The following is a 144,179-nucleotide window of genomic DNA, read 5'->3' as shown; positions in this document are numbered from 1 at the left end:
TGATGTGTTTTCTTTGCTCTATTTTAAAATTTTCTCTTGGCATTTAGGAATCTTTGTATTTTTCAAGCAATTCTTTGATATCTTTACACTTTTCTTCCCTTTTTACTATAATCTATAGGAGATTATCCTTTATTAGTTTTTATTTGTTAATCAATAAATTTATTTATTTTTGAATAAATGGTATACAATTTGAAAGCTACAAAGGAACACGTACCCTTATACTTCAGATATTTACTTCCCCCCAGAGGTCTTGGTGTATCCTCCCAAAGATATTTAATGAACACATGAATATAAGTGCAAGTATGTGTACATTGATACATTTTTAATTTTTTACACAAATATAGCTATATTTGTGTAATATGTGCTTTGCCTATTCATCCTGTGTGTACAATACAGCATGCTGTACACACAATCCTGCACCTTGCTTTTTCATTGTACATGTTAGGGTATGGTACCAAGTGAGGACATGTATAGCTGCCTCATTCTTTCTGAGGATTGCATAGTCTTCCATTGCCTGGGTATACTACAAGTTACGGAACTAATGCACTAATGCTGGAAAGTAGTTTCCAGTCTTTTTCCAGTCTTTTGCTATTACCAACAATATTACAAAAAGTTTCTTTGTATATATTTATCATTCTACACATGTGGGAGTTTAAATGTACCTTAAATTCCTAGAAGTGGCACACTTTTTTGTTTTTTTTTTTTAATTTTGAGATGGAGTTTCACTCTTGTTGCCCAGGCTGGAGTGCAATGGCACTATCTCAGCTCACTGCAACCTCTGCCTACTGGGTTCAAGCAATTCTCCTGCCTCAGCCTTCCATGTAGCTGGGATTACAGGTGCCTGACACAACGCCCAGCTAATTTTTTGTATTTTTAGTAGAGACAGGATTTCACCATGTTGGCCAAGCTGGTCTCGAACTCCTGACATCAGATGATCCACCTGCCTCAGCCTCCCAGCACGTTGGGAGGGTGCATGAGCCGCCACACCCAGCCGGTACACCTTTTAGAATAACTCATATCCAAAACTCTGACAACACCAAATGTCGGTGAGTATATGGAGCAACAGGAACTCTCATTCATTACTGGTGGAAACCCAAAATGGTACAGACATTTTGGAAGACAGTTTGGTAGTTTCTTATAAAATTAAATACACACTAACCATCCAATCCAGTAACTACACTCCATGTAGTCTACCCAAATGAGCTGAAAATTTATGCCTGCACAAAAACCTGCACAAAGATGTTTATAACAGCTTCATTCATAATTGCCAGAACTTGAAATTCACCAAGATGTCCTTCAGTCGGTGAATAGATAAACAAACTGGTACATACAGACAATGAAATATAATTCAGTGCTAAAAAGAAAATTAGTTATCAAGCCACATAAAGACATGGCAGTAACTTAAGTGCATATTACTAAGTAAAAGAAGCAACTCTCATAAGGCTATATGACTTCGGTTGTATGACATTCTAGAAAAGAAAAAACCATAGTGACAGTAGAAAGAATAAAGGTTGCCAGAGGTTAAGAAGAAGGGAAGGGCTGGGCGTGGTGCCTCGTGCCTGTAATCCCAACACTTCGGAAAGCCGAGGTGAGAGAATCGCTTGAGCCCAGTATTTCAAGACTGGCTTGGGCAACATAGATGGGGATTTACATATAAGACCCCATCTCATATATATATACGAGATGTATACATATATCCACACACACACACATACACACACAAAAAAAAAAGAAGGGAAGGGTGAATAGGCAGAGCAGGGAGAATGTTTAGGGCAGTGCAACTACTCTGTATGACACTCTCAAGGTGAACACATTTGTTTCCCTTAGAAATGAATAAATTTTTGAGCTCTATTGCATAGCAGGATGACTACAGTTAATAATAATGTATTGTATATTTCAAATAGCTAAGAGTAAGTTTCAAATTTCTCACTACAAAAATAAGTGGGGTGATGGAAATGTTAATTAGCTTGCTTTTAATCATTTCACATTGTATACATTTATCAAAACATCACATTGTACCCCATAAATATATACAATTATGACTTGTCAATTAAAAATAACATTAATTAAAAAAACAAGGCCGGGCGCGGTGGCTCAAGCCTGTAATCCCAGCACTTTGGGAGGCCGAGGCGGGCGGATCACGAGGTCAGGAGATCGAGACCATCCTGGCTAACATGGTGAAACCCCGTCTCTACTAAAAATACAAAAAACTAGCCGGGCGTGGTGGCGGGCGCCTGTAGTCCCAGCTACTCGGAGGCTGAGGCAGGAGAATGGCCTGAACCTGGGAGGCGGAGCTTGCAGTGAGCCGAGATCGCGCCACTGCACTCCAGCCTGGGTGACACAGCGCGAGACTCCGTCTCAAAAAAAAAAAAAAAAAAAAAAAACAAACAAGTGATAGGGGATGGACGCTTTTTCTATTTGTCTCAGTCCAACCTCAGACTCTTAACATATGAAAGAATACTGTAACTAATTTTTTTTGCCCACCCGGCTATGTATCTAAATATTGTAAAACCTACAGAAGCCCCCGTCTCTACTAAAAAATACAAAAAAAAAAATAGCCGGGCGAGGTGGCGGGCGCCTGTACTCCCAGCTACTCGGGAGGCTGAGGCAGGAGAATGGCGTGAACCCGGGAGGCGGGGCTTGCAGTGAGCTGAGATCCGGCCACTGCACTCCAGCCTGGGCAACAGACCCAGACTCCGTCTCAAAAAAAAAAAAAAAAAAAAAAAAAAAAAAAACCTACAGAAGCAGGCTCACTGTCTTGTCTGTAGTAGAAGGGTCCTGAGCTACATTTCATTACATCCTGCAAGGTTCTTTGTGTAGTCTGAAATCTGGATGGCTGTTGAACATACTTGCGGTAAAATGAAGGTAAGTATTGTAACAGATACGATCAGCAAACTGACTATCCAAAGCACCCTCAGTAACTCAGTTGCTTTTTTGGCCAAAGGTGAGTAAATAGACAAATACTGAACATCTACTGCAGTATTATTCAAGATACTGATGTCAGGACTTTGTATCCGTTTGCTAGGGATGCCATAAGCCATAACAAAGTACCAGGAACTGGATAGCTTAAAAAAACAAGCGGGTAGCTCAGCCTGTAATCCCAGCACTTTGAGAAGCTGAGGTGGATCCTCTGAGGTCAGGAGTTCGAGACCAGCCTGGCCAACATGGTGAAACTCAGTCTCTACTAAAAATACAAAATTACAAAATACTAAAAATACAAAAATTAGCCAGGCCGTGGTGGTACAGGCCTGTAATCACGGCTACTCAGGAGGCTGAGGCAGGAGAATCGCTTGAACCCAGGAGGCGGAGGTTGCAGTGAGCCAAGAGGCACCAGTGCACTCCAGCCTGGGCAACAAAGTGAGACTCCGTCTCAAAAAAAAAAAAAAAAGTCTCACAGTTCTGGAGGCTAGAAGTTCGAGATTAAGGTATTAGCAGCCAGGCACGGTGGCTCACGCCTATAATCCCAGCACTTTGGGAAGCTGAGGCGGGTGGATCATGAGGTCAGGAGATCGAGACCATCCTGGCTAACACGGTGAAACCCCGTCTCTACTAAAAATACAAAAAATTAGCTGGGCGTGGTGCCAGGCACCTGTAGTCCCGCTACCCAGGAGGCTAAGGCAGGAGAATGGCATGAACCCGGAAGGCAGAACTTTGCAGTGAGCTACTGCACTCCAGCCTGGGCAACAGAGCCAGACTCAGTCTCAAAAAAAAAAAAACAAACAAAAAAAACAGAGTAAGGTATTAGCAGCAGGGCTGCAGGGGAGGCCTTCTGTGTCTCTTCGTAGCCTCTGGGGATTTGCTGGCAATCCCTGGCATTCCCCCTGGCTTGCAGCTGCATAACTCCCACCACCTCTGCCTTCCTCATCACATGGCGTTTTCCCCGTGTGCGTCTGTCTTTGCATAGCTGTCTTATAAGGGCACTCTGCTCCAATATGACCTCACCTTATGTGAACTAATTATATCTGCAATGACCTGATTTCCAAATAAGGTCACATTCTGAGGTCCTGGGGAGTTAGGAACTTCAACATATCTTACTTGGGGGGACACAATTCAAACCACATCAACCTTTCTTTGGGCTCTTTTGGGAAAAGGTGAGAGAAAGAAATGTAAAAGCTAAAGATGCTGAAGCCTTCTCTCTACAGTGCACTCACCTGCCTAAGTCATAGAGCTAAGAGGTTAAGGTTACAGCCTCAGCATTCACTGTAATCACACAGTACAGGTGAGTTACCAAAAGCTTCGATCCTAACCTCTTCAGAGGAATTTACAAAGCACTCCTGCCCCATGTGGATTCCACGCCTTTGCTGTGCATGCTTTACTGAGCTGCTTGCTTCATCTTCCACCACAGTCCTGACACCCTACCTTTGACATGATGAGCTGCAGGCTTGAGTTGAAAGAAAAAGAATGTACCAATAAGGGTCAAATGACACCCCCAATCAGCCTGCAAACTCCGACCAGAGAGCCTTTGTTTTGCTTCTTGTGCTATCGTGTACCGTTCCTGCTGTCCACATGGGCTCCCTCCTTTGCCACTCTTAGAGAGGGACAAGCACCCACAGGTGGAATTGCTCTTGAAATAATCCCAACAGCTCTCAAGTTACATCAAAAGAAGTCCCTTTAGAATTCAATACCTATTAGCCACTAAACCTATTAAGAGTCTATTCAGAGGGCCAGATTTTCCCTCTTGGTTCAGTCACACCTCCACCAAGAGCCTTCTGTGTCTTTCTTGTGGGCAGGACTTAAACTTTTGTTTGTTATTCTCTTGGCACTAATACACAGCCCTTTCTTATTTTGCTCTGGTATTTTATTAATCCAATCACATCTAACTGGCTTGTTTTATTCTTTTCCAAACACCCCTTAGAGCATTTTTTTTTCTTTTTTTTCAGAGGCCTAGGAACTTTATCCTAATTTCTAAAGAGGCAGTGAAGGGTCGGACGCGGTGGCTCATGCCTGTAATCCCAGCACTTTAGGAGGCCGAGGCAGGCGGATTACCCGACGTCAGGAATTTCAGACCAGCCTCGCCAACGTGGTGAAACCTCTTTTCTACTAAAAATACAAAATTAGCCAGGCGTGGTGGTGTGCACCTATAATCCCAACTACTCAGGGGGCTGAGGCAGGAGAATTGCTTGAACACGGGAGGTGGAGGTTGCAGTGAGCCGAGATTGTGCCACTCCACTCCAGTCTGGCCGACAGAGTGAGACTTCGTCTCAAAAAAAAAAAAAAAAAAAAAAAGAGGCAGTGAAGGTATTCTTATTTTCAAGTGAGAAGGTCATAGAAATACAAAGCAATAATTCATATATATGAATTATGTATGTTATATAAACATATATATATATTTTAGAGTAGGTCATCTTTCTTTTCTTTCTTTCTTTTTTTTTTTTGGTATGATGGCTATATAGGTCCAGGTGATCCTTTTGCTAATATTCATCCCCCATTGTAAAAAACAGCCATTGACTTTTTTTTTTCCTTTTTTGAGACGGAGTCTTGCCCTGTCACCCAGGCTGGAGTGCAGTGGTGTGATCTCCGCTCACTGCAACCTCCACCTCCTGGGTTTAAGCCATTCTCCTGCCTCAGCCTCCCCCGTAGCTAGGATTCCAGGCACCTGCCACCACACCCAGCTAATTTTTGTGTTTTTAGTAGAGATGGGGTTTCACCATGTTGGCCAGGCGGCTCTCAAACTCCTGACCTCAGGTGATCTACCTGCTTCGGCCTCCCAAAGTGCTGGGATTACAGGCTTTTTTTTTTTTTTTCTCTTGAGACAGGGTCTCACTCTGTTGCCCGGACTTGAGTGCAGTGGCCCGATCACAGCTCACTGAAGCTTTGACCTCCCGGGCTCAGGGAATCCTTCCACTTTAGCCTCCCAAGTATCTGGGACTACAGGCACACATGACCACATCCAGCTAATTTTTACGTTTTTAGTTTTTGTACAGAATGCGGGGGGGGTCTCCCAGTGTTGCACAGGCTGGTCTCAAACTCCTGGCCTCAAATGATCTTCCCACCTTGGCTTCCCAAAGTGTTGGGATTACAGGGGTGAGCCACCACACCTGGCCAATTTTTGTCTTTTAATCAGCTACACATGAGTTATTTTTCTATTGCCTGGAGGCCCTAGAGAGCAATGGCAGAAAAAGACAGTGGGATGCCACGCCGGGGAAGGCAGGAAGGGAAGGCCAGTCTGACATTTCCCGGCCCTTGCAGCAGCAGGAGTTTTCTGGAAAGTGGGTAAGAGAAAGATGAAGCTTAGGTCTGGGTTAAAATTGTCACTTTCTCTCCAACTGGGAGAGTGTCGTTCATTGATGTTTCTTCAGCTGGGCTCAAAGAAGAGGTAGCAGGATGCATGATGAGGAATGATCCCACTTCTTTTCAGAAGTATAACGTATTTGCTAAAAGGAACATGCTTACTCATAAATATCAGTGGAGCAGATTTCACACTACACCTGCAATTCTAGAACTTCTGCACTGATGAGACTAGCTTGAATTGTAGTCACCTTGGGGGCAGGAAAGTAGAGGGGGGTGCGGGGGAGGGAGGCAAGACTCCATGTCCCCTGGGTTTAAGAGGTTGGATTTTAGACGATTACATGCTTCCTGCTCACTTCACAGGCCCACTTAAGGCCCGATTAACCCCACACTTTCTATTATCGATCCTTTCCCCATCTCACTCCTTACCTACCAGGACCATATACTTAAGGCACTCTACTGGGGACAAAATTTAAAGATGTGCTAAAAAGTCTCATCCATCAAATAATGCAAAATTTATTTTAATTGAAAATTTTTTAAAAGTCAGGTTTTATGAGGAGACTTCTGAAAAGAAATGGGATTGTTTTCATCATGCATCTTGCTACTTCCTCTTTGTTTTGTTTTTGTTTTTGTTTTGAGATACAGTCTTGCTGTGTCACCCAGGCTGGAGTGCATGGAGTGCAGTGACATCATCTCAGCTCACTGCAACCTCCACCTCCTGGATTCAACCAATTATGCTGCCTTAGCCTCCCCAGTAGCTGAGACTACAGGCATGCACTACCAAGCCTGGCTAATTTTTGTATTTTCAGTAGAGATGGAGTTTCACCATATTGGCCAGGCTGGTCTCGAACTCCAGACTTCAAGGGATCCGCCTGCCTCGGCCTCCTAAAATGTTGGGGTTACAGGTGTGAGCCACCGCCCAGCCGCTACCTCCTTTTTTTTTTTTTTTTTTTTTTTTTTGAGACAGTCTTGCTCTGTCTCCCAGGCTGCAGTGCAGTGTGGCACCATCTCAGCTCACTGCAACCTCCACCTCCCAGGTTCAAGCAATTCTCCTGCCTCAGCCTCCTGTGTAGCTGGGATTACAGGCGCACTCCACCACACCTGGCTAATTTTTGTATTTTTAGTAGAGACGGGGTTTCACCACGTTGGTCAGGCTGGTCTTGAACTCCTGACCTCGTGATCCGCCTGCCTTGGCTTCCCAAAATGTTGGGATTATAGGTGTGAGCCACTGCGTCCGGCTGCTACCTCCTTTTTGAGTCCAACTAAAGAAACATCAAGGATTGATACTCTCCAGTTGAAGAGAAAGTGACAACTTTAACCCAAATCTAATCTTCCTCTTACTTTCTCTTTCCCGTTTTCCAGCTGCCAAACTAATGGCAGCTGCTGCAGTTTTTGTAAATAGTTTCCAGGGTTGGGATTAGAGCGAGAGAAGAGAGGCAGGACTGTGAAAGGTCAGGAGTGGATACTCAGTTAAAATTTTTGATATTTTGTTCATTATGGATTTTTAAAATTAATTTTGAATTTTAAAAATATTGCACGAAAATATTTATGTTGATTATTGAGTTTTTTTTGTTTTGTGAACCCATAAAATTTGCAATTGACAGTACCCTGTCCAGGTCCAGTAAAAATACCTAGGAGTCTACAAAAATCTACCCACGACTTACTGTGCCCCAGGTATATATCCCCCACCATGAAGTCTCCATAAAGTGTCCCAGTGAGTTTTAATGTTCTCTCCTATCTTTCCATGCACGTGTATTAAGATGCATTGCCTTCTGATTGGTGTTTTCCACTTCGAGCAGCGGGAATGCCTCGACCACGTCTGTTTTCAAATTTCTGTTCTAGTTAAGAAACGATCTCTAGCCCGGAGCGGTGGCTCACGCCTGTAATCCCAGCACTTTGGGAGGCCGAGGCGGGCGGATCACCTGAAGTCAGGAGTTGGAGACGAGCCTGACCAACATGCCGTCTCTACTAAAAATACAACATCAGCCGGGGTGGTGGCGCATGCCTGTAATCCCAGCCACTTGAGAGGCTGAGGCGGGAGAATCACTTCAACCTGGGAGGCGGAGGTTGCAGTGAGCTGAGATCGCGCCACTGCACTCCAGCCTAAGACACAGAGCAAGACTCCGTCTCAAGAAGAAAAGAAAAGAAAAGAAAAGATCAGATCTCTTCCCTTCTGAAAGTTATACACATTTCACTATTCGCCAACCACCTCCTCCACGCCGTCCAGAGCTGAGCTGACACGCAGCGAAGTCCTCTCAGTGGTCCCTCCGCACCTCAGCCCTGTGCTTGGCAGCGAGACTGGTGACAGGGCCGCCCCAGCACGGGTCTCCCGGGCCGCGGAGCCGCCCCACGCCGTGTCCAGCGCGGGGTCCTCCCGCCCCATCCTTGTGCCGGCCATCGTGTAGTCGCGTCTGCGCGCTCCGCCGGTCTGCCGGCGTGAGAAAGAGCTCGTGCGGCTCCCGAGTTCAGACCAGAGGGGACGGCGAAGCGCGAAAAAAATTCCCTGCGCCCAGTACGCAGGCGCAGCCGTGCTCCTGGGCTTCCCGGGCCTCGTCCCAGTCGGCGCGCCCGGCGCTACTCCGCCAGCGGACAGTTGGGGGCGCTGCAGGGAGGGCACCCGAGCGGGTTGGGGGCGCTTGGAAGGGTGGCTTGCATGGTCCGGGTAGCTGCAGTCCTCGGGGTGGGGCGGAGGGGCGCAGCACCGCGCGGACGAGGATGGGGCGGGGGCGGGCGCAGCCCAGGGATGCAGGCACGATAAGGCGAGTGACAGCCAGCAGGGAGGGGCGGGCGCCACTGCGTCCACGCCCTTTGCTCGGGGCCGGTCCGGGAGGGTCCTCGGGCTCTGCGCGCGCCTGGCCCGTGGGCTGAGGCGTACGGGTCGCACGCAGCGCCATGCGCGGCCCCCCTGCCTGGCCGCTGCGGCTGCTCGCGCCACCGGGCGCAGCCGAGCCAGGTCGGCTCCTGCCGGTAGCCTGCGTGTGGGCCCCGGCCATCCGCGCCCCTGGATCCCTATCGCCGTTCACTGGCCTAAGGCCCACACGGCTATGGGGCGCGGGGCCGGCGCTGCTCGGGGGCTTTGGAGCCGCGCGCAGCTGGAGGAGCGGCTGCCGGGGCGGGGGTCCGGGCTACTCGGGGGGCGGCCTGGGCCTCGCGCGGCTCATGGGGCTGTGGGCTCGGGCCCCTGGCAGCTGCACGTGCGGGGCTTTTGCTGGGCTGGGCGCTCCTCGGCTCCCGCGCGCCGGGTTCCCGGGCGGTCCGGCAGCCGCTGCCTGGGCAGGGGACGAGGCCTGGCGGCGCGGGCAAGCGGCGCCTCCTGGGGACAACGGGCGGCTGCGCCCCGGGTCACCTGAACTCCCGGAAGCCCGGAAGCTCCTGGGGCTGGCGTACCCTGAGCGCCGGAGGCTGGCAGGTAGGGCCCTCCCCGACCACTTCCCTCCGCCGGGCCGCTCCTTCTCCACGCGCAGGATCCCGGGGCGCCGAGAGGGACACGGCCGGGCCGCAGAGCGCCTGTCACCGCCGCCTCTCCTGGGCCACTCCTAACCCCGGAGGAGGGAGGGGATAGCTCTCCTCGGAGTAGCGTTGTCAAGATTTCACCGTAGCTGGGGACTCGTTTGCAGATTTTACACTTTTTTTCTTGTTGACACACATTGTATATGTCCTTATTGGAATCTCTGGGTCTGTTCCGTCACCAACTTAGTGGGAGCATCTGTTTTGGCTTAGGCAGCAAAATGAGCTGGAGGTTTTTCCTTGGAAAAAAAAAATTGTAGCCAAAAATATGCCTATTTTGTTATTAGGCATTTATACTTTTTGTTTTAACCAAAAAAAAAAATTATTTGCTTTAAGCGAGTCTGTCAAGCAGTCACCAATGCTTTCACAACGGAAAGCAGAACTTTCACACTCGTCTCTTGTGCTAAGTGGTAAGCAGGAAGTTATAGCACTGTGTTCAGCAGTCCACACCAACCTGTTATCTGTTCAGTAATTGAGTAACTTTTTTTAAAGAAGCCAAAATGAATGTTTTTAGAAACAAAATTTAAATAGTACAGTTTTCTATAGCTCCTCATTTTTTAACCATTAATTGGAGGAGTGTTTAGATGCAAGGGCCTTGTAAGATCTAAACTTTTTGATTTCTCTAAATTTTCATTCCTTCTATAAACATTTGTTGAGCCCTTATTCTGAACTGGGCCCTGGGGTTACAGTGGCATGCACAAGGAAACATGGTTCCCGCTTCTGCTGGGACTTCTGGCTTAGTGGGGAGAAGCATCTGTGAACTAATCATATGTGTAGAGGTCAGCCTGCACCTGTGGGCTGTGGAAAGGGGCCTGTGAGGTTGTCAGGTGCAACACCAGAAAAGCATTCTTTGCTGCAAATCCATTGCTTTAGAAAGGACCCTCCTGAGTAGTGATTTGGGATTTAGAGTAGGTTTGCACAGTGGAAGAGAGCAGTTAGGGTGGCGACTTTTCATCTGCCAGTGACTATGAAAGCTTAGGGGGACTCTTGGTATCGCTCGGGTATAAAGAGAATTATTTCATTGTTCAGTTGGTTGAGTGTAGATTTTGATGTAAAAATCTTTCTTTTTCTCTCTCTTTTTAAAAACATTGGAGACTAGGAGCTCTCACTGGACTTTGAGCTGCTTGAGACAGGGACTGTCTGATTCATCTTTCTGCCTCCAGTTCTTAGCATGTGCACAGCACAGAGCAAGCACTCAGAGCGCCTTCAGTGAAGGAATAAATGACCATACCACCAGGCACAGAGTGAGGCCTTTAGAAACCCTAAGCATCATAGGGTGCACCCACCACTTCTGTATGTGACTCGAAGTAAGTGTAAGGGAATCCAGTTCTGTTTTGTTTGTGAAATACTAGATGTCAGGAATGGTGTTTAGATGTCAGGCTTTGGTGGTGCCTACACGTGCCCAGTCCTGCTTATCCTATGACCATTGTTCCTGTGAGCCCTTACTCTGTCCCCCGATATCCTGTCATACTAGTATGTTTTGGTGACAGCCTTAAACAAGGCAAGACTGTGCCTCCTTTTTTCTTTCTTCCTTTTGTTTTTCTGGGATAGGGGTCTCACTGTGTTGCTGAGACTTGTGTCGAACTCCTCAGCTCAAGCAGCCCTGCCTCTACCTACTGAGTAGTTGGGACTACAGGCATGTGCCACCACACCCAGCTTGTACCTTTTTTTTTTTTTTTGAGCTGGAGTTTTGCTCTTGTTGCCCAGGCTGGAGTGCCATGGCATGATCTTGTCTGACTGCAACCTCCGCCTCTCAGGTTCAAGCAATTCTCCTGCCTCAGCCTCCCAAGTAGCTGGGATTACAGGCATATGCCACCATACCCGGCTAATTTTGTGTTTTTAGAGACAGTTTCTCCGTGTTGGTCAGGGTGGTCTCGAACTCCCGACCTCAGGTGATCTGCCCGCCTTGGCCTCCCAAAGGTTCTGGGATTACAGGTGTGAGCCACCACACCCAGCCTTCTTTCTGTTTTAAGAACAGGATATATTTTGTTCCACCACATTGAGAAATTATGAATATATAATTTGAAGAAACAAGCCTAGGGTTGCCCCATTATTATTATTATTATTATTATTTTGCTTTCTTTTTTTTTTTTTGAGATGGAGTCTCACTCTGTTGCCCAGGCTGGAGTGCAGAGTGCAGTGGTCAGATCTCAGCTCACTGCAAGCTCCACCTCCCGGGTTTACGCCATTCTCCTGCCTCAGCCTCCCGAGTAGCTGGGACTACAGGCACCTGCCACCTCGCCCGGTTAATTTTTTGTATTTTTTAGTAGAGACGGGTTTTCACTGTGTTAGCCAGGATGGTCTCGATCTCCTGACCTCGTGATCCGCCCGTCTCGGCCTCCCAAAGTGCTGGGATTACAGGCTTGAACCACCACGCCCGGCCTTTTTTTTTGCTTTCAAACAGATAAATACATATTGTATGTTATGAGGATATCTGATAAAAAGCCCTTATTTAGATGTATGATTTCCTGAGAAGTCATTATATATTAAAGCCAGTTAGGATTAAGAGGAAGTAGGGGTCATTGTTAATTTGTAATTAAAAAAAAAATGTATAATTCTAAGAGCAGCTTGAGGTGTTGGCACATCTCTTTGAAATGCTGGAGGTAAAGAGCAATTGTGTGTGTGTATTTTCTAATCAAAACACTAAAAAAGCTGAGCTGAAAAGGAATTCCAATGTTAATTTGTTAATTTTTGGAAAAACAAATACAAAAATCTTTTTTCAAAAACACAGCTTTATATTTTAATAACAATACCTCCATCTCTCTCAGCATTTTGCTGAGTATGCCTCCTAAATTTTGTGAACAGAAGACTTTGATAAGTAGTTTGTATCAGAAACTTTAAAAACGCAGTCTACCATGAACTATGTACAGACATGTGCCGAAAGCAGCTTTAGCATTACTGTGTTCCATTCCTCTCCTAAGGCAGGCCTAAGCCGCCCCTTTGGGGAGGGATTTGCAGCTATCTTCATACAGATGTAAGGTCCCTTTTCACTGATAATTCTCCATCTTATCACTCTGGCCAGAAGAAATCTTAAAAGATGCAGGTGCTTGAGGAGAAGCAGGGTATGGACTGATGGGATAAGCGACACTTCATCAGAACCCTCTGGCTGTGCCTGGCAGATAGAGGAGACTCTGACCTGAATGAGTTAGGGGCAGGGTTTTAGGAGCAAATGTGGGCCCCTACAGTACTGTGAGATTAGGGCAAAGCTGCCTCCTGGAGGTTCTTTGTGTGGGGGACTTTGGGGGTGGGGCAGCATGCCTTCCCCACACCTCCCAGGCAGGCTTCTCGTTAAACTGGACTGTACACGTCTATCCCCTCCACTGGGGCGTGTTCAGTTGGTGCCTGTTTGGAGGACTCCGGAGGGCTCCTCTCACTGCAGTTACTGATAAGGGTGTGTGGTTTGAGGGCAGGACTGCTCTGAGAACCTGAAGCCTGCTGACAGCTTTTGCTGAGTTTGTAGTTACCTTTTATGAAGATGGACCATGAGTGACCACAGTGAATATAGTGACAAAAGCAGTGGGTATGGTGGGCAAGGAGGCCAGAGTAGCTACTTCCTGAAGCCCAGTGAGGATGGAGATCCCACAGGGACAGTGCCCTGTGGGGGCTGGGGAGGATGAACCTTTGAAATCGGAACTGCCCCCGAAAGCCAGGGATGTGTGTGTGCTATGGAAATACATTGTTTCAGAGAAACTGAGCCTTCTGTAGCTGTGCTGTCACACCAGATTCCAGAGAGAAAAAATGTAAAATACCTTACCAATTTTTTATGTTGATCATGTGTGGATAATATTTTGGATATATTGGGTCAAGTAAAATGTCATTAAAATTAATTTTACATCTTCCTTTTTATAATGTGGCAGCTAGAGAAGTTTAAATTACCTAGGTGGCTCCCATCATTTGTCTGTTAGAGTCCACGGCGAGCCCCCCTGTGGGTCATGGGGCAGGTACCCCTAACTGTTTTTTTTAATTTTGTCTTTGGGGTACCCCCTAACTCTAGAGCATGCTAATAGCATGGACAGAGACAGTCTGATCTCGCACCAGACACATGGGGGCTCGGATCTTTCTTCTCCAGATTTCCAGAACCTGGAGTCTCTGGCTTCTTCCTCTATTCCCTTCTCATCTGTTAGCCCCTCATGTCCTCACTTATTCTCTACCCAGTGCTAATGCTGAGTCCCTTCGCTCAGCCTCCATCTCCCCCACACCCTTGACTCCTGTGTTCTCCATCACACCCACCTGCATCTGTGGAAATGTGTCCCAGACTCCAGCAAACCCAACATGTCTAAAAACCAAAGTTACATTTCTCCACAAAGCATCTTTCCTCTTCTGTCTCTAGGCTCAGTGAGAGAGACTGCAGTGTGAACCTCTTGGCCTTGGCCAGAGACACAGGTCATTCTTATAATGATAACAATAGTAGTTAAGATAATAGTTAATATGTCTTGCGTACTCAGCCCTGGGCATTGTACCAGATGCTTTGCATATGTGTCTAGTTGACTCGTAATTCTATTAGGGAGGGATTGCTTTTATTGCCGTTTTTCAGATGAGGAAACGGCACAGAGAGATGGAGTGACTTAAGCAAGGTCAAACAGCTAGATGGCAGAGCTTAAAAGGAGGATTTAAGATAATGAACGCCTAACCTAGGAGGGCTGGTTCTGAGGTTGAGTTGGTCAGGGTTCCAACCCAATCCTGACCACTCAACCTCAGAACGGCCCTCCTTGGTTAGGCCTTCATCATCCTAAATCCTCCCTTTAACCCTCATCTTATCCTCATTTTTCAGAGAGGAAAAATGCTCACATCCAACCAGTCATCACGTCCTAGTTCTTAAAAATTTCTCCAGTCCTTTTCTCTGCCCTTTATCCCTCTGTCCCCAACCTACTTCACCCTAAGTTTGCTTCTCATCTAGGGCTCTAGAACACCGCTCTCATGGTGACTCCTTTCACTCTGTAGCCGGAGTGGATCATTTAAAAATGCAAATCTGGCCGGGCACGGTGGCTCACGCCTGTAATCCCAGCACTTTGGGAGGCTGAGACAGGCAGATCACCTGAGGTCGGGAGTTCAAGACCAGCCTGACCAACATGGAGAAACCCTGTCTCTACTAAAAATACAAAATTAGCCAGGCGTGGTGGCGCATGCCTGTAATCCCAGCTACTCGGGAGGCTGAGGCAGGAGAATCACTTGAACCTGGGAGGTGGAGGTTGCAGTGAGTTGAGATCATGCCATTGCACTGGGCAACAAGAGTGAAACTCTATCTCAAAAAGAAAAAGCAAATCTGACTGTATCATTTCCCAGTGTAAAGCCTTTTTAGGCCGACCTTGCCAAAAAATCCTTCTGTTCTATAATCTAGAGCCTTCGTTTCATTTCTCAGTTCTCCTTCCTGTGCACCCATGAGATCTCTGCCCCTGCTCCATCCTGCCAGGCTTTCTGTTCCCTTCCCTGACTCCCAGGTGAGGCCTGTGCTGCTTCCTCTGCTTGGGACATGGGAAGATACCAAGGACAGGCTTTGTCGCAGAATGTGGTTCTGCATTGTGTAAACTGGGAGACCTTGCATAGGCTCCCTCTCTCTGTGTTCGAGATTCCTCTCTGAAAAACGAGAATAAGATGAGGGTGAAAGGGAGGATAAGATGATGAATGCCAGATCCTTCAGATAATGGCGAGGGCTCTGAAGTGCTGCCTTTGAGTCCTTGAATGACAGTGGGGATTGCTGTACCTGCCTGATACCACCAGATGGGTGCCGTGTTCGGCAGTGGCAGGTGGTAGGCACGGTGTACAGCCTCCTCCAACCACCCCCAACCTTTGTCCTTCTATCCAGCCCTGTTGTCCAGCAATCTTCATTTCAGATTGTCCTTCCCCATTCTTTTGAAAGATATTTGTTTCCATCTTTGCCGCCATTCAGTAGAATGAGGTAACAGAAAGATACTTGAAGGTATCTCTCAAGAAATAGATAATGGGAGAAGTTGCTGGGGCCACATCAGGCAAAGGTAGGGGCAAGCAAGAGACTTAACTATGGAGAAAAGGTGTGGGAGAATTTCAGAATTGCAGTATGCTCAGTTGTGTCCAGGGCTTATGGTGGAATCTGAAATGATGTTTATGGAGCAAGTCTAAAGTATGCATTAATATCAGAAGACAGTGATATGTAGTCAGATCTTGGTTAACAAGAATGCACTTAACTAAAAGCTGAAAAATATCTTGTTTTACTTATTCAAGTTGGACAAAGAAGCAAATGTCAACAAAACAAGCTGATAATTTTTAAATGATTATTAAAAAGTAAAAGTGTGGAGGGATATCCTGAAATTAATTTGGATTCAGCTAAATTACTTTCTCTTTGTAATCAGCATCATTACTATGTGAGAACAAGACTCAGAATCATAATCAGGGGGCACTTCATTCATGTCATGTAGATTCTTATTGTAGAATCATAACTGATTTAGAAAACTAGAGGAGGAGGGAAGAGGTGGACCTTTATATAGCAGGTCATGCACACTGTGCTTTCGGAGTTACTCTCTGAGGCGAAAGAATAGAAATTGGCTACTGATGAAGGACAAAAAGAATTTTCTGCTGAATCCTGAATTTGCCAGGATGACTCCTTCTGGAGCTGCCAGTTCATCGAGGCTGAGGTATTCGGAACCTCAAGTTAGACACTCTCCCTGTCCTTTGGGCCTTCAGGCCCCCTTGGGCACTGTTGTAAGAAGCATGGTGCTTTGAAACAAGGCCCCGGGCTTTACGTCAAAATGAAGTGGCCCTTGCCCAGCGTCCTATTATTCAGTTAGATTGTGATTATGGGTTTTTAAGCCAGGCATATGGACTTTATGAGCTGCCAGAGCTCACATTTCTGCTTAGGTTATTGAAGAATTTTGATCTGATAGATGTTATTGCTCTATTGCCAAAGTTCAATTTATTTGTTTGTTCATTCAACAAATAGTGATTGAGATTTTCCTGTGTGCCTGTCAATGTAGGCAATCGGTGACAAACCAGGCCAAAATCTTTTCTGTCCTAATGGAGAGGGAAACTAAATAAACAGATGAAACATTTAGAATGCTGAAAGGTAGGAGCTTCGAGAACACAAATGGAGAGGGAGTGAGGTGGGCAGTGTAGGGTGTCTGTATTTTAAGTGAGGCTGTCAGAGCAGGCCTTTTTGGGGAGGGGACTTTAGAATAAAGACCTTAAGGAGGGGCAAGAGCAATTGTTCGAAATGTTCCCCACTTAAAAAGACCTATGTTTTTCCTAGAACTCTGTCGACTAAATGTCCAGTTGGCACTGGGTTTGCTCTGGACTCTTTATTAAGGTTATATAAAAATAATACTTTTGGCTAGGTGCAGTGGCTCATGCCCGCAATCCCAGCACTTTGCAAGTCTGAGATGGGAGGACTGCTTGAGGCCAGGAGTTTGATACCAGCCTGGGCAACATAGTGAGATCCCCGTCACTATCTTTTAAAAAAATTCATTTCTCTTATTATGAATGCAGTTATCTGTGATATGTGTTGTTACTAATTGGGTTTTCTTTTCTGTTTTTTATTTTTTTATTTTTTGAGACAGAGTCTTGCTCTGTCATCCAGGCTGGAGTGTAGCAGCACGATCTTGGCTCACTTCAACCTCCACTTCCCAGGTTCAAGCGATTCTCCTGCCTCAGCCTCCCAAGTAGCTAGGACTACAGATGCGCACCACCACACCTGGCTAATTTTTTGTATTTTTTTTTTTAGTAGAGACAGGGTTTCACCATGTTGGAAAGGGTAATCTTGAACTCCTGACCTGAAGTGACCCACCCACCTCAGCCTCCCAAAGTGCTGGGATTACAGGCGTGAGCCACTGTGCCAAGCCAATATTTCTCTTCTGATAAGACTGTATCTTGTTTGCCTTTTTTTTAGGTGCATGAACAATTCTGTTCTTATTTATTTTCATATCATGTTGATATTTCCCAAAGCAATAATACAATATTAAGAAGCAATATATCACGTTTTATTGACATTTGCTTCTTTGTAATGATCCGTGAAACTGTTTTCCAAAAGTTATCTAGAATGGGTTGTTTGTTTGCTTAAGGCCTACAGCGTCTTGTATTCCCAGGCAGTTTCCCATCGAAGTACTGATGAGGTCCCACCCTGCGCAGCTTCTGAGGTCAGACAAGATTGGGTGCGTTCGGAGTGTATGGCCATAGACAAGAGGGTTTTGAGATACTAGATGTAATCAAGGGCTTTAACTAGACAGCTTGATCTTCAAGTTACAGTACAGTTAGATGCCGAGGAGTATAGCATGTATAGCATGAATGGAGGAAAAATATGATCTGAGATGAACACCAAAATCAAGAGACAGGGAGGGAGGGGCTGGCCGGAACGGGTTCTGTAGTTGGCTCCCAGTTTTTCTTGGTGAGGAAGAGTTGATCAGACTAAGAAGTCATCTTCTCTGGTTCAGATATGATCACTCACTTCCTTAGTCAACCTGCTTGTTCTCACCTGGAACCATTTGGTTCTTCCCTTGAGTCAGGGGTCGAGGAGCAAAAGGGAGGAAACTGCTAGAGACTGAGATCAACGCATACTCTGAAAACAGCTTATTTGGCAAGGAAGCCTCCTGGGCTCAGCACCCCAGCAACAGCCCCTTTGCTGAAGCACCCTGAGCATTGAGAGTGCTTGTGTTTTCTAGCTGCGGTTGGATTTCTCACGATATCCAGTGTTATCTCCATGTCTGCCCCTTTCTTCCTGGGGAAGATCATCGATGTCATCTATACCAACCCCACTGTGGACTACAGCGACAACCTGACCCGCCTCTGCCTTGGGCTCAGTGGTGTGTTTCTGTGTGGTGCTGCCGCCAATGCCATTCGTGTCTACCTCATGCAAACTTCAGGTAACAGTCTCTCCTCTCAGGGATGTGAGTCATCCTGAAGAAGATGTAGAGTCCTGTGGGTTTGTTCGGGCTCGAATCTCATGTGCTCCAGGCTCCATTCTCTTCCTGTCTTGCTGGCATCCTGTTAAGTGGGGATAGAGCCCAATGACTGCCCAGATGTTGGAGTACAGATTATTTTAGATCAAGCACTGTTCTCAACTCTTCTTTTCCAGTTGAAGTTGAGCTGTAAGGGCAATCATGTCGGTCTTGTGGGAGGTTTGGAAATATGCCCCTCAGGCTGGGCACGGTGGCTCATGCCTGTAATCCCAGCACTTTGGGAGGCCGAGGCAGGTGGATCATGAGGTCAGGAGTTTGAGACCCAGCTAGCCAACATGGTGAAACCCCGTCTCTACTAAACATACAGAAATTAGCCAGGTGTGGTGGCGTGTGCCTATAATCTCAGCTACTTCAGGAGACTGAGGCAGGAGACTCACTTGAACCCAGGAGGCTGAGGTTGCAGTGAGCCCAGATCACACCACTGCTGGGGGTCCTCCAGCCTGGGGGACAGAGCGAGACTCCATCTCAAAAAAAAAAAGAAAAAGAAAAAAAGAAAATGAGACCCCTGGCCATGAAGCTGGACTTCTGAGGCTTCCTGAAGGCTTCAGAAACCCATTTACATGCCCCATGCTTGTGTTTCTCCTTGAGTAGCATCTGGGATGATAACTTTGTTAGTATTTCTGTGAAGAGATCTACTTGGTACAGGCAGGTCACTGCCACAATAGTGAGAGAACCCGGGACACCAACTGGAAGTCGGTTGCTCTCCATTTAACTCTGTGGATGATTAACCGTTTTTGCCATTTAAAGGTTCAATACAGGAAAAGGTTTCCAGGGAGGAACAAAATGAGCTTTTGGAAGTTAATGTAATAAAACTTCTTTGTAAATAATACCTTAAAAAACTCTCGGCCACGTGTGATGGTTCACGCTGTAATCCTAGCACTTTGGGAGGCTGAGGCAGGAGGATTGCTTGAGCCCATGAGTTTGAGACCAGCCTGAGCCACATAGCAAGACTCCGTCTGTACTAAAAATAAGTTAGCTGGGTGTAGTGGCAGACATCTGTAGTTTCAGCTACCCAGGAGGCTGAGGTGGGAGGATGGCTTGAGCCACAAGGTTGAGGCTATAGTGGACTATGATCGTGCCACTGCATTCAAGCCTGGGTGATAGAGCAAGACCCAGTCTCTTAAAAAAAAAAAAAAAAGTAGAAATAAAAAAAGCCTCTGTGTCGTGTTATATTTATTTTATTCCTGTATCCTCTCACTAGCCCCCACAGTCTGTAGTTAATAAGAGAAAAGTAGTGTTGGTAGTGCATGACAGTTAACGTGCCTGGTTTGGGAAAGGCTCTTTCTCCCCATGGGATACAGTGCAGTAGACACGCTCAGAGGCTGCATTGCTCAGAAGGGTTACAACTCCAGGCCAAGCCGCTGCACAGTAGGTGGCTGCCCCATAATGGTAATGGATGTCTTTACCCCTGGTGAGTCTGTTCGTGTTTGCTTTTGCAGGTCAGCGCATTGTGAATAGGCTGAGAACTTCGTTATTCTCCTCCATCCTGAGGCAGGAGGTTGCTTTCTTTGACAAGACTCGCACAGGAGAATTGATTAACCGCCTCTCATCAGACACTGAACTCCTGGGGCGCTCAGTGACTGAAAACCTCTCAGATGGGCTCAGGGCCGGGGCCCAGGCTTCTGTAGGCATCAGCATGATGGTATGTTGGCCTGGTTCCCCTTGGTACCTTCCTGCCAGGGCTTGGCTTGCACCAGGCCTCTCAAGTGTGAGATGAGCTCAAGGTGAGCGATTCGCATCATTCTGTAAGTGCCTAGAGCCAAAAGTGCTGTTGCAGAGGCTGCTGGAACATGGGGATTGCCTCTACCTGCATGGCCTCTTGTACCTTCATTTCTCCAGAATGAGTGATTATCTGGAAAATGGACTCTTGTGTTACTGCTGGGTATTCTGAGATGTGTGAACCCAGGGTATTAAGACAGAAAAGAGCATCAGGTAGAAGGAGCACTGGGTACTACCCTGTGGGTGGCACCAGGCAGTGACTAAATTCCATTCCTCTGTGTGTATAAGTCGAACTGTGCTCTTTTAAGGGGAGAGCTCTTCACTCCCACAGCCTTTTTTCCTTTCCTTAACTGGGTGGCTTGTGCCTGTCCTGTCTGCTTGCCTTACCTCTTCAACCAGTATTTCTGTTTAGCCCAATGCTGCAGGTCAGTAGAGAGGCAATGCAAGCCACATGTGTGATTTTAATGTTTCAGTAGCCACATTTAAAAAAAGCAAAAAGAAGCCAATCAGATTAATTTAATTTTTTTAATTTAATTTTGTTTTTGGAGACAGAGTGTTACTCTGTTACCCAGGCTGGAGTACAGTGGCAAGATCATAGCTCACTGCAGTCTTAAACTTCTGGACTCAAGTGATTGTCCTACCTCAGTCTCCCAAGTATCTGGGACTACAGGCACACACCACCAAGCTTGGCTAATTTAAAATGTATATATATATATATTTTTTGTAGAGGCAGGGTCTCTTTGTGTTGCCCAGGCTGGTCTCCAACTCTTGGCCTCAAGTGATCCTCCTGCCTCGGCCTCCCAAAGTGCTGGGATTACAGGCTTGAGCCACCATATCTGGCTGAGATTAATTTTAATGTTTTGTTTAAGCCAGTATAAACAAATTATTGTCATCTCAACATGTAATTAATATCAAAATTATTAATGAGGTATTTTATATTATTTCTTTCATATTATAGTTGACGCTTGAACAGTGCAGGGGTTGGGACACTGAACCCCACACAGTCAAAAATCAAAGTGTAACTTTTGACTCCCCAAAAACTTAACTACTAATGGCCTACTGTTGACCAGAAGCCTTACTGATAACATATAGTCAATTACCATGTATTTGGTATGTTATATGTATTATATACTATGTTCTTATAACAGAGTAAGCTAGATAAAAGGAAGTGTTATTAAGAAAATCATAAGGAAGGTAAAATATACTGATTATTTATTAAGTGGAAGTGAATCATCATAAAAGTTTTTTTTTTTTTTTGAGACAGAGTCTCGCACTGTCGTCTGGGCTCACTGCAAACTCTGCCTCCCAGATTCAAGTGGTTCTCCTGCCTCAGCCTCCTGAGTAGCTGGGATTATAGGCGCCTGCCACCACGCCTCGCTAATTTTTTTGTATTTTTAGTAGAGATGGGGTTTCACTATGTTGGCCAGGCTGGTCTTGAACTCCTGACCTTGTGATCTGCCCGCCTCGGCCTCCCAAAGTGCTGGGATTACAGGCGTGAGCCACCGCGCCCGGCCCATCATAAAAGTGTTTATCCTCATTGTCTTCACACTAAGTAGACTGAGAAGAAGAAAAGTTGTTCTTGCTGTCTCAGGGATGGCAGAGATGAAAGAAAATCTATGTTTAAGTTGACTCATGCAGTTCAAACCTATGTTGTTCAAAGGTCAACTGCATTTCCAAATCTGGTGTGTATTCTCTACTTATGGAGCATCTTAATTCGGATGCTAAATTTTCATTGAAAGTACTTGATCTATATTTAGATTTTATAAAATGTACAATTGAAAAAGTAGTTTGACATACTCAGTTTTTCCAGACATACTTAATAGTTTGCCAATAACTGAATGGAATATAGGCTTTTAAATTTTAATTAAACCTAAATACAATTAAAACTTCAGTGTCTCAGTCATACCTGCCACATTTCAAGTTTCCAGTGGCCATGTAAGGCTGTCGTTTTGGGCAGTGCAGTTCTAGACCTGTGGAAAAAGAACTGTAAATAATCCTTTCTCGCAAGTGGAAAAGCTTGGATTTTGTCCTTTGTGTCCCATGAAGCACTCAGTTCAGAGAGGAAGGGTGTGTTGCCTATTAGATCTGACTTACGGAATGAAAAACAGCTTTGAAAACTCATGATTTTCCAGCTAAGAGAGAAGCAAACCTCTGGAAGAGGACCCTTCCTGCACTAACATGCCATTTTCCAAATATGAATAGTTTGGGGAATCAGGAAAAGTTCAAGCTGGGAAAAAATCACTTGGGGTACTTTTTGTAACAAGTACCCCAAGGAAACAAGGAAAACAAGGAAAGGGAATTCAGTGTAGGATCAGATGAGCAATTCAAAGGGGTCTGTTTGGGCTGCCATAATAATACCACAGACTGGGTGGCTGAAACAAAAGAAATGTATTTCTCACAGTTCTGGAGGTTGGAAGTCCAGGGTCAAGGTACTAGCAAAATAGCTTCATTCTGAGGCTTCTTCTCTTGGCTTGTAGGCAGCTGCCATCTTGCCATGTGCTCACATAGTGGAGAGAGAGTGTGCTCTAGAGTGTCTCTTATAAGGACACTAATCCTGTTGGATTGTGGCCCCACACTTAGGACCTTATTTAACCTTAGTTACTTTCTTAGAGGCCCCATCTCCAAATACAGCCATGCTGGGGTTAAGGCTTCAACACATGAATTTCAGGGGGAAACATTCAGTCTATAAAAGGGCCTCAGGAAGTGGCTTCACCTAGGATCCGATCTTTGGCTCTAGAGGATCAGAAATGTGACTTTGTTTCTCCTGCACAAACTCATGGACCTGACATAGGGGACGTCCAATTATGAGAACCTGATACTGTGTATGCCATACTGCCAATTTATTAATTTACATAGTGGGCCTTGCTACTATTAAGTTGTGTTTCTGCTATTCCAATTTTGTGTGTGTGTGTGTGTGTGTGAGACAGGGTCTCACTCACTACAGCCTAGGCTATAGTGCAGTGGTGTCATCTTGGCTCACTGCACCCTCTGCCTCCTGAGCTCTAGCGATCCTCCCACGTCAGCCTCCCAAGTAACTGGAACTACAGGCGTGCACCACCATGCCCGGCTAATTTTTGTATTTTTTTCTATAGAGACAGTGTCTCACCATGTTGTCCAGCCCACTGGTTTTGAACTCCTGGGCTCAAGCGATCCACCTACCTCAGCCTCCCGAAATGTTAGGATTACAGTCGTGAGCCCCCACACCTAGCCCATTTCTGCTATTCAAAACACTTCATTATGGTGCCAGGACCCTGTATCAGAAGGTTTTTTGGATTTGTTTTGTTTTGTTTTGTTTTGTTTTGTTTGAGACGGAGTCTTGGTCTGTCTGGCTGGATCTCAGCTCACTGCAAGCTCCGCCTCCTGGGTTCAGGCCATTCTCCTGCCTCAGCTTCCCGAGTAGCTGGGACTACAGGCGCCCGCCACCTCGCCCGGCTAGTTTTTTATATTTTTTAGTGGAGATGGGGTTTCACCATGTTAGCCAGGGTGGTCTCGATCTCCTGACCTCGTAATCCGCTTGTCTCGGCCTCCCAAAGTGCTGGGATTACAGGCTTGAGCCGCCGCGCCTGGCCAGAAGGTTTTTCATTAAGTATGGAACCACAGTGAAGGAAGGGGGTGGTTCTGGGACAGTTCTAGGAGAATCTTGATGGACTGTGCCTGCCCCACACAGAGGACACCTGTCCGGTCGGTTCATTTGACATCAGTTGTGTTCAGGCCCCAGAAGTGTTAGACCTGTCCTGTTGGTCTCATGTCCTGATAGGGACCATCAGAGATATGATTATGCTCCCCAAGGCTCACCCCAGGTGTCCTGATGGACTTGTCTTCTCAGGGTGGGACATTTGTGTACACATCTGCTTGCTCCTCTGTGAAGGTGCCAACCTCCTTTCTGCCTCAGGGCCTTTATGCAGTGGCTCTTCCCTGTTGGTGGAGAGGTCTTCCAAGATCATGTTACATCTGAAGTGATACTTTCTCTCTCTTATACTTGTCTATTATCTAAGTCTTATCTCTTCTTTCTTGCATGAAAACTCTGTGAGGGTTGGTTATCTCCCAGGTGCCTGGAATAGTGCTTGCACTCAGTAACAACTTGTTGAATGAGTAAATGAATGAGTGAATGATTGGTTGGTCCATCCACTTACATTTCAGTTTGCAGCTTTTCGTTAGTATTATTTAGCCTTGTACTGATTATACTATTTTCTGTGCAAATGAGATATGGTAGATTTTAGTAATTTGTCAAAGACATGCTAGTACTATTGAAAGTACAATCACCAAATTGCAAGGTTGACAGGGAAACCCTCTGTTACTTACTTCTAGAAGTTAGGTTATTCTTTCAGCAATTCCAGTTACTAGAAGCTTCTCGGTATGTTGAGCCCAGAGCCATCCTGCAGACTTCAGTCCACTGAGCCATGCAAGCAGCTTTAATTCTTCTTCGACTTGTTGGTTGTGTCCTCCAAGTCCTCTGTTGACTGTTTGTCATGCAATGTGTGGTTTTTGTTTTTGTTTTTGTTTTGAGACAGAGTTTTGCTCTTGTTATCCAGGCTGGAGTGCAGTGACTCAGTCTTGGCTCACTGCAACCTCCACCTCCCGGGTTCAAGCGATTCTCCTGCCTCAGCCTGCTGAGTACCTGGGATTACAGGCGTGCACCCCAACACCCGGCTAATTTTTGTATTTTTAGTAGAGACAGGGTTTCACCATGTTGGTCAGACTGGTCTTGAACTCCTGACCTCAGGTGATCCACCTGCCTTGGCCTCCCAAAGTACTGAGATTACAGGCGTGAGCCACCACACCCTACCCAGTGTGAGGTTTTTTGGTGACTTCACCGTCTTGGTCATTTTGATGGGACGTGTTGCTCTGGTTGTTCAGTGCCTACAGGTGGTTCAGACCTGAATACACAACTCCTGATATGGTCTGGAGTGTGGAGCAGAACAGGCCTCTGCCACACTCATCCTGTCTCTTCCCACTCTGTTGTTAAACAGCATGGTCTGATCTAGTATTGGCCTGAGGATTCTTTCTTCAGCAATTGCTTGTCACCTTTCTTCTGTGTGGCATGCTGAATATTTATGGGGTTTTGTGAAGAATAAAGATGTCTGAAAAATTCCACCCAAACAGGATGTAACAACTTGGGGACAGTACCTTCAAGCCTGCTGTTAATTTAAACACACTCACACACACACAGACACACCCCTACACACACTCCCCATCGTAGGTAATGAGAATGTCTTGCCACCCTATGTAACAAACACCTCTCAATTTTTTTTGTTTTTGACAGTTTTTTATCTCACCTAATCTGGCCACCTTTGTTTTGAGCGTGGTACCTCCAGTGTCAATCATTGCTGTAATTTATGGACGATATCTACGGAAACTGACCAAAGTCACCCAGGATTCCCTGGCACAAGCCACTCAGGTAAAAGCCCTTTCTCATCCATGTGGTTTCCAGCAGAATGGGGTCACAGCCAGGATCCTAGACGGCAGATCCTAAGGGATGTGCTTAGGTTTTTCAATAAAGTGCCTTCCTTTCCTTTCATTAGAAATTACCCCAAGATCCCAGAAACTTAAACTACTCTGTTTTCTAGACTAAGTTTCTACCCATATCTCAAAGTAGATCCAACTTGACTAAACATTTTGTGGAGTCCTCACTTCTTACCATCACTATTTCTTTTCTTTCTTTCTGTCTTTCTTTTTTTTTTTTTTTTTTTTTTGAGACAGGGTACATGAGAAAAGTCTTTTTCATGCACTCTAGGCTAGAGTGCAGTGGTATAATCACAGCTCAGTGAAGCTTTAACCTCCCAGGCTCGAGTGATCCTCCCACCTCAGCCTCCTCAGTAGCTGGGACTATAGCCACATGCCACCATGCCCACTAATTTTTAAAATTTTTTGTAGAGACAGGGTCTTACTGTGTTGCCCAGGCTGGTTTCAAATTCCTGGGCTCAAACGATTCTCCCACCTCAGCCTCCTGGAGTGCTGGGATTACAGGCGTGAACCACCATACCTAGCCACTATCACTGTTTGTTATGGGACAAAACAGTTAATCAGGTTTTGAAAATAGTTACTAGATAACACTGTGTTTCATTAATTTAATAAATCTGGCTTTGCAATGCTGTGCAACGTTATCTTTTCAAAAATTAAAAATGGCCCGGTGCAGTGGCTCGTGCCTATAATCCCAGCACCTTGGGAGGCCAAGTCGGGTGGATCACTTGAGGTCAGGACTTTGAGACCAGCCTGGCCAACATGGAGAAACCTTGTTTCTACTAAAAATACAAAAATTAGCTGGGCGCGCTGGTTCCTGCCTGTAATCCCAGCTACGTGGGAGACTGAGACAAGGAGAATTTTGAACCCGGGAGGCAGAGGTTGCAGTGAGCCAAGATTGTGCCATTGCACTCCAGCCTGGGTGACAAGAGTGAAACTCCGTTCCCAAAAAAAAAAGAAAAATTAAAAATAACCATTATACTTTCATGGTACAAAAACCATGCATGGGGCTGGGTGCAGTGGCTCACGCCTATAATCCCAGCACTTCGGGAGGCCGAGGCAGGCAGATCACAAGGTCAGGAGATCGAGAACATCCTGGCTAACATGGTGAAACCCTGTCTCTACTAAAAATACAAAAAATTAGCCAGGTATGGTGGCGGGCGCCTGTAGTCCCAGCTACTCCGGACGCTGAGGCAAGAGAATGGTGTGAGCCCAGGAGGCAGAGCTTACAGTGAGCCGAGATTGAGCCGCTGCACTCCAGCCTGGGTGACAGGGCGAGACTCCGTCTCAAAAAAAAAACAAAAAAAACCATGCATGTTTATTGTTGAAAAATTCGAAAATAGAGAGAAAACAAAAATACGCATAATCCTGTCTTTTAGAATTATTATTAACATTTTGGAGTCTGTCTTTTTCTCTGCATAAAAATGTATTTCTGCATCTACATATGCTCCTATTTTTCTGTCTATATATATGATATGTTTAGGTATAGTTTTTTCCCCCAAAACTAGGATTGCTTTGTGTACTTTGCTGTCACTCTTTTTTGACTTAGTCATGTATCAAGAGTGGTTTTCCATTGATAGTGTCTTTTAGGGAGTTCTCACTTCTTACTATCACTATTTCTTTTCTTTTCTTTTTAATAAGTAAATAAATGAAATGAGAACCACATTTTATTTTTGCTTCTAGAAGCTCTTGAAATATGACCCTTCTCCTCCTGAAATGTATTTATTATTCTCCCAGCTAGCTGAGGAACGTATTGGAAATGTAAGAACTGTTCGAGCCTTTGGGAAAGAAATGACTGAAAGAGACAAATATGCCAGCAAAGTGCACTATGTGATGCAGTTAGCAAGGAAAGAGGCATTCGCTCGGGCTGGCTTCTTTGGAGCAGTAAGTAGATCATTTTGCAAAAAGTGAAAGTGGCAGATGTTAGAATGGTGAGAGTTTTATTCTGTGGTGTTCAGCATAAGTAGAAAATGATTTTAATTTTTAAAATTTTAGTCTTAATTTCAAGGCTGAGAATGACTTTCTTTAAAATATTTTTGTGAAAAAGGAAGAAACAAGTAAATGTCCTTAGAGAAAAGTCAGTGCATGGTGCGATCGGGCACTGATTATTTGTGCGGTGCAGGCCTGTGGCATCAGCTTTGCCTGGGCCGTGGTCAGCCTCGCCGAGACTCAGCTCCGTCGCAGATCTGCTGGGTAGGAAACTGGGGCCAGCAATCTGTTTAACAGGCCTTCTGGGTCATTCTCATGCCAGCAAAGTCTGAGGATTAACCAAAATCACCTCAATGTGTTTCAAGAAAGAAGTATAAAAAATCAATCACAATGCACTCAAATAGGACACGGAAATAGAAAATCACCATGAGGGCAAATTCAAGATACATGTAAACTGAAAAAAACTTCAGAGACAATTCCATCATTGCTATGATTAACAGATAAGGAGCAGCAGCCCGGAGAAGGCTGCCCCTATGCCTAAGACAACCACACATGCTACCAAGGTAAAAGCAGGCCACAGATACAGGAGGCCAGCTCCTCAGGCTTGTGTCCTTGCCCAGAACATCTCATTGTATTATATAAACCCACGTAGTAGATATTTATTTGTTTCCTCTAGTTAGGGAAGGAACCTTTGGTATTACTTTTATCCTTTGCAAACTGAGTAGATGGGGTAAAATCAGGATCTGATGGGAGACTTAGCTTATAGGTTTTCATGGTGATTAGATTGTTTTCTTCATTATTGCAATATTACAAAACCATTTTTAATTTGAAACTCAGGTAAAATTAATATTTTGGAAAAATCTTGCTGTGACAGTTGAATGAAAAAGGTACATTACAGGCTGTGTTCACGCTTTTTGCATTCTGGGTCCTTGATTCCCACCTGACTTCTGTGTTTTGTTCATTCGACAGACTGGGCTCTCCGGAAACCTGATTGTGCTTTCTGTCCTGTACAAAGGAGGGCTGCTGATGGGCAGTGCCCACATGACCGTGGGTGAACTCTCTTCCTTCCTAATGTATGCTTTCTGGGTTGGAATAAGCATTGGAGGTAAAGAATTTAAATAGGCTTGGGGTGTTACAAATTAAAAATCAGAGCATCATTTCTGAAATAGAAACTGAACTTTCACATTACTTCAATTAACTTCGACTGAAAAAGCATTTCCTAGAACGTTACTATTCCAACTGGGCTTTTAAAGAAGTGAAATGAATGTGACCCCCCGCAGCAGACGAGCAAACACCTCCTTGGTTGGGGCATTTGGGGATCTTTGCAGGCCTCTTGTAGCTCAGCATCGCTCTGAAGTGGTATTTCCCAGCCTGTGTCTTCAGACCGTTTGTTCACTTGCTCACAGGTGCAGGCAGGAGGAGGGTGGCGCTGAGCAAGTGTGGACACAGAAACCCATAGTCCTGTGTTAGTGATGGTTTCGTGATTAGCAAATCAGTGGAGAATGAAATTCCTTTTGTACAAAGTCAACCATATTCAAAACTAATGAGCAATCAAAAAACATTTATAAATTATCAAGTGCATGAAACAGAGTTGCTTGCTTTTATTAAGACTGTCAGAGTTCAGCTTTTATTTTTCATTTCCGGATGAAGGAAAGCAGGAATGCATCCCCAGTCAACTTGGGACAAATGATTTCCTAGGTTTTGTTTCCCTTCTTGTCTTTGAAACTCAAGATGGAAAGGTCGGGTAAGTAGCTTAAGGTCTGATTAGTGGAATATTATCAGGTATCCTATGGTGTTGCTTCAACCAGAGGGTTTTATTTTCAGGGTTTTTTGTCTAATTGTTGAAGGTAGAGGCATTTCCGTAGACATCTGCAGGCAAGTGAAGATTTTTTTCTGGAATGATATTTTCAGAGACCCCTGAAAAAAGCATTTTAGTTCTGCTGGCTGGTCTTAAATAAAAACTGATTAAGATGTTTTGGGGTGCTGGATGGTTTGGGAAGCGAGAAGGTAGACTGGTTCAGGAGGACCCACAGACAGTATGCAGCTCTTCCCTCTCCATTTCTTGGATTAAGCCTGCTGGGCTGGAGGTTTCACACCCTGTTATGGTCATGTTCTCTTAGGTCTTCTGTCCTCCTTCAGGTGGACTACCTACCTCACTTCCCTTCTCCCTGGCCTTTCTGTTCACATTCCAGATTTCCTCCCGTGCCTCTCCTCATCTTAATGTTTTCTGCCACATTTGACATAATCTTTCTCAGCCCCTCTTCTTCCCTCCTCTGTACCACTTGGCATGATAGAAGTTATTTCTGTTTGTGGTTGTTCTATTGCCCTCTCTATTCACAAGGGGCAAGTTCACAACTGTGTCTTGCACAGAATGGGTTGGAAAACACAGTTTTAATCCATTGCTATAGTCGGTTACCACCACTGGTTATAGGAGGTGCTGCTAAGGCTTTGTCTGCGTGCAGAGATTGGGTAATTTGGCTTTCTTAACCACAGGCCAGCCCACAACTCTGGTCAACTGTCTTGTTCAGGATCTGCCATCTGATGCGAGGAGGGATGAAAGAAGATATGGGTAGGTCAGTGTGCACCTGTTGCCACCAGTTCTTCCACATTTGTAACATAGATGCCTAAGGTGGTAGGAATTTAATCCAGCAACTTGAATTAGCAGGTGAGAATTCTACCACTGAACCACCAATGCCCAACAACTTAAATTGGATTTTAAGTGCTTGTTTGTTTATTTAGAGACAGAGTCTCGCTCTGTCACCCAGGCCGGAGTGCAGTGGCATGATCTCGGCTCACTGCAACCTCTGCCTCCTGGATTCAAGCAATTGTCCTGCCTCAGCCTTCTGAGTAGCTGGGACTACAGGCACATGCTGCCACACCTGGCTAATTTTTTGGATTTTTTAGTAGAGATGGGGTTTCACCGTGTTGCCCAGGCTGGTCTCGAACTCCTGAACTCCGGCAATCCGCCCGCCTGAGACTCCCAAAGTACTGGGATTACAGGTGTGAGCCACCGCACCCAGCCGTGCTTTTATGTTTTTAAAGTAATTTTATACTTTTATAGAATCACTATCCAAAGTGATTCTATAATAAATCTACAAAGCAAGAAATTCTATTTTATTTATTAAATAAGAATTTTTATTTTGATTTCGGCTTAGAAGGGCATACTAGGGGTAAAAACCCCGGTGATTCTAAGTACATTCTCTTCTAAAATGAAGTCAGAAGTACTGTATGAAGAAAAGCAAAACCTAACCATTTTCAAGTTTACAATTCAGTGGTGTTTAGTACATTCACAATGCTGTGCAACCACTACCTCCATCTAGCTCTCAAACAGTTTCATCACTGAAAAGAAAACCAATACTCTTTAAGCAATCTATCTACATTACTTCCTCCTGCCAGCTCCTGGCAACCACAGTTTGCTTTCTGTCTTTATGTATTTACTTATTGTAGATAGTTCATATAAAAGGAATCATACAATATATGTCCTTTTGTGCCTGGCTTCTTACACTTAGCATAATATTTTCAAAGTTCATCTACATTGTAGCACGTATCAGTACGTCATTCCTTTTTTTTTTTTTTTTTCTGAGACAGGGGCTTGCTCTGTCACCCAGGCTGGAGTGCAGTCGTGCAGCCTTGACCTCCTGGGCTTAAGCAGTCCTCTCACCTCAGCCCCCTGAGTAGCTGGGACTTACAGGCATGTGCCACCATGCCTGGCTAGCTTTTGTATTTTTTGTAGAGACAGAGTTTCACCATGTTTCCCAGGCTGGTCTTGAACTTCTGGGCTCAAGCAGTCTGCCCGCCTCTGCCTCCCAGAGTGTTGGGATGACAGGCATGAGCCGCCACTACTGGGCTAGTGGGTGGTTCCTTTTTATGGTTGAATATTACATTGTAAAGAGAGATCACATTTTGTTTATCCAGGGCCATTGTGCTTTTGTTCTTCAGAGTCAAAGCTCTTTACTATGTTAAACTACTTTTTACTGTTTCCCTTTACTTCTTTTTTGTTTTGTTTTGTTTTGTTTTAGAGACAGGATCTCACTCTGTCTCCAGGCAGGAGTGCAATGGCACAATTCTAGCCCACTGCAGCCTCGACCTCCTGGGCTCAAGTGATCCTTCTGCCTCAGCCTCCTGAGTAGCTAGGACTGCAGGCATACACAACCATACTCAGCTAATTACTATTTTTTTTTTGGTAGAGACAGGGTCTCGCTATGTTGTATTGCCCAGGCTGGTCTCAAACTCCTGGGCTCAAGTGATCCTCCTGCCTTGGCCTCTCGAAGTGCTGGGATTATAGGTGTGTACCACCATGCCCAGCCTTAATTTTTTTCTTCTTCCTTTCTTCCCTCCCTCCCTTCTTTTTAAAAATTAATACCATTTTCAAAGTAGTTTTACGTTCATAGCAAAATTGTGTAGAGAAAGGGGTGCATACCCATGCCCCCATACACGCACAGCCTCCCTATTAACATCCCCCGCAGAGTGGTACATTTGATACAATTAATGAATCTACAGCCGCGGGGCAGTGACTCACTTCTGTAATCCCAGCACTTTGCGAGGCTGAGGCAGGCAGATCACTTGAGGCCAGGAGTTCGAGACCAGCCTGGCCAACATGGCAAAACCCTGTCTCTACTAAAAATACAAAAATTAGCTGGGTGTGGTGGTGCATGCCTGTAATCCCAGCTACGTGGGAGGCTGAGGCAGGAGAATTGCTAGAACCTGGGAGGTGGAGGTTGCAGTGAGCTGAGATTGCGCCACTGCACTCCAGCCTGGGTGACAGAGTGAGACCCTGTCTCAAAAGAAGAAAAAAAGCCTACATTGACACAGCATTACACCCAAAGTCCACAGTTTACATTAGGGTTCACTCTTGGTGGTGTACATTCTATGGGTTTGGACAAATGCAAAATGACATGTATCCAACATTACTGTACCATACAAAGTATTTTCACTGCCCCAAAGATCCTCTGAGCTCTGCTTATTCATCACCCTTCTGAAACCCCTGACAACCACTGATGGTTTTTACTGTTTCCATGGTTATGCCTTTTCTAGAATGTCATATAGTTTTAATCATACAGTATGTAGCATTTGGTTGGCTCTTTTCATAGAAATATGCATTTAAGATTTCTCCATGTCTTTTTATGGCTTGATAGCTCATTTATTTTTAGCACTGAATAATAGTCCATTATGTGGATGTACAACAGTTTATTCGTTCACCTACTAAAGGACACTTGGCTGCTTCTAAGTTTTGGCAATGGTGAATAAAGCTGCTATAAACATCCATGTGTAGGTTTTTGTGTAGATAGAAGTTTTCAGCTCATTTAGGCAAATACCAAGGAGTACAACTGCTTGATTGGATGGTAAGAATGTGTTCAGCTTAGCACAGTGGCAGTATCATAGGCACTGAGGTTTATCCGAGGCATGCTTACTGCTAATTGAAAACTTTTCCCAATACCCTGCTGTGATGACTTGCAACGTAGTCAGCATTGGCAAGGTGTTTTTGTTTTTGTTTTTGTTTTTAAAAAAAAAGGGAATCTCATTCTGTTGCCCAGGCTGGAGTGCAGTGGCACCATCTCGGCTCACTCCACCTCCCAGGTTCAAGGAATTCTTGTGCCTCAGCCTCCCAGATAGCTAGGATTACAGGCGTCCGCCACCATGCCTGGCTTTTTTTTTTTTCTTTTTTTTTGAGATGGAGTCTCGCTCTGTCACCCCATCTGGAGTGTAATGGCGCAGTCTCGGCCACTGCAACCTCCACCTCCCAGGTTCTAGCGATTCTCCAGCCTCAGCCTCCCGAGTAGCTGGGACTACAGTTGTGTGCCACCACGTCCAGCTATTTTTTTTTTTTTTTTTTTTTGTACTTTTAGTAGAGAAGGGGTTTCACCATGTTGGCCAGGCTGGTTTCGAACTCTGACCTCAAGTGATCCACCCACCTCGGCCTCTGAAAGTCCTGGGATTACAGGCATGAGCCACCCGCACCTAGTCTAATTTTTGTATTTTTTTTTTTTTTTTTTTCAGTAGAGAGAGGGTTTTGCCATGTTGGCCAGGCTGATCTTGAATTCCTGGCCTCAAGTGATCTGCCTACCTTGGCCTCCCAAAGTGCTGGGATTACAGGTGTGAGCCCCCGCACCCGACCAGCATTGGCAATTTTTGACATCTCTATGGAGACTGAATGAATTTCTTACAAAAAAATTTTTAGTTTTGTAAGAAACTCCCAAACTGCCTTGCAAAGTGTGTGTCCCATTTGCATCCCCACCAGCAAGAAATGAGAGTTCTTGTTGCTCCACGTCCACCCCAGCATTTGATGGCATCGATGTTCTAGCTTTTAGCCATTCTGATAGATGCATGATATTTCATTGTTGTTTTAGTTTGCATTTCCCTGGTGACATATGATGTTGAGCATCTGTTCATATGCTTATTTGTTCTCTGTATATCTTCTCTGGTGAGTTGTCTGTTCAGGACTTTTGACCATTTTAAAATAAGTCTTCATGTTTCCGTATTGTTGTGTTTTAAGAGTTCTTTGTAAATTTTGGGTAGCAGTCCTTTATTGGATAGGTCTTTTACAGATATTTTCTCCCAGTTTGTGGCTGGTCCTCTTCTTTTTGCATTGTCTTTTGCAAAGCATACATTTTTAATTTTAATGAAGTCCACCTTCTTTCTTTCATGGATTGTACCTTTGGTATTGTATCTAAAAAGTCATCACCAAATTCAAAGTCATCTACACTTGCTCCTGTGTTGCCTTCTAGGAGTTTATTGTTTTGTGTTTTACATTAGGTCTGTAATTCACTCTAAATTAGTTTTTGGGAAAGGTGTAAGGTCTGTGTCTAGATTCCTTATTTGCATGTGGATGTTCAGTTGTTCTAGAACCATTTGTTAAAAAGACAATACATATATTGCCATTGCATCTCCATTGTATTGCCTTTACTTCTTTGTCAAAAATCAGTTGACTATTTGTGAGGTCCTATTTTTGCCAAATGCATTTTTAATTTAGCCTAAACATTTTAGTCCATTGTATCTTGCATAAATATTCATACCATAGAATATTCGAATTTTTTTTTTTTTTCAGTATCCTCACTGAGGGAAAATGTTACAAATATATGTCCTCACATTTGATGTAGACCATTGCATTTGGGTTTTAATTGTTAAATAACAGTTCAGGCCGGGCACGGTGACTCACACCTATAATCCCAGCACTTTGGGAGGCTGAGGCGGGTGCATCAATTGAGGTCGGGAGTTCGAGACCAGCCTGGCCAACATGGTGAAACCCTGTCTCTACTAAAAATACAAAGATTAGCCAGGCATGGTGGGGGATGCCTGTAATCCCAGCAACTCAGGAGGCAGAGGTTGCAGTGAGTAGAGATTACACCATAGCAGAGCAAGACTCCCTCTCAAAAAAAAAAAAAAAAAAAATCATGGTTCAAAGCTGACTTTAAAAAGTGATCGCTAGAGGCCAGGGAAGGAGACGCACATTTGTAATCCCAGCACTTTGCGAGGCCAAGGCAGGAGTGTTGCTGGAGCCCAGGAGTTGAAGACCAGCCTATGCAACACAGTGAGGCCCTGTCTCCACAAAAAAAATAAAACTAAAGAGATTGCTGGCCGGGCGCGGTGGCTCAAGCCTGTAATCCCAGCACTTTGGGAGGCCAAGACGGGCGGATCACAAGGTCAGGAGATCGAGACCAGCCTGGCTAATACGGTGAAACCCCGTCTCTACTAAAAAATACAAAAAACTAGCCGGGTGAGGTGGCGGGCGCCTGTAGTCCCAGTTACTCGGGAGGCTGAGGCAGGAGAATGGCGTAGACCCGGGAGGCGGAGCTTGCAGTGAGCTGAGATGCGGCCACTGCACTCCAGCCTGGGCGACAGAGCGAGACTCCGTCTCAAAAAAAAAAAAAAGAGATTGCTGGAATGTTTAACATTAACCAAATTTATTTCAGTGTTTGCTACTGTGAAAGTCTTTTTTTTTTTTTTTTTTGAGACAGGGTCTCACTCTGTTGCCCTGAGTGGTGCCAGAGTGCCAGGGTGCAGTAATACCTCATTGCAGCCTTAACCTCTTGGACTCAAGCGATCCTCCCGCCTCAGCCTCCCAAGTAATTAGGAATATAGGCACATGCTACCAGGCCTGGCCTTAAAATTATTTTTTGTAGAAACAGGGTTCTCTCTGTGTTGCCCAGGGTGGTGTTGAACTCCTGGGCTCTAGCAATCATCCCACCTTGGCCTCCCAAAGTGTTGAGATTACAGCCAGGAACCACTTTGCCTGGCCTCATTTTTATTTTATTTATTTATTTATTTATTTTACATAACATAACATTGTATTAGGTATTATAAGTAATCTAGAGATTACTTGAAGTATATGGGAGAATGTGAGTAGCTTATCAAAGTTGTATTTATTGATTGCCTGAAGGTGAGGTATTATTTTGTGGATTTGTCTTTAAAATCAACATTGAAGTATTTTGTATTTTTTTAAATTATGAGAGAGCATTACAGTTAAATTGCTATGCTTTTAACTAGGTAGACTTCCTCTGCAGCATTATGATTTTAATCCAGTGGTTGATGAGTATGACTATATATGTTTTTCAATCCCTGATCAAACATTAAATCCTTATTAGAAATCAGTGAAATGTGGCTGGGCGCAGTAGCTCACGCCTATAATCCCACACTTTGGGAGGCTGAGAGGGGTGGATCACCTAAGGTCAGGAGTTTGAGAGCAGCCTGGCCAACATGGCGAAACCCCATCTCTACTAAAAATAAAAAAATTAGCCAGGCCTGGTGGTGTGCGCCTGTAATCCCAGCTACTCGGGAGGCTGAGGCAGGAAAATCACTTGAACCGGGGAGATAGAGATTGCAGTGAGCCAAGATCGTGCCACTGCACTCCAGCCTGGGTGACAGAGTGAGACTCTGTCTCAAAAAAAAAAAAAAAATCAATCAATCAATCAATCAATCAATGAAACTGGAGGAGGAAAAGCCAAAGGAAAACTAGAGTATGAGACAAGGGAATTTTGAGTATCAGTTCCCAGGAAGCTGCTTCAAGTTGTTTTTTGAAAATATTAATAACAGATTTCATATTAAAAGCAATCATTGTCACTCCTCTCGGAGGAGTGGTGGTCAGTGCCGGTGCCAGTGGTGGACATGTGTGTGGATTCTTCTTCTCGTCCTCAGGTCTGAGCTCTTTCTACTCGGAGCTGATGAAAGGACTGGGTGCCGGGGGGCGCCTCTGGGAGCTCCTGGAGAGAGAGCCCAAGCTGCCTTTTAACGGTGGGTCTCAAAATGGGTTGTTTCTTTGCTAGGATTAAACAAATGTGGCTTCGAACAATGAAACCAGCTCTTCCCCTGCCTGCGAGGGAGTGAGGGATGAGCCACAATAAAGGTGTGGCTCCTGCTGCATGGCGGGCCGGGCAGGGGGGTGGTCAGGTTTTCTATGAGAAGGGGAGGGACAGCTGCGGTGGCACTGTTGTGGGCCAGGATGCCCCTGGATGCATGGGCTGGCCACATAGTGTGCTGCCCTCTGTTCCCCTCCCTGCATCTGGGCATTACTGCCAAGGGCAGGATGGAAGTCATTGTGGCCCAGGGCTGTGACTAGGAAGGGTCCCGGCTAGTCCACCAAATTGATCTTCCCTAGTGATTCTGACATCTCTGTGGAGGGCTAGGGTGGGAGGAAGGGAGGAGGAATCAGACATAAGAAAATATCTAAGTTTCTTGGCTTTTTGGGGTGGGGTAGGGGAGGCTGGTACTCGTTGGCTGGAGCCATCTCCTTCTTACCAGTGACTTCCCTGGAGCTGTAGGGTGTAGACCAACTAGCCAGGAATCAGGAGAAATGGCTGAGTAGTAACCACTTCCAACTGCTTATTGACTTCCTAGGACATTGTTAGGTAGCCCCAGGTCCATAAGTGAAAGCCAAATATTCTCCAGTGTGATAGGCCTAGGAAATAGGCCCAACTGAGAGAGTTTGAGTGGTGTCTGCCAAAGCAGAGCAGGTGAACACCAGGGCAGAACAGACCTCTGACCCCCTCCAGTTCTGCAGCTGTTGTGCAGCGCTCCCCTATTCATCATAACTTTCAAAATATTTATTCGGGGTAGGTAAAATAAACTGGGGCTACACAGAGGCAGTGGCATAGACAGAAGGCCATTGGGTTTGAAACCAGACTACAAGGGTGGATCTTAACTCCACTACTTGTTAGCTTAAGCAGGTTGTTGTCTGTGGTCTTCAGTGTCCTCATCAGCAAAATTGGAATCAATTTCTACCTTGCAGGGTTGTCAGGATCAAATAAGACCATCTATGTGTAGTACCTTGGATATAGTAGGTGCGGAGTTGGCATGTGGGAAGCATTTAGCCTGCTTCTGACTTGCCCTTTAAGAGCTCATATGCCAGGACTAGCTGTGATAGAGTCACCCATCCATAGCCAGATGAGTAGGAGAACCGAGTTCAGCTGTGAGTTTAATTTTTTGCTTTAAGTAATTAATATTCCATTTTATGTTTCAGAGGGGGTCATCTTAAATGAGAAAAGCTTCCAGGGTGCTTTGGAGTTTAAGAACGTGCATTTTGCCTATCCAGCTCGCCCAGAGGTGCCCATATTTCAGGATTTCAGCCTTTCCATTCCATCAGGATCTGTCACGGCACTGGTTGGCCCAAGTGGTTCAGGCAAATCAACAGTGCTTTCGCTCCTGTTGAGGTTGTACGACCCTGCTTCTGGTAAGTGGTTCACCACACTGTAGCACCAGGGGACTGTCCCGAGCTCTGCTCCCACTTTTGTGCCCTGGGAGATGCTCAAACCATGCAGATACCTTCTTTTGTGAGAGTACCTTCTTTTCTAAGTGCCAATGGAAAGAAATCCCTCAAACAGAAGGTGTCATTTGCAGGGGCATGACAGCTCATACAGAGGCCTTTAGAGCATTTTGTATATAATGTGTCCTACCTCTTCATGCCCAGAGTGACTTCCCCAGTTCTACGTCCTCATCTCCCATGTGGGTATCTCCTCTGGACATGCCCTCTACTGGGAGCAGGTGGACGAGGCTGTGCTCAGCAGCCAGGAGAAGGTGCCGGGGCTGCTGCTGGACATCCCTACACACCAGCAGCACCCTGGAGAACCGCCGTTTGCCAGCGTGCATGCTAGGCGCAGGAGTGATGGGGAGCTCCTGGAGAACCTCTGCCTCTGCCTGTGACCCATTGAGTGCTTATTATAACACAGTTAACTTGGCAATCAGTGATTTGCTTCTTTTTGTTTCACTGTGTCACGCAGGCTGGAGTGCAGTGGAGCGATCTCCGCTCATTGCAAGCTCCACCTCCCGGGTTCACGCCATTCTCTTGCCTCAGCCTCCCGAGTAGCTGGGACTACAGGCACCCATCACCACGCCCAGCTAATTTTTTGTATTTTTAGTAGAGTTGGGGTTTCACCATGTTAGCCAGGATGGTCTTGATCTCCTGACCTCGTGATCTGCCCGCCTTGGCCTCCCAAAGTGCTGGGATTACAGGCGTGAGCCCCCATGCCCGGCAAGTGATTTGCTTCTATGTGACTCTTCCATTGAAACTATTTTGAGCTAGTAGGGATTTTCGTAATGGATGATTTCTCTCATTCTGGTTTTTATTTTATTTTTAACGGGATTATAAGATCTTTTAGAGCAAAGATTGTCATGATTTTACTTCTTTATATCTTCCCTGTAGTAGACAACAATATCAGCAAGCAAACAACTCTTAGTAAAAATCAAATCATGAATTTAGAAGAGTATTTTGGCCAGATGTGGAGCCCCACACCTGTAATTCCAACACTTTGGGAAGCTGAGGTGGGAGGATCACTTGAGGCCACAAGCTGGAGACCAGCCTGGGTAACAGAATGAGACCCTGTCTCTATTAAAAAAAAAAATAAGAAATGAAAAGAATGTTTGCGCTTATGCTCCTTGGTTAAAATAATGTGGGAACTGGTTACATGTCAGATAAATATGTGACTTGCAAATCCTGACCCACGGAATCACCACCTGTGTTAAAATGGGGCTTACTACACTGTTTGCCTCTGGAATCACTTTCTTGATTCACCATTGACTTGCTATAAAATTTGGAGTTTAAAAAAGTCCTAGTTAGCCAGGCACAGTAGTTCACACCTGTAATCTCAGCTCTTAGGAGGCAGAGGTGGGAGGATAGCTTGAGCCCAGGAGTTTGAGACCTGCCTGGGCAATATAGTGAGACCTTGTTCTCCACAAAAAGGAAAAAAAAGACAAAAAACAATCCTATTTAGGTTGCTGTAATTTAAGTAAAAATACTGAGTCTTTAGTTTCTTCATCACAATGAATAAATCCAGGACAAAGCAAGCTGCAGTTAAATGTCTGCCACGTGCAGTCTATAGAGAGCTTTGTGCTTTTTCATCAGAGACTTCAAGTTTTTGCCAGTTTGTGAAACTTTCCCCCTGGCTGCTATAATTCCACAACATTAACTGAGAAGAAATGGCATTTCTTATGCTGTCACTGTTGTCATCATCCCCAAGTATTGTTGAGCACCCTCAATGTGAAGAATTACGTTACTGAAAGTCATAGAGATAGTGTCTGATTATTTAAAAGTTCTGCCATGGTATCGACCGGATTCTTAGTTGCAGACAACAGATTCCTCACCAACTAAGCTTATACAGAAAGGGATATTTTAAGGAGTAATAAAAGAGCTCAAAAATCACTGACAGGGGTGACAAAATAGATTCTAGATTGTACGTCCAGGACAGTTCCCAGAACTCCACCCCCAGAACCAAGCCTTCAAGGTAGCTGCTGACACTGGCATGGTCAGGAAGCTGCAAATTTAGGCAGTTGCCATCATGAGTACCAGCTTCAGAACTGTGCCACCTCTGCCAGTATTCGTGCCAGCAAGTGGACGCCTCATGGCTTGCCCCTCCCTTCTTAATTAAAGCTTTGCACAAGTGCATCTTATCGGTGGAATCCTAAGTCACGAAAACTCCCTCCAACCTCTGGGGTACAGGAAGGCAAGCTGGACAGATGGACTAGGTGAGATAGTCATCCAGCTACTATAGGGAGGCAATAAGTTGGACAATCCAGAAAGACCCTTTTAGCTTTGAAATTTCATGAAATACGTTAGTTTTAGAGTCCATCTGGAGATTTTCCGTACATTTTGATCTTTAAAAAATGAGTCTGGAATTTTCCCACCGGATCTTTTCTGTGTTGATCATCAGCCTCATCACACTCAGTGACTCTTTCCTTTCCTCTCAACAAGGAACTATTAGTCTTGATGGCCATGACATCCGTCAGCTAAACCCAGTGTGGCTGAGATCCAAGATTGGGACAGTGAGTCAGGTAAGAAGAGAGGCTTCCATTTCTATTTCACTTTCTTTTAAAATTACTTTTGTCTTTTTTTGTTTGTTTGTTTTTGTTTTTGTTTTTTTTGTCTCGAACTTCTCAAGAGAGAAGGAATGGAAGTCTTCGGGATGTATTAAGCTCATCTCACATGGCAGGTTGTTTAGGTTTGCGAGTAGCACTGTTTCCTGAAAACCCTAAACCCTTGAGCAAGAGCAAAGCATTGACTTGTTATTGAAAGCTGGAGACTGCCATTACTAGATAGTCTAGAGGATGGGGAGGAAATGATAGAAGATTTTATTGACTCTTTTTTAGCTTTTATTGATTCTTCCCCACTTCCCATTTTTATCACCAGCCACAGTCTACTATTCTGCCTAATGAGTTTCAGGGAGAAGTGAGCAAAGACTGGCAAGAGCCAGAGTCCTCCCTGCAAAGAAGTTGCAGATTTCAAAGCAGAGTGTTAATGTAATGTGGTCACTTTGATAAGGCCATTTTCACAAGACCCTTTGGGGCAGGGAAATGTTGCTGCAGCTGTTTTAATTTTTATTGAACAGGCTGTGCACACAGCATACAAACCTGAGCCTCCCCCCATTTCTGAACCTCTCTTTGCAATTAGCTCATCCTCACTCCACTTGGGTGAGGGCAGGTGGACAGTGATGGGTGCTCAGGAGTGTGGGGACATCAGTGGTGTATATTATTAGGGATGGAGAAAAGAGCCTGGAAGTTTGCTTATTTTTTAGGACTACTTTATACGGTTCTGTCTGTTTCTATCTGGTTTGTGTGTATTTCAAAAAGTAATGGATGGAGATGGATTCCCCACTTTGTCCTGAGTGGAAGGCAAGCAGCTGGAAAATGAAGGGGGACTTGGGGTCTCCTGGTGCCTCCTGATTCCTAAGGCAGGGGACTGACATTTATGAAGTTCCTACTCTGTGCCAGGTGCCTCGCGGGCACCTGCTGTGAGGTCTCATTGCCTGCAGCATGGTGAGAACTACAGATGATAAAATCCTGTTTATGGCAAAACATAAATTTTAAAAAAGACTGCTAGGTCTCAATTTATTAGACATGTTGGAAGTCTGTTTGAAATTCGTGATATGTTTTATTTCCTATTTGTAGGAACCCATTTTGTTTTCTTGCTCAATCGCTGAGAACATTGCTTATGGTGCTGATGACCCTTCCTCTGTGACCACTGAGGAAGTCCAGAGAGTGGCTGAAGTGGCCAATGCAGTGGCCTTCATCCGGAATTTCCCCCAAGGGTTCAACACTGTGGTTGGAGAAAAGGGTGTTCTCCTCTCAGGTGCATTTCTTTACTGCTTTGTAGCAAAATCTCTATATCCAAATAACTTTTCACATGTTTCTTGTTTTGTTTTTTGTCTTTTTTTTTTTGAGACAGAGTCTTGCTCTGTCACCCAGGCTGGAGTGCAGTGGCGCGATCTCGGCTCTCTGCAAGCTCCGCCTCCCAGGTTCATGCCATTTTCCTGCCTCAGCCTCCCGAGTAGCTGGGACTACAGGCGCCCACCACCAAGTCCAGCTAATGTTTTGTATTTTTAGTAGAGAAAGGGTTTCACCGCATTAGCCAGGATGGTCTCAATCTCCTGACTTTGTGATCTGCCCACCTTGGCCTCACAAAGTGCTAGGATTACACGCATGAGCCACCGTGCCCGGCCCACATGTTTCTGTATTGCAGTATTATTTTCTAATTAGGTTTTCATCTTTACAGTTTTTGAAATTAGCCTTACCACTTGCTCTCTTACATGTGGAAAACTCCCCAGTGTTTTTTTTCACTTTCTACCCCATATGTGTTCCAAAAATTCTGAGTAGTACTCAGCCACAGCAAGCTTTTTTTCATCTGGAAAAAAACAAAACAAAACAAAAAAACTGTGCTTTGCAACCTGAGACCCTCAAAAATTAAAGAAAATAAGATAAGAAGTGGCAGGATGATTTGCCCAGGGAGTCAGGGAATGTGCATCAGGAACAAAGCTGAAACTGAGTTATTTACTCCCTACATGCTAGACCAGGGTTTGACAAACTTTTCTTTAAAGAGCCAGAGAGTAAATATTGTGGATTTTGTCCAGGCACGGTGGCTCACACCTGTAATCCCAGCACTTTGGGAGGCTGAGGCGGGTGGATCACTTGAGGTCAAGAGTTCAAGACTAGCCTGGTGAACATGGTGAAACCCCGTCTCTACTGAAAATACAAAAAGTTAGCTGGGCATGGTGGTGGGTGCCTGTAATCCCAGCTACTCGGGAGGCTGAGGCATGAGAATTGCTTGAACCCAGGAGGCAGAGGTTGCAGTGAGCCGAGATCCTGCCATTACACTTCAGCATGGGACACAGAGCAAGACTGTGTCTCAAAAAAAAAAAAAAAAAGAATCATGGGTTTTATGGGCCACATATGATTGCTGTCACACATTCTTCTTTGTGTGTGTGTGTGTTTTTTAACAACTCTAAAAATGTAAAACACATTCTTAGCTTGAGGGCCGTGCAAAAACAAGCCATGGTTCAGGTCTGGCCTGTGGGCCATAATTTGCTAAGTGGACTCACAGCTGTAAGGCAAAGTGAGTGGTTCCCTGTGATGTCAGACCACACCTATCATTCTGGATCACATTATGGGTGCCGTATTTTGAGGAGAGAGAAGACTTACTTTGTATTTCTTTAAAGTGCAGAAATGGAACCAATGAGTAGAACTTAAAGAGAAATAAATTTTCAGCTAAACACTTTTTTTTTGTCAATACAAATATTGAAATGTTTCCTTGCAAGATAACAAGCTCCTGGCTGGGCACAGTGGCTCACGCCCGTAGTTCCAGCACTCTGGAAGGCCAAGACAGGCTGATTGCTTGAGCTCAGTAGTTCGAGACCAGCATGGGCAACATGGCGAGACCCTCTCTCTATCAAAAATACAAAACAATAGCCAGGTGTGGTGGTGTGCGCCTATGGTCCCAGCTACTTAGGAGGCTGAGGTGGGAGTACTGCTTGAGCCCAGCGGGGCAGAGGTTGCAGTGAGCTGAGATGGCACCACTGCACTCCACCCTCAGTGACAGAGTAAGTGAGACCCTGTCTTAAAAAGAAAAAGAAAAAAAAAAAAAACGCCTTGTCTCTGCTTGAGCAGAGGGTGGGTGCCTCTTTGCCACAGTGAAGGCTGGCAGATTAGATTAAAACAGTAGTCTTTTCCAGTGCTAAACTTTTCATTTGAAGTTAGACCACAGAAAATATAAAACAAAAGGGTTTAAGCTTATTGTATATGATTAAAAAACATACATAAGCAGTAGATGAAAAGGCATCTTTGATAGATCTGAGATGTTCCAGGAGTAGAATTCCTCTCTGCTGTGTAAAAGTGAACTGCTACTCCATCTCTGAAATGTATCTGTGAAACGGGGCAGAAAACCAGTTTAAACTGCTCGTGGTGAAATTATTGAACATTGAAGTGTGAGGCTTGTCCCAAGAGCACATCACCTCCCTTGAAACAGATTCTGCATGTCTTTCCCTCTGGTAGGATCCTCCAGCTCTGTTTCTCAGTGAAGTAACCAGAGGTTCCAGTCTGCTCTTAGTTTCTGGGAGGAAGACAGAGCACCTAGTAATAGATTCCCAGTGTGCTGACTGGCACCACAGATGACTCAGAGGGGACCTAAGCCATCAGCAGGCTGCTCTAAGGACATACCTCAGGGCACTCAGGCATCCTCACCAATCAGAGGCTCAGGAGAGGGTTTTCCTCACTGCTTTCCTTGTGTGCACTGGTTTCCTGTTTGAGAGCAGCATTTAGCAGCACCACACACCTCAGATGTAGAGGATGAACCTCTCTTATAGGAAATAAAATGATGTCCAGCAACTACTGTTGATAAGTATCTTCAGCCAATAAAATCAACCAAAAAGGAATGTTTTTTATCCCCAGAAGTGGAATTGGGTTTTATAAACAATGTAAGTTGGGAGGAGTGAGCGCTCTGAGACTTTCCAAGTGTGACTTAGGAGTAGCGTCCCTGGAGAAGAGGAGGGAGGATGGGGTGAGACAAAGATAGGGAGGGAATCAACACAGATCCTGCTGACTCAACTCCATCCCACCTTCTCCCACACCTACTTCCAGTTTGTTCCCTCACTTTTAGTAGAATTTGAGCTTAAAAAGACAGGGAGGATTAGAGTGGCCTACTGTAATTTTCAGTGTCATACATACACACATACTACTATTTGTTCCTCTAGAGGAGGGGAAGAAAAGAACATCATAAAGAATAAGCGCTATGTTAGCTGGGCATGGTGGCACTGCCTGTAGTCCCAGGTACTGGGGAGGCTGAGGCAGGAGAATCACTTGAGCCCAGGAGTGAAAGGTTGCAGTGAGCCATGATTGCACTACTGCACTCCACCTGGAAGACAGAGCAAGACTCTTACCTCAAAACATAAAAATAAAAAATAAAAAATAACTGCTATAATGTGGGAATGTTAGAATTACCAGTCTCAGCACCATTGATGTCCTTTGCTCCCAGACATTTCAAGTGTACTTTGGAAAGCTGCAAATATCTTGAGTTTCTGGTTTCCTTGCTACATTGGATATTCTGTTAGGGAGGAAATATGTGTAGCGATGAACAGCGTAGATCTTTACATGCTTTTAAGAGCATACCCCTTGCACTGTGTAGGTTCAGATCTCAGTTCCATTACTTACCAACTGTGAGATCTTGGTCATGTTACTTTGTATCTCAGTTTATCATCTGTAAAATGGGAAAAATTATAGGGTCTATTGCATAGGATATTTTAAAAGATTAGCCAGGCACAGTGGCTCACAATCTCAGCACTTTGGGAGACCAAGGCAGGAGGATCTCTTGAGTCTGGGAGTTTGTCACCGGCCTGGGCAACAGAGCAAGACCGTCTCTACAAAAAATTTTAAAAATTAGCCAGGTGTGGTGGTATGGGCCTGTGGTCCCAGCTACTCAGGAGGCTGAGGCGGGAGGATCACTTGAGCCCAGGAGATTAAGCTACAATGAGCTGTGTTCATGCTGTTGCACTCCAACTGGGTGACAGAGCAAGACCTTGTTTGAAATTATTTAAAATAAAAACATTAAATGAGATAAATGCATGCAGTGCATATAGAAAATGCCTGGTATTGGCTGGGCACTGTGGCTCCCACCTATAATCCCAGCACTTTGGGAGGCTGAGGTGGGCGAAATGCTTGAGCCCAGGAGCTTGAAACCAGCCTGGGCAACATGGCAAAATCCCATCTTTACCACAAATTAGCCAGGTGTGTTGGTGCACACCTGTAGTCTCAGCTACTTGGAAGGCTGAGGTGGGAGGATCACCTGAGCCCAGGAGATTGAGGCTGCAGTGAGCAGTGATCACGCCACTGCACTCCAGCATGTGTGACAGAGCAAGACCCTGTCTCAAAAATAAAGAAAAGAAAATACCTGGTATATAGGAAGTCCTCAACAAATGTTGGCTATGATAATAATTGTTATTATTAATTTTGGGATTGATATATTTTAAAGTAAGTTTCTGGTCTCTCTGTGTCAGCTATGACTAGAAGAAGCTTACCTTCAAATTGCTATATGGTTTATCATAAAAGCCTATTACTAAGATTTTTTGTTAAGGCTTTCTTTTTTTAAATATTGTCTTTGTCAGGTGGGCAGAAACAGCGGATTGCAATTGCCCGTGCTCTGCTAAAGGTAAGCCTGAAGCAACTTGGATGTTTTTAAAATTAGGGATTATTTTTATTAGGGACCTTGTAATTTGTAATTTAGTATTTATCTTCTTCCTTTTCTTGTTTTTTTTTTTTCTTGGAGGGGGAGGGTGACAGTTCTGGTGAAAGGTAAATTAGTGTAGTATGTTGTCCAAATTTAAGAAGTGTTTCTTAGGTATCATGAGCCCAGTACTGTGCTAAGGTTGTTGGAGGTAGAAGAATGTTAACACATGGACCCTGCATCAAGAAGCATACACTCTAGCCAGTGAAACAGTGATTATTAATGCAAAATATAAAACAGCACAAGTATGCATATTTGTACAATCTGTAATCAGCCGCTAAAATGAATAGTACAGACTCGAAGTACTTAGGCAAGATTCCTAGAAGGAAACGGAAGAGCCATTTTAGCTGAAAGGCAGGCATTCTCTTTTTAAGGAAGCAATAGCCTTCCCTTTGTTATACAACTGTTCTCCTCAGACTTATAGGTGATTTTTTTTTTAAAGCAGCTTTACTGAAGTGGAATTTACATACGTAAAATTCATTTATTTTAAATGTACTTTCCAGTGACTTTTAGTAAAGTTGCAGAGTTGGTTGCACACAAAGTCCCGTTTCAGAACATTTCCGTCACCCTAAAAAGATCTCTCGTGCCCACTTGCAGTCGTTCCTTGTTTCCAGCCCCAGGATGCCACGAATCTACTTTCTGTCTAGATTTGCTTTTCCAAACATTTCAGATAAATGGAATCAGACAATATATGGTTTTTGGCATCTCGCTTCTTTCACTTAGTACAGGTGGAGTGTTTTTGAGATTTCTCCAATTTGTAGCTTGTATCAGTACTTTATTCCCTTCTACTGTTGAGTAGTATGGATGGATCCCTATTTGTTGATTTGTTCACCAACTGATGAACGCTTGGGTCATTTCCAGTTTGGGGCTATTGTGAATAATATGTGAAGGATAGTAGCCACCTTTTTGTGAGGGTGTGTGTTTTCATTTGCAAAGCTAAGCTAGGATTGTAATGTTTTATCGACATCAGATTAGTGTTTTTTTTTTTTTTTTTATCTTACATGTTAGCTTTTTTTTTTTTTTTGAGACAGAGAGTCTCGTTCTATCACCCAGTCTGGAGTGCAATGGTACGATCTCAGCTCACTGCAACCTCTGCCTCCCAGGTTGCAAGTGATACTCACGCCTCAGCCTCCCAAGTAGCTGGGATCACAGACGCATGCCACCACACCAGGCTGATTTTTGTATTTTTAGTGGAGATGGGGTTTCACCATGTTGGCCAGGCTGGTCTCAAACTCCTGACCTCAAGTGATCCACCTGCCTCGGCCTCCCAAAGTTAGTTTATTATTTTTAAATTATAAGCAGGACCTTGAAAGTTATAGACTGTATCTTTCTAATTTTATTTGTATCTTATTAATTTTTAAATTTGTGACAGGGTCTCATTCTGTCACCCAGGCTGGAGTGCAGTGGTGTGATCATGGCTTACTGTAGCCTTGACCTCCTGGGCTTCAGTGATCTTCCTGTCTCAGCCTCCCGGGGAGCTAGGACTATAGGTGCATACCATACCAAACCCAGCTAATTAAAAAAACATTTTTTTTTTGGTAGGGATGGGGTCTTGCTATTTTGCCCAGGCTGGTCTTGAACTCCTGGGCTCAAGCAGTCCTCCCCTCTTAGCCTGCCAGAGTGCTGGGAGTACAGGTGTGAGCCACCATACCCAGCCTTACTCATTTTATTTATTTATTTATTTACTTGTTTATTTATTTTCTGAGACAGAGTCTCAGTCTGTCACCCAGGCTGGAGTGCAGTGGTGTAAGCTTGGCTCACTGCAACCTCCACTTCCCAGATTCAAGCGATTCCCCTGTCTCAGCATCCCGAGTAGCTGGGATTACAGGCACACGCCACCAGGCCGGCTAATTTTTTTGTATTTTTAGTAGAGACGGGGTTTCGCCATGTTGGCCAGGCTAGTCCCAAACTCCTGACCTCAGGTGATCCACCTGCCTCGGCCTCCCAAAGTGCTGGGATTACAGTCGTGAGCCACCAGGCCCGGCCACCTTACTCATTTTAGATTCCCATCTCACTGACCAGCAGGATAAAACTGTGCTATAAACGATAGCTGGTCTAGTGGTTACTCTGATGATCATTTAAAATAGTCCCTAATTCTTTCATTTATGTACTTATCCCAGACACTTAATACTTTGTGGAGTTTTTTATAACAGTTTGAGATATAATTCACATACTACATAATTTGCTCATTTAAAAAAATATAATTCATTGGTTTTTAGTTTATTCAGTGTTCTGCATCCATCATCTCAATTTTAGAACATTTTCATCACCCCCCCTAGGGACCCTCTACTCTTTAGCAGCCATGCAGCTCCCCTTCTTTATTTCCTGCATTGAACCCAGCCCCAGGTATCCACCAATCTGTAGAAGTGCCTGTTGTGGGCCGGGCGCAGTGGCTCAAGCCTGTAATCCCAGCACTTTGGGAGGCCGAGACGGGCGGATCACGAGGTCAGGAGATCGAGACCATCCTGGCTAACATGGTGAAACCCCGTCTCTACTAAAAAATACAAAAAACTAGCCGGGCGAGGTGGCGGGCGCCTGTAGTCCCAGCTACACAGGAGGCTGAGGCAGGAGAATGGCATAAACCCGGGAGGCGGAGCTTGCAGTGAGCTGAGATCCGGCCACTGCACACCAGCCGGGGCGACAGAGTGAGACTCCATCTCAAAAAAAAAAAAAAAAAAAAAAAACAGAAGTGCCTGTTGTGGACATTTCATATAAGTGAACTCATACAGTGTGTGATCCTTTGTGTCTGGCTTCTTTTACTTAGCATAAGTTTCCAAGGCTCATCCACATTGTAGCATGTGTCAGAATTTTATTCCTTTTTATTGCTGAGAGTTTGTGTTTTCCAATAAAATTGCTTTATCTTTTCCTTTTTTTTCCTTCTTCAGAATCCCAAAATTCTTCTCCTAGATGAAGCAACCAGGTGAGGATATCTTAATAATATATGCGATTATGTGTATTAAACCAAATTCTTCTTCACCAAAACATTTTAATTCTGTACCTCAAAGTGATACAACTGAAAATGCTTTTTTCCCCCTTTACTTTAAAGTGAGGGAGGCTGAATTAATAGTGACAGTTGAAAAGGAGTGGGCAGTCTGAGTCCTAGTTGAGGGTTCTAGGTCCACTTCAGACATGGTTGCCATCAATCCCAATCACTCTGTAAGCCGTAACTGTGCAGAATGCTTTTCTCCTTATATTACAGTATAGTTTTATGGAGATCAGAAAGTCCCAAACAATTGAAATTTTGATCACAGTAAAAATTCATTGCTCAGGAAGGGCTGCAGTGTATGTATCAGGAAGCACATGAGCCTGTAGTGTAGGTGTCACTGACGTCTTTGCTTTCTCGTGTGTGCTCCTGAGTCAGTGCGCTAGATGCTGAAAATGAGCACCTTGTTCAAGAAGCTCTAGATCGACTGATGGATGGAAGAACGGTGTTAGTTATTGCCCATCGTCTCTCCACCATTAAGAATGCTAATATGGTTGCTGTTCTTGACCAAGGAAAAATTACTGAATATGGAAAACATGAAGAGCTGCTTTCAAAACCAAATGGGATATACAGAAAACTAATGAACAAACAAAGTTTTATTTCAGCATAAGGAAACAATTACTGGTAAACAACATGAAAGACTTTAATGCAAAACAGTGTTACAGAAAAAAAAAAAGAGACTGTATGAAATACGTAAACCATATATCAAGTTATTTGAAAAATACCTATTTTTTTCCAAAGTGTGTAAAATATTGTTTTGAAATGTACCTGTTCTCAAGATCTTTTTATTCAGAGTTTTAAAAATTGTAACTTTTTAAATGTCTATAGCACTGAAGTTATTTTCAGGTTCTGTATTTTCTTTTATTGTGGAATACTTTAATCAATATAGCATGGCACCTCATTTTCTTTTGCCTACTGTTAAAGATTAAAGCTATTGTCAAATGACAACTTTAAAAAGGGAATTATAAATAAAAAGCCTGATTATTTTAGGCCAGTTTACCAATCACTGTGTAATTCTTCTGGTAGTATTCTACCTACTTTTGAGTCTAATTTTACTAGATAAGAGTAATGGAAAATGAAAATTTAACCCTTTATTCTGATAATCTCATGAAGCAAACCTAACTCTTTAACATCAGCTGGAAAGAAGGGAACATTTCCATTGCCCGTCTCCTTTGTCTTCAAAGGTGTGAGAGTTGAGGAATATGTGTTCCTATGGGAACTATGTTTGAATATGTGCAGTTTTCAACATTGTGGCACATGAAAGCCTGACAAGTTTTTAAAAGGGCAGAAGCTTTATTTTTTGAACAGGAAAATGTATTTTTTAAATTCACATGTTTGTATGAGTACTTTTGGGAAGCAAGGCATGAACTACTAGGTATTATTAACAATGAATGATTTTTGCATTTAAGTTGTTTGAAGGCATGTATTTTGAAAAATATCTGTTACAAATTTATATTTTCAAGACAAATTGAATCTTATTTTGTAATACTTTTGGAATTTCATTAATAAGGCTAAAATCTGGGGAATATTTTCAGCCTTAAGAAATTTAAGTTTGGAAGTCCTTGCTATTCAACAGAATAACAAGAAACCTTCAGAATGTATTACTCTCCTGAAAAGAAGATACTAAGAGGCCCTTTTATTTATGGTTATAGTTTTATTTATAGTCTCAAAATTCCTAAAGTAATGCTACAACCATTGAATTTGCCATATTTTGTATCAGTGCTGTTAATTTGCTGTTGCCTCAAGAAAAAGTGCTTTTTCTCCATTGATGAGGCTAGACCCTAAGAAGTAATTAAGTCAATGGAAATCGAATGGAAGTTTTCCCATGAACTAAGCATTTATCAGTTCCCTGATTAGACTGGAAGAAGAAACCACTATTTCATGAAAAGCATGGAATATTATATTCTTCATAATTAATAAAATTGATATGAATGAATGTAGTGTTCTTTGAATTAGTAAACAGTACAGCTGTGACGATCATTTTTAACAAGCCCTACTTGTGTTCTTTATAAAGTGTGATTTTCAGAAAGCAAACAAAACACAATTACAAGGTTGAATCTGAGGAAAATAATCCTTGTGCCATAGAAGTATTTACAAAATTGCATTTCATTGTTATGTTTTACTTTCTGATACACGATGTTCAATTATATCTTTAGGTAATATTTTATATCATAGATTAAAATTTATAGTGAACTTTATCTGTGTCTGTCACTTTTTTTTTTTTAATGACCCCGGAACCAAAGATGCAATCTGTCATTTCTTATAAAACTTCTCACTACATTGTTTCTTACTAGAATTTGGCTGTGGAGATTCAGGAATAAAGAAAAGACTAACATTACACATATAGAAAAACATGTTGTAATTAAAAGTTCCATTCATTCCTCCATATCAACTTTGTTAATGTCATCACTTGTTTCCTACTTACAAATATTCTGTTGTTTCACTGCAGTAAATAAGTATCTCCTACCCACATCAGGGACAAGGCACTGTGCTGTGAAGTTGATGATAGATGAGGAAAACACAGTTTCTGCCCTCAAGGAACTTCTAGTTTTGAAGGAGGGGTAAAGCAGGGGAAAACTAGTAACAAGAATGCAGCTAGGCACCATAAAGAGGTGTAGTTGTAACACTGTGTTCTGGTATCACTTTTTTGTCTCCGGAGTGTTTGTATGTTACATTTGATACTTTGACAAACCTGTAATTTAGACAAATATTTATCTTCCCCATTTCACAGAGGAGGAAATATGCATAGGCAAGTTGTGAATTCAGCATTAATGACATACACAGTTTCAGGCAAGAAGTGATGAAACAAGATATTAGTGAGATAGGCAGGGGCCAGCTCAAAGCTATGCTGCAAATACTACCTTTTGTCCTATTCCATGGAGAGCCTTTGAAGGTGTATGTATCTTCATGTAAACAATTTAGAAAATAAGCAAAAAAGAAAATTTACCTGAAATCCCCCACGTGAAGATAAAATTTCACATTGTTGACTAGGTGTGGTGGCTCATGCCTGTAATCTCAGCACTTTGGGAGGCTGAGGTGGGTGGATCACGAGGCCAGGAGTTCGAGACCAGCCTGGCCAACATGGCGAAACCCCGTCTCTACTAAAGATACAAAAAATTAGCTGGGCGTGGTGGCAGGCACCTGTAATCCCAGCTACTTGGGAGGCTGAGGCAGGAGAATTGCTTGAACCCGGGAGGCAGAAGTTGCAGTGAGCCGAGATCGCACCACTGCAGTTCAGCCTGGGTGATAGAGTGAGACTCCATTTCAAAAAGAAGAAAAGAAAATTTTCACATTGTTGAGCTCAGCATTTTGTTATGTACCCTCCCAGGCTTGTCTCTACGTGCAAGGTCTCCCCTGACCCTGGGCCTGACAGGTTCTCAAAGAATAATCACAAGTTGAACCATTGTAGGTCACACCCTTGTTAAGTGCACTCTTATAAAAGTAGGGCTCCATTTTGGAAATTCATCTTTTTTTTTTTTTTTTTTTTTTGAGACGGAGTCTCACTCTTACCCAGGCTGGAGTCCAGTGGTGCGATCTTGGCCACTGCAACCTCCGCCTCCTGGATTCGAGCGATTCTCTTGCCTCCCGAATAGCTGGGCCTACAGGCGTGCCCCACCATGCCCGGCTGCTTTTTGTATTTTTAGTTGAGAGGGTTTCACCATGTTGGCCAGGCTCATCTTGAACTCCTGAGCTCAAGCGATCCGCCTGCCTTAGCCTCCCAAAGTGCTGGGATTACAGGCGTGAGCCACCGCGCCCGGCCTGGTTTTAGTTTATTTTTGATAAGCTTTGGCAGTTTTATAAAATAAGATGAATTCCCGGCCAGGCGTGGTGGCTCACGCCTGTAATCCCAGCTACTCAGGAGGCTGAGGTAGGAGAATCGCTTGAACCTGGGAGGCAGAGGTTTTAGTGAGCCGGAGATCCCACCACTGCACTCCAGCCTGGGAGACAGAGTGAGACCTTGTCTCAAAAGTAAATAAATAAATAAGTGAAAACCAGTACAAATGTTACAAAACAAATATAGATGAAATAATTATGTGAAAACTACATTGTAAATGTTCCTTTGGAGTGTATTTCTGAGGCATCATGGGGTTTTCCTGGTCATCTCTGTCCACTGAATTCATTCAATAAACATTTACTGAGCATCTTCGATTTTGCTAGGTCCTGTGCTAGGTGCCGACTGTGCCTCCCTCACAAAGCTAGTGCAAGGGTTGGCAAACAGCTGTTTTCGTATAGCCTGCAGGCTAAGGATAGTTTTTACAGTTTTAAATTGTTGGAAAAAATCGAGAGAAAAATATCTCATGACACATTAAAAATACATGAAATTCGGCCAGGCACGGTGGCTCACGCTTGTAATCCCAGCACTTTGGGAGGCCAAGGCGGGCGGTCACGAGGTTAGGAGTTCGAGACCATCCTGGCTAACATGGTGAAACCCCGTCTCTACTAAAAAAAAAAAAAAAATACAAAAAATTAGCGGGGCATTGTGGCGAGCGCCCGTATTCCCAACTACTCCGGAGGCTGAGGCAGGAGAATGGCGTGAACCCAGGAGGCAGAGCTTGCAGTGAGCCGAGATCACACCACTGCACTCCAGCCTGGGCAACAGAGCGAGACTCCGTCTCAAAAAAAAAAAAAAAAAAAAATGAAATTCAAATTTCAGTGTCCATAAACAGCTTACTCCTTCTTGTACGAATTGTCTATGGCTGCTTTCACACTATAGCCACAAGGGGGAGGAGTTGTGACAGAGACTACATGGCGTACAAGCTGAGGTGCCTGACAGAAACCTCACTGATGCCAGAGATAGTGAAAAAATTCCGCACTACTTGAAGGACTTCTAAACCACGCTGAAATTTAGAGCCATCTCAAAAAGTTCCATTGACAGGATTAGATGAGTGCCCTGAAAATGACTGGGTGTGTGTAATTTTCATATGTGTTCTTCATTGTTCCTGTGCCTCTCCATTTTCACACACTAATTACCATGCTGTGAGAATGGGAGTCTAGTAATTCCACCACATCGGCACGGAATCATTTTGGCTGCTTTCCTGTTGTCGACTGCAGTTGTTAGTCCTACACAGATCAAAGTTTGATCTTAACTGCAAAGGTGATATTTTGGGAAGGACGTACAGAGGAGAAGCACATCTCCAAGTAGAACCACAAGTTGGCTGGGCGCCTCACACATACACACATGTCTACACTGGGGAGGTATTTTTCTATTTATTTTAATAAAATTTAAATGTGCTTATATTGCATGTAGGGGGAAAGAAATACCTTTTCTTCCCATCTTAGGTTCATAGCTAAGGCCCTTATAACAAAAACCAGATTCACAAGAGAAAAGCATGCAAACTTATTTAAAAGTTTAACATGACATAGGAGCCTTTGGAAATGAAGACCCAAACAAACAGGGAAACTTGTGCATTTTTATGCTTAGGTTTGATGAGTGGACAACATGCGGAAAGGTATGACTGGACAAAGGTCTGATCTAATGGTAATAACTGGGGGAACTTGGTAAAGCCTGTTTGTTCAGACTCTTCTCTGTGGCCCTGTGTCTTCAGAGATAAGGGTGTTTCTTTCCTCCAGGTATGGGGAAGGCATCTCTCAAATGAGGGTCTTATGACCTGCTTTAGGGGAGAAGGGTGGAAGAAGGTCAGAGAATGATCTTCCTGCTTCTACTGTGTTCTCAAATGCCAAGGTGTCACATTTTGGGGTGGTAAGTCCTAAACCCTGTCACTGCACACACTATTTTTTATTCTATAAGGTGTACATGATGTTGATATGTGTATGCATAGTAAACTATAGTCAAGCAAATTATCATATCCATTATCTTCCAGAGTTACCTTTTTTGGGGTTTTTTGAGGAAAGAGTCTATAAAATCTCCTCTCAGCAAATTTTTGGGATATAATACAATGTTGTTAACTATAATCCTTATGCTGTACATTAGATCTCTAGACTTATGCATCTTTTGTAACTGCAACTTTGACCTAATTCTCTGCACATACTATTTTTAACCAAACTGCTTTTTAGAAAATTTGCACGAATATTTTCCTACATTGTTAAGTGTTCATTACTCACGTCCATATGTATTCTTTTAAATATAGCTTTTCATAATGCTTTCTTTTTTTTCAGACTCAGGACCTTAGTATTTTTTTTTCAGTTTTCCATAATGTGGATGCACTATAAATCTAGTTGACAATTTATGTTACTTTCTACTTCCTTCACTATTATAAACAATATTGTCTTTATTATTTGATTTTTTTCACATAAATTTCTAAGGTGAAATTGCCAAGTAATTATAAGGCTTTTTGATAGAAATTGTCCTCTTAAAAGATTGTACTTTTACAATCCCACCAGATAGATATGTAAGCAGTGCTTGTTTCCCCACAGCCTTTTCAATATGAACTGCTACCATTTCTTTTTTTCCACTCTGTTGCCCAGGCTGGAGTACAGCGGCCGATCTTGGCTCACTGCAATCTCTGCCTCCCGGGTTCAAGCGATTCTCCTGCCTCAGCCTCCTGAGTAGCTGGGATTACAGTTGTGCACCCACGATGCCCAGCTAATTTTTGTATCTTTTTTTCTTTTCTTTTTTTTTTTTTGGAGATGGAGTCTTGCTGTGTCGTCCAGGCCGAGTGCAGTGGTGCAATCTCAGCTCCCTGCAACCTCTGCCTCCTGGATTCAAGCGATTTTCTGCTTCAGCCCCCCGAGTGGTTGGGACTACAGGTGGGCGCCACCACGCCCGGCTCATTTTTGTATTTTTAATAGAGACAGGATTTCACCATGTTGGCCAGGCTGGTCTCAAACTCCTGACCTCGTGATCCGCCCGCCTCGGCCTCCCAAAGTGCTGGGATTACAAGCGTGAGATATGCACCCGGCCACTGTTACCATCATAAAAAAACATCTTTGGGAGGGTAGGGGGAGGAAGAGCATGAGGAAAAATAGCTAATGCATGTGGGGCTTAATACCTCGGTGATGGATTTGATAGGTGCAGCAAACCACCACCATGGCACATATTTTATTTTATTTTTTTTTTGAGAGAAAGTCTTGCCCTGTCACCCAGGCTGGAGTGCAATGGCACGATCCTGGCTCACTGCAACCTCCGCCTCCCAGGTTCAAGCGATTCTCCTGCCTCAGCTTCGTGAATAGCTGGGATTACAGGCGTGCACCACCCCACGCCTGGCTAATTTCTGTATTTTTAGTAGAGACGGGGTTTCACCGTGTTGGTCAGTCTGGTCTCGAACTCCTGACCTTGTGATCTGTCTGCTTCAGTCTCCCAAAGTGCTGGGATTACGTGCGTTAGCCACTGCGCCCAGCCTATTTACTTTTTGAGACAGAGTCTCGCTCTGTTGCTCAGGCGTGAGTACAGCGGCATAGTATCAGCTTACTGCAACCTCCACCTCCAAGGTTTAAGTGATTCTCCTGCCTCAGCCACCCAAATAGCTGGGACTACAGATGCACACCACCACGCCTGGCTAATTTTTGTATTTTTAGTAGAGACGGGATTTCACCAGGTTGGCTAGGCTGGTCTCGAACTCCTGACCTCAGGTGATCTGCCCGCATTGGCCTCCCAAAGTGCTGGGATTACAGGTGTAAGCCACCGCCCCCAGGCTCTAACATTCCTTTATTAAATTCTTTTAACTACCTAGCTTGAGGGTACCATCTGTTTTCTCTAGGATTTTTTCTTTTCTTTTTTTTGAGACAGAGTTTTGCTCTGTTGCCCAGGTTGGAGTGCAGTGGCGCCATCATGGCTCACTGCAACCTCCACCTTCCTGGCTCAAGCAATTCCCCAGCCTCAGCCTCCCAAGTAGCTAGGATTACAGGTGCACACCACCATGCCCAGCTAATTTTTTGGTATTTTTAGTAGAGACGGGATTTCATCATGTTGGCCAGACTGGTCTTGAACTCCTGACCTCAGGCAATCCACCTGCCTGGGCCTCCCAAAGTGCTGGAATTATAGGCGTGAGCCACCACGCCCGGCGTTCTCTAGGATCTTATTTGACAGAGCCTAAAGGCCCTTCATAGTCTCTCCTTATTTCTCCAATTTCCTTTACTTTTAGTCTTTCAGGTTGATTTGTCTGTTTAAAGTCCCTGGTTCTAATCCCAGTTACTCAGGAGGCTGAGGCTGGAGGATCACTTAAAGCCACAGGAGTTTGAGACCAGCCTGGGAAATATAGCAAGACCCCATTTTTTAAATTGTATTTTTTTGGAATTTAAAATAAAATTTCTTGGGGAGACAGGGTCTCCCTATGTTGCCCAGGGGCTGGTCTTGAACTACTGGCCTCAAGCCATCCTCCCACACCTTAGCCTTGCAAGGTTCTGGGATTACAGACATGAGCCATTGTGCCTGGCCATGAGACCCCATTTCTAAAAATGTATACATAAATAAAAAATAGGCAGGTGTGGTGGTACATGCCCATGGTCCCACCTCTGAGGCTGAGGCAGGAGGATCACTGACGCCCAGAAGGTCAAGGATGTGGTGAGCTTTCATCACGCCACTGCACTCCAGCCTGGGCAACAGAGTAAGACCCAATCGCTAGAAAAATAATAAAGTAAAATAAAAATAAATAAAGTCCCTAGAATGCACCAAGTCCTTTGCTGCTTCAGGACCTTTGGCCAAGGATCCTCTGCCTGAAATATTCTTCCTCGTATTCTCTTATGCTTCATGTCTCAGGTTAAATGTCCTTTTCTCCCAGAGGCCTTTATAGACCTCCATCCAAAAATAGGAAGCCCCAGTGATTCTCTCTCATACACTTTGCTGTTTTATTTCATAGTACACATCTCAGCTTGTAGCTGGATATTTGTGTTCATTTTTTCAGTGTCTGTCTTTCTCATTGGTCTGTAATCTCCATGAGGGTGGGACCTGTTGGGCTTTGTTTAGTTATTGTCCGGAGCTGCGTGCCCCGGCCATAGCGAATAATAATTAACGATTAAAACGCCTGAGCTCTATTCATTTCCACCTCTCACCTCCTTCCTAGATTTGTCCTTTTCCCTGTATTAAATACCTCACACAAGATGGCGCTCTTCCTGCTTCTTCTTCACCCATCTTTCCCGCACGCGCGAAAATTGTTACTTTGTAGCACAGGCGCCATCCCGCACCCGGGAAAGTTTCCAACTGACAGCGCAGGCGCAACATGACGTCCGACCAGAGAAACCAATACCTACCTGGCCACGCCCTCCGCGATGAGATCATCTCCGCCTGTGGCCCAACCCCTTCCCCTCCAAGTGTATATAAGGCGTTGCATTACCTCCATTAAACGAGACTTGATCAGAGCACTGTCTTGTCTCCATTTCTCGTGTCTCTTGTTCCCCAAATTCCCACTCCCTCCTCCAGGGCCTGCTTCGACGATCCCGCGGGCCGGGATACATGGCGCCCGAACAGGGACCTGGAAACGAGGGACTCCATGAGGAAGAGGACGCCAAAGGACGGTCGACCGCTAACAAGGACAAAAGAAATTAAACTCTTCCGATCATCGCGGGAACCTGCCGCGTCTGAATCGAAGGTAAGTGGCGCGTCCGAAATGGGACAAGAATTAAGTCAGCATCAAATTTATGTAGGACAATTAAAAGAGGCTTTAAAGATACGAGGAGTAAAGGTTAAAGGTAATGATTTGTTTAAATTTTTTGATTTTGTAAAAGACACTTGCCCTTGGTTCCCACAGGAAGGAACTATTGATTTCAAAAGATGGCGTAGAGTAGGGGATTGTTTTCAGGACTATTATAATACTTTTGGGCCAGAAAAAATTCCTGTGACCGCCTTCTCTTATTGGAACCTCATTAGAGATTTAATAGATAAGAAGGAGGCCGATCCACAAGTCATGGCTGCGGTCGCTCAGACAGAGCATATTTTAAAGGTTAGTTCCCGCTCTAACCTCACAAAGCCTCCGCAAGATACGGAGGAGGATCTCATTTCCCTCGAAAGTGATCATGAGGAAATCAAGTCTCCTTCTGTAACAGACAAAGAAATGCCACATGAAAACAAACCAAAAAAATGCCCAATTTTGCAGATGCTTCAAAAAGAGGAGGAAATTAATAAGCCTAATCAATCAGACATAAATTGGGATGATTTAGAGGAAGAGGCAGCTAAATATCACAACCCTGATTTGCCTCCCTTTACTTCATACCCGCCCCCATATAATAAGACACATAATGAGGCTTCTGCGCCCATTGTTATGGCAGCAATAGATCCCAAAGAAGAATTAAAACAAAAAATTGTTCAACTAGAAGAGCAAATTAAACTTGAAGAGTTACATCAATCATTGATAATTAGGCTCCAAAAGCTAAAAACAGGAAATGAAAAAATACCCAACTCAGACGCTATGGAGGGTTCCTTGCGCCCACCTCAGCGGCCTGGACAACATGTTCCAAGAGGGGGGTTAGTTGCTAGCCGACAGAGAGAAGACTCCTCCCCCAAAGACGTTTTTCCAGTCACTGAAACCATAGATGAACAGGGACAGGCTTGGAGACATCATACTGGGTTTGACTTTACTATTATAAAAGAGTTAAAGACTGCTGCCTCTCAGTATGGGGCTACTGCTCCATATACTCTTGCTATAGTAGAATCTGTAGCCGATAATTGGCTCACTCCTACAGACTGGAATACCTTAGTTAGGGCAGTCCTTTCTGGGGGAGACCACTTAATTTGGAAGTCAGAGTTCTTTGAAAATTGTAGAGATACAGCCAAAAGAAATCAACAGGCAGGAAACGGTTGGGATTTTGATATGTTAACTGGTTCAGGTAATTATGCAGACACCCAGACCCAAATGCAATATGATCCTGGATTGTTCTCACAAATCCAGGCTGCCGCTACAAAGGCCTGGAGAAAACTTCCCGTTAAAGGAGATCCAGGGGCCTCGCTCACAGCGGTTAAACAAGGACCCGATGAGCCATTTTCAGACTTTGTGCATAGACTTATGACCACGGCAGGTAGAATCTTTGGAAATGCAGAAACGGGTGTAGATTATGTTAAACAGTTAGCTTATGAAAACGCTAACCCCGCCTGCCAAGCGGCAATCAGACCTTATCGAAAGAAAACAGATTTAACAGGATACATTCGCCTTTGTTCAGATATTGGGCCCTCATATCAACAAGGCCTAGCAATGGCCGCCACTTTTGGCGGCCAAACAGTAAGAGACTTCCTCATTAACAAAGGTAAAGATAAAGGGGGATGTTTTAGATGCGGTAAAAAGGGACACTTTGCAAAAGATTGCCATGAAAACCAAAATAAGAATCCAGAAGCAAAAATTCCAGGCCTTTGCCCAAGGTGTAAAAGAGGAAGGCACTGGGCAAACGAATGTAAATCTAAAACTGACAGTCAAGGAAATCCTTTATCCCCCAGGCAGGGAAACGGGATGAGGGGCCAGCCCCAGGCCCCGAAACAAGCATATGGGGCAGTCAGCTTTGTTCCAGCCAGCAACAGCAATCCATTTCAAAGCTTAGTAGAGCAACCCCAGGAAGTGCAGGACTGGACCTCAGTTCCACCTCCCACACAGTACTAACACCTGAAATGGGACCACAAACCTTAAATACCAGAATATATGGACCTTTACCACCTAACACTTTTGGGCTACTTTTAGGAAGAAGTAGTGTCACCATGAGAGGCTTACAAGTCCTCCCTGGAGTTATCGATAATGATTATGAAGGGAAAATTAAAATCATGGCCAGAGCTATTAACAACATTATTACTGTCCCTCAAGGAGTTAGAATAGCTCAGTTAATCCTGCTACCTTTGGTTAAAACAGATAATAATATCCAACACTCTAATAGAAATATAAAAGGTTTCGGATCATCAGAGATATATTGGGTGCAACCAATTACAAATCAAAAACCCTCTCTAACCTTATGGTTAGACGGGAAGGCATTCACTGGGCTAATAGACACAGGGGCTGATGTAACTATCATTAAACAGGAAGATTGGCCCTCTCATTGGCCTACTACAGAGACTTTAACTCACTTGAGAGGAATTGGACAAAGCAGTAATCCTAAACAAAGTTCTAAATACCTAACATGGACAGATAAAGAAAACAATTCAGGCCTTATTAAGCCATTTGTCATCCCTTACCTACCTGTTAACCTTTGGGGGCGAGATCTGCTCTCTCAAATGAAAATTATAATGTGTAGTCCAAATGATATAGTTACTGCACAAATGTCAACTCAAGGATACACCCCTGGTAAAGGTCTTGGAAAAGGAGAAAACGGTATTCCACAGCCTATACTGGTTTCAGGACAACTTGATAAAAAGGGGTTTGGAAATTTTTAGCTCAGGCCACTGACATACCTGCACCCCAAAGGTACGCTGACCCCATTACTTGGAAGTCAGATGAGCCCGTTTGGGTTGATCAGTGGCCTTTACTCAATGATAAACTAAGTGCTGCCCAACAGTTAGTGCAGGAACAACTGGTAGCAGGACATGTTGTGGAAAGTAACTCTCCTTGGAACACACCTATTTTTGTTATTAAAAAGAAGTCTGGCAAATGGAGACTCTTACAAGATTTAAGAGCACTAAATATCACTATGATCCTTATGGGTGCCTTACAACCAGGATTGCCTTCACCAGTTGCGATTCCTCAAAAATATTTTAAAATCATTATTGACCTTAAAGACTGCTTTTTTACAATTCCCCTTCACCCTGCTGACCAAAAAAGATTTGCCTTTAGTCTTCCATCTACAAATTTTAGACAACCAATGAAGCGCTATCAATGGAAAGTCTTACCTCAGGGTATGGCCAATAGTCCTACCTTGTGTCAAAAATATGTAGCTGCTGCTATAGAGCCAGTCAGAAAAACATGGACACAAATGTATATTATACATTATATGGATGATATTTTAATAGCAGGAGAAATTGGCGAACAAGTCTTACAGTGCTTTGCCCAACTCAAACAAAAGTTAACAGCAGCCGGACTACAAATAGCCCCAGAAAAAGTACAATTATAAGATCCATACACCTATCTTGGTTTTCAAATTAATGGACCCAAAATCATTAATCAAAAGGCCGTTATACGTCGTGATCATTTAAAAACTTTAAATGATTTCCAAAAATTACTGGGAGACATAAATTGGCTTCGGCCGTACTTAAAACTCACTACAGGAGAGTTAAAACCTCTTTTCGATATATTAAAAGGAGACTCTAATCCAAAATCCCCCAGGTCCATTACTAAAGAAGCATTAATAGCACTCCAACAGGTGGAATATGCCATTGCAACACAATTTGTTACCAGTATTGATTATTCTCAGCCATTAATATTCATTATTTTTAACACAACAATAACCCCTACTGGCTTATTCTGGCAGAACAATCCCATTATGTGGGTACACCTGCCCTCCTCCCCTAAAAAGGTTTTGTTGCCTTATTATGATGCCATAGCTGATCTAATTATCTTAGGAAGAGAAAACAGTAGAAAGTACTTTGGAATAGAACCCTCTACCATTATACAGCCCTACACTCAATCACACATCCATTGGCTGTTACAAAATACGGAAGCCTGGCCAATTGCTTGCGCTTCTTACACTGGCATAATTGACAACCATTACCCACCTAACAAACTCATTCAATTTTGCAAACTTCATGCGTTTGTGTTTCCCCATATTACCAGTAAAGAACCTCTCAATGACGCATTACTAATTTTCACTGATGGATCTTCTACAGGACTCGCCGCATACACTTACAATAATGTAATCGTTAAATTCCAGACCACTTATACATCAGCTCAGCTGGTCGAATTGCAAGCTATAATTGCAGCATTATCAGCTTTTCCTTGTCAGCCACTTAACATTTACACAGACAGCGCCTACCTGGCTCATTCAATACCCCTCTTAGAGACCGTGCCTCAAATTAAACATATTTCAGACACAGCTAACTTATTTTTACAATGTCAACAACTTATTCAAAAAAAGGACTACTCCCTTTTTTCTTGGGCATATCAGAGCACATTCAGGATTACCGGGACCTTTAACACAAGGTAACGCAACAGCCGACACGGCAACAAAAACCATAGCCACAGTCACTACAGACAATTTGCAACAAGCACAAAAAGCACATGCCTTACATCATTTAAACGCCCAAACCTTAAGACTTATGTTTAAACTTACTAGAGAACAAGCTCGACAAATAGTTAAACAATGCGCCAACTGCATAACGTATTTACCTGTTCCTCATTTAAGAGTTAACCCCCGAGGACTCATCCCCAACGAAATTTGGCAAATGGACGTTACTCACCACTTAGAATTCGGTCAACTAAAATATATCCACGTATGCATAGACACCTATAGTGGATTCATTATTGCAACTCTCCAAACAGGAGAGGCCACTAAACATGTCATAGCTCATTTATTACATTGCTTTTCTATTTTAGGAATACCCAAACAAATCAAAACAGATAATGGCCCTGGTTATATAGCCAAAACCTTTTTACAATTCTGCAATACCCTACAAATTAAACATACCACAGGCATTCCCTACAATCCCCAAGGACAAGGTATAGTAGAAAGAGCTCATCTGTCATTAAAAACTGTTATCACAAAATTAAAAGGGGGGAGCTGGTACCCCGTGAAGGGTACCCCCAGAAACATACTCAATCATGCCCTGTTTATCCTTAATTTTTAAAATTTGGACAGTCATGGAAAGTCTGCTGCCAACCGTTTCTGGCATCCTGAATCTCAAAAACAGTTTGCAATGGTAAAATGGAAAGATCCACTTGATAATTCATGGCATGGCCCCAATCCAGTTTTAATTTGGGGAAGAGGCTCAGTATGCATCTTCTCACAAAAAAATGATGCAGCCAGATGGCTGCCTGAAAGATTGGTAAGACAAATAAATCATAACCATTGTCAGTCCAGGGAAAATAAATCTCCCTGAGAAGTTTCTTCCTTTTTGTTTTTCAGAAAATGAAGCCTAAAATGAGATTCCTTTGGAAAATAATCGCTCTATATAGCATAGTGACAGTCTATGCAGGTTTTGGTGACCCTCGTAAAGCAAGAGGATTACTACGAAAACAATACGGCCAGCCTTGTGACTGCAGAGGGGGACAAATATCTGAATCTCCGTCAGACAGAATCACCCAGGTGACTTGCGCGGGCAAGACAGCTTACCTAATGCCAAACCAGTTATGGAAATGTAAGTCTACCCCAAGAGACACCTCGCCTAGCGGGCCGCTCCTAGAATGCCCTTGTAGCTCTTTCCAATCTTCTATACATAGTTCCTGTTATACCTCCTATCAACAATGCAAATCAGGCAATAAGACATACTATACGGCCACGTTACTAAAAACACAAACTGGAGGTACCAATGATGTACAAGTATTAGGATCCACTAATAAACTTGTACAATCTTCTTGTAATGGCCAAAAAGGAAAGCCTGTTTGTTGGAGCACTACCGCTCCCATTCACATTTCTGATGGAGGAGGCCCATTAGATATTGCAAGAATTAAAACCGTCCAGAAAAAATTAGAAGAGATTCATAAAGCTCTATATCCTGAACTTCAATATCACCCCTTAGCCCTGCCTGAGATTAGAGATAATTTTAGGCTCGATGCTCAAACTTTTGATATCCTCAATGCTACTTACAATTTACTTCAAATGTCCAATACAAGCCTAGCCCACGATTGTTGGCTTTGTCTTAAAATGGGCCCCCCCTATTCCTCTAGCTATACCTAACCTTTTGTTGTCCTATGTCAATTACTCAAATGAATCCTTGGTAAATAATTCCTGTCCTATTATTTCTCCCCTCTTAGTTCAACCGATGACGTTTTCTAATTCCTCTTGCCTCTTTTCACCGTCATATAATAGCACTAAAGAAATTGATCTAGGCTATGTTGTGTTTGACAACTGTACCTCCATAATCAATGCCACTAACCCTTTGTGTGCTGTAAATGGCTCGGTTTTCGTCTGTGGAAACAACATGGCATATACTTATCTACCTACAAATTGGACAGGGCTTTGTGTTCTGGCCACTCTTCTCCCCGACATTGATATCATCCCTGGAGATGAACCTATCCCCATCCCTGCCATCGAACATTTTATTTATAGACCGAAACGAGCCATACAATTTATTCCCTTATTGGCTGGACTAGGAATCACCACTGCATTTACTACAGGAGCCACAGGCCTAGGGGTCTCACTAACCCAATATACTAAACTATCCAACCAATTAATTTCAGATATACAGACCTTATCCAGTACTATACAAGATTTACAAGACCAAGTAGACTCATTAGCTGAAGTAGTTCTCCAGAATAGAAGAGGTCTAGATTTATTAACAGCAGAACAGGGAGGGATCTGTTTGGCTTTACAGGAAAAGTGCTGTTTTTACGCCAACAAATCCGGAATCGTCAGAGATAAGATAAAGACTTTACAAGAAGAACTAGAAAAGCGCAGAAAGGGCCTGGCTGCCAATCCATTGTGGACGGGACTCGATGGACTCCTCCCCTATCTCCTGCCATTTCTTGGTCCTTTACTTACTCTTCTACTTTTCCTCACTCTCGGGCCTATAATCCTTAATAAGCTTATGGCATTCGTCAGACAACAAATCGAGGCCTTCCAGGCCAAACCTATACAGGTCCATTATCATCGCCTTGAGATGACTGAAAATGGTGAGTCTTGTTTGCCTCAATAAGACCACCTCCCCTGTGTGCTGAACTGGACAGTCAATGACGGGTAAGAGGACACTATCTCCACCGGAGCCTAAGACAGGAGGGCCGCCCTTGCTGCTGCCTTATCCCATGACGGGCCTAGAAGGTGGGGATGAGTTGACCCAACCTAAGACAGGCGCAGTTCCTGAGGGGTTGTTTTCTTGTCATAAAACAATAAAAAGGGGGACCTGTCCGGAGCTGCGTGCCCCGGCCATAGCGAATAATAATTAACGATTAAAACGCCTGAGCTCTATTCATTTCCACCTCTCACCTCCTTCCTAGATTTGTCCTTTTCCCTGTATTAAATACCTCACACAAGATGGCGCTCTTCCTGCTGCTTCTTCACCCATCTTTCCCGTGCGTGGGAAAATTGTTACTTTGTAGCGCAGGCGCCATCCCGCGCCCGGGAAAGTTTCCAACTGACAGCGCAGGCGCAACATGACATCTGACCCGAGAAACCAATACCTACCTGGCCACGCCCTCCGCGATGAGATCATCTCCGCCTCTGGCCCAACCCCTTCCCCTCCAAGTGTATATAAGGCGTTGCATTACCGCCATTAAACGAGACTTGATCAGAGCACTGTCTTGTCTCCATTTCTCGTGTCTCTTGTTCCCCAAATTCCCACTCCCTCCTCCAGGGCCTGCTTCGACGATCCCGCGGGCCGGGATAAGTTATAAACCTTAGCACTTATCACATAGCCTGACAAATAGTAGGTACTCACTAAATCCATAACGAATGGATGACTTTTAGTGCTGTCTGCTCACTATCCTTCAAGTCATACATTTGGACTCCAGGAAAGTTCTTGCTCAAAGGTGTCGGCAAGTCATTCTAACTCCTGCAAACAACAGCTTTTACAATAGGATGGTGGGGAAACCACTAACCAGTCCAACAAGGCACAAGAATACAATTGATCCCACCAATCCTCTCAGACACAACTATTAATACTCTTTATTGCCTATTTCACACCCCTCCTTGTAAGAATGAAACAGGAGGGAAATGCACTGGGCTCTCAGAGCCCTAAGACTCAACAAGCTGCCAAGTTGGATTAGACACCCAGGTTGGAGAAGGAGTAAAGCAGCTAGCCTATGGAACCTTGGCAAGATAACTGCTCAGATGCCACTGACATGCATAGATCGATGACTGGCTTCCCAGGGGAATGTCAACAACTGACACCCACACTGTGGTCTCCCACATGTGGATACATCAGTGTTTACTTAACCATTCCCTTATTTCAACACGTGTTGAATGAAAGTCTACTATATGTCTGTTACTGTGTGCCACAAAGGTAACAAAGTCACTGCTCCTGCTGCTTTTAAAAGACATTTAAAAGGAGGTACTTGAGAGACAGTTATGAAAACAAACTATTATGCAGGATAAAAATACAGTCTACACAAAGGAGCAGAGAGGACAAAAAGGATAAGGGGTATCTAATCCTGTGGAAGGTTTCACTGAGAAGGCAGCAACAGAACTGACTTGATGCGTAAGGTAGGCGCCTTCTGGACCAACAAGGCACGGAGTGCATTCCAGGTGAAAGAAACATGTACATGCGCATTGGAGGGGGATTTGGGTTTTTAAGTTCTTGGAATGTGGAGTACAAGTGGGAAGTGGTGGAAGTACAACACGTACAGAAAAGCCAACCTGACTTAGATCACATAAGACCTTGCAAAGGAGCTTAGCAAATAACTACTGGCAATGGTCAGCCACTGAAGCATTTACAGGCCCAAGAGCAGCATTAGGTTTGCCTTAATTCATTGGGTTGGCACTGAGAAGATAGAGTGGAGTCAGACTAGACACAGGTAAGGAACCATCTCCCCATCTCTCGTCTCTCCCACTCCCTCCCGCTGGCAGTAAAGAGGCTACGCAGTGGTTGAAGAAAAGTACCAGAACCAGGGCAGAGGCGGTGCAAATGTGTGATCTAATACAGATACGTAGGAGCTACAACGTATACCAGGATCTTAGGGTGGAGGTAAGTGTGAGGGATGACTGCGGATAGAGCTCCTCTCTTTGCCTTGGACAACTGGCCAGTCTTACCAAGCTGGGACAGAGATGGTGGTAGGAGAGGGGTCCTAAAGGAAAACATGAATGTGCTTTTCATAAGCGGATTGTGAGGAGTCCGCAAGACTTACAGGTGAATGTGTCCCCTAGGGAGCTGATTTGATAGGGGTCTGGGGGTTTTGAGCTGGATCCAGGTTAGAGACACGGATTTATGGCGTCATTAGCGTGGAAGAAACTGTGCAAAGTTGAATGGGAAAATGGCAAACCTAGAAAACAGCAAATATCACAGTGCGATACCAGTGTCAGCTTTACGGCTTTTCTCCGTCCTCAGCTTGGACTGAGGAACATCTTTCATTTCACAAGAGGCTCAGGAACTACCAGTGTGAAAAGAGGCTGCGTTCAAGTTGCTGGAGGGCCAGTTCCAACTAGGCGCAGTCAAGAAGGAGGCCTGGCTTTGCGGCTTCACGTCTCTGGAAGCTCTGCACTCCAACGGTTCTGGATCTGAGGCCACTGGCTGCCTTCCCGACCTCCCCCGCGGGCTGGGCGCCGCCCTTAACGCCACGATCACGCCCCCGCCAGCGCTCCTACCGCAACCCGCGAGAGCCACTGCGTTTGACGTCATCATGGCGCGCCATCCCTCCCCTTAGGTGTTTAATCTCTGCGCGCAGGCCGCGCTGAAACCTGACGGCCAGATCCCTCGCCGTCCAAGTCGCTGCTCCTTCGAGTCATGTTCCCAGCCGCCCCTTCTCCGCGGACCCCGGGTCCGGGGTCCCGAAGGGGCCCCCTGGCCGGACTGGGGCCCGGCTCCACGCCCCGTACGGCCAGCAGGAAGGGTCTGCCCCTGGGGTCTGCAGTCAGCTCTCCAGTGCTCTTCTCACCGGTGGGCCGGCGTAGCTCGCTAAGCTCACGGTAAGTGATCTCCTTGGTTGGGTCTGGCAACCAGCAGGCTCACCGGCCGCAGTGGGCCGGATCGGTTTGTGTCTTCAGAAGCCTTCGGAACCGGGGGCGGCGGAAGAGAATGCCAGAGTATTGGAAAATAGACGTTTTCCACTCTTGCAGGTCATACCTGCTTCACTTTTTGAGTTGATTCCCCACTTTGCATTTTTCATGGATACCTTTGTGCAGAAGTGAAGTACAAACCGGATTCGCATCAGTGGTACTACCGCTGTGCTCTGGCGTAAGTCACTCGTGATTTTTTTCATTTGTGAAATGGCGATAATATATGTCACCTGAGCCAGAGGAGCTAGTATGAATTGCCACGATGCAGATGTAAGGTGATGGTGATAATGAGGACCTGCAACCCTGAAAGATCATTGTTTAATGTCTAACATACCAACTGACATTAATATCTGATGATTGGTAATTAAAGGGTTTCTAGCTACGGAATTTAACTTTCTAGGTAAATTATAGGGAAAAGGCTTTACATAAGTGAGATAAGTACTGTGGTAATTTAGTTACTAAAACTGCTGCTTTGGAGCACCAGTAAAATCACACACACCCTTCCCCCCACCCCCAACACACACAACATGTTCATAATTAACCTAAAACTTTAGAAGGTAACGTGTTTCTGCATAGTTTTCTCTGAATTCATCTATAAGAAATGAATTTTTCCCTGCAGGAAAACACCGAGTATTGTGTCTTGAAATTGTGGTTAAAATTTATCTGTAAAATTTTGCAGTACTTTAAAGGAGAAGTGGTTTTTAAAGAATACACTGTATCTTTGACTTTTTTTTGGCATATTTTGAAAAGTACTTTACAAAGTGCTGATCTTGGCATTGTTTTCTATTCCTTTTACGAAAAGTTGGAGAATAAAAGCGTACTTTATTTACTGTGTGTGTTGTTTTATTTAAATCTCTTCATTTGAAGAAAAACTTCTGTTATCCTCTGTCAGGAAACAAAGCCCTCAGCCATTCTGTATGTGCATCTCCTCATTAATTCTCATAAGACATAGAATAACTTATTCTGGTGGCTTTACAGTATTCTAAATGTTAAGAGGGTGAGCAGGAAATAAAGTTTTTACTCTGATATCTGCTGTTGAAGACCATGTAACAGCTGATACTTGTAACCTGTTTGATTTCTTGCTTGGTTGTACAGATCTGATAGATTTTTTTTTCTTTTTTAAAGAGACAGGGTCTCACTCTCTGTCACCCAGGCTACAAGCTGGTGCCACAATGCCTGGCTAATTTAAAATTTTTTTTGTAGAGACAAGGTCTTGCCATGTTGCCCAGGCTGGTCTTGAACTCTTGGTCTCAAGCAGTCCTCCCACTTCAGCCACCCAAAGTGCTGAGATTATAGGCATGAGCCACTGCCCCGGCCAGATCTGGTAGATTCTTAAAACCCTAAAGCCAAATGAGAGCTTAAATCTCATCTAAGCCAATATTTGTAAAATATATTTGACCACAACATATGGTAAAAGCTGATTTTGTATTCTGTCTTTCAAAAATATTGATTGAGATCTGCAAAACGACCCACTGTTTGAAAAAAACACTGGTCTAGTTAAGCCTTATTTCACAGCTAAAGAGGCAGAATTATAAGGAGTTTAGGTGGATACAGGCATGCATTTTATTACTAGAGCATATGGAATTGAAGCCAAGTTTTCCTAAATCCTGTCTTTTTTTTTTTTTTTACATGAAAAATATTACATTTAATTACATGGTAAATATAAGCCAGTGTTAATTTTTTTCAAAGAACTCCTTACTGGGAAAATACATACATAAATAATTAGGATAATGGAAAATTTTAAGTTATAAGTAAGGTAATTAGACTTTTTTCTTTAGAGGAACACCAACACGAATGTTCCCACACCACTCCATAACTGAGTCTGTGAACTATGATGTGAAAACGTTTGGATCTTCTCTTCCTGTTAAAGTCATGGAAGCGCTAACATTGGCTGAAGGTAGGTGTCATCTTTCCATTTACCTATATTAGCAATTTAGGATGGAGCCTAGATGCGGCATAGAGATTAAATTTGTGTTTTCTCACGTATACCTTGACTTAAATGGAGAGAGATGGTAGCCTCTCTAGGTTTTGTTTTGTTTTGTTTTGTTTTTTGAGAGAGAGTCTCACTCTGTCCCCCAGGCTGGAGTCCAGTGGCACAATCTCAGCTCACTGCAACCACCACCTCCCAGGTTCAAGCGAGTTTCCTGCCTCAGCCTCCCAAGTGGCTGGGATTATAGGTGTGAGCCACCATGCCGGGCTAATTTTTTGTATTTTTAGTAGAGACAGGGTTTCACCATGTTGGCCAGGCTCATCTCGAGCTCCTGACCTCCGGTGATCTGCCCACCTTGGCCTCCCGAAGTGCTGGGATTACAGGCATGAGCCACCACACCCAGCCACCTGTCTAGTTTCTTATTTTATTTTACTTTTTTTTTTTGAGATGGAGTCTCGCTCTGTTGCCTAGGCTGGAGTGCAGTGGCGTGATCTCAGCTTACTGCAAGCTCCTCCTCCTGGGTTCACGCCATTCTCCTGCCTCAGCCTCCCGAGAAGTTGGGACTACAGGCGCCTGCCACCATGCCTGACTAATATTTTGAATTTTTAGTAGAGACTGCGTTTCACTGTGTTAGGATGATCTTGATCTCCTGACCTCGTGATCCGCCTGCCTCAGCCTCCCAAAGTGCTGGGATTACAGACGTGAGCCACCGTGCCCAGCCCTAGTGTTTTACTATAATTGAGATATATAATAAATTTGAGAAGGAGAATGAGTTCATTTGAACACAATCAAATTAATGGTTTTAGGTACTGTACAGTAGTCCCCCATTATCTTTGAGGGATATCTTCCAAGATTCCCCAGTGGATACCTGAAACCTCGTATAGTACCAAACCCTATATATACTGTGTTTTTTTCATACGTACACACCTATGATAAAGTTTAGTTTATAAATTAGGCACAGTAAGAGATGGACAGCAATAACTAATAATAAAGTGGAACAGTTACAACAATATACCAGCACTACTCTTGTATTTTGGGATCATTAAATAAGAATACAAGCATTGCATTACTGCAACAGTTGATCTGGTAACTGAGACAGCTACTAAGTGACAAACAGCTGGATAGTCTCGGGGTGTCCAATCTTTTGGCTTCCCTGGGCCACACATAAAATACACTTACCCTAACAATAGCTGATGAGCTAAAAATAAATAAATAAATACATAGATCTGTGTGTAAATCTCATAATGTTTTAAAAAGTTTACAAACTTGTGTTGGGCAGCATTCAAAGCTGTCCTGGGCCACACGTGTCCCTGGGCTGTGGGTTGGACAAGCTTGGTGTATACAGTATGGAAATGCTGCACAAAGGGTTGATTCACAACCTTTAGACAGGACAGTATGAGATTTTTATCACTTTACCCAGAACAACATGCAATTTACAACTTAGGAATTGTTGATTTGAATTTTCCATTTAATAGTTTCAGACTACAATTGACCACAGGTATTTGAAACTGCAGATAAAAGGGGAAAATACTGTATATGCAAAATTCAGTCCTGTTTGAAGAGTTGATCAGGTTTATCAAGTTTACCATTAAAAAAAACCCCCAAAACTGGCACTTTATGTTATTGGGTTTAACAATACAGTAAAATCAAGTCCTACCTCTATTTCTGGATCCTATGTAGCATCCTAGAGGCTGTGTGCACAAATTTATGATGTTACCATTGTGGTGGTGTACCTTTAGAAGAGTCTGTTGGCAGAGAATTAGTGTGGAATTTTGACAGATACAATCAACACAAGCTTAGAAAGGCAACTTTAAAGATGAGCAATTGGATGACACTGAAAGAGCAAAGTTGAGAGCATCCTTAATATCTGTTGAAGTCATTTTTATTAAGGATTGAATTCTAGATCTTTGTGATTTTTCTGGAACAGTGTTTTTCAAATTGTAGGAGTGACCAAAATTTAGCGGTTCTTGACCAGCATTTAAAAAAAGAAGAAATAGAATGCATCTCATATAATGTTTAGTAAATTTTGTTTTACTTAAATTGTATATGGGTGTATCGTGATGTAAAGTGTATTATACTGTGAATAACTCTGTATTCTGTATTTACTGTATATATTACTGTTAACAGTAAAAAAAAAAAAAAAAGGCTGAAAGTACTCTGTTTTACAAGAAGGAATATATCTCATCAACTGGAACTTGCACATCTTGCCTATAGGTCCTTGGGAGCTTTAGGGATAGTTGTTTTCAGACAACTAAACTACCAACCTCTGTATACATTGTTCTGTTTTAAATAAATAAATATACATATTGTGTATATATATGTATATTTTTCTCCTCTAAAAATTTCAGTTTAAATTACATTTAAACCTTTTAACGTACTCCTGGTATTTTAACAGACTAGATTAAATAACACAGCCCCACATCTAGAAATTCAGAGAGTCCCTAGGAGTCAGGATATATAAAACAAAGAGATGTGTCAACTTGAAGAACTCTTCCACGCTTAGAATCCTGCCAACTACTGTTAAGTCAGCCCTTAAGGGCACACCAGTCGAAGATCTGGAGTAGTTGTAGTGCTTTCAAGAAAAAGGAAATTACTGAGCAGATAGTTCAGTTGAGCAAAAAGTCCTCACTTTAGCCTGGGCTTGGTTTGATATTTTCGCTTGTACATTATGCCTTTTACTTAGCCCTTCTACCTTTCTTTAAAGAGCAAAGTTCGACTTAATAAAATTTCCAGGGCTGTTAACACGTTTGTGGAGGTTTACCACCAATACTAAGACATATGCTAATTTAGTTTTGTCACTTAATAGAGAATGTAACTCTTTGTCTCCATATAATAAATAGTTTATCATTTCTTTAAGGAGCTCTTATTTGAAAATTATGTGCTTTTGAAGGAGCATTATTTTCCTTGAAATGTTTTATATAGTTAATGAGTTTATTATTTGTGTTACTTTATCGATATAAATGTTGCTAAATATTTCTTTTTTGTTTGTTTGTTTGTTTTGAGATAGAGTCTCGCTCTGTCGCCCAGGCTGGAGTGCAGTGGCGCGATCTCGGCTCATTGCAATCTCTGCCTCCCAGGTTCAAACCATTCTCCTACCTCAGCCTCCCGAGTAGCTGGGATTACAGGTGCACGCCACCACACCTGGCTAATTTTTTTTTCTGTTTTTGGTAGAGACGGGTTTTCATCGTGTTGGCCAGGCTGGTCTCAAACTCCTGACCTCATGATCTGCCCACCTCGGCTTCCCAAAGTGCTGGGATTACAGGCATGAGCCACCTCACCCAACCTTTTTTTGTTTTTGTTTCTGCTTTATTTTTTGATATGGAGTCTTGCTCTCTTGACCAGGTGGGAGTGATGTGATCATGGTTTACTGCGGCTTCAGTCTCCTGGGCTCAAGTGGTCCTCCTGTGCCTCAGTCACTCTAGTAGCTGGGAAGTGCACCACCAAGCCTGGCTGTTTTTTTTTTTTTTTTTTTTTAAAGAGATAGGGTCTCACTTTGTTGCCCAGGCTGGCCTCAAGCAGTCCTCCCACATTGGCCTCCCAAAGTATTGGGATTTATAAGCATGAGCCACCATGCCTGGCCTAAATATGTCTTATAGAAAATAAGCTATCTGTTTATAACAAAAAATTAAGGAATATTAAATGTCCCAAATACAACTGTTGCCTTTAGATACATTTCTTTTTTTTTGAGATGGAGTCTGACTCTGTTGCCCAGGCTGGAGTGCAGTGGTGCGATCTTGGCTCACTGGAACCTCCACCTCCCGGATTCAAGCAATTCTCCTTCTCAGCCTCCTGAGTAGCTGGGACTACAGGCACGTGCCACCACACCCAGCTAATTTTTTGTAGTTTTAGTAGAGATGGAGTTTCACCATTTTAGCCAGGATGGTCTCGATCTCCTGACCTTGTGATCCACCCACCCTGACTTCCCAAAGTGCTGGGATTACAGGCATTAGATATATTTCTAAAGCTGGTTATCAGAGTTAAATAGATCTCTTGTTTTTGGTGTTGATAATTTTGGAACATTCAAACGTATTTGTTGTGAATTAGTCCTTTCTGAGTATGCCAATTACTTTTTTTTTCTTTTTTTTGATAAAGCGTGTGGTAATAAAGATTTATACTATATGATTAGTCACTCACTCATTTTTTCCTTTAGTCGATGATCAGCTGACCGTTAACATAGATGAAGGTGGATGGGCTTGTCTGGTGTGCAAAGAGAAGCTCATTATTTGGAAGATTGCTCTGTCACCTATTACTAAGGTAATGGCTCTTCAGAGAGCTGGAAGGAGATAGAGGAGAGGAATGCCAATTGACTTTTTATTTTTACCCTTATTTTTTTACAGTTGGAGGATAGTTAATATGAAACTACTTAGGCATTAAGGGTTTGCATTTTCATAGTAATGTGAAATAATGAGCATGCATACACATTTGTATATTGGGAAAAAAGTCTCCCCCTTTTAAAGATCTGTATTTACATTTAATAAAATTAGAGACATTGAAATTTTCAGTGAATATTGTGCTAATCCGTCTGCCTAATGAAGTATCAGACTAAATGCTACCTATATAAGCAAATGAACTTTGAGTTTGCATATTTCCGAGAAGATAGAACTATGTTTTGTTGAACCTACTGAATGATGCTGAATAAAATAAGAAAATATGATACCAATTGCTAGTTAAACTTTTCCCTTGTCCACTTCCAACAGTGGGTTATCATTTGCATGTCTAGTAACTTATCCTCAGCAACCTTTTTCTATTCGTTACAGCTTAGATGCACTACTCTTTTCCACCACTTATTACTCACTTGGCCATGTTCCATTGGAACTCAGGGCTCCTGGTTACCTCAACTCTTCACTTCTGCTGAACTGTGTTGCTGCTGCCTAGAAAAGGGTATATGTGGTTAGGAGTAATAGGTGAGGGAGAAGTCCTGGGGGACATACTGAGTTAGCTGAGGGATCCTGATATTTGGCTGAGAGTCTAAGAAATATTTCCTGGGTAACTTGGTATAATTACTCTTTGTTCATGCTAATTTTAAATGTCAAATAAACAAATCAATAGTAGATTGGGAAAGTTCCATAGGAAGCCTAAGCACTTCTCTTAACCTCATTTAGCCTTCTCTTAAGTGGACTTTTCTAGCCCAGGAAGAGGTTAGGATAGTCGTTCTTCAGAGTTTGGTCTAGCTTTAAGTTTTCATGATTCAATATCTCTTAAGATACTTTGTTTTAAAATTACTGAAAGCCTGATTAAAAGGAGATGTGAGAAGAAAGAATATTTGTAGAATGGTGTTTCCAGCAATGAGTCAGAATCTAAAGTATGCAGAGAAGGGAAATCAGATGCATCTTCAAAATATTGGATTTGATGTGAAAGATTTTCTGTTTGGGTTTGTTCTACAGTTATCTGTTTGCAAAGAACTTCAGCTGCCATCTAGTGATTTCCACTGGAGTGCTGACTTAGTGGCTCTTTCTTACTCTGCTCCCTCAGGTGAAGCACATTCTACTCAGGTAGGTGACTTAAAAGCTTATTGAAATAAACTTTTTACAGTAAGGACATCCAAAGTTGAAGGAATCATCCTATTTGATTTTGAGACATAACTATAAAGCTATAGAAATCAAGATATTGCGATATTGGCAAAGAGAGCCACACACATGGGGCAGTGTAACAGAATAGAGAATACAGTTACAGATCCACATAAAGGCGCCAGTTTGATCTTTGACGAAGGTGCAAAAGCAATTCAGAAAGGATGGTCTTTTACGATGATTTTTCTCTGTATCAATGCATAGTGTAGGAACATTTGTGATTTTAAAATTACAGATGACCAATTTGTATTGTATTGAATTTTCCCTTAAACCTCATACCTTGTTATAAAGATTAATTTGAAATGGGTCATAGATCTAAATGTAAAACAGTAAAACTTTTAGAAGAAAACAGGAGAAAATCATTATGACCTGAGATTAGACAGAGTTCTTGGAAATCACCAAAAGCATGATCCATAAAAGAAAAGTTTGATAAAATTAGTATTAAAATTAAAGTAAAATAAAAATTTAAAGCATTGCTTTGCCAAAGACAAGAAAATGAGGAGACAAGCTACAGAGTGGAAGAAGACATTTGTAAATCATGTATCCAGTAAACGACTTGTATCCAGAATATTTTTTAAAATTCTAAAACCTTGATAAGAAGACAATGCAGTTTGAAAATAGGGACTAGGACTTGAACGGACACTTTGTGAGGACATAAGGATGGCAAATAAGCACATAAAGAGATGTTCAGCATCATTAGCCATTAGAGAAATGCAAACCAAAACCCTAGTGAGTTCTTATTTCTGATTTTTCTTGATCAAATAGTAGATTGTCCTGTTTTTTATATCAAATAGTAGATTGTCCTGTTTTTTATATCAGTGTCATCAGACTCCTGGGTTTGGGGTTCTTCTTGTATTGTGATTGCTGATTGTTGTGATCTTATTTTGAGGCTGTTGCTGTCATGGTTGCCACCAGAGAAGGATCCATCCGCTATTGGCCAAGCCTTGCTAGTGAAGATACCTACACAGAGACTTTTGTTGATTCGGGAGGTGATAAGACTTACAGTTTCCTAACAGCAGTGCAGGTATACCATGGATATTCCTTTATATTTATTGGAAAGCTGTGATTTGGCTTGGAAATGAGATTTTTATTTATTTTTTAAAATAGAGACTAGATCTCCTTATGTTGCCCAGGCAATTCTCAAACTCCTGGGCTCAAGCAATAACTCCTGCTTTGGCCTCCCAAAATACTGGGATTACAAGCATGAGCCACTGCACCCAGCCGTGGAAATGAGATTTGATGACTAAAAATGTGGAGTTTTGCCGGGCGCAGTGGCTCACGCCTGTAATCCCAGCACTTTGGGAGGCCGAGGCGGGTGGATCACCTGAGGTCAGGAGTTCGAGACCAGCCTGACCAACATGGAGAAACCTCGTCTCTACTAAAAATACAAAATTAGCTGGGCGTGGTGGCGCATGCCTATAATCCCAGCTACTAGGGAGGCTGAGGCAAGAGAATTGCTTGAGCCTGGGAGGCAGAGGTTGTGGTGAGCCGAGATCGTGCCATTGCACTCCAGCCTGGGCAACAAGAGTGAAACTCCGCCTCAAAAAAAAAAAAAAAAAAAAGTAGAGTTTTGAAGAGACTGTAGAGACCAGGGAGGAATCAAAAAGAGACAAGGAAGAGAAGAATGTAAGGATCTATGATCTGAACAGTTAGACGAGGGAGGCTCTTCTCACAGGGCTCTAAAATACCAATTTCAGATAGTAGTTTGTGATATGCATTTCTTTTAGAAACATTTTATGAGAGTGGCTTGTTTTTAAGCCACCATCAGACACTGTAAAGAATAGTTTGCATTATCTTCTTTGTAGGTTCACAAAGAAAATCTGGCTGAGCATAGTGGCTCATGCCTGTAATCTCACCACGTTGGGTAGCTGAAGTGGAAGGATTATTTGAGGCCAGGAGTTCAAGACTAGCCTGTGCCACGTAACGAAACTTTGTCTCTACAAAAAAATTTGAAAATTATCTGGACGTGGTGGTGTGTGCCTGTAGTCCCAGCTGCTCAGGAGGCTGAGGCAAGAGGATCTCTTGAGCCCAGGAGATTGAGGCTGCAGTGAACTATGATCTCACCAATGCACTTCAGCCTGGGTGACAGAGCGAGACCCTGTCTCTGATAAAATAGCAGACAAAAAATATAAATAAAAATAAAATCTGATAACCTAATTTGTTGAATCTGAAATATGAGCTTGTAGTTTAAAAATCAGAATTTAAAAAACATGGACTTTTTTTCTGCTACAGAAGTTTTGTGGTTTTTTTTTTCTTTTTTTTTTCTTTTTTCAAGACACAGTTTTACTCTGTCACCCAGACTGGAGTGCAACGGTGTGCAATCTCAGCTCACTGCAACCTCTACCTCGTGGGTTCAAGCAATTCTTGTGCCTCAGCCTCCCAAGTGGCTGGGATTACAGGTGCGTGCCGCCATACCCAGCTAATTTTTGTATTTTTAACAGAGACAGGGTTTCACCCTGTTGGCCAGGATGGTCTCAATCTCCTGACCTCAAGTGATCCACCCACCTTGGGCTCCCAAAGTGCTGGGATAACAGGTGTGAGCCACCATGCCCGGCCAGTTTTTCTTTTTTCTTATGAGAGTTTTTCTATGTAGGATTAATGATATCAACTGAATGGATTCTGAAATGTATTACTTTAATAAAATAACAACATTCTATTTTGTATTCTTTCAGATTTATTTCAATTACAATGATTTTTCTCTGTATCAAAGAATTTTTTGTTAGCTTTCTTTATCTTAGCGTTAGATGCTAAACTGAACTAATCTCATATTTTTTCACAGGGAGGAAGTTTTATTTTGTCCTCGTCAGGAAGCCAACTAATTCGGTTGATACCTGAGAGCTCAGGAAAGATTCATCAGCATATCCTGCCTCAGGGGCAAGGCATGCTTTCAGGAATTGGTCGAAAGGTTTCTTCTCTTTTTGGAATTTTATCTCCTAGTAGTGATCTCACAGTAAGTTTATAAAATAACTATTTTACAAGCTTATTTCTTAGTTAAATCAATAAGTTGAAAGTATGCTCTGAAGTTAGTGTTGCCTCCATATGGACAATAGTTTATGCAAAATAGAACCTTTGATCTTTTTAGTGAACTATTTTTATTATGATGAAATGAGTTCATACTAACCTTCTCCCATAACTTGTAACACTAATATCTTTAAATCAGATTATCTCACAAGAACATTTTTGGAACTAAAACTATTATGTAAAATTTAAAATGTGTTTCTTAAAGATTAATTTGACTTTTTCGATTTAACCGGAAGCGTGTCTCTACTGCCATGCCTCCAGCTGTCTGTGTGGATGACTGAAATCTAGATCTGTTGGTTGGATTTGTCTGCCCCATGTACTCTAGTATAGTGAAGGGAGGATGATAGGAACTAATATTTATGGACCATCTACTCACTGCTCGGTGCTCCATAGTTGTTATATTCATATTGTGTAATCATTGTGACAACCTGTAAGATAGTGCGCTTTCCCTCCAGTTTACAGATGAGGAAGCACCCTCAGCGGGAAGGTGTGTAACTGCTGAGTGGCAGAGCTGGGGATCATACCCAGGCCTGCTCTTTTTACTGTGCTGTTTCCCTCTTGTTTCAGATAATTATCATCACCTGCTTCCTTGAATGTTCTTTAAACCTAAACTTAACATGTTTAAAAACAAATTTATTGTATTCTTTCATCTCTCCTATTGACTACTCACCCCTATAAAACTCATTTCTCTTTTGATCTGTTTTTGTTAAGAGCACCATCACTTTTTCTCAGTGACCCAGGTATAAAACCTTGTTATTTTTTGTGTCTCGCTCTCCTTCTATAGCAAACTAGTTATTTACCAGGTGCTGTAGATTTAACTTCTGTCCAGTCTGGTTTCCATCCCCATCTTTCTGCTTTTGATGTTATGCCCTAACCTATATTCTTGATAAATTTCACCTAAGTTCCTGGTACCTGCTCAGTTTGCTTGCTGTTGACCTTTCTGCCCCATCACTGATGGGTTTTAACACAAAGCAATCATGTATATCCAGCTTTAAAAAGCCAAATACCTATACTTCATGATTAAGCATATTGTGAACAATTCTGTGTTCAGAAGCTATTGATAATATCTCCCTTGCTTGCTACACTTACAAATTCACATTCAACACTCTCTGCTGTATGTCCCTGATTTTTCATTTTTTATTTTTATTTATTTTTAAAAATAGACACATGGTCTCACTATGTTGCCCAGGCTGGTCTCAAGCTCCTGAGCTCAAGTGAGCCTCCCTCCTTGGTATCCCAAACTGTTGGAATTATAAGCATGAGCCACCACACCTGGCCTCATTTTCCAAAAAATCCTTATTTTTGCTTCTTTTTGACTTGTCATCTACATTCCAATGTTAGAGGATGACTTTTTATTCTCTAAAGACGCTGTAACTTTCCCACCTTTCAGCTCTGCTCCTCCTGGGCCTTCCACCTGTATCCTTCTTCCTCTAGAGTCCAACGTCGCCCTCAAACTCTATTTCAGGATCACTTCTGCTGCTGCTGTTGTTGAGATGGAGTCTCACTCTGTCAGCAGGCTGAAGTACAATGGTGCGATCTCGGCACCTCTGCAACCTCTGCCTCCCGGATTCAAGTGATTCTCCTGCCTCAGTCTCCCAAGTAGCTGGGACTATAGGCGTGTGCCACCACACCCGGCTACTTTTTTGTATTTTAGTGGAGATGAGGTTTCACCATGTTGCCCAGGGTGGTCTTGAACTCCTGAGCTCAGGCAATCCACCTGCCTCGGCCTCTCAAAGTACTAGGATTGCAGGGGTAAGACAGCACACCTGGCCCAGGATTACTGCTTTCTTTAAATCCCAAAGGAAGAATTCTGCTAGGATTACTAATCACATATGTGAAATTTGAGTTTTAAAACACTATTTCCTTAACATTAGAACTTAATCTATGAATTTGACTTCTTTTTCTTTTTTGAATAGCTTTCAAGTGTTCTTTGGGATAGTGAGAGATCAAGCTTTTATAGCTTGACAAGTTCAAACATCAGTAAATGGGAATTAGATGATTCTTCAGAAAAACATGCATACAGTTGGGATATAAATAGAGCCCTGAAGGAAAACATTACCGATGCTATTTGGGTAAGAAAAAATAATATTCATCTCTAATTCATGCTCTGGTTGTATGATAATGCTGGTTCCGTTAATTATTTATTTCAACACATTTCAGTGTAATAAACAACATAATGTATAGTTATCAGATTAAGTGGAAATGGGGTAGTCAATCTCTAGAAATATTGGAATGTACTGGTTTACTTGCTTAGCAATTTTTTTAAATGTATACATTATTTATTCATCAACTGAGTTACGGGTGAAGCACTTCACTAGGTGCTAGGGGTATAAAGGTGAAAATAAATCATTCCTACACTCAAGCTTACATTATTGATATTTTCATGTAGGGATCTGAAAGTAACTATGAAGCTATTAAAGAAGGAGTCAACATTCGATATTTGGACTTGAAACAAAACTGGTAAGCAATTAATTTGTCATAAAGAACATAGATAAGAGTTTGCAAAAAATAAGTTGATGTGTATTATAAAATGATGAGCAATCTCACTGTCTGCTCTTTTTTTGGAGACAGGGTCTCACTCTGTAACCCAGGCTGGAATACAGTGGCGCCATGATAGCTCACTGCAGCCAGGACTTGCTGGGCTGAAGTGATCCTTCTGCCTCAGCCTCCCAGTAGCTTATACTGCAGGCGTGTGCCGTCGCACCTGTCGGATTTTTAAAATTTTTCGTAGAGATAGGGTCTCACCACGTCACCTAGGTTGGTCTTGAACTCCTGGGCTCAAGCAACCCTCCTGCCTCAGCATCCCAAGGTATTGGGATTACAGGTGTGAGCTGCTGTGCCCAGCCTGTTCTTTTAATGCTGATCTTCTCGTGCTATCTATTAAGCTTTACTGAATGGTCTTGCTGTTGTTTATTGAGTGATGCTAGTTCATTTGGGAAATTGAGACATTTGTCAGCCTTAAATGGTATAATCTTACATTGGTATCTCATTCATTAGAGACAAAGCTTTTCTGCTCTTACAAGTAGAGCTTCTCTTCTTCACTGCCAAGAGATACCTGAGACCCTGTCATTGCCCACTGCTGTGGGTGCCCCATGGTGTGATCTTTCTCTTATTGGATGTATCAGGCACATGTTTCCCACCCTCTGTTGCTCAAGGAGCTTTCAGCCTACGTTTGTGGCTATGCTGAGTTAAGAATGGGATAAGGCTTTGTCTTGTTAGTACAAATTAGAACTTTATCATAGTTCATACTCAGAGTAAATTTCCTCATACAAGCAGTGCTCTAAGTGGTGCATAGGATCCCGGGTTAGTCTGATAAAGCTAATTATCCCATGTTACTATTTAACTTGAATGCTCAAGGTCACATGGAACTTAAAAACAATTTGTAACATTGCTCATAATGAATCCAAATATATAATTAGTAATCCTTCAGAAGACAACTTCTCAGAAGTTGAAGACTATTTTTTACGAGTTTTAGAGTAATTTTTACTGTTCTTGTTACACATTTTGGGTTAGTAGAACGAATTCTACTTGTTCCTTGGAGAGAGATTGCAGTTGTACTGCTTTGTGTAATTTTTCTCTCCGTTGGGCTGTTTAGACTATTAGTAGGCTCCTTTACAGTCTGGAAACCTTATAAAAGCTATCAAAGAGGTAAAAGTAATAGTACTGTTTAATTTCTGTAAGCATTTTAATTAAATACAGTTTACCTGTTTTTATTTGTCTTTACCAGACTTTTGGAAATGTAGGACTACTGCTAGGACAGCCCGCTGTGGGCATATAATGCAGACATTTTTCTTTTTAATTTTTTTTTGAGACTGAGTCTCACTCTGTCACCCAGGCTGGAGTGCAGTGGTGTGGTGTGAACTTACTACAACCTCCGCCTCCTGGTTCAAGCAATTCTCCCGCCTCAGCCTCCCAAGTAGCTGGGACTACAGGTGGGTGCCACCACTCCTGGTTAATTTTTGTATTTTTAGTAGAGACGGGTTTTCACTGTGTTGGCCAGGCTGGTCTCGAACTCCTGACCTTGTGATCTGCCCGCGTCGGCCTCCCAAAGTGCTGGGATTACAGGTGTGAGCCACCGCGCCTGGCCATGCAGACATTTTTCACATAATTTTCTGAACTGGAGACATGGGGTTGAGAATGAGAAGCATGCTTAGGAATTGCTATGCAGGGTCCACCCAGGGCTTCTCTCCCTCAGTGTCATGCTGACCAGCGGGGTCCCTGTGAGGTGCAGCCCTCATCCTCCTTGACCTTCCTCTCCACTTTTACTCAAAATGATCCAGTTAGTACTCTATTATGTCCTTGAGGCTTCGTGATCAGAACTGTACAGAGAATTTCTCATATGGGTCCGTTTTCTTTATTTTAAGAATAGTGTCTGTCTTCCTCATAGTCACTCATACCTGCTGATTTGTTGTCCATTTGGGCAGAGCTACAATCTGAGCTTATAATTTCGGTGAGTAGCTGGGCTGGGTGGCTCAGCAATTTGGGAAACCAAGACAGGAGGATTGCTTGAAGCTAGTAGTTCAAGATCACCTGGTCAACAAAACGAGACCCTATCTCCACGCAAATAAAAATAAAAAATTAGCCAGGCATGATGGCGTGTACTGTAGTCCCAGCTATTCAGGAGGCTGAGGCGAGAGGATCACTTGAGCCCAGGAGATTGAGGCTGCAGTGAGCTGTGATCCCACCACTGCACTCTACCATGGGCAACAGAGAAAGACCTTTTTTCTGAGACAAATAAAACAAAAATAAATAAATTATTTTACTAGATGATTGCTAATACAAAGTTTAGATATCTTCATTTTAGATATAAAGTTTGGAATTTTTTTAACCTTAACTTCATTACTTTGGATATACTTACATAAAAACTTAACTGGTCAAGCAGGAGGATCACTTGAGGCCAGGAATTCTAGGCCAGCCTGGCATTGTAGAGAGAGAGAGACACTGCCAACATGTTACAAGTTTGGGCCAATATTCTTTTTTTAAAAATTGATTTAAAAAATTTTTTTTATTTCAGTAGTTTTTGGGGTGGTTTTTGGTTACATGGGTAAGTTCTTTAGTGGTGATTTCTGAAATTTTAGTGCACCTGTCACCTGAGTAGGGTACACTGTACCCAGTATGTAGTCTTTTATCCCTCACCCTCCTTCCCACCCTTCCCCTTCAAGTCCCCAAAGTCCATTATCATTCTTATGTCTTTGTGTCCTCATAGCTTAAACTCCCACTTATAAGTGAGAACATATGATATTTGGTTTTCCATTCCTGAGTTACTTCACTTAGAATAATGTGGACCAATATTCTTGAATTCCTTTCAAGAGTCCAAGCAGAAGTGATAAAGTTTGGGGAGCTGGGGGAAGAGAACCGTGAAGAAGGAAAATGAGAGCTGTGCTAGGATTGCTTGCTTTGAAGTGTCATGTCATTTAGTTACTTGCTTGGTTTCTTGTTTTTAATTGTCAGTAGAGGGTGCTTTGCCACCCTTTTAATATTTCTGAGACTTGAATGAAAGTTGCTAGTAATAGGGGCTGGGCGCGGTGGCTCACGCCTATAATCCCAGCACTTTGGGAGGCTGAGGTGGGTGGATCACCTGAGGTTGGGAGTTTGAGACCAGCCTGACCAACATGGAGAAACCCTGTGTCTACTAAAAATACAAAAATTAGCCGGGCATGGTGGTGCATGCCTATAGTCCCAGCTACTCGGGAGGCTGAGGCAGGAAAATTGCTTGAACCCGGTAGGCGGAGGTTGCAGTGAGCCGAGATGGCGCCACTGCGCTCCAGCCTGGGCAGCAAGAGCGAAACTCTGCAAAAAAAAAAAAAAAAAGTTGCTAGTAATAGTATTAGATGTTTTAGAAGAGCTAAAATAGGAACCATTTAATTTATTGGGGGCAGCAAGTTTGCTAGACTTAAGGGACAAATAAGCTTTAAGATGCAAAATGGTTTGTTTTTACATATACAGCAGTTTGAAATTTCTATAACCGATTGTTAAAAATCATTTACATATATATGTATATTTTTAAACATTAGAGACAGGGTTGCCCTGTTTGGTCTTGAACTACTGGGCTCAAGCGATCCTCCTGCTTCAGCCTCTCCCAAAGTGCTTGGATTAAACACATAAGCCACTGTGCCTGGCCTAAAATTATTATTATTTTTTTTTTTTAGTTAGAGTCTCACACTGTTGCCCAGGCTGGAGTGCAGTGGTATGATCTTGGCTCACTGTAACCTCTGCATCCCAGGTTCAAGTGATTCTCATGCCTCAGCCTCCCGAGTAGCTGAGATTACAGGCACATGCCACCATGCTGGGTGTTTTGTATTTTAGTTGAGATGGGATTTTGCCATGTTGGCCAGGGTGGTCTCGAACTCCTGGCCTCAAGTGATATGCCCACCTCGGCCTCCCAAAGTGCTGGAGTTACAGGTGTGAACCACCACACCTGGCCTTTTAAATTTATTTTAGAGATACATGGTCTCATAGTGTTGCCCAGGCTGGTCTTGAACTCTTGGGCTCAAATGATCCTCCTATCTCAGCCTCCCAAAGTGTTGGGATTACAGGTGTGAGCCATCGCACCTGGTGGTAAAAATTTTTTTTTTTTAATGTTTTTCCTCTGGACAAAAGCGAGTAACCTTTAAATAACTGGGTACATCAGGGATTGGCAAACCTTTTCTGTAAAGGGCCAAAAGTAACTGTTTTAGGCTTTGGTGGCCATATAGTCTTTACTGCAGCTACTCTATTTCACCAATAGTATCATGAAACATCCCTAGAAAATGCATAAATGAATGTGTATGGTTGCCTTCCAACAAAACTTCGTTTATAAAAACTGGTTTGAGATCAGTTTCACTGGAGGGCTGTACTTTGCTAATCCCTGGATCAGATAGTTGTTTTGATCTTTTTTTTAAAGTCCGGTTTATTGAGCTATAATTTGTATAGAGTAAAAAATTTACCCTCTTTAGTGTATAATTCTACAAATTTTTTTTCTTCTTTTTTTTTTTAAGGTGGAGTGTTACTCTATCACCTAGACTGGAGTGCAGTGGTGCGATCTCAGCTCACTGCAACCTCCGCCTCCCGGGTTCAAGCAGTTCTCCTGCCTCAGCCTCCCAAATAGCTGGGACGACAGGCATGTGCCACCATGCCTGGCTAATTTTTGTAGAGATGGCTTTGCCACATTGGCCAGGCTGGTCTTAAACTCCTGATCTCAGGTTATCTGTCCACTTTGGCCTCCCAAAGTGCTGGGATTATAGACGTGAGCCACTGCACCCAGCCCTAATTCTGCAAATTTTGACAGATACGTAGTTTAGTCATTTAATCATAACAATCAATACAGAACAGTTGTATAACCCCCCAGATTCCCTTGTGCCATTCTGTAATCGACCCCTCCATCCACCCTTAGCCCCTGGAGACCACTGATGTGGTTTCTGTCTCTATAGTTTTGCCTTTTGCTTAATGCCATAGAAATGGAACATACAGTGTAAAGCCTTTTGAGTCTGGCTTCTGTCACTTAGCATAATACATTTCAAATTCATTTGTTTTTTTTTTTTTTAACTACTGAATAGTATTCTTTTGTATGGAGATACCATCGTTTGTTTGGCTGTTCAGCAGTTGGAAGACATTGGGTTGTTTTCAGTTTTAGGCAATTATGAATAAAGCCACTACAGTCATTGGTACACAGGTTTTCGTGTGAACATAGTTATTGGTTTTTTGTTTTTGTTTTTTAATTTTCTCTTGTATAGGTATCCACGGATGGGATTGCTAGGTTATTGGAAGCATATGTTTAATTTTATAGGAAACTCCTAAGTTGTTTTTTAGGGAGGCTTTACATCTTTATTTTTTATTGATTAGTGATGGGCTGGTGATTTTGGCAGCAGCATGGCACTCAGCAGACAATCCGTGTCTCATCTATTACTCTCTGATAACAATAGAAGATAATGGTTGCCAAATGTCAGATGCAGTTACTGTAGAAGTCACTCAATATAATCCACCTTTTCAGGTAAGATTTATGTTGGTTAAATTACAAAGTAATAATATGTTGAATAGTTTTCTAACTATTTCAGGGTCTTATTTATTTATTTACAGGGTTTTGCTCTGTCACCCAGGCTGGAGTGCAGTGCCTTGATCTCAGCTCACTGCAACCTCTGCCTCCCCTTCCAGGTTCAAGTGGTTCTCCTGCCTCAGCCTCCCGAGTAGCTGGGACTGTAGGCGTGTGCCACTATGCCCAGCTAATTTTTATAGTTTTAGTAGAGACAAGGTTTCACCATGTTGGCCAGACTGGTCTCGAACTCCTGATCTCAAGTGATTCCCTCAACTTGGCCTCCCAAAGTGTTGGGATTACAGGCGTGAGCCATGATGCCCGGCCCATTTCAGGGTCAGATTTCTTGACAGATTTCATCTGCAGGGCTTGGCAATATTTTAAAATAGCTTGTTTCTAGACATTGTTGCATTTTCTTTGCCATCTCAGGCTTGTTCTTTTGCTTAGTTTTGGCTAAAGGAAAATTAGAATGGAAGCAACTAGCAGAAAGCAGTTTGTTTATTCTGCTCTAGGTCTTTGGAGGTATTGTCATCTCTGTATTTAAGTAGAAAGAAGGTATTGATTAATTTCAGGGTGAAAGTAAGGAAGAAACCACGCTGGGCATGATGAGTACATGCCTGTAGTCCCAGCTACTCAAAAGGCTGAGGCAGGCAGATCACTTGAGCCCAGGAGTTTGAGGCTGTTGTGTGCCATGTTCACACCTGTGAATAACCACTGCATTCCAGCTTAGGCAATATAGTGAGACCCCATCCTAAAAAAAGAAGAAAAAGAAAAGAAAGCTGGTAGGAATTAGGGTTTGGTTTAGAGCTTTGCATATTATAGAAAAATCCCCCTTTTTACCCAAAGCAAGATTATATTTGTATTCAGCAGTGTTACATAGTCATCAAAGTTCTTGTAAACAACTGAAAGGCAGGCTTTCTAATTTTAAGTTCATTAATAGCAATTAAACATGTTTAATAACAGATATTCATGAAGAAAACGCTGAACATCTATAAATTTATTTTATTTACTCTTACATGGTATCTAATTCTGTTAAATCCTTGTTTGTTTATTTTTGAAGAGGGAAAGTCTTGATATGTTGCTTGGACTGGAGTGCAGTGATATTCACAGGTCCGTCAATAGTGCATGGTAGCCTCCAACTCCTGGGCTCAAGCAATCCTCTCAGGTAGCTGGGATTACAGGTGTGCACCACCGTTCCTGGCTTAAATCCTCACTTTTTTTTTTTTTTTAAATCCTTACTCTTAACATGACTTGTTTAATTGAATTCTGTAAGAAAATCTTTTGATTTGTTCTTTTATGTCAAACAGAAATAAACTTTATCGTGTGTTCTGATTATGCAGTGTGGAAAACATGCTCAGTGTTAGAAAAAAATTCAGCCAGGGCAGAAGACTATAAAGATAATTTGAAGATTAAAAAACAATTCTAGGACCTCGCATTTAATGTTTCTATAAAATTACTTCTTTAATAACAGCTTATTTTTAGCATATTCTAATTTTATTTAATGAGATTTATTTTTATTTCTGCCTCTGATTTTATATGTAAACAAATCAACTAAGTTTTCTTGTCATTAGTATCTTGCCAGTAAGGTAAGAACCAAAATGTTTGTTTTTCAGGGATCATTTATAAAAAATTGCCAGTTCTTAATACAATGAATTAGTGCTTTCATTTTCTCCCTTGAATTTGTCATAGGCTTCTAGTTATAGTCATCATCATGGAAATGTTTTCAAAATTTGTTAATTTTGGACATTAACAAATTAGGCCAGGTGTGGTGTCTCATGCCTGTAATCCCATCACTTTGGGAGGCTGAGGTGGGTGGATCACCTGAGGTCAGGGGTCTCTACTAAAAATACAAAAAAAATAGCTGAGTGTGGTGGCATGCGCCTGTAATCCCAGCTACTCAGGAGGCTGAGGCAGGAGAATCGTTTGAACCTGGGAGGCGGAGGTTGCAGTGAGCCAAGATTGCACCACTGCACTCCAGCCTGGGCAACAGAGTGGGACTCTGTCTCAAATAAATAAAGAAATAAATAAATTTTTTTAAAATAAGCAAATTATAAGCAAGTTAACAAAATATATGTCTAATTGATGTTTATAAACTTTGTAACGTTTTGCTAATCATCTCATGGGTAGTGTTTAGATTTTTACAAAGAAAATAGGTGAATTATTTTATCATTTTTATGAAATGTACAAAAATGAATTTTAAAAATCATACAAATATTTTTGTTTTACTTCTTGTTAAATGTAATCTTAAATTTAACTTTCAGTCTGAAGACCTGATTTTGTGTCGGTTGACGGTCCCAAACTTTTCAAACCAGACTGCCTATCTGTATAACGAAAGTGCTGTCTATGTGTGCTCCACAGGAACTGGGAAATTTTCTCTTCCCCAGGAGAAAATTGTCTTTAATGCACAAGGTATGGTAGCAGTTTTAGAAAGCATGATTGGTGAGCTCATTAGTCATTCTGAGTGCTTTTTTTCTCTTTCCCTGAGTGTCACTTCAAGCATGCTGCCCTCAAATGTTACTGAGACATTTCATACCACAACTACAGCAGCTGAAGTGACAACCCTACTAAGAAACCAAAAGGGTACTAGAATTTCCAAACTATTATATTTACAGGCAAAAATAGTAACATTTGTTCCAGGAGAAGATGCCAAGAAGCAAAGAACTAATGCCAAGAGAAGTAATTGCTCATTCCTAGTTAGTAAAAGTGACTTATTCTGAGTCGATGCTCTTTAACTTTTCCACACCCCTGGATAAGAGCCTCAGGTGCTGGACTCATGCAGGGGGGCCGGTCAGGATTGAAGAGAAACCAAGCAGATACTTAGCTGAAGGGGTTGAGCAGAGGACAGAGTCCAGGTAGGCAACAGCATGGAACCCAGGTTTAACAGCATGGAACCCAGGTTTTCTAGTCCCAGCACAAGAACCTTGATGGAGGGTGGGTAGGCTGTTACTAAGGTGCAAGGTAGGCTTAGACTTTTTTATTTTTTTTTCAGTCCCCGTTGACTGATGTGGTAAGTTAAAGTCAGAATTAAGCAAGAGAACTCCACAGGATTGAAAAAGCTCTTCTGAGTTTTGCAGAATGAATATTTTTTTTTGGCTTACTAGATTGCTCTCTGGCAAAGCTAGTTTTTATTGTCTTTAAAGCTGAAAGACACAGAGCCTGCTTCTTCAAATAGCAGCTGGTTCTTAACATTTGATTCTGGGATTTAAAGGATGAGTTTGAAGTAGGAATAATACTGTAAAGGAAAAAATGTGCTTAATATATCATCAAGATGATTTTCTGCCCAGGGTGGTAGATTTTACAAAGCATTTTGTTGTTCTTGTTAAATGTATTTGACTCTATGTTTTTCTTTCTTTTAGGAGATAGTGTTTTAGGTGCTGGTGCCTGTGGTGGTGTTCCTATCATTTTTTCTAGAAACAGTGGACTGGTGTCCATTACTTCACGGGAAAATGTGTCCATATTGGCAGAAGACCTGGAAGAGTCCTTAGCATCTTCATTTGCTGGACCAAACAATGAGGTAATGTGATTCTATAAGATTTTGAAGTTTTTATGTTATTTATTTTTTAGAGATAGGGTCTCACGCTGTCACCCAGGCTAGAGTGCAGTGGCACAATTATAGTTCACTGCAGCCTCTAACTCCTGGCCTCAAGCAATCGTCCTGCCTCAGACTTCCCAGTAGGTGCCTGGCTAATTTTGGTTTGGTTTGGTTTGGTTTGGTTTGGTTTTTGAGACAGAGTCTCACTCTGTTGCCCAGGCTAGAGTGCAGTGGCATAATCATAGCTTACTGCAGCCTCACCTCAACCTCCCGGGATCAAGCAGTCCTCCCCTCTTAGCCTCCCAAATAGCTGGAACTACAGACATGTGCCATCTCACCTGACTAATTTTTTATTTGTTGTAGAGACAGGATCTCCCTATGCTGCCTAACCTGGTCTCAAACTCCTGGGCTCAAGCATCCTCCTGCCTCAGCCTCCTAAAGTGCTGGGATTACTGGCATGGAGCCACCATGCCCAGCCTAATTTTTATTTTTATCAGAGTATTTTATACAAATGGTCTCAACACTGAGACAGTTTTCAAAGACTTAACGATGCAGACATTAGTTCTTTTTGTCTTCCTCATCCCCTCTGTCCTCTTTGCCTGAAGCAACTACGTTTAAGCCTTTTAGTGATTTATTCTGGTATTTTTCTCCATATATCTAAGTAATGTACATATATTCCTGTCTCCTGATTCATCTGTTGATTTTCTACTATAGAAAATGAGGTTTTGGGTTACCTTATACTCCTTCCTCTGCCTTTATCATTCTAACATAAATTTTTTCCATTGTAATGACAATGTGAATATTGTTTATGGTTTGCTGAGCCAAATACTGATTACATTTCCTTTATTATACAACTTTGTGCGACTCTTGGAGTGTATCATGACCTCATTTTATATTTTCTCACTTTCCTTTCATATGTGACTTAATCTTTTTACACACTCCGGGAGTTCTGTAGAGTGCCCCTCAGTGTGGTTTTTCCCAAAGTCAAGTCTCCACAAACCTTCCATCTGCACAGCTCTCATCCCGGAACTTCTCTCCTCCACGGTCCTCAAATCCTCGGGAGCTGTCCCTGCACCATGCATAGGTGGCCTCATTTCCTGTCGGTGCTGCCATTTCCTGTTCCTTCTGCTTTCTGTCTTCCTTTGTTGTAGTTAGAATCACAGATATTTCCATGGAACTTGTATTTCTGTTTCTTTTTATTCTGGGATGATTTTTTTGAGAGGAATAGCCAGGTAAAAATTACCAATTTTTTTTCCTGTTGTCTTGAAACCTGAAATATCCCATCCATGAGGTTTTTATCATTCTTTTACAGAAGACTAAGAATAATTAATACTGTTTGGGGTAATTTCCATTTGAATAGTGTATGAAATATACAGACTACCTCTATAATTCAAAATTAAAATGATTGAGTCTAGTTTTAAAGGAAAGTAACAATTTTTTACTTTTTTTTCTTTTCACAAAAAGGATTAATACTTTGCTTATTTTGTAATTGTATGGTTATTGTAATACTGTTACACATTCTGAAGCAATTTTAGTGTTCCATTTCTTTAAAATTTTTCTAAATCCTTGTTTAAATTTGTAATCAACCATTATGCTTAGGTGGTATACACGGTGGTGAGTCGTGTAAGAGCAAACCTATAAAAAGATTCTGTTAATTGTGATGAAATCTCCAAATTGTTTTACTTACAGCATAATCCCCGAATTACCTGTACCTTTTCTGTATGACTGGTTGATCATTTGGTGCTATTTATAGTGTTTCAATAAGTATACGAATGACTGGTATAGACCAAGCTTGTTCAACCCACGACCCATGGGCTGCATGTGGCCCAGGATGGCTTTGAATGCAGCCCAGCACAAATTCGTAAACTTTCTTGAAACATGACTTTTTTTTTAAACTCATCAGCTATCATTAATGTTAGTGTATTTTATGTGTGGGCCAAGACAATTCTTCCAATGTGGCCCAGGGAAGCCGAAAGATTGCATACCCCTGGTACGGACAATATGGCAAACCGCTTGTGTATATGCAGAGTTGCTGTCATAGGATGGGTACAGTTTTTAGTCCAATAATTAAGAATATTCAGATACCTTTACCTCTAAACTATACTTTGTTATTTTGCAGAGTATGATTTTTGAGACCACTACAAAGAATGAAACTATAGCCCAGGAAGATAAAATCAAGTTGCTGAAAGCTGCCTTTCTGCAATACTGCAGGTATAACATGTTTTTTAAGTTATGGATTATTTTATGTGTGAGGATGTGTTTTACTGACATGTGCTACTTATTGACTGGTGGGAGCAAGTTGGAGGAATGATGCTATCAAGAGGATAATTTTTTTTGAGCTTTAGCACTTTAATAGACTGTTCTTCTGAAGTTAGTAGCCATGGGAGGTTTCCAGCTAGCTAGGCTAGGGAAAAAAACATGGGATCTAACATACTCTCTCCACTTCATGAAAAACAACGCACCATTAAAAATGGTGATCATGAAGACATCTTGCAAGCGTCTTTTATGAATAATGTTAAGGTGCAAATAAGTTGCTTACAAAGTTTTCTTTTTTTTTTCTTTTTTTTTTTTTGAGACACAATCTCACTCTGTCACCCAGGCTAGAGTGCAGTGGCATGATCTCAGCTCACTGCAACCTCTGCCTCCTGGGTTCAAGTGATTCTCCTGCCTCAGCCTCCCAAGTATGCGGGACTGCATGCGTGTGCCACTATGCCTGGCTACTTTTTTTATTTTTAGTAGAAACGGGGTTTCACCATGTTGGCCAGGCTGGTCTCAAACTCCTGACTTTAGGCTGACTCCTAAAGTGCTGGGATTACAGGCGTGAGCCACCACTTCCAGCTGCATACAAAGTTTTATTGGTAATATGAAAGAATTATGGCCTGGTGTAGTGGCTCACACCTGTAATTCCAGCACTTTGGGAGGCTGAGGCAGAAGGATCTCTTGAGCATGGGAGTTCAAGACCAGTCTGGACAACATAGAAAGACCTCATCTCTACGAAGAAAAAGTTTAAAGATAATTAGTGGGGATGGTGATGCATGCCTCTAGTCCCAGCTACTCAGAGAGGCTGAGTTGGGAGGATCATATGAACCCAGGAGGCCAAGTCTACTGTGAGCCATAATCACACCGCTGTACTCTAGCCTGAGTGACAGATAAAGACCCTGTCTCAAAAAAAGCAAAAGAATTAGACCTGGCCTATTAGTTGAGTTTTGCTTTATGCAAAATCACCACAAACCTTAGTGACTCATTTAACATAGCTGATGATTCTACAGTTTGACTCTTGGGGCTGGGCTTGGGGGGTAGTTTTACTGTTCTGAGTAGACTCATTCATTTTGGTCTGCTACTGGGCTGGCTGCTCTTTACCGTACTCACATTTTTGGGCCATTGGCTGGCCAGCTCGCTCTCTACTTTCTGTGACATCTCCTCAACTAGCAGGCTGCCCTGGGCTTATTCACGTATCACAGGGTTCTAGAGTGGCAAGAGAGCAAGTGTCACTGCACAAGCACTCTAAGTCTTTGCTTAGATGGCGTTTGCTAGTGTCCTGTTGGCCAGAGCAAGTCCAGTTGTGTGAAAGCGTGCCTAAGCAGATGCGTGTATGGGGTGGGGAGTGATTGTCCTCACTTGGTCACACTTGCTGCTCTAATTCTCTTCTGGGTTTAAGGCGAATGCAGATTTCAGTTTATCTTAGACATGTATTCTGCTCATGTATTCTGGTACTTTCCTTAAAAGGTATGGCAAATTCACATTTGAATAAATACTCAGGAAAATGGTGATCCAGCCCCCATGCGCTGCCTGTTGTTAGCTGTGGGAAACTTTGGACGGATTGCTGAACATTTCTGCCATTCTGTTTGTATTTCTTCCTTTTTGAAGTATTGAGTGGGGAGCGAGTTAGAATGGCTAAAGGATCATTAGTTTATCGTCAGATCTTTGTTTTGAAGGAATATGCTGAGTTTACTACCTTCATTTCCCCCAGTTCTCAGCCCATGATTCCATAATCCCACTCATACTGGTATCTGAGGCATAAAGGCTCACTCACAGAGACAACAGATTCCGAAGTGCTTTTACAGTTCTAACATTCTGTGTCTCATGATCTACTGAGCTTAGTTTGTCGCCAGAAGGGGGCATCATTAGGCAAGTTTTTTGTTTCCGTTTAAAGTTGTGTTCTTTTAATCTTGTTCTTTTACATGATTCAGTCTTCAAAAATCTTGGTTGAAATGAAGAGTTTTTATCTTTCACAAGTTTATCCTGTAATGAAAATTCTGTCAGATTTGTGGCATCTCAAAATGTAAATGATAATGCAGCAAGTGACTAGTCATTAGATTTGTTTCCTGTGGCTGCCGTAACAAATCACCACAAACCAGGAGCTTCAAACATCAGAAGTGTCTTCTCTCACAGTTCTGGAGGCCGAAAGTCTGAGAGCGAGGCATGAACAGAGCCCTCTCTCTGAAGGCTTTGGGAAAGGATCTGTCCTCACCTCTCAGCTCCTGGTGGTTGCTGGCAATCCTTGGCTTGTAGATATGTCACTCCAGTTTCTGCCTCCATTGTCACGTAGCTGTCCTCACATTCACGTGGCCTTCTTTTTTTTTTTGAGACAGTTTCACTCCGTCACCCAGACTGTAGTGCAGTGGTGCGATCTCTGCTCACTGCAACCTCCGCCTCCCTGGTTCAAGCAATTCTGCCTCAGCCTCCCAAGCAGCAGGTACACACTGCCATGCCTGGCTAATTTTTTGTATTTTTAGTAGAGACGAGGTTTCACCACATTGGCCAGACTGGTCTCAAACTCCTCGACTCAAGATCCGCCCACCTCAGCCTTCCAGAGTGCTGGGATTACAGGCATGAGCCACCATGCCCGGCCCACATGGCCTTCTTAGAAGGACAACAGTCATTGGATTTAGACTCATCGTAATTTAACACATTGTATCTGCAAAAACCTTATTTCTAAATAAAGTTGCATTTTGAGGCACTGGGTAGATATGAATTTGTGGGAGACACTGTTCAACCTGGTGTAGTCATCTTAAGATGTTTTACAGGGGAAAATTAATTAGGCACAAGAAGGGACCCCTGATCTAAGTCCTGAGCAAGCAGTAGCCTCAGGAACAGTGTCATGGGCCCTGTAACACAGCTGTGCTGAACTCATCCTGCCCAGCATGGGTGAAGTACTGTGGACTTAACAAGGGATGATTTCTGGGGGAGTGTCAGCTAGCTCTCTTAAAGATGTAGACTCCTTACAAACAGAACTGTGGTGCCTTTAAAGCAGAATTTCTCAACCCCATTAACATTGACATTTGAGGCCAGACTTGGTGGTTCACACCTGTAATCCCAGTACTTTGGGAGGCCAAGGCAGGCAGATCATTTGAGGTCAGGACTTCGAGACCAGCCTGACCAACGTGGTGAAACCTTGTCTCTACTAACCAAAAAAAAAAAAAAAAAAAAAAAATTAGCTGGGTGTGGTGGCACATGCCTGTAATCTCAGCTACTTGGGAGGCTGAGGCAGTAGAATCACTTAAACCCAAGAGGCGGAGGTTGCAGTGAGCCCAGATCCCGCCACTGCACTCCAGCGGTGCAATGTAGGCTGTTTAGCAGCATCACCAGCTGTTTCCTTGATGTCATTAGCACCCTTTCCCCCAACTTGTGATGACCAAAGTTATCGTCAGACATTGCCAGATGGTCCCTGGGGTCACAATTGGTAGATAACACTTTTAAGTGTTATTATCTGTTTAATTTTTTGCTAAGATAGTATTACTGTTTTTATAGCATTATTTCTTTGAAATTAATTTTTATGTTATTTCGGTTTTCATTTTACTTAGCCCAAAAAATACAAAATCTTTTGTTCATGAGAGTTTTGGGGAACTTTTTCTGTAATTTTTTATTAAATCTTGCCATAGTCACCTTTGTATTTCCATAATCTGTAGCATGACTGGGTCTCCAGTTTTACCCTGGCCTTTCATGTTTTCAAGAGTTTTTCTGCGTTTCTCCAGTCAGCTGTGTCTCCTGTTCTACCAAGGGACCATGACAGCCCTTTTCCAATCTCCTCCCACTTCCCATTTCTCTCCCACTTCCCTCAGACTTAGCAGAGGACTTAACTTCATACTTCACAGAAATCACAGAAGCCCTTGATAAGAGCTCCCTGTACCTCCTAGCTTACTAGCTATGAATGTATCTGGATCCCAAATCCTCTTCCTCTTTCCCTCCCAATAAAGTAGGAAGGTGTGCTCTTCTTCCTATCAGAGACTGTTCTTTGTTTTGAAGGCCACTCTCTCCTGCTTCACTTAAGACTACATCCTTTCAGTTCTCCCTTTCCTCTGTCTTTTGACCTTTCTCGTGCTGGCTCCTTCTCATCAGCAATTAATCATATGTAGTCTGCCGTTTGTAAAAAGAACAGTCTTTGACTTTGCATCCTTTGAGCTACCACGTTATCTATTTGTTCCCGTTAATGGCTAAACCACCTGAAAGGTTGTCTACATTCGCTATTGTCGACCATATTCCCCGTTTCTCTACTCCCTTAGTGATCTTTTCTCCTCCATGGCTTCATTTGCTGAAGAAACAGATGTACCATGAGCTGGGCCATTATATGAAAATGGAGTGTCCAGCAGCAGTATATATTTCACAGGCACCTGCATTTCAACGTATCCAAAACCGAGCTTATCTTCTCCAAAGCTTATTCTTCCATCCCTACCTCCTGCTCCAGTGACAGGCACTACTATCTCTTCAGTTCAAAGCAACAACAGAGGAGTCATCCTTATATAGACATTCCCCCTTACCCACAGGGCGATATGTCTTAAGACCCCCAGTGGAAACCTGAAACTGCATATAGTACTGAATCATATATATATACACTATGTTTTTCCTATACATACCTATAATGCTTAATAGGCACCCTAAGAGATTAAGAACAATAGTAATAAAACAACGATAACAATATACAATTGACCTTTGAACAACATGGCTTTGAACTGCGTGGGTCTACATAATATGCAGGCTGTTTTCAATCAAATGCAGATCAAAAAAATCACAGCATGTTTTCAACCAAAAGCAGATCAGAAATTCACTTACCTATACAGAGGGCCACCTTTTTGTACACTGGAGCTCCACACAGCCAGCTGCAGGACTTGAATATGGGTGGATTTTGGTGTATGTTGGGGGTCCTGTAACCATTCCCCTACGTATACTGAGAGATGACTGTACTGTAATAAAAATATGTGAACGTGGTCGGTCTCTCCTTCTCTCTTTCTGTCTCTGTCATCTGTTTTCAGACTGCAGTTGACTTCAGGTAACTGTGACTGTGGGAAGTGAAACCATGGATAAGAGGGGGCTACTGTACCTCCGATCCAGCAGTAACCTTCTAACTGGATTTTTCTCTTTCCTATGTTTTCCTTTCTGCAGTAACCTCCTAACTGGATTTTTCTCTTGTCTGATCCGACATCCGATCCCGTCTCCATATGATAGAGCAATCTTTTGGGACACTGGAACAGACTGTGACACTCCTTTACAGTGCCTGTCCATCGTCCTTGGTGTTAGGTTCAAACCCCATAACATGGTTTACAAGACTGTATCCTCTAATTTTGTGATTCATCCCTTCTCAGTATCCCTCAGTTCTTCATATGTGCCATGGTTAATCCCCTGGTGGATTCATGGACACACTGGTTGTCCCCTAATCTCTCTAAGTTAGAAGAGTCTGCTGCTTTTTATGGGCTCACCCTTCCTTTAACTGGTTATCCTGCAAGCTTTTTTCCAAACTCTTGCTTCCTGGGTGATCTCAGCCTCTCCCGTAGGCTCAGTTCTCTCCTGAAATAGAGGCTTACTTGGTGACGAATGTGGATGTATGTTCTGTGTGTAGCTATATACCCCTCTCCCAATTCTCCCCAGCCTTCCATGACCTCCTCTTTACCAGTTAGGAAGTTTTCCCCATCTCTGTCAGTTTTTATCCCCTGTGTCATTGCTTGCTTAATTGCCTGGACTGTTTCTTAAGTCTTTCTATCTTTCTGTGTCCAGAGCCTAGCACGTTGTAAGTATTCCATGTGTATTTATTGAATTAATGAATGGATAATAGTTTTGTCCCTTTTAATTAAATAAATTTTATTAAAAGTGACTTTGAGCCAAAACCTATAAATGTTTTTTAGGTTACATTTAACTTGACAATTAACTTAAAAAAAATTTTTTTTTAAATTTTTATGGGTACATAGTAGATATATACGTTTGTGGGGTACCTGAGATATTTTCATACGGGCATACAATGTGTAAATAATCACATCAGGGTAAATGGGATATCCATCACCTCAAGCATTCATCTTTTTTGTGTGTTATGAACATTCTAATTATGCTCTTAGTTACAGTACAATAAATTGTTGACTGTAGTCAGCCTGTTGTGCTGTCAGATACTAGCTCTTCTTCATTCTGTCTATATTGTTTTACCCATTAGCCATTTCCACTCCCCGCCACTGCCACTACTCTTCCTACCCTTCCTACCTTCTGGTAACCATCACTCTGTTGTCTATCTCCATGAGTTCAGTTGTTTTAGTTTTTAGCTCCCACGAGTGAGAACATGTAAAGTTGGTTACATGCCTTTCTGTGCCTGACTTATTTCACTTAACATGTCCTCCAGTTCCATCCATACTGTTGCAAATGACAGGATCTCATTCTTTTTTTTGGCTGAATAGTACTCCACAATTAATTTTTTTCCTTGGTGACTTTTGAAAATATTTTGCCTTCCTTAATACTTGTGGTTTCTGATTTTATTTCAGAAAAGATTTAGGTCATGCTCAAATGGTGGTTGATGAGCTCTTTTCCTCTCACTCTGATTTGGATTCTGATTCTGAACTAGACAGGGCAGTTACCCAAATCAGTGTTGACCTGATGGATGACTACCCAGCATCTGACCCACGGTGGGCTGAGTCTGTCCCTGAGGGTAAGAACGTTTCAATTATGGAATGGTGTGTTTTGAACATACTCTGGTTTCTTTATTAGAGGCATCTCTTAAAGCGTGTTTTTGAGCTTCTCAAACAATTTAATACTAATTCAATATTTTTAAAAATATTGTAACCTTCCTTACAGTATGTTTTGAAAAAGGCTCAGAACAGGTCTAAATAACAGAATAAGAAACTAAAGGAACATTGGGGCAAATCCTAATTATTCTATCTGAGGCAGATTAATTAGCTTTACTTAGCTTTCCTGGCTTTTGTTTCGAAAACAAAATTGGTAACATAGGTAGATAGTTGGCACTTACCTGCCCCCCAGTTTGCTTTTGTTTTTGTTTTTGTTTTGTTTTGTTTTTTTTGAGACAGAGTCTCCATTACTCTGTCACCGAGACTGCAGCCTCCACCTCCTGGGTTCAAGTGATCCTCCCACCTCAGCCTTCCGAGTAACTGAGATTACAGGTGTGTACCACCACACCTGGCTGATTTTTGTATTTTTAGTAGAGATGTGATTTCACCATGTTGCCTGGGCTGGTCTCGAAGTCCTGACCTCAGATGGTCCACCCACTTTGACCTCCCAAAGTGCTGGGATTATAGGTGTGAGCCACCATGCCCAGCTTACTTACCCCCAAATTAAATAATTTTGGCATAATCAGTATATTTGACTAATAGAAATGGTCCATTCCCCTAAGAGCAGCAGTGATCAAATGTCAATATGTAGAAGTAGGCGAGACATGTCTTGCTGCCTATCCCAGGTGACTGCCCCTCTTACGCTTACTTCCACTTCAGCAACTTGAGGGGAATTCTGGGGTCCCCAGGTGCCAGGGAACTGTCTCAAACATGTTTCTCTCCCTAATTATCCTACTTCTTAGCAAGTTCACTAAGCTACATTAGAGATTTAGGAAGAAAACATCAGAGTTCATCTCCTTTCTTTGACTGTTTTTGTTAGTGCTGTCGAGCTTAAATTGTTATAAATGATTAAACTAAAAATAACATATTTTGCCTTTTGAATAAATACAGTATGAATTATGTCAAACCTCCAGAATTTTCTCCTAAATTTTAAAAACTCCTGAGTAATGTTATAAATAATTGTATTATAAGGTCGATATTTTTCTTTTGTATAGACTTTCTTAACTTCTTTTTTTTTCCTTTTCTTTTTTGAGACAGAGTGTTGCTGTGTCGCCAGGCTGGAGTGCAGTGGCGCAATCTCGGCTCACTGCAACTTCTGCCTCCTGGGTTCAAGCGATTCTCCTGTCTCAGTCTCCTGAGTAGCTGGGACTACAGGTGCATGCCACCATGCTCAGCTAATTTTTGCATTTTTAGTAGAGACGGGGTTTCACCATGTTTGCCAGGATGGTCTTGATCTCTTGACTTCGTGATCTGCCCGCCTCAGCCTTCCAAAGTGCTGGGATTACAGGCGTGAGCCACCACGCCTAACCTTAGCTTTTTATTTTAATAGCAGTTGGCCACTAATATTAAAATAGCATAGTTGTAAAACCACTATGTTCTATGTTTAAGTTTTATCACTATGTTTTAACAGAAGCACCTGGGTTCAGCAATACGTCACTGATTATCCTTCACCAGCTGGAAGACAAAATGAAAGCTCACTCTTTCCTTATGGACTTCATTCATCAAGTAAGAGCCCGCGGTGTCTGTCTGCTCTGCCTTTGTCAGTCTCTCCAACACAGTGGGAAGTCCCTTCTCTCTATTTTGAGGTGTTTCATTGGTTGGGGCATGACTAGTGTTTTCCATTTTCTGTACTAATTTAAAAGTCCATAATTCCTGGGCTGGGTACAAGCCTGTTAATCCAGGTATAAGAAGCAGGACTTCATTCGGATTTCCTGTGTGCATTTGTGGAAAAAGTTTTCATGAGTCGATTTTGTATTTGACAGATTTTTACATATGACTTTTAGTTTTGAGGTGCCGTTAGAATCAAATCCTCATTTAAAGTATTCCTTTTATTTTTTGTGTAAAGGTTATCCTCATATATATTGTGCCTTAATTAGAAAATGTTTTTGCTACTGGACAGAATTGTTACATAAATTCACCCATTCTTGTCTCATCATTAAAAGTGACTTGCAGACATATTACATAGCCAAATGAATGAATTTCAACCTGTTTTGGGTTTTGTTTATTTTTTGAGACAGGGCACTCTGTCGCCCAGTCTGGAGTGTAGTGGCACAGTCTTGGCTCACTGCAGCCTTGACCTCCTAGGCTCGAGCAATCCTTTCAGAGCCTCCTGGGTAGCTGGGACTGCAGGTTTGTGCCACCATGCCCATATAGGTTTTGTTTTTTTTTTTTTAATTTTTGTAGAGACAGAGTCTTACTACGTTGCCCAGGCTGGTCTGGAACTCTTGGGCTCAAGCAATCCCTGCACTTTCAGCCTCCCAAGGTGCTGAGGTTTACAGGCATGAGCTACCAGTCTCTTCCCTGATTGTTTTTCAAACTCAGTAGTGCCTACTCACTACTACACCTGGCTAATTTTTTATGTTAAGGAGATTCTAGTGAGTGCTGTCCAATCCAGTGCTTTCTGTGATCATAGGAATGTTCTCCTAGTGTGACGTCTAGTGGGACAGCTGCTGGCCACGTGTAACCTGAACAGTTGAAATGTGACTAGCAACTAAACTGAATTTTAACTTATTTAAACAGCCACCGTGGGCAGTGGCTACCTTAATGGACAGTGCAGCACTAGATAATTTCAGGAATAACTGATTGTTCCTAATCCCACATTCTTTTTTTTTTTTTTTTGAGACGGAGTCTCGCTCTGTAGCCCGGGCTGGAGTGCAGTGGCCGGATCTCAGCTCACTGCAAGCTCCGCCTCCCAGGTTTACGCCATTCTCCTGCCTCAGCCTCCCGAGTAGCTGGGACTACAGGCACCCGCCACCTCGCCCGGCTAGTTTTTTTGTATTTTTTAGTAGAGACGGGGTTTCACGGTGTTCGCCAGGATGGTCTCGATCTCCTGACCTCGTGATCCGCCCGTCTCGGCCTCCCAAAGTGCTGGGATTACAGGCTTGAGCCACCGCGCCCGGCCCATTCTTTTTCAATTTTGTGCATGGTTTGTCTCCTGTCTACTCTTGTATCGTCTTGGCAAGGAAACTAATCATTCATTTAGTCTCTTTTTTTGTTGGTATTTTAGGTGGGATATGGATTAATGAGGAAAAAACACATTTTCTCCCGATATGGTCGTTTAATTAGCCAGATGTATCAGTTAACTATTACTGCCTTATAAACCACCCCAAAACACGGTGGCTTAACACAATTCTGTGGGTTAGTCAGGCAGTTCTTCTGTTGGTTTCACCTGGAATCACTCGAACTCCATTTAGGATGCACTGAGCTGGAGAGTCTGCCTGCCTCTTCCCGCTTTCTGACAGTTGGTTCTGTCAGCAAAGGCTATGTAGTTCTCCTCCATTTAGTTGCTCATCCTGCTCCGACCTGGACTGGCTTCCTGTAGTGGACGAACATAGAAGCTGTGAGCTTCTTAAGGGCTCATCTCAGATGTCACATAATGTTACTTACAGTAAAGTGACATTGGTCAAAGCAAGTCACAAGCTCAGCTGGGATGAAAGATTAAATAATTGATTATACCTCTTTTTTTGTATGTGTGTGACAGGGTTTCACTCCCACCGACCAGGCTGGAGCGCAGTGGCGCAATCTCAGCTCACTGCAACCTTTGCCTCCTGGGCTCAAGTGATTCTCCTGCCTCAGCCTCCCCAGTAGCTGGGACTACAGGCACATGGTGCTGAACCTGGCTAAATTTTTGTATTTTTTGTAGAGAAGGGGTTTTGCCATGTTGCTCAGGCTGGTCTCGAACTCCTAAGCTCAAGTGATCCGCCTGTCTCTGCCTTCCAAAGTGTGAGATTACAGGTGTGAGCCACTGTGCCCAGTGTGATTGTACCTCTTGATGGGAAGAGTGGCAAAGTCATTCTCCTTGGAAGAGGATGTGCATATTGGGCCGGGAGGAACTTGCCCTGACCTGATTTGGCACACTGAAAGCATGGATGTATCAGAGGCCCGAAAGCCATGAGGGCATGAGCACTCATGGCTCAGCCTTCCTGGGTTCCAGAGAACCCTGACAAAGTCCCACGGCTGCTGGTAGCAGTATCTGTCCCAAGGCAATCTGTAGCTAGTTCTGAAAACCCCATTCCAGCCATGCCTTTTATGTTTCTATTTCCTTTACTATTTAGAGCTCATTTTACTAATCGGGAAGAATTTATATTAATAATCAGGAAAGCCGGGTGCTGTGGCTCACACCTGTAATCCCAGCACTTTGGGAGGCTGAGGCGAGCAGATCACAAGGTCAGACCATCCTGGCTAACATGGTGAAACTCCGTCTCTACTAAAAACATAAAAAAAAAAAGCCAGGCGTGATGGCAGGCGCCTGTATTCCCAGCTACTTGGGAGGCTGAGGCGGGAGAATGGCGTGAACGCAGGAGGCAGAGGTTGCAGTGAGCTGAGATTGCACCACCGCACTCCAGCCTGGGCGACAGAACGAGACTCCATCTCAAAAAAAAAATATTAAATAGTAATAATAATAATCAGGAAAAAGCATAACTAGATACTTCTAAGGAAAGTTTTTTTGGATACAGGGTCTCTATTGCCCAAGGTGGAGTGCAGTGGCATGATCACAGCTCATTGCAGACTCAACCACCTGAAGCAATCTTCCCACTTCTGCCTCCCCAATAGCTGGGACCACAGACACTCACTACCACGCCCGGCTAATTTTTTTATTTTCTGTAGAAACAGGGTCTCATAATGTTGCCCAGGCTTGTCTCAAATTCCTGGCCTCAAGTGATCCTCTTGCCTAGGCTTCCTAAAGTGCTGGGATTATAAGCCTGAGCCGCTGCACCCAGCCCCAGGGAATACTTCTGAATATAGAGAAGTATTCCTTTTCTCCTTGAGCCAAACTTGGCATCTGTGGGGCCATATCCTCATTCTGAAGGAAGTGGAGTAACACCAGTGCGTCAGAACAGTACCCTTGCCTCTAGTTTTCTGATGTTGAGGGAAGCCTCTGTGTTCATACATTGTATCTCCATACAATACAGAAGCAGGGATTTGGTAATCTGATCATATTCACTGTGTGACTAGAATGATTTTTTTTTTTTTTTTTAGTTTTTTAATTTTTTTGAGACAGGGTCTCACTCTTGTCACCCAGGCTAGAGTGCAGTGGCATGATCATAGCTCACTGTAGCTACAGCCTGCCTGGGCTTAGCTGATCTTCCCATCTCAGCCTCCCAAGTAGCTGTGACTACAGGCATGTGCCACGAAGTCAGCTAATTTTTGTATTTTCTGTAGAGACAGGGTTTTACCACATTAAAACCCTGCTTCTGGTTTTAATGGTGATGGCCTGCTTCTGCCTCCCACCAAGTGCTGGTATTACAGGTGTGAGCCACCGTGCCTGGCCTAGAGTAGTTTTAATCTAGAACTGTTGCTTCCCTGTCAGTGCCACAATCAAAGCAAAGTAGAGCAGGCAATTGGGATAACCTTGCGTGAAAACTACACCTAAAATTTTTTTTTTTTTTTGAGACGGAGTCTTCTCTGTCACCCAGGTTGGAGTGCGGTGGCGCAGTCTCTGCTCACTGCAAGCTCCGTCTCCTGGGTTCATGCCATTCTCCTGCGTCAGCTTCCAGAGTAGCTGGGACAACAGGTACCCACCACCACGCCCGGCTAATTTTTTTTTTTTTTTTAGTAGAGCCTCCTACCTCAGCCTCCCGAGTATTTTTATTTTCACTGTGTCAGCCAGGACGGTCTCGATGTCCTGAACTCATGATCCACCTGCCTTGGCCTCCCAAAGTACTGGGATTACAGTTGTGAGCCACCACGCCTGGCCAACTACACATAAAATATTTTTGAGGGAACCAGGAAGTAAATTCAAGTCAGGAAACACCATGTAACTTTTATTTTAAAATAATAAAGTGAACAGGTTGAATACATTAGGATTCAGTGAAGTATTCCACAGTCATTAAAAATAAAGAAGAATATCTAAATGTGTTATAAAAAATACGATACTATCAAATAAAACAAGGTACAGAACAATATATATAGTGTGACCCCTTTTGTATTATAAAAAAGATATCTCCTAGCATGTAAATACTACAAGAGCATGCAGAAAATGAAGGATAAGAAAATCAGATCACTTATTAACGAAAGAGAATTATACTTAAAATGTGAAAAAGTATTCATTATTTATGCCTGTCTTTTGGCTTCTTCCGAGTTCAGGTTATTGTAATGTCGTATGCAATGAGAAAGCTTAGGAAAACCCCTAGAAGATCATAACACAGCACAGATGGGCACCACGCAACTCAGTAGGAGATGCAAAGGGTTGAAGACGTCTTCACCCTCCCGGCAGCGTTAGGGGTATGGAATCAATCCTTGAAGGTGGAGGTTGCTGAGTTTCTGATTCCCGAAAGTCTGGAATCTAGGGGAGTTAACTGATATAGCTAGCAAAGGGCAGTGTGAGGCTAGGTGCAGTGGTTCACACCTGTAATTCCAGTGCTTTGAGAGGCCGAGTCAGGAGGCTCACTTGTGGCCAGGAGTTCAAGATCAGCCTTGTAGAGACGCCCATCTCTACAAAAATAAAATGTAAAAATTATCCTGTTGTGGGGGTGTGCTGCTTGGGAGGCTGAGGTGGAAGACGGCTTGAGTTGAGGGTTCAAGGTTAGGGTGACCTGTGATTGTGATTGTACCATTGCACTCCAGCCTGGGCAACAGAGCAAAACCCTGTCTCAAAAAAGGCGAAAAGAGCAGTGTGACTGTTTTGATAACCGTAAACAATAATTTGGGAAACATGATATGTAGAGACAATAGTAGTGGACAGAAGCCCTGGAGTGACCCTGCTCTTAGAACAGGAATGTCTGCACTTCCTTGTGGGTGTTACTGGCCTGGCTGAAGTGTGTCTGTGTGTTAGAAACAGCTAAAACAAGAGAGAGCTGGAGGGACTTGCTGGGGGAGAGCTGGGGCCAGTGACTGCCCAGGGTGCTTCTGGGGAAAATACAGCTATGGTATTTTGCATGTTACCATATTGCTTTCTAAGAATATATGTTTGCCTTTTTGCAAGGTTGGCTTATTTGGACGTCTAGGCAGTTTTCCAGTTAGAGGGACACCGATGGCCACTCGACTGTTGCTCTGTGAGCATGCCGAAAAGCTGTCAGCCACCATTGTTCTCAAGAACCACCACTCCCGGCTTTCTGATCTCGTCAACACGGCCATATTGATTGCTTTGAACAAGAGGGAGTATGAAATCCCATCCAACCTGACTCCTGCAGATGTCTTTTTCAGGGAGGTAAGATGAGTCCTCTTTCATGTGGCTTTGTAGAACTATGCCATTTAGTGATCATGCTCTAGGCAGGAAAGTGGGTGAGGACAAGTTAAATCACAAAAGATCTCACTGAAATGTTAAATTGGACCCCAGATTTTCTGGCTAAAGTATCACTCAGAAGTAAAAGAAGAGCTTGCAAAGTTGACTGAGAAGTGCTCCCTGTTGACTTTTTTTTCCCCTTGGTAACTATCTCCAAGTACCTATTTGCTTTGCGTGCTGATGATCTTCTTTTTTTTTTTTTTTTTTTGAGATGGAGTCTCACTCGGTTGCCCAGGTACCTCCGGCTCCCGGGTTCCGGCGATTCTCCTATCTCAGCCTCCCGAGTAGCTGGGATTACAGGTGCCAGCCACCACGCCTGGCTAATTTTCATATTTTTAGTAGAGGTGGGGTTTCGCCATGTTGGTCAGGCTGATATTGAACTCTGACCTCAGGTGATCCACCCCTTCAGCCTCCCAAAGTAATGGGATTACAGGCGTGAGCCACTGCATCCATCCTGATCTTCTCCTTACTTTGTCTCTCGATCTACTGTTTTTTTTTGAGACCGAGTCTTGCTCTGTGGCCAGGCTGGAGTGCAATGGTGCAATGTCGGCTCACTGCAACCTGTGCCTCCCAGCTTCAAGCAGTTCTCCTGCCTCAGCCTCTCAAGTAGCTGGGACTACAGGCCTGTGCCACCACACCCAGCTAATTTTTGTGTTTTTAGTAGAGACCCTGTTTCACCCTGTTGACCAGGCAGATCTACCCTTGACTCTGCCACGGCCAAGTGGCCTTCCTGAGTGAGCTCCCTTGCCCTCCCGCTTCTGCCAGGTCAGATGAATGGGAGGCCCTGCCAGAAGGCCGGAAGTTGGAGTAGTTATTCCCCCAGCTTTCTTCCTTGCCTGTGCCCACTTTACATTGGCTGTGCCCCTCTGTCAGAGACCATGCCTCCTGTCCAACTGCTTTCTCTTGTTTCCAGTAGCTGCCCCCTCCTCTTGCCTCTTCAGGCCCAAGGTTGATAATGACTCATCCTAGGGTGCTGCCCCATCCCCTTTTGGACCCCTTAATATTGTCCACACCTTTGCAAACAGTCCCTTCACTGAACTCCTCAGCTACCTCCTAGGATCCTGTTGCTACACCTTACTTGTAAAATCAGATTTATTTTCAGAGAAAAAGTAAAGTCTGCTACAAACTTCAAAGACAGAAATGGTTAAGATGCTGGTCAGCCAGTGACAGCTGGACATCGTGGAAATAGTGGCACAGTCCTCACGCTTTTGTGAAGCTTCACAGCCTGTTGAGGCAGCAGGGTAGACTTCGCTGTCTCCCTTTAAAGGTGTGACATTAGAACTTAGACCTATTGTCTTAACTGAGACTGCAGAATGATCTAGTTTTAGAAACAGTGCCAACTCTTCCCTCAGCTCAGTGAAATTTGGAATTCCTTATGCATCTGAGGAACTTCAAACTCTATTTGGTATCTCAGATTTTGCTTCCTTCCTCCTATAGCCTAACTGTATTCTAGCATGTAACACATTATGCCAACAGGTCTCTTTTTCTTAATGCTTGATATACTGTAACCTAAGTTTGATGTACTATAACCTAAGTTCAGTCTTCTGTTGATTCCATAAATGTGTTTAGTGTGAATTCTTTGTTTTTATACGTTTGGGTTAGTTCCTAGGGAATGGAAGGAAAAGGGCTTTGTTGTGTTTTGTTTTTAATCTAGAGAGTATGCCAGAAATCTGAAAGAAAAACAAATCACCTCAAGTTTCATGATCTAACAAATCAAATTGTTGTCTTTTTTGTGTCCTTTTTGGTCTTTATTCATACGTAGTTTTATATGGTAAGACAATGAATTTTAAAAAATTAATGACAGACTACTTGTAAGAACTGAGCAAGAGCCTGGTTTATTATTCTGCATTTGTATCAAAGGGCAAAGTGTAATTGTCAATGCAGTGTATGTACATGTTTCAGTTAGCTGAATTGTTAGAGAAGGGTCTGGAAATTATCAGTTGGATACATAATATAGAATAGTATTTTAGGACTATGATACAGCAAAACTAAAAATGTGATTGGCTCCTCAAAAGAATGTTCCATATGAAAAATGGTAATGTTTAGGACTGTTCACGTCACTATTTATCTTCATTTCTCATGATGTTCATTGGTCTTCACCTTCTCTGGGGTGTAGTTCTAAAGGTTTTCCCCCCTGTCATAATCATCATGAAAAGAGAATATAATAGCTATGTACATATAGTAGTTTTTCTTTTTACCTGTCCTTCCCCTTGGGGGTGACAAAGTACCTTTCTAAGGAGTATTTGTGTTTTGGGACGAGCTGGTTAACCAAAATCAATCTCTGATTGGTGGGCCATATAGAAAAATATTTTGACTTGGCAGCCCTGATAGAAAGTAAAACAATACAGAGCCTGCCTGAGGGTGCACTCTCCACTTTGCCTCTGTCTCCAGTTTGGGAAGGCCTTGTACCTCCCAGGGCTCTGGAAAAGCAGAGCTCACTGCTTAAGAAACAGACTATGTTGACACGGCATATGAGCAATATTTGAAATCACTGAATATATACATGATAAGATAATTTAACAAGTGTTTTGGCATTTTATGCGCTTTTATGTTATTTTCTGTCTTTTATGCTCTCCTTTTTTTTTTTTTTTCCTTTGGAGACAGAGTCTCGTTCTGTCACCAGGCTGGAGTGCAGTGGCACAATCTCTGCTCACTGCAACCTCCGCCTTGCTTCAAGCAATTCTCCTGCCTCAGCCTCCCAAGTAGCTGGGACTCCAGGTGTGTGCCACCACGCCCAGCTAATTTTTGCATTTTTAGTGGAGATGGGGTTTCACCGTGTTTGCCAGGATGGTCTTGATCTCCTGACCTCGTTATCTGCCCACCTCCAAAGTGCTGGGATTGCGGGCGTGAGCCACCGCGCCGGTCCATTATATAGGCTTTCATTGTGTTTTTCACGTTAACAATGTAAAATATTCTTGTGCTTAATCTTACAAATTAAACGTGCTAAAGATTTCTTGCCTGGGCTGTTAGGATGCCTTTGGCTCACATCAGAAATGCAAAAGGAAGAACAAGGTTTGCAAAAGGGAGGGATTTTGTTTGGGTCTTGTTTTATCTGTGACTGTGTATCTTGTTCCTTCAGCCAGTTTGTGAGGTCCTTGAGGGCAGCTGATCTGATTTTTCTTTCCTCTTATCTCTGTCCATTGCTATGCAAACTGTAATAACAGGGGCAAGCTCAAATGCAGACTTGAACTTGAAACAGGAGTTTCAGTGCCTGATGGTATTTTTGCATTGTTACCTCCATGTATTAATTAATGACAAAGGAAGAGTCAGAAGTTATGTATTTAGTTCATTATTCTCTTATGTTGCTTACTTCTATTCTGCAAACATTTCTTTTATGTCTGAAGAAGGGGAATTCCTCAAAGAAAGAAATTAGCAAGTTCATGTTTTGAGGTCATTATTTTAGTCTAGTAGTGCATTAGTTTGGGGTATGACATTGTAAAGTGACGTCATCTGTAACGTAGTGCCATTTAAAGGTGCCCGGAGCAGAGTAGCTATAATAAATAATGTTGTTTAAAGAAAAAAATCTACTTGGTAACAATCCAGAATTTGCCTGTTTATAAGGCTTACTTGGGCACTCTTAAAAGTTAGGAGATCTGACTTTTCTTGATTTTTGAATTTATTTTTACCATCAACTGTCAATAAATTTTCTTCCATCTATAGGTCTGAGGATATGGCTTAATGAGTAAAACTCACTGGATAGTTGTTATCCATCACCATAATTTTTGTTGAAGTCATTGACTTCTGTGTATTCTCTCAGGTGTCCCAAGTAGATACCATCTGTGAGTGCTTACTGGAGCATGAGGAGCAAGTCTTGAGGGATACACCTATGGATGCCATTGAATGGGCTGAAGTGGTGATCAATGTGAACAATATTCTCAAGGTACAAAAATATAGTAAAGGTTTCAGTATTTCAAAGCCCAGAGCATGGATAGACAAGGAAGTGGTTTCCATATTCCTACTCTGTATTGCCAATAATTTATAAGGTTGTAGACATTTGTTAATCCCAAAAAAGTTAGAAAAATGTCAGTCATCTTGTTATTAATCAGCTAATGAATATTTTGAATGTTAACCTGGTGCCTATTAATAAATTCCTATAATCCTGAGTTTCTATTTGGTAGAATAGTAAACCTTTCATTTGGGAAGATGTGTTTGTATCTTTGCAGTTTTTTTAGTTGGTTTTTTTTCGGAGAGAAGGTCTCACTGTCACCCAAGCTGGAGTGCAGTGGCACCATCGTAGCTCACTGTAATCTTGAACTCTTGGGCTCACAAGTTCCTCCTGCCTCAGCCCCCAAGAGTGTTGGGATTACATACCTGAGACACCATGCCTGATTGCAAACGTATTGTTAATGTAACTGTCTAAATATTTCTCATTTCTATTTTTTTAATTACTCAAAACCTTGCTACTTTTACTGTTGACTAAAGTGTTGCATTTAATTTTAGCTAGTGGACTTATAGTAATGATTTTCCTACTTTGGTAACCATTGTTTGCCAAAACTTGAAGCTAAATTACGGAGTAAAACAAACTTCAGAAGCAGAAAGAACCAAAAAGTAATCATGCAGATCTGTGCTGACTTTTTTCTCTTATTTTCTTTTCTTTTTTATTTTTATTTTTTTTCATTTTTTAATTTTTTTTTGAGACATGGTCTCACTCCATTGCCCAGGCTGGGTTTGCAGTGGCTTGATTATAGCTCACTGTAGCCTCCACATCCTGGGCTCCAGCAATCCTTCTGCCTCAGTCTCCCAAGTAGCTGGGACTGCAGGTGCACACCACAATGCCCAGGTAATTTTTTAAATTTTTTTGTAGAGAGGGGCTCTCACTATGTTGTCAGGCTAGGAGCAATCCTCCTACCTCAGCCTCCGAAAGCACTGGGATTACAGGTGTGAGCCAACATTTCTGGCCCCTGAGTATTTTTTCTTACTAATTTACTTTGATGTCTTAAGTTATCTTCAGAAATACTGTGATCCATCACCTTTTGCATGTGATAACACATTAATTTTTTTTCCAGGATATGCTGCAGGCTGCTAGTCATTATCGCCAAAATAGAAACTCTTTGTATAGAAGAGAAGAATCACTAGAAAAAGAACCTGAATATGTTCCATGGACGGGTAATATACTGATTTATTAACGGTTGTTCAAAATATATTTCTAATGACCCATCATTTTTAGAAGTTGTGTTATTCCCCTAGTGTAGGTTTGTAACTGAAATGAAAAAGTGCCGTCTCCAAAATGAGCAGCTCTTGTCAAAATCACTTTATTCTTCCCTTGCTCTTATTTATTGATCTCTCTATAATGTATGTATTTAACTGGTACTTTTGCATTTACTAGGTTTTAGTTCAAATAGTTATTCATAGAAGCAGGTCCTGGCCTTGGAGGTATGAACTATATTTTCTGTCGATTTAATACAAGAAAGTAAGTGGAGTAGTGGAGTTGCATTAAAGGAATTTAGATGGAAGAAGAATCATGTTTACCTGGCTTTGCTGAAGAAATCTCTTTAGAGAAGATGGGGTTCAAGCAGGGCATTGACAGGTATCACCTGAATCCCTGTTTGATTTAATTTTCCAGCAGTGATGAAAAGGCATAATTTTTATGCAATTAGTCTTTCCTTTAGCCGTCACTAGAACCCTTACTTAACCATATTATTTTGTGTAATTTCACAGCAACGAGTGGTCCTGGGGGCATCCGAACGGTGATAATACGCCAGCATGAGATTGTCCTGAAGGTGGTTTATCCACAGGCAGACAGCAATCTCCGAAACATCGTGACCGAGCAACTGGTAGCCCTGATCGATTGCTTCCTGGATGGTTATGTTTCTCAGCTTAAGTCGGTGGATAAATCCAGTAATCGGGAAAGATATGACAATCTGGAGATGGAATACCTACAGAAAAGATCAGATCTCTTATCTCCTCTTCGTAAGTTCATGATACTTGGCAAGCGTTTTAAATTTGCTGAATGGATGAAAGGGTCGAATAGTTAATGCAATATATTCAGTGTAGTCATGTTAATCCAACTGTAATAAAGAACTTAAAGCAAATATGCACAGCTTTCTGTTCTCATTTATTCAACTTTTTTTCCAGTACTATCTAGGTATAAGTACCATAGATGATACTGAAGGTGATTAATGAATACATAAATAAACAGTATGTAGAGACTACCCTTAAAGAGCTTAGCATCACAGACCTTTACATGAGTAACTAGATTGCAAAGTAGAGCCTAATGAGGGCTGCTTGAGGGGGACAGATAAATAGTATGGCTCTTCAGCCAAGGACACATTATACTCCAGGCTAGGATTGGGAAGAGTTTGCTTTACTCTTACACGAAGGAAGGGAATAGCGTTTTGGGGAGGCAGTGATGAAACAAGGGTCTGAATTTGCATCTTTTTTTTGTTGAGGCAGAGTATCACTCTCTCGCCCAGGCTGTAGTGCAGTGGTATAATCTCAGCTCACTACAGCCTCTGCCTCCTGGGTTCAAGCAATTCTCCTGCCTCAGCCTCCCAAGTAGCTGGGATTACAGGCGTGTGCCACCACACCTGGCTAATTTTGTATTTTTGGTAGGGACGGGGTTTCACTATGTTGGCCTGGCAGGACTTGAACTCCTGGCCTCAGGTGATCTATCCACCTCAGCCTCCCAAAGTGCTGGGATTGCAGGTGTGAGCCACCACACCTGGCCTGAATTTGCAGCTTTAAGGAATTGATGTGAATTGTGAAACTAAGTGCCAGTAAGTGGGAAGGTTTCCATTCCATTAATGATTCTTGATTTATAATAGGAATAAAGATAACATTTCAAGTCATATTTTTTATTACAGATTTTAAGTTTTGTTAACAGGATTTTTTCCCATCTGTTCTCATTCCCACAGTTACACTAGGCCAGTACCTGTGGGCTGCTTCTCTAGCAGAGAAATACTGTGACTTTGATATCTTGGTACAAATGTGTGAGCAGACTGACAACCAGAGCCGACTCCAGCGCTACATGACCCAGTTTGCTGATCAGGTGATGAGTGTTGGGTGTGTGGCCACTGAGTCCTTTAGTAATCAGGGCTTTTGGAATATGATACGATCTTTTTGTAGTTAACTTTGATGAGAAAATACTAATTCGTATGTTGTGTTTCTTTGTAAATTTTGTGCAGTAGCGAGATCACAGCTCACGACAGCCTCAACCTCCTGGGTCCAATCACTTCTCCCACCTCACCCTGTCCCACACCTCCCACCTTCCAGTTGATGGGACCACAGGAGCTCGCTACCACGCCTGGCTAATTTTGTTTATTTTTCAGTAGAGACAAAGTCTCACTATGTTGCCCAGGCTGGTCTCAAACTCCTGGGCTCAAGTGATCCTCCTGCTTCAGCCTCCCGAAATGCTGGGATAACAGGCTTGAACCATCGCCTGGCCACACAATTCTTTATATATAAATATTACTGAAAGATTCTTTGACCTTTGGAAAATATGTTATAACTTTCATTTCTGTTTATATATTTTCTAGTTATTATAAAAGTACTTAGGTATATGAATGTTGATAAAGTTCTTAAAAATTGGATAGAAGATATTCAGGAGCGTAGAACACTACTTTAAGAGAGCTTAGCTTTACATACACCTAACATTCTCATTTTTCTTGAGGGATATTATGCTTCCTGTTTAAAAAACAAAGTTCCCAGCCAGCCTCAGTGGCTTATGCTGTAATCCCAGCACTTTGAAAGGCCAAGGCGGTAGGATCACTTGAGGCCAGGAGTTTGAGGCCAGCCTGGGCAACATAGTGAGACTCTGCCTTTACCAAAAAAAAAAAATTTTTTTTTAAAACATGCCAGCACACGCCCATGGCCACACCTATTCAGGAGGCTAAGGTGGGAGGATCATGTGAGCCCAGGAGGTCAAGGCAGTGAGCCAAGATTGTGCCACTACACTATAGCTAGGTGACAGAGCAAGACCCTATCTTTAAAAAAAAAAAAAAAGTTTCCATTGTGACACTATCTTAAGTGAATTTAAAGTTGTTTCTTAAAGCCAGTCTAGTCAGTTGATTGCTATGAAAAGCTTATTTTTTTATTACTGTAAAAGTGATACTGTATAAAATTTAGAAAACTACTATAAACAGGAAAGATAAAAATCACTCAAAACGCCACCACCCAGAGAGAACCTTTTAAACATTTGCTTTTTATTTTCAGTCTTTCCACTCTATGTATTATAGACAAACATGTTTTGTCAATTGCTTTTTTCACTTGATACATTGCAAACATTTGTTCATGTTATTAAATATTCTATAGCAGCATTTTTAATAGCATTATAGAATTTCATTGGGTATGACTTACTTGATTAACGATCAGTTGTTGGGCTGGGTGCGGTGGCTCATGCCTGTAATCCCAGCACTTTGGGAGGCCGAGGTGGGTGGATCACCTAAGGTCAGGATTTCGTGGCTGGAGGTTGAGGCAGGAGAATCACTTGAACCCAGGAGGAGGAGGTTGCAGTGAGCCGAGATTGTGTCACTGCACTCCAGGCTGGGCAACAGAGCAAAGACTCCGTCTCAAAAAAAAAAAAAAGTCGTTGTACATGAACTTATTTAGTATTTCAAAACATTGCTAAATAAATATTTTTTGCACTGATCATGATTTTAAAATTATTTTTATGGATTTTCTTTCTCTTTTGACATTTTGATGCATTTTTGCATTTTTTCTTATATTTTCTTTAACATGTTTAAATGTTATTTTAAAGTCCTTTTGTGCTTACTCTGATCATCTTTGAGTCTGTTTCTGTTGCCTGCTTTTATGTTGCTTGAATCATATTTTTCTGCTTCTTATATCTGGCAATTTTTAAATTGTATTTTAGACATTGTATATTTTTAAAACTCCATAGTATGGAAATCGATGTTATTTGTTCCCTAGTGGATTTTTCTTTTTCTGTGTTAGGCAATTTAGAGGAGAGGAAGATTACTCAGTCCATTAAGGATAGAGGTGGCCCAGGACTCAGTCTCAGCTTTTGTAATATTCATTTCATTTCTGGTTTCAGAAGTCTTTCATGGCAGGATCCCTGCTTTAGGGGAAGTATCTCTTAAACACTGTGAGACTGTAGGACGTCTTGGTCTTCCTCTCCAGCTCAGCCTCCACACCACCCCAGCACTCCACAAACAGCCAGTGAGGAAAACTGGCTGGGCATTTGGGCCTTTCTAGATTCTAATGTATCGTGCCAGCCCATGTGGCCAGCTGGCACATAATTCTGGAATGTTACAGTCTCAATGCTGTTCCACAGAGCTTTCTGTGATAATGGAGCTGTTGATATTTGCTGTCCAAATGGGAGCCACTGGCCAAATGGGGCTACTGAGCACTTGAAATGTGACTAATGTACCTGAGGAACTGAATTTTAAATTTCAATCTAATTTTTTATTTAAGTTGCTACCATATTGGCCAATGCAATCTAGATTCTGCCATTAATCTTGTCAGTGATCTTGAGCGAGGTGCCCTTTCTGAATCTGAATGTACACATTTGTCAAATGAGATGATTGAATTAAGTGATCCTACAATATAGGAAATCATTGTTTAGAACAGGTTTTCTGTTTTGGAGGCCTTTAGAACAAAGTTATGTTTTGTTATCAGAAATGTATTTTTTAAAACTATTACGAATAGATTATATGTTCTGTTATTTGTAGAATTTTTCAGACTTTCTCTTCCGTTGGTATCTGGAGAAAGGAAAGCGAGGCAAATTATTATCTCAGCCCGTTTCTCAGCATGGACAGTTGGCGAATTTTTTGCAAGCTCATGAACATCTCAGCTGGTTACATGAAATTAATAGCCAAGAATTAGAAAAGGTAAGAAGGATTTTTATATGGAGCAGATGTGTGCAATTTAGGTAGTTTTAATTAGTTTTGTTTTTAGTAATTAAAATACTGTTTACTGTCATACACCTGAGAAGGGGTTACTATCCAAAATATATATAGGAGCTGGGCATGGTGGCTTATACCTGTAATCCCAGTACTTTGGGAGGCTGAGGCAGGTGGATCTCTTGAGTGCAGGAGTTCAAGACCGGCCTAGGAAATATAAATACAAAAACATTAGCCAGGTGTGGTGATGCACACCTATAGTGTCAGCTACTTGGGAGGCTGAGGCAGGAGGATCACTTGAGCTCTGGAGGTCGAGGCTGCAGTGAGCTGAGATTGCACCATTGCACTCCAGCCTGGGCAACAGAGTGAGGCCTTGTCTCGAATGAATGAATGGCAAAAGACCTGAATAGACATTTCTCAAAAGAAGACATGCAGATGACCAGCAGATGTGTGAAAAAAATGTTCTGCATCACTTATCATTAGGGAAATGCAAATTTATACCACAATGAGACATCACCTTACATTTGTTCAAATGGCTATTATCAAAAAGGTGAAGGTAACAAGTGCTGGAGAAGACACGGAGAAAAGGGAACCCTGATGCACTCTTGGTGGGAATGTAAGTTAGTACAACCATTATGGGAAACTGTATGAGGGTTCCTGAAAAAGTTAAACTTAGAAATACCATATGATCTGGCAATCCCACTTGTGAGTATATATCCAGAGGAGTTGAAGTCAGTATGTTGAAGAGATACCTGCACTCCCATGTTCATTGCAGCATTTTCACAATAGCCAAGTTACGGAATCTACCTAAGTGTCCATCAATCAGTGTAAATGATAAAGAAGATGTATGTAGAATACACAAAGCAGTAATAGACTTAAGAAAGAAGGACATTCTCTCATTTGCAACAACATTGATGAAGCTGGAGGACATTACACTAAACCAAATAAGCCAGACACAGAAAGGCAAATACCACATGATCTCACTCATATCTGGAATCCAAAACAGTTGAACTCATGGAAGCAGAAGAATGGTGGTTGTCGAAGGGTGAAGGGATTTTATACCCACACATATACACACACATACACATATCCATATATACATATATAAGGAACTCAGCTCAATTGCAAGGAAACAAATAACCCAATTTAAAAATGGGCAAAAGGGCCAGAGAAGTTGGTCAAAGGGTACAAGTTTCAGTTAGGAGGAAGATTATTTTTATTTTTGTTTTTGTTTTTTAGAGACAGGGTCTCACTGTGTTGCCCAGGCTGGTCTCGAATTCCTGGGCTCAGGCGATCCACCCACCTCAGCCTCCCAAAGTGCTGGGATGATAGGCATGGGCCACTGCACCCAGCCAGGAAGATTTTTTAAATACATTGCACAGTATGGTGGCTAAAGTTAATAATAGTGTATTGAACATTTTAGAATTTCCAAGAGAACAAATTTGAAATGTTCTCACCATAGTAATAGGTATTTGAGGTGATGGGCATGTTAATTCACTTGATTTAATCATTCCACATCACATACATATAACATTACTTTGTATCCATAAATATATACAATTATAATTCGTCAGTATACAATAATTTTTTTAAATTTTAAAGCATTTATTATGGATTATTTAGAATGTGTACTCCTATTCTCTCACATAATTTGCATAAAACGTTCTTAATTTGTGATGATATTGCCATTACGTCTAATATCTCAATGAAAATATGCAGTCCAGGCTGGGCGCGGTGGCTCATGCCTGTAATCCCAGCACTTTGAGGGGCCAAGGTGGGTGGATCGCTTGAGCTCAGGAGTTTGAGACCAGCCTGGCCAACATGGTGAAACCGCGTCTCTACTAAAAAAAACAAAAATCAGCCAGGCATGGAGGCACATGCCTGTAATCCCAGCTACTCAGGAGCCTGAGGCAGGAGAATCACTTGAACCGGGAGGCGGAGGTTGAGTGAGCTGAGACTACACCACTGCACTCCAGCCTGGGTGACAGAGTGAGGCTCTCTCTCAAAAAAAAAAAAAGTAGTCCATCATGGTTTGACATCACATTAAAATCACAAAAATTTTAATGATGTGTCTGTAACAATCATTGGCCTTTTTGCAATGAGTATATTGTTGTAATAAATATGCAAATTATGAGTAAAAACACACACATTAATTTTAAAATTTGTTCTTGACAGGATGTTCAGGTGAATATGTAATTGTTTTAGAGCAAATGTTTTGTACATGTCTCTTTTCCCAATGCTTAATGAGGATGGTTGATATTTTGCTGTGTGATTACTCTCAATGTTATGGTACTGCTCAGTTTTTAGGTTTGCTAACTGTTGACTTTTCATTCATTGATATGGCTTGGGGAGAAAAACAAGTTTGGGGTTTACTTACCTTTGTTTCAACTTGAATTGGTACTCAGTATCTTACAATGGTTTGCATATTTTATTGTAGGCTCATGCAACACTTCTGGGTTTGGCAAATATGGAAACTCGTTACTTTGCAAAGAAGAAAACCCTTCTTGGCTTGAGTAAATTGGCTGCATTAGCTTCAGACTTTCCAGAGGATATACTGCAAGAAAAAATTGAAGGTGAAAGAATTTAAACAAAAAGATTTACAAATTGGTCATGCCATCAATTAACTCATGATGTATTCCTGTCATCAGTTAGCAGGATCTGTCTGTTAGAAACAGGACCTGTCTCTAAGAGGAATGCATTTAGTTAATGTCCAGGTGTAGTTACTCAATTATATACTTGGAATTTTTTTTAGAGAAAAGTTATTTGTATTTTAAATAAGAATTCCTAAAGAATAGATTCAAATGGTTTTGAATGGAGAGGTCTGATTATGTACCCTTAGTGATACATATTCCAAGGTCAAAAAGAACTACAAAGCAATCTTGACCTTTACACAGTGGGTTTGTTGTAGGTAGTGTGGTATAGGTGCAATAATTCTGAACAATTTTGTGTATATTATAGATGAAAACTATTACATGTAGTACAGTTGACCCTCCATATTCTTGGATTCCACATCTGCAGATTTGACCAAACATCAAACATATTTGAGGAAAAAAAGAATTAAAAATAATTCAACAGCAGTTAAAATTACAACAATAAAAAATTAAAACAAAAATAATGCAAAATTGAAACAAAATAGTGTAAATTTTAAAAAACCAGTACAGTATAACAGCTATTTACATCGCATTGACTTTGTATTAGGTATTATAATCTAGAGGTGATTTAAAGTATATGGGAGGATGTATGTGGGTTATGTGCAAGTAACTACCATTTTTATATAAGGGACTTGAGCTTTTTGGTATTCCCAGGGGTCCTAGAACCAGTTGTCAGCGGATATTGAGGCATGAGGGTATTATTTTCTGAACCAAGGAGAAAGGAGATACAAAGAGAAAGACAGTGAAGAAGAACTCTGTATTACTGAATTTGCATTGGAAATACCAGATAGAATCTGATTTTTAAAAACAATATATTTTCTTGTTTGAGGTGATGGATATTCTAATTACCCTGTGATCATTACACAATGTATACATGTACTGAAGCATCACATTGTACCCCATAAATATGTATAATTATTATGCATTAATTAAAAAAATACATTGGCTGGGTGTGGTGGCTCACGCCTGTAATCCCAGCACTTTGGGAGGCTGATGTGGGAGGATTGCTTGAGCCCGGAGATTGAGACCAGCCTAGGCAACTTAGAACTTGTCTCTACAAAAAATTTAAAACTTAGCCAGGTGTGGTGGTGTGCGCCTGTAGTCCCAGCTGCGGGGAGGCTGAGGTGAGAGAATCACTTGGGCCTAGGAGGTCGAGGTGGCAGTGAGATGTGATTGTGCCACTGCCCTCCAACTGGGGCAACAGAGTAAAAACCCTGCCTCAGGAAAAAAAAGTCAGTCTCTCTCTCTCTCTCTCTCTCTCTATATATATATATATATATATATATACATAAAATATTATATATATAATGTAGATATAGATATAGATAGCAAAATGTGTGTATATATAATAAAATTGTGTGTATATATACGTAATACACATATATATGCATTTTATTATATATACACACACACATCTTGTCTCTTGCAGTGACACACCAGTAGCATGAGTATACCTAGTTCCGTATTTTGGTTTCTGAGTACCATTTTCCAGTAAAAGAAATGAGGGCTAATTGAAGAAATCTTGGAGAGTCTTATTGGGCCAGAAAGCAAGGTTAATGTACAGATACTAAAAGAGTACAAGAGCCTTCAACAGCTCCCACTGTTCAAGTTTGGGGACAATTTTAATATCGAAAGAAAGGTAGTAAAGGGTATATTCCACAGTCTATAAAAGAAGAAAATTCATGAATCTATAGTGATTTTCAAAAAGGGAAAGGGTCAGTGAAATGCTTCTTTACAGGAGAATGCCAACTAATAATTGTGGAAAGAATGGCAGAAGTCACTATTACAACCACAGTGAATAACTGTCACCAAAGGATACTGAGACCATTGAGTTTAGGGGCTAGGGGAACAAGATATTCCCGTGTTTTTGGAGTATCAGTAGACAGATCTAATAGACCCTGTCATCAACCACAAAACAAACCCACATTGTGTACTTCTGAAGCAGTGTACTACCATCACCTGTGTCCTGTTCTTGCCAAAATGTTCACCATGATTCTAATCACACGAGAACAATCAGACATAACCTGCTGGTGGGACATTGTATAATACAGTTGCCCTAGACTCTTCAAAAATTTTACCAATATGAAATGAAAGACAAAGATAGAGGCTCTTTTAGATGAAAGGAACCTAAGAGCCATGACACATAAGCAAATGCAGGGTGAGATTCTCAATCCTGAATCACCCTCAGAATAACCATAACAGTTATGGTGAATGTTGTGGAAACAAGTGGGAAAGTTTGAACATACTTTTAATATTAGGTGATATAACTGAGTTGATGTTAAATTCTATAAGTCTGATAATCATATTGTAGTTGAATGTCCTTGTTTTTAGGAGACGATGCTGAGTATTTAGAAAGGAAATGTCATGATGTCTGCAACCTTCATATGCTAAAAAAAAAAATTACCTATATACATAATTCGCAAAAGGGACAGAGTGTTAGCAACAGATAACTCTAGCTGGAGGATATAAAGTGCACATTGGCATTTAAAATTTTTTTTCTGTAGATTTGGCCTTTTTCTGTTTTATATATATATATATATATATATTTATTTATTTATTTATTTATTTATTTATTTATTTATTTTCTTTGAGACAGGGTCTCACTCTGTTGCCCAGGCTGGAGCACAGTGGCACAATCATGGCTCACTGCAGCCTCGAACTCCTGGGCTCAGGTGATGCTCTTGCTTCAGCTTCCCCAGTAGCTGGGACTACAGGTGCATACTCCATGCCCAGCTAATTTTTGTATTTTTTTTGTAGAGATGGGGTTTCGCCATGTGTACCCAGGCTGGTCTCAAACTTCTGAGCTCAAGCAGTGTGTCCACCTTGCCCTCCCAAAGTGCTGGGATTATAGATGTGAGCCACCACACCCAGCCTGGAATTTTTCAAAATAAAAATTGGAGTGGGGAATCTCAGCTATGTGGTTTGGATCAAGTATATGCAGATATGGATATCTGGTTATGTGACTTATCCACAGAGTCCAGCCTAAGATCTGGGTTTAAATTTTACTGCTGTCATTTTTTTCCTTTTGAGGGAGTGGATATAGTAGAAAGAATTGGGATTTCAAATATTTTCTCCAGAACTTACTAGCTTTGTGACCTTGGATAGTTGATTTATGCTCCTTCATCTGAGTTTGTTCATCTATAACAAGGGTAGTTGTAAGGATTGAGGACACTGTCTTGAGAAAAATGGCTTACATACATTAAGTACTCAGTAAATTCTAGATATTAGCCCCTTTTATTATTAAAATTATTTTTCACTGGGATAATCTTCCTTCAATCTTTTTATTTTTTGCACTAGTAGTGTCTCTTCTAAAAAACGTGTGTTTATATTCTATAGGACTGGCTGATAGTCTGAGAGGGGAAGCCATATTTTAGCCTGGCCACCAGAGATAGATCATGTTAATCAAAGTATTTTACCACAGGGCTTTCCTGTTTCTTCTTTCTCCCTGCTTTGCATTTGATCACTTCTTAGCTTTTACTTCTTAACACAATGGGAACATTTGCAGGTCTCAGTGATTCTACGGACTGTTAGCACAGTGTATCTAATCGGAGGGGATAGGCTTTTTAAAAATAACTCTTGTAATTAAATAATTCCTCATGGAAAATGTGTAAATTATAGAAAAAATACAACAGAAAAAATAAGTCGTGTATAGTCCCACCTCCGCAGAGATAACCACTGGTACTGTTTTGTAGGTATCCTCCCAGTCTGTTTTTCTAGGTATAGAAATGGACAAAAATGTTCCATTTAATTTTTCCAAAACCAGGATCATGGGAAATGCTGCCAGTATTTGAACGAAAGTATCTGTGCTTTGGTCACTGTTTTGCTGTGAATGCTACCTATTATGAGGCTACCTAGCAGTTCTCACCCTTTCCTGCAACTCGGCACATTCCCTGGGGTAGAGCCAGGTCATGGGCTGCAACCTGGGGAGTTTATGACAAACAGAAGCCCCTGTTACCTCTTCCAGTGGAGATAACCCTTGCTACCTAGGATATGTGCTGTATATTCTTCCAGGTCTTGTTTTTCTTGATAGACTCATGGTAGCTTTTATATCATTTCCATTTGTGAATGAAACTGCAGTTAACCCTTGAACAACATGGGTTTGAACTGCATGGGTCCACTTACATGCAGATTATTTTCAATCAATATATTTCGGAGATTTTCAACAACATGAAAACACTCATAGATATACACCATGTATAACCGTGTAGCCTAGAAATACCAAAAACAAACAAACAAACAAAAAAACAGAAAAAGACAGGTTATGAATACATAAAATATGTAGTCTATTTTATCATTTACTACCATAGAACATGCACAGATCTGTTATAAAAAGTTAAAATTTATCAACACACAAACACAGACCTCACATAGCACCATTCACAGTGGAGGCAAATGTAAACAATGTAAATACACAGCGTTAAATCACAACTGCCTGAAATTAACTGTAATACTGTCCTTACCATAATAATTTCATAGCCATGTCCTGTTGCTATTGTGGGCAAGTGTCCGCTTGTTCAAGTGTTACCAGTATTCAATTAAAACCCCAATTAAAGTGATGATCCAGTTAAAATGATTCTGATCATCTCTGTGTGAGAATTTTGTTTACACTCCAGTAAACTGCCTATTGCAGCAAGAAGTAAATTTCCTATTGCAGTAAGAAGTGATTTCTCATAGTTCTCAAGTATTTTTTCCTGTGTTTAGTGCAATACCATAAACCTTTAATAACATCTTGGGACTCATATGAAGTGCCACTAAGTGATGCTTGGCATGCTCCCAAGAAGCATAGGAGAGTCATGACATTACAAGAAGTGGAATTGCTTGATAGGCACCTCAGATTGAGGTCTGCAGTTTTGGTTGCCCCCATTTCAATATAAATGAGTCTTCCTTAATGACCATTGTTTAAGAAAAAAAAAAAAGAAAATTTATGAAGCTGGCAGCAGCAGTTAAGTTTTTGGGAAGTCAAAAGTTACCCTCCCAGCACTTTGGGAGGCTAGAACAGGAGGATCACTCAAGCCCAAGAGTTTGAGACCAGCCTGGGCAGCATAGCAAGACTCCATCTCTTTAAAAAGTTTTGCTGGGATTTTTGACAGCACAGGAGCTTAGTGGCCCATCCTCCTTGTTATTTAAGGGCCAACTATATATTAAAAATTCCAGTGGGAAAAATTTTACTGAATTATAAAATATGATTGAGAGATCTCCACATTTAGGAAGTTTATACCTCATGAAATAGCTATCTGCTGTCCAACTTCTTCAAGCAGTAGAACGTATTTCCTTACCTGTTCTCTCCCCTCCTATTTCTCGTTGCTGCGATAATTTATAAGACTTTGATCAAACCATGGATATGTTGTAAACATAACCAGCAATCAAGAATAAGAATTAAAAGCATTCTAAGATCATTGAATAACGATGGGATTACCTCTGGAGCTATTTTTTTCTTTTAAAATTCAGATTTGTTTTATGACAGCAAAAATGAGAGCAAAAATAAAAGTTCCATCATTTTCTCTTTCCCTCTCTCTCATCTTGAATACTAGAAATGGCTGAGCAGGAACGCTTTCTACTGCATCAGGAGACCCTACCTGAACAGCTGCTAGCGGAGAAACAGCTACATCTCAGTGCGATGCCAGTATTGACTGCACCACAACTCATTGGTGTATGTGCTTTTCAAATCCTTAACACTGTTTCTTAAACTCAAAACATTGTTGGTGTTTATTGGGCCATGTAGTATAGTTCCTAAGGGGAGTTACCGTTCTACTTCCTACCTTCCAGAAAACTCTCCTAGAAAAATATTTTTGGAAGCTGTTTGGGAACAGAAAGTTCATTACAGAACAATTCATCAGCATCTGCCTCCCCATACATTCCACCTAAAGGTGCTGTATCTAGGCGACCAGGAGAAATTACTGATATTTTGCTTTTCTAGTGTAGGACAAATAAGTACCATGAGATAACTTTTATTTCCCCCACAGAATTACTTTTCAAGCTCTTCTATAAGAAAAAATAAATTAAGGAACTCAGTTTACATGGTCTGGCAGCGCTGTCCTTACCCCTTTCCTCTGCAACCCAACACATCCCCGAGGGCAGAACCAGAGTACGGGCTGCAGCCTAGAGAAAAAGCATCTGTTTGCCAGAATGATGTTGTAGGATCACCTTAAATTTGTCCTGTCTGTATGAAAAAGAAAGCAAACAATTAAAAGATGTTAGCATTTTAGCCATTATTAGTAGCAGATTTCCTGTTGTAACTGAATTTACAACAGCCCTTCCTGATAGAATATATATTTAATTTAGAAATGTAAGATACTATCTATTGTAACTCACCATTATATATCACTAAGAAAAAAGTAGTGCCAATTTTACTCTGATACATCAATTTAAATACCACAGTCCAATTTCAGAGATGGTGGGGTAAAAAGGATGTTTAAGAACAACAAAATAGTATTTTTTGACTGCTGTAAGACAATGAAAATAAGCAGATAGTTTTTTTTCTGAAATGATCTGAGTATTGTTGCTATTAAAGGATTATATATACAATTTTTTAAAAATGGAATTATAAATAGTTTTTGGAAAAGGAAGACGGGAAAAATTCAAATTGATATTTTTAATAAGGCAAGTATTTTTCTGACCATAAAAATTACAGGAAATTTGAATACAGAAATGAATACGCGATCAGCTGTAATCTAACCAGGGATGAGTGTTGGTAACATGTTGATGTGTTTTTTTACATTTTAAGTAAATATAGATCAACTGTACACTTTATTGTACGTCTCAATTTTTTTTCTTTTTTTTTTTTTTTTTAGAGACAAAGTCTTGATGTTGCTCAGGCTGTCAGGCTGGAGTGCAGTGGCACTATCACAGCTCACTGTAGTCTTGACCTCCCAAGCTCAGGTGACCCTCCCACCTCAGCCTCTGGAGTAGTTGGGACCACAGATGTGCACCACCATATCCAGCTAATTTTTATACTTTTTGTAGAGACAGTGTTTCGCCGTGTTGCCCACGCTGGTCTCAAACTCCTGTTCTCAGGGAATCTGCCTGCCTCGGCCTCCCAAAGAGCTGGAATTATAGACATGAGCCACTGTGCCGTGCCTAAAATACGTGTTTTTTAAAAAGACAGTTTAAGGTAGATGCAATTCAGTTTCCAAATATGAGACTGTTTTTACTATAAAAATACAACTGGCCAGGCGCAGTGCCTCACACCTAAAATCCCAGCTTTTTGGGCCAAGGCAGGCAGATCACTTGAAGTCAGGAGTTTGAGACCAGCCTGGCCAACAGGGTAAAACCTCTTCTCTACAAAAAATACAAAAATTAGCCAGGTGTGGTGATGGATTCCTGTAATCCCAGCTACTCAGGAGGCTGAAGCAGGAGAATCTCTTGTACCTGGGAGGCAGGAGTTTCAGTGAGCCGAGATTGTGCCACTGCAATCTAGCCTGGGTGACACAGCAAGAGTCTGTCTCAAAAAACAAAACAAACTGAAAAACTACAACTTCCTTACAAGACATAATGACTTCTTTTCTCCATAAATGTCTCTAGTATTAGTTATATGATTGTATACAGTAATCTTCTACCTTATTTTAAGACATAATGACTTCTTTTCTCCATAAATGTCTCTAGTATTAGTTATATGATTGTATACAGTAATCTTCTACCTTATTTTAACTTGTCATAGCTATATATCTGTGAAGAAAATAGAAGAGCTAATGAATATGATTTCAAGAAAGCTTTGGACTTGCTGGAATATATTGATGAGGTAAGTAAAACCACTTGAGATGATCTCAGGCAACTGAATACATTTGTAAAAAGAGGGAGATGCCTCTTCTAGTCAATCATGAAAACGAATTAAGCAAAAAAGACTGTATCTGGTTCAACTACCTTTAATCCTTAGAATGTATATAACTCTTGAGAAAAGCTGTCAAAGTCAAGAGACTCCTTTCGTGATAATTCTCACACGTTCCTGGATTTTTTTTTTTTATGCACAAATACTGCTTTTAAAAGTCCTGAGATTTTTTTTCTGTTTCATTTATTAAGTCATTAGTTTCTGAATCTAATATATGACTCTATCAGTTTATTCTGGCTGGGTGCAGTGGCTCGTGCCTGTAATCCCAGCATTTTGGGAGGCTGAGCCAGATGGATCACCTGAGGTCAGGAGTTCGAGACCAGCCTGGCACACATGGTGAAACGCCACCTCTACTAAAAATACAAAAAAAAAAAAAAAATTAGATGGGTGTGGTGGCACACACCTGTAACCCCAGCTACTTGGGAGGCTGAGGCATGAGAATTGCTTGAATCCAGGAGGCAGAGGTTGCAGTGAGCCGAGATTGTGCCACTTGTACTCCAACCTGGGTGACTGTCTCAAAAAAAATAAATAAATAAATAAATAAATAAAGATATATATATATATATAAAATCTTCATAGTATTAATCCTAAGAGTAGCTGTTTCTTGTGTTTCAATAGGTTATAGTGAAAATTCTGTAGGATGAGTAGTTCTATTACCTGTCCATGCAATTGAAAGTAATTTGGTAGCTTCTATAAAACATAATATGTTGACTTTTACATTACCTTATTTTAAAATGTTACCCCTCTCAGGCCGGGCGAGGTGGGTCACACCTGTAATTCTAGTACTTTGGGAGGCCAAGGTGAGCGGATTGCCTGAGGTCAGGAGTTCGAGACCAGTCTGGCCAACATGGTGAAACCCTGTCTCTACTAAAAATTAAAAAAAAACTAGCCGGGCATGGTGGCGTGCACCTATAGTCCCAGCTACTCGGGAGGCTGAGTTAGGGGAATTGCTTGAATCAGGGAGGCAGAGGTTGCAGTGAGATGAGATCGCGCCACTGCACTCCAGCCTGGGCGACAGAGTGAGACTGCGTCTCAAAAAAAAAAAACACAACTCTTACCCCTCTCAAGGTTGCTAATAAAATCATCACAGAGTAACCTGAAAATAATTCATAGATATTAATTGGCTTCTATGTATGTAGTATTAGCATAATGAAAATTTAAGCACGTATTTCTTTCAAAGCCAGGATTTAATCAGGATTTTTTGTTTTGCTGTGAAGGAAGAAGATGTAAATATAAATGATCTCAAACTGGAAATCCTTTGCAAAGCTCTTCAGAGAGATAAGTAAGTGCTCATGACATCGCTTCTTTGGAAAGTGTAGAAACTGCTTTTCCTCTGCTGTCACCACACGACAGTCAATACAGAAGACTTCTGTGACCAAACGTGTTGGGATTTCCCGCCTCCCACACTGGGCAACCAGTGAGTTCTGTTGGTGGACACCTGCTGAATGTCCTTTAATTAAGTTCCGTCCTGACACTGTCTACAACCACAGGTTGAGGGCTCAGACTGCCCCCGACTCCAATGCCACTCTAAGCCCCAGATGGTTTTGCCTGTGCTTCTCACCGACCAGCTATAAATTGGGGTTCCCACAACCCCCTCTTTGGGTTTGATTAATTTGCTAGAGCAGCTCATAGAACTCAGGAAAACGTGCCCACCAATTTATTATAAAGGGTATTGTTACCAGAAAGGGGTCCTGATCCAGACCCCAAGAGAGGCTTCTTGGATCTCGTGCAAGAAAGAATTTGGCGCAAGTCCACAGAGTAAAGTGAAAGCAAATTTATTAGAGAAGAAAATAAAAGAATGGCTACTTCTTACACAGAGCAGTGGCATGGGCTGCTTGACTTGAGTATACTTATGGTTATTTGTTGATTATATGCTAAACAAGGGGTGCATTATTCATGAGTTTTTCTGGAAAAATGTGAGACGTTCCCAGAACTGAGGGTTCCTCCCCTTTTTTAAAAAATTTTTATTTATTTATTTTGAGACAGAGTTTAGCTCTTGTTGCCCAGGCTGGAGTGCAGTGGTGTGATCTTGACTCACTGCAGCCGCTCCCGCGTTCAAGTAGTTCTCCCGCCTCAGCCTCCCAAGTAAATGGGATTACAGGCATGTACCACCACGCCTGGCTAATTTTGTATTTTTAGGAGAGATGGGATTTCACCATGTTGGTCAGGCTGATCTCGAACTCCTGACCTCAGGTGATCCACCCACCTCAGCCTCCCAAAGTGCTGAGATTATAGGCATGAGCCACCTCGCCTGGCTCCTCCCCTGGCTCCTCCCCTTTTTAGACCATATAGGGTAACTTCCCAACGTTGCCACGGTATTTGTAAACTGTTATGGCGCTGATGGGAGTGTCTTTTAGCATGCTAATGCGTTACAATTAGTGTATAATGACCAGTGAGGATGACTAGAGACCACTGTCTTGGTTTTGGTGGGTTTTGGCTGGCTTCTTTACCACAGCCTGTCTTATCAGTGGGGTCTTTGTGACCTGTGTCTTGTGATACCAGTCCTGCTGACCTCCTGTCTCATCCTGTGACTAAGAATTCCTAACCTTCTGGGAATGCTGATTCTAACACATCTGAAAGCCTCACATAGAATACAAATGAAGAATTCATAGGGTGAGGTATGGGGGAAAGGGCTTGGAGCTTCCAAGACCCTCTCTGGCCCTCCACCTTCCAGGAACCTCCACCTGTTCAGCTATCAGGAAGCCCTTCTAACCCTGTCCTTTTGCGTTTTTATGGAAGCTTCGTTATGTAGACATGATTGATTAAAGTTGGTGACCAACTTAACCGTCAGCCCCTCTTCCCTCCCTGGATATTGAGGAATAGGACTGAAAGTCCCAACTCTAATTATGCTCTTTCTGGTGACCAGCCCCTATCCTGAAGCTAGCTGGGGGCTGCCGGCTATCAGTCAACTCATTAGTATTAAAAAAAAAAAAAAAAAAAGACATCTCTGGAGATCCTAAGGATTTTAGGAGTTGCAAAGCAGGAAGTAGGGTGACGAAGAAGACTAAATACATATTTCACAGTATCACAGGAAGATTATGATATTATATGTCAAATGGTTTTATAACCTAACCATATTGTAACATATATTATGACAATTTTAATGGTTATATTAGTAATATTTATTTAGCCTTGGTCTTCTCTATTTTAATAATTAAGAATAACCTAAAGACTTAGGACCACTGATATAATAAATCACTACTTTTGATTTTAAAATTTAGATTGTCAGTTTGCATAGAAATACACATCCCTTATTTTCTTTATTTTTTGTGGTGGGGTTTCACTCTTGTTGCCCAGGCTGGAGTGCAGTGGCACAATCTCAGCTCACCGCAACCTCCGCCTCCTAGGTTCAAGTGATTCTCCTGCTTCAACCTCCCAAGTAGCTGGGATTACAGGCGTGCACGACCACGCCTGGCTAATTTTGTATTTTTAGTAGAGACAGGGTTTCTCCATGTTAGTCTGGTCTCGAACTCCTGACTTTGTGATCTGCCCGCCTCAGCCTCCCAAAGTGCTGGGATTATAGGCGTGAGCCACCATGCCTGGCCACATCCCTTATTTTCACAGAAGCAAGGTTTATCATGCGAAACGAGACTTGAAGCTATGATTTTGTTTGTATTTATTTTTATTTTAATTTATTTATTTTTATTTTTTATTTTTTTGAGACAGAGTCTGGCTCTGTCGCCCAGGCTGGAGTTCAGTGGCACAATCTTGGCTCACTGCAAGCTCCACCTCTCAGGTTCACACCATTGCCTCAGTCTCCCGAGTAGCTGGGACTACAGGCACCTGCCACCACGCCTGGCTAACTTTTTAATGTATTTTTAGTAGAGACTGGGTTTCACCATGTTAGCCAGGATGTTCTCAATCTCCTGACCTCGTTATCCACCCGCCCTGGCCTCCCAAAGTGCTGGGATTACAGGCTTGAGCCACCATGCCCGGTCTATTTTGTTTCTTATGTTACTACAATTTGAGGGTCAGTGCCCTTTTCTAAGGCATTAAGTACTACTCTCTCTTTTTTTGTTGTTGTTTTGCTTTTTTTTTTGTTTTTGAGACAGTGTCTCGCTCTGTCACTTAGGCTGGAGTGCAGTGGCTCAATCTCGGCTTGCCACAACCTCCGCCTCCCAGGTTCAAGCGATTCTCCTACGTCAGCCTCCCGAGTAGCTGGGAATACAGGCATGCGCCACCACACCCAGCTAATTTTTTGTATTTTTAGTAGAGACTGGATTTCTCCATGTTGGTCAGGCTGGTCTCTAATTCCTGACCTCAAGCGATACGTCTGCCTTGGCCTCTCAAAGTGCTGGGATTACAGGCCACCTCTCCCGGCAAGTACTACTTTCTCACTATCATATCCTTTCTGCAGAGGAGGACTTCCACCTATGGAAATGGTGTTTATGTTACGATTCAATGGCAAAGACTAAGAATAATCAGTTGAAGGAACGAATTCTTTCCAGGAAAAGAATTTTAAGCAAAGCATGACTTGAATGCTAAAAGCCTTCTTCTACTCACAATTTTCCTTTTTCCTGTGGTAAAATATTATAGAAGAGCTGTTTTTACTAAACCATTTCTTCCCTCCTCTCATCACTCCAAAATAGTTAAAATTGCTGTTAAGTTTAGTCTTAGAGGTCAGTCCCTGAAGCTTCTAGCTTTATGCCTACTTGATTGTTTTGTCCCTTCCCAGTCGTACAAAAGGATGCTATCATTTTGATTAGAATTCCTTGTCTTAGTTTCTTGTTTAAAAATTTTAAAAGTATCTCGTCCATTGATTACAGAGCAGTGGTTTGGTATTTTTAATTTAGTAGTAGATAGTCACAACTACATAAAGAAAGCTTCTGGTTGGGTCCAGTGGCTCATGGCTGCAATCCCAGCACTTTGGGAGGCCAAGATAGGAGGATTGCTGGAGCCCAGGAGTTCAAGACCAGCCTAGGAACATAGCAAGACTTTGTCTGTACACAAAAGTAAAAAATTAGCCAGGCACAAAGTGGTGCATGCCTATGGTCCTAGCTACTTAGAATGCTGAGGTGGGAGGAACGCTTGAGCAGAGGAGTTCGAAGCTACAGTGAGTCATGCTTTGGGGTCCATACTGAATATGTTACTTACTAATTGAATTTTCTTCAGAAAGATACCTCACTACTTGGTTTTTGAAATCAAATACATAAGAGTTATACTGAGTCAGTAGCTACCTTGAGTGTAATGTCTTTTTTTAAATGTATTTTCCTTGGCTTCTCTTGCATGTTTCCTAGAGTGTAACATCTTATATCTAATGTAGAAGCTGTCAGTGTATTCAACATGTAAAGTGCCTTTATTTAAATGATTTGAAACAGTATCACAAAACTCAGATTCTCCATACCCCACACCCATCAAAATAAAACCATGATAGCAAGCAAATCATTTATTTCAGCTATATCAGTGATTTCATTTTTCCCTCATAATGATTTTGTTTTCTAGCTGGTCCAGTTCTGATGGCAAAGATGATCCAATTGAAGTATCTAAAGACAGTATATTTGTGAAGATCTTACAGAAACTTTTAAAAGATGGTAAGTGGTTTGACTATACTGTTGGAAATTACAGTGTCACTCTTCAGTTTTTTGGGTTTTTTGTTTGTTTGTTTTTGAGATGGAGTACTGCTCTGTCGCCTAGGCTGGAGTGCAGTGGTGTGATCTCGGCTCACTGCAAGCTCCACCTCCTGAGTTCAGGCGAATCTTCTGCCTCAGCCCCCGGAGTAGCTGGGACTACAGGCCTGCGCCACCAAGACTGGCTAATTTTTATGTTTTTAGTAAAAGCAGGGTTTCACCATATTGGCCAGGCTGGTGTCAAACTCCTGACCTCGTGATCCACCTGCCTCAGCCTCTGTCTAAAGAATAAAAAAAACAAGAAGCTTTCATTTGGCGTCTATCCACACTGATCTCCATGCGTTAGTTTTCAGATTTGTAGCTTCCATTTGTAGCTGTAAAAACGCCACAGACTGAATTGTGTCTAAGTATCTAGCGCTAATATTTAAGGGCAGCTTTGCAGTTTTTGTTATTCTTAGTGGATTATAAAACAGGTGAAAAACAGGAATGGAAAGTCATAATTTCGTAAAGGACAAGAATAGTAGAAACTTTTTTTTTTTTTTTTGAGATGGAGTCTCATTGTGTTGCCCAGGCTGGAGTGTAGTGGCTCAGTCTCGGCTTACTACAACCTCCGCCTCCCAGGCTCAAGTGATTCTCCTGCCTCAGCGTTCTGAGTAGCTGGGATTACAGGCACGCACCACCATGCCTGGCTAATTTTTGTATTTTCAGTAGAGACAGGGTTTCACCATGTTGGTCAGGCTGGCCTCGAACTCCTGACCTTGTGATCTGCCTGCCTTGGCCTCCCAGAGTGCTGGGATTACAGGCATGAGCCACCGTGCCCAGCTGAAACTTTTATTTAAATAAAAATATAGGCAGGTGCAGTGGCTCACACATTGGGAGGCCAAAGTGAGAGAATCACTTGAGTCCAGTAGTTCAAGACCAGCCGGAGCAACGTAGGGAGATCCTGTCGCTATATTAAAAAAAAAAAGAAAAAAAGAATTAGTTGGACACAGGGGTGCATGCCTGTGGTTCCAGCTACTGGGGAAGCTGAGGTAGGAGGATTGCTTGAGCCCAGGAGATGGAGGCTGCAGTGAGCTGTCATGGTGCCACTGCACTTCAGCCTGGGTGATAGAGTGATACCTTGTCTCAAAAAAAAAAAAAAAAATTTTATATGTGTGTGTGTATTATATATGTATATTTTACCTATATAAGGCGTGTGGTTTTTTTTTTTTTTAAGAACAGGACAAATGTATTTTTAGAACCTTCTTAATAATATGGCTTTCATGCACAGTAGTGTTTTTAAAGGACAGATTCTGAAGGTAGGGAGATACAGATAACCTTGCGTTATATTTCATAGGCATTGACAGTGCAACAGCTACTTCAGCCTGTGCATTCGTCCTGCAGACATATTTCAGTTACCCACAAGGTTTGTTTTTACATGTTACCTGAAATACATTATACATATAGAACAAAATGCCTGTCTCATTAAATGAAGTTTACATTTTTTTCTAGTTAGTCACCAACATTTAATAGTTGAGAATAGTGTTATGAAAGTCTTATTTTGCCAGGTGCGGTGGTTCATGCCTGTAATCCCAACAGTTTGGGAGGCTGAGGCAGGCAGATCATGAGGTCAGGAGATCGAGACCATCCTAGCTAACATGGTGAAACCTTGTCTCTACTAATACTACAAGATAATTAGCCGGGTGTGGTGGAGGGCGCCTGTAGTCCCAGATACTCGGGAGGCTGAGGCAGGAGAATGGTGTGAACCCAGGAGGCGGAGCTTGCAGTGAGCCGAGATTGCACCAATGTACTCCAGCCTGGGCGACAGAGCGAGACTCCGTCTCAAAAAAAAAAAAAAAAAAAAAGTCAAATAAAATGTTACTTTTTAAAGAGAATTTATCTTTTACAAATTAATGTGGTATCTTTACAAGTATATCATTTTACAGAGAAATAACTTTTATTGAAAGTGTGTTTGTTAATCATAATAAATGATATACAAATATTTTGTTTGGATTTAGTCTCATAACACTTATCAACTCAGATTTTTCTTGTATAACAATTAAGTACCAGGTGTGGTAGCTCAAACCTGTAATCCCAGGACTTTAGGAGGCAGAGGCAAGAGAATCCCTTGAGCTCAGGAGTTCAAGACCAGCCTGGGCCACATAGCAAGACCCTACCTCTACAGAAAAAAAAAATTAGCCAGGCTTGGTGGTGCATGCCTATAGTCCCTGCTACTCAGGAGGCTGAGGTGGGAGATCACTTGAGCTGGGAAGGTCAAAGGGTTGAAGTTACAGTGAGCTATGATCGTACCACTCCACTCCAGCCTGGGTGAGAGTGGAAACCTTATCTCAATAAAAAATAAAAACTACAATTAAGAACCAAAAAATAGGCTGGGCACAGTGGCTCACGCCTGTAATCCCAACACTTTAGGAGACTGAGGTGGGTGGATCGCTTGAAGTCAGGAGTTCAAGACCAGCCTAGCCAACATGGTGAAACACCGTTTCTACTAAAAATACAAAAAATTAGCTGGGCGTAGTGATGGGCACCTGTAATCCCAGTTACTGGGGTGGCTGAGGCAAGAGAATCATTTTAACCCAGAAGGCAGAGGTTGCTCTGAGTTGAGATAGCACCATCGCACTACAGCCTGGCCAGCAGAGTGAGACTTGGTCTGAAAAAAAAAAACAAAAAACAAAAAATGATGCAAGACCCTTTGAGGATTTTTTTTTTAAACCAGTATTTGATTTTGAGAATCTTATGGTAATGTAGCAAATTATAAAATACTATTGGCTTATTATTTTGAAAATTTTCATCCAGTTTTCTCTATCAAATGAAAAAATTGTATATGCTTGTTTGTAACTACACAGATGTCAGATAATCCATTTAGTTCATGTTCATTGGCTTTTCAGCTCTATGGATGACTTGTCAGGAAATGATTCTTTTGCCCATCTAATTTTAGATTTATACTGTAAATACATTTTGAGATACTATAGCTAGCATTCATAACAGTGTTTCTACTAAATTATTCCCTAAATAGGGGATCCTATAAGTGTTTGAAATACTTGTTTTCAAGCTTGGGAATACATGAAAACGTTTCAGATCTTACTAAACACTTTAAATAGAATGGCTCTTTTGACCACTGGAGGGAAAAACACTCAGGCAGCCCCTATGAAGAGTAAGTATCACATTGTTAGACTTGAAAGTATGTTTGACAGATGGAAGGAATTTAGAAGAGAGTATTTCCCAACAGCGAAGTGACATTATATTTAAATAGAAGCACAGGTGTTTTTGTCATCAATCATCTGAATTCATTTGAGAGTTTTATAATAATTGAAAAATGACTTCTTGTGTTTGTGTTTATAGGCATTCAGCTCAGTGAGTACTTACCGGAGGTGAAAGACCTGCTGCAAGCAGATCAGCTTGGAAGCTTAAAGTCCAATCCTTACTTCGAGTTTGTTTTGAAAGCAAATTATGAATATTATGTTCAGGGACAAATATAACTTTTTCTAAAAATGGCCATTGTTCATGAAATTTGTATAAGTGTGTCCTTATAAAAATTTTAGGCCATAAACAAGTATAAGTTTGTACAATTTCAGAACATGTATAGCTGAGTTTTTACACTTTATATGTAGGAAGCTAATATAAAATAGTTATGTAACTGTGATTTTGGTTTTCAGTTACGTGACTTGTTTTTTCCACCTGAAATGTGTCGGTTGTTGTTCCTGTACTCGGTGCCCTTTCTTCTTCCTCTGACGTGGCCCCAGGTTCTGGAGTTCTGGTCCTGGTTCTAGCTACTCACAGGCACAAATCACTTGTAGGCCTCAGTTTCTGTGACCATGAAAATTACTAGATTGCACTAGCTTGTCTCTAAAATTCTGTGATTCCAGATACTTTGCACCAAAGAGAATCTAGGGTGTTTGGTATCTGTTTCAGTTAGGGCTAATGGGAAATGTCCAGTAAGATAAATGTCAACTTTGCTGACTTATTATGAGATGAAAAACAAAAGCAGAGCAGGCCTAACTCATGTGAGCTTGATAATTATGAACTCACTGGGAGCATTTTAAACTTTTCTACATAAATAATAAATGAGCACTAGTGAAAGTATTTTAGTGAATGAAACATTTATGTGGTTTTCTAACCTGTCTATAAATTACTGTTGATGTTTAGTTCTTTCAGTATGGGGATTCAGTCAGCCTCATGTATTTTCAGAATGACTTTCATGAATCTTGACCACAGTCGGCCTAGTTAGTCAAAAGCGTGAATGATACTAGAAACCATTATAGGCTGTCCTAATATGGCAATCGATGTGACTAAAAGGTACTGTTCTCTCAGAGCTTTGTCCTGACCAGTGTCATCACTCACTCGGTGTTTATCTGAGTTTTAAATAAAGGCCAGAGGTTGGACAGGGAGTTGCTGGCATGTCCGCGCCTTGGCCCAGTCGAATGCCCACTAACCAGCTTGCTCCAGCATCTGAAAAGGTCAGAAGTTAAACATGGTGAAGAGTCCAGTTCCTGGATTCACAGAGCCCAGCATCAGGCCTTCTCCCCCGCAGACTGCAAGGCCAGCCCTTGAGTATATTTGGAAGATCAGATTAATGGAACTGTTTGTAAATCAAAGAGAAGAAACTAGCAGCCTGGTCTTTTTCTCTTTGCAGCTCGTGTGTCAGGACAGCATTAGGGTCTGGGTTGGGAACATGTTGGAAGGTACTAGGAGAAGTTGGGAAGAGCAGCTTGTCAGATGGCTGGTAAGAAACCGCTGAGTACTTGTATTGTAAGATAAGGCTTTGTTTTTACATGGAGGTCAGCTGTCAGTGTTCACTTCTCACCTGCAGGACTCTGTCAGGTGATAATGTGCTCTGGGACACACAGGCTCCCACCACCCTCCTTTGCAGCTGCAAACCTAGTGATCCCTGGTGGATGGGACGGTACCACAGGAAAGCCGATCTGATCATGCCCCAGAACCCACTGATTGTGTGGATGTAAAACGACTGCTCTTATGGTGTGAAGTGGAGCATCCTGTCAAGGGAGGAAAAAGCTCACTCTTCTAATCCTCTTTCTCTCTATCTCATAGTGGCTATTACACTCAAATGGTTGAGTTTTTAAAAATTATTTTAACAGTGAAAATGAAATTAAGACCTAGGATTTTGAATAATTTTTTCTCTAGAATTTTAAAAAGTGGTTTCACAGCAGAGTCTTCATCAAAGAATTATTAATGGTTTTTGTATAAAGTAGCTGATAATTATACAGCTGCTGTGTGACATTTCTATGGAAAGAGACACTTTACTGACTTGGAAAAGGTTTGTGATCATGCCTGTCTTTAAGTGCTGCCCTGAGAGTCCCAGCTTGGGACCTTGACAGAATACAAGAGGAAAGTGTTGTGTGTGGTCGTGAGCAGAGGGGAGTGTGCGCAGGCGTGGGGACTGGCATGTCTTGAGAATTTGTGAACAGAATGGTGTCAAGGATTGCGGCAGACCTGGAGACAGTAAAAACTTGCTGAACTCCTGAGTGAGGTTAAGGCTACTGACACCTCTCTTTGAGGGCTTTCATTGTTTGTTTGTTGTTTTTTGTTTTTTTTTTTTTTGAGACGGAGTCTCTCTCTGTCGCCCAGGCTGGAGTGCAGTGGCGCGATCTCCACTCACTGCAAGCTCCACCTCCTGGGTTCACACCATTCTCCTGCCTCAGCCTCCAGAGTAGCCGGGACTACAGGCGCCCGCCACCGCGCCTGGCTAATTTTTGTGTTTTTAGTAGAGCGGGGTTTCACCGTGTTAGCCAGGGTGGTCTCGATCTCCCGACCTCGTGATCCGCCCGTCTCGGCCTCCCAAAGTGCTGGGATTACAGGTGTGAGCCACCGCGCCCGGCTGAGGGCTTTCGTTTTTAATGATTGAACTGTGTTTCTTTTTTTACTTCAGGGGCTGAATTGTAGTTTTCCTAACATCACCCACCTACATCCTACACACCTGGACATTTTGAGGCTAACTTTAAAAACAGTGTAGCCTGTTCCTGACATGTTATCCTGAGGATGCCTGAAAAAAAAAAAATATATATATATATATATATATATATACACACACACACACACACACCCGTGTAAACAAATCCACTGATTAAAAGCCAACATACATTTAAAAAAAATAATACTGGGTCAGGCATGATGGCTCACATCTGTAATCCTAGCACTTTGGGAGACCAAGATGGGAGAATCGCTTGAGCTCAGGAGTTCACAAGCAGCCTGGGCAACATAGCAAGACCCTGTCTGTACAAAAAAAAATTACAAAAATTAGCCAGGCATGGTGATGTGTGCCTGTGGTCCCAGCTACTTGGAAGGCTAAGTTGGGAGGATTGCTTGAGCCCAGGAGTTTGTGACTACAGTGAGCCATGATCATACGACTGCACTCCAGCCTGGGTGACAGATTAAGACCCTGTCTCAAATAATATGTAATTCTAAATTTTAAGAAAAACACTGTAGAAAATGAATTAATCACCCCTCCTGAGGAGCCTTTTTAGACAGTTTTTCCTAATCACCTCCCACTCCAAAGAAAGTGTAATACCACAAACCTACTATATATCATTCATTCGTTCATTCATTCATTTATTTATTTGGAAATGGAGTTCTTGCTCTGTCATCCAGGCTGGAGTCCAGTAGCATGGACTCAGCTCACTGCAACCTCTGCCTCCTGGGTTCAAGCAATTCTCCTGCCTCAGCCTCCCCAGTAGCTGGGATTACAGGCACTCGCCACCACGCCTGGCTAATTTTTGTATTTTTAGTAGAGATGGGATTTCACCATGTTAGCCAGGCTGGTCTCGAACTCCTGACCTCAGGTGATCTGCCTGCCTCGGCCTCCCAAAGTGCTGGGATTATAGGCGTGAGCCACCACACTTGGCCGACTATCTTTTAAATATACTGTGGCCTTTGGAAGCCACAAACCATTGTACTAGCTGAATTTTTTTCACTCCCTAAGAACCAAGTTTTCCCCCTTTGAGAATGCCCATCTTAATTATTCTTTAGAATACAATTTTTTAAAATATGTGATACTTTACCATATGGCAGAACCATAATTAACATAACAGCCCTTACCCTCTTGCTGTATCTCTCTCTCTCTCTCAAAAATTAAGACACATGGGGTTTTGTTTTTTGTTTTGTTTTGTTTTGACCATTTTAAATACTAGAATAAATCTTTGTACAAAAATCTTTATGCCCGGCCGGGCGCGGTGGCTCAAGCCTGTAATCCCAGCACTTTGGGAGGCCGAGACGGGCGGATCACGAGGTCAGGAGATCGAGACCATCCTGGCTAACAGGGTGAAACCCCGTCTCTATTAAGAAATACAAAAAACTAGCCGAGCGAGGTGGCGGGCGCCTGTAGTCCCAGCTACTTGGGAGGCTGAGGCCGGAGAATGGCGTGAACCCGGGAGGCGGAGCTTGCAGTGAGCTGAGATCCGGCCACTGCACTCCAGCCTGGGCGACAGAGCGAGACTCCGTCTCAAAAAAAAAAAAAAAAAAAAAAAAAATCTTTATGCCCTCCAAATACGGTGAACATGACATTGACTCTCGCTGCTCAGTTGTGACATTGATGTGTGTATACTGAGCAGGCCAATTTCTAATATTCTTTTCTCGCCTTTCCTGCCACTGCACTGTGTGCATCTGCCCCAAGCCCTTAGTTATTGGAAGCAAGACATGGCATCATGTGCTGAATGTTTCATGTCTCAGGTACTCACCTAGTTTGTTGTTTTGTTTGTTTTTGGTTTTGTTTTTGTTTTTGTTTTTGTTTTTTTGAGACGGAGTCTTGCTCTGTCCCTAGGCTGGAGTGTACTGGCATGATCTCAGCTCACTGCAACCTGTCTCTTGGGTTCAAGATTCTTCTGCCTCAGCCTCCCTAGTAGCTGGGATTACAGGCACCCGCCACCATGCACAGCTAATTTTTTTGTATTTTTAGTAGAGACCAGGTTTCACCGTGTTGGCCAGGCTGGTCTCGAACTCCTGACCTCAGGTGATCTGTCCACCTGGGCCTCCCAAAGTGCTGGGATTTCAGGCGTGAGTCACCGCACTCAGCTCTCCCCTACTTTTAATCCTCAAATCAGTCTTAGGGAGTATCGTGAGTTGAGAATGCTTTCTGGAAAGTCGCTTGTCCAAGATCACATAGCCAGTCAGAGGGGAAGGTAAATGTGGCTCTGCTTGACTCCAGAATGCAAGCTCCTAACCAGTTCTTGATATTCTGGGTATAAAGGAGGTTGAAGAGTAGGCACTGCTCCAATGAATCAACAACAGGCTCTTGGAGGTGGCCATGAGTGCACACACCACCAGCTTCAGGAGGAGGAAAAAGGAGAAAATCCAAGCCCTTTTTTTGCGACTGCCAGGAGTTGACCCAACCTTTTTTTTGTTTTTGTTTTTGTTTTTTTTTTGAGATAGGGTCTCTGCTGCCCAGGCTGGAGTGCAGTGGTAGGATCTCGGCTCACTGCAACCTCCACTTCCCAGGTTCAAGTGCTTCTCGTCCCTCAGCCTCCCGAGTAGCCAGGATTACAGGCGTGCACCGCCACACCTGGCTAATTTTTGTATTTTTAGTAGAGATGGGGTTTCACCATGTTGGCCAGGCTGGTCTTGAACTCCTGACCTCAAGTGATCCACCCGCCTCAGCCTCCCTGAGTACTGGGATTATAGGCGTGGGCCACCACACCTGGCCGACCCGACATTTTTAAGTAGCTTGTAAGGAGAATGAGTTTGTCTTTGTCTACCCAGTCCCTGGAATGTCTCTAACTTGGAGTGCTCAGCCAGCCCCTCAAAGCTGAGTTTCTGGGGAAGCCATGACTTTTCATATTAGGATGGCTTTGGCTCATTACTGGGAAAGATCCCTCAAGGGCCTGTTCTGTTTTGAACTGTACTCAGTGTTGGGGAAGATTAGAGAGAAGCCGCAGTCCTTGCCCTCCCTGGCCACTGGCAGTAGAAGGAAGGACAGCCCAAGCCTGTCTCCTCCACTGGCTGCTGTGGAACCTGGGGTGTGTTTTAACTCATTAAGCCTCAGTTTTCTTTAAAAAAAAAAAAAAAAAACTGGAATGAGTAATACCTATCTTATTTACCTTAGGATAGTTAAAAGGTTAATGGAAACATAAAAGCATATTATGAAGTGTTTTACCAATTCCTGTTTAAATTGATAGGAAACACAGTAGGGAAGACTGGGACTGAGCGAGATTGGGGTACGGTTGAGTGGCACGATTGGAGAGAAGGGAAGTGCGAACACACTGGCGTAGTGGTAGCAGAAGGGCCCCACCAGGGTATGAAGAGCTGAGACTGCACCTGAAAACTTAGAAGCAGGAACTCCCTGTCAAGCACACCCTACATGGCTGACCTTTACTTAGTGACAGTTCTCAAAATGCTGTGCAGGGCGCTGCTGTGCTCCCCCAAAACGTACATGTATGGAGACGTGGCTCTGCCACCCACCATTCAGTCTATTCTCTAAGCCAATGAGAATGCAACAAGACCAGAATGGGACTGAGGGTGGCCTGTGGTGACCTGTCAGGGACTATTTAAACCAGCTGCAAATCATGTGGGCAGGGAACAGATGCCTGAACTGGCCACTTCAGGGGCCATCTCCCACAGTTTGCTGTACTAGCAGGTCTCTGTTCGCTTGTGAGTGTTTTTAATCACGGTCAGCATTTAGTGTGGGTTTGAATGTAACAGACTGAGCTTAGAAAAGCTTTCTGTAAGGAAAGGTAAGAGTTGGACTGAGCAAGAGTTTTGAAAAATAGTGACAGTCCCATTCTCCTTTGGAATGCGAACAGATATTGAGGTATCCAGTGAACGGCAGCAAATTTCCTACTTTCAAGGCCTAAATGTAAGCTAGTCCCCTTATGTTACATGCAACTCATTTGCCAGGTGGTTTTTTTCAAGTACCTCCACTACTCGCTGACACAGGAGGACACAGGATATTAAAAATGAAATACAGTTCTGTCAGTTATTCACTTATTCTCCAAAATACTTGGAAGAACTAAATATGATACCATAGGAGCCTTTATATTCACCACGTAGTCCCTATACTAGCCAAACTCCTTATTTTTTAATTGATTGTTTTTAGGAGGGTAGTATTTTATTCACTAAAACATTTTTGTTAATACTTCTTTATTTTTAGGATGAGCTGCCATGATGTGGGCTACAGAGGAGGGTCACATATGCTTCTATCCCCCTTTTAGAGAATCCGCACCTGTCCCAGTTGCTGATTTCCACTACCAAATGTGAATTGCAACTATTTTAGGAGCACTTAAGCACACCAGAAAAATGAGTGATTCTGTTCTGGCCCACACCGTATCACTGATGTACCCCCTTAAAGCATGTCACTGAGTTCATCACAAAAGACTGCTCCTCCTGTGCCCTCCACAAGGTTGGAACTGTCCTTGTCTTGGGGAAAAGAGAGAGAGAGAGAGAGACAGGCACCAGCTGGGTAACCTCTGCTGACCCCCACTGTACTTTACCATAAGTAGCTCCAAATCCTTCTAGAAAATCTGAAAGGCATAGCCCCATATATCAGTGATATAAATAGAACCTGCAGCAGGCTCTGGTAGGTGATGACTCTAAGGTGGACTGGGAGGCAGCCCGGCCTTGGCAGGCATCATCCTCTAAATATAAAGATGAGTTTGTTCAGCCTTTGCAGAAGGAAAAACTGCCACCCATCCTAGAGTGCTGCGTCCTTGCCCCCCCCCCCCCCCCCCCCTTTATTGGCAGGAAGGACCAGCAAAGC

General features: G+C 42.4%; 2 protein-coding genes, 1 long non-coding RNA gene and 1 pseudogene across 3 annotated transcripts; 3 read left to right on the top strand and 1 right to left on the bottom strand.

Annotated features, from left to right (window-relative positions):
- The first annotated feature begins 8,885 nt into the window (after positions 1 to 8,885).
- On the top strand, positions 8,886 to 51,915 carry ABCB10 (ATP binding cassette subfamily B member 10). The gene is made up of 13 exons (XM_025365610.1): positions 8,886 to 9,637; positions 18,360 to 18,560; positions 20,096 to 20,298; positions 25,639 to 25,773; positions 27,573 to 27,719; positions 28,734 to 28,869; positions 36,897 to 36,992; positions 38,218 to 38,427; positions 40,942 to 41,021; positions 42,135 to 42,315; positions 46,616 to 46,659; positions 49,620 to 49,654; positions 50,096 to 51,915. Exons 1-13 carry the CDS (start codon positions 9,121 to 9,123, stop codon positions 50,325 to 50,327), a joined length of 2,217 nt encoding a protein of 738 aa, XP_025221395.1. The 5' UTR covers positions 8,886 to 9,120; the 3' UTR covers positions 50,328 to 51,915.
- LOC112615051 lies at positions 33,121 to 33,272 on the top strand (annotated as a pseudogene).
- Positions 51,916 to 55,216: 3,301 nt separating the features above from the next.
- On the bottom strand, positions 55,217 to 68,865 carry LOC112613992. The gene is made up of 3 exons (XR_003117026.1): positions 68,618 to 68,865; positions 67,047 to 67,160; positions 55,217 to 55,326 (listed from the first exon to the last, which is right to left on the bottom strand). It is a non-coding gene; the product is annotated as an uncharacterized LOC112613992 (long non-coding RNA).
- Positions 68,866 to 68,910: 45 nt separating this feature from the next.
- Positions 68,911 to 137,560, top strand: NUP133 (nucleoporin 133). Its single transcript, XM_025384569.1, has 26 exons — positions 68,911 to 69,229; positions 71,098 to 71,216; positions 75,400 to 75,503; positions 76,634 to 76,741; positions 77,706 to 77,840; positions 79,596 to 79,766; positions 81,754 to 81,909; positions 82,227 to 82,297; positions 87,659 to 87,806; positions 90,107 to 90,254; positions 91,202 to 91,359; positions 93,497 to 93,588; positions 100,116 to 100,279; positions 101,827 to 101,921; positions 107,341 to 107,565; positions 111,398 to 111,520; positions 112,647 to 112,746; positions 113,299 to 113,550; positions 114,495 to 114,628; positions 117,267 to 117,425; positions 119,875 to 120,010; positions 125,620 to 125,738; positions 127,746 to 127,826; positions 129,131 to 129,195; positions 133,356 to 133,444; positions 136,820 to 137,560. The coding sequence occupies exons 1-26, from the start codon at positions 69,048 to 69,050 to the stop codon at positions 136,954 to 136,956; spliced, it is 3,471 nt and encodes a 1,156-aa protein (XP_025240354.1). The 5' UTR covers positions 68,911 to 69,047; the 3' UTR covers positions 136,957 to 137,560.
- Positions 137,561 to 144,179: the final 6,619 nt, after the last annotated feature.

The sequence above is a fragment of the Theropithecus gelada genome, chromosome 1 (assembly GCF_003255815.1).
Source record: "Theropithecus gelada isolate Dixy chromosome 1, Tgel_1.0, whole genome shotgun sequence".
In the NCBI taxonomy this organism is placed as follows: Eukaryota; Metazoa; Chordata; class Mammalia; order Primates; family Cercopithecidae; genus Theropithecus; species Theropithecus gelada.
This window is presented reverse-complemented; position numbering and strand designations above follow the sequence as displayed.

Excerpts from the sequence above, each read along its gene's own strand:
- ABCB10 (XM_025365610.1), top strand. The coding sequence starts at position 9,121 with ATGCGCGGCCCCCCTGCCTGGCCGCTGCGGCTGCTCGCGCCACCGGGC. Across the intron at positions 46,660-49,619 it reads TTGCCCGTGCTCTGCTAAAG|AATCCCAAAATTCTTCTCCT; the intron begins GTAAGCCTGAAG and ends TTCCTTCTTCAG. Across the intron at positions 49,655-50,095 it reads CTCCTAGATGAAGCAACCAG|TGCGCTAGATGCTGAAAATG; the intron begins GTGAGGATATCT and ends CTCCTGAGTCAG.
- NUP133 (XM_025384569.1), top strand. The coding sequence starts at position 69,048 with ATGTTCCCAGCCGCCCCTTCTCCGCGGACCCCGGGTCCGGGGTCCCGA. Across the intron at positions 75,504-76,633 it reads CTCTGTCACCTATTACTAAG|TTATCTGTTTGCAAAGAACT; the intron begins GTAATGGCTCTT and ends TTTGTTCTACAG. Across the intron at positions 81,910-82,226 it reads ACATTACCGATGCTATTTGG|GGATCTGAAAGTAACTATGA; the intron begins GTAAGAAAAAAT and ends ATTTTCATGTAG.